Consider the following 144,179-nt stretch of genomic DNA (forward strand, 5'->3'; position numbering starts at 1 on the left):
GAATGTATATTTTTCATGTTTTCCACGATCGGGTGTCATGCCCCGCATATATTTCAATAGACAATTTATATTGGTTTTGGAAAATAAGATATGTATTCATGTATTTTTCAATGCATTCAGCGAGTTTTTGTACGTAATTTTGAGAAATAATGATTACGGTAGACAGTCATGCATGAAACTCTTCCGTGTTATTCTCTATAATTAAGATATAGCTACATTTTCTTAGGGGGTGCGTTTTACCCCATCTACCCCTACACCCCGATTCTGTATTTCGTTCGAGTTTTCCATACAAAGGCATCACTCGATCGATTTACAGAATGCAAATTTTTACATTCGTTCGATAAAATCCGATTCGATCGAAATACAGAATTCCTATTAAAAAATTGTTCGGACTTTGAATCGGTTTTTCTTCAATAGCTGTTTTCCATAGATGTCGGATAGTTTTTCAGTCTTCAAAGGTTTTCTACCTCGATAATTTTATACGAAAATTGAACATGTGCTAATTTTTAGAGTCTATAGGGTGATCTCCAGACTTTTTTTTGTTGTAAAAAGTCAGCTTTCCCACACTAAATCCCATACAAACTTTAAACCACGGGCTCGAAAATATGGTTTTACCGATCGAGCTAAAATTTTGCATAGTTTCTAGGGGATCCAAAACGACTACGAAAAGTTTGGGGGAGTGAGAAAATAAACCTTTGCATTTTTTCCCATACAACCTGATGCCCACCCTAATAGCAGAATGAAACAATCCGGATCTAATATTTTCTGATGGAGAGCGATTGTACCAAATGTTAGGAATTTCTTAGAGTATATCGTTTTTATTGAATTGATGCAATATTATAGTAACGAAACAATTGGCACAATCAGAATCAATGATTTTTGTTCAACAATTTTCAATTATTGTAACAATAAATCTAAATTTCCAGAATGATTTAAGCACATTTTTTTCTAAAAAGACTACGAGAAAATTTGATGTGCAATGATATCAACGGTTTGTGAAAAAAACAATATCTATATAGTATCCGGGTATTTACATTTCAATTTTGTTTTCAAATTTTAAACAGTTTCACTCACATTGAAAAGTTGACAAACTTCAACATGCTAACAGTCATCTGACAAACTGTAAACATTGTAGCGCTTGCAGTTTTTTTTTCGGAATCGCTTACAGCATAGATAGCACACCGATTGACGTTCCATCCGGCATTCATTTGGGCGCAGGTGGGTGGGGTCTTCTATAGTAGTAGCGGGTGGGGATACAGTAATTTCCCAGCAAATACTGTGCGCATATCACTTTGTCTGCTCGCCAAACAGTACCGCTCAGTCAAAAGTCATTTCGCTGTGAAGAAACACCCATCGGAGTTGAACTTTCGGGTAGAAGCCTAACGAATATAGTTACTATAAAATCGTTGTTTCTGAGCGATTGCTGTTTATTTCTCGGTGACGGCTCAAGTCTGTCGTGCGATCTTCCGTTTTGAGGTGCATCATATCCGCGAGTTTAAAATTCGCATTTTTTTCTGCGGAACCCACCGCGACAGCGCTTTTATGTTGCGATCTTTCGGTTTCGCGTTCGTCGCTTGTGAGTCGGGGTGAGAAAATCGCTTCTACTTCAACTGATTGCTGCATACAATTGGCTGCCGGTAGTGCCAAGATCGACAAACGAGCGCCAGACGAGCGACGGTCAGCCAAGTGGAAACTAGTAACTAGTCGTGTCAGTGCTGTTTTTTTTGTTTTACGAACGACGAGCTTGCCTTTGTTCGAACACTTTTTTCACAATTCCAAGATTAAGTTACTGTACGTCGAAGAATACTTTCCCAAAAGAGAAAAGACATTTCCAATCAAATTGTTTCCTTGCAGCTCACATCTGCAGTGAAGTGAATTGTCAATAAAAAATTGAAACTGCAACAGTTCTACGTCCGCCATTTTACGGAATCAGCAGAAAACGGACGAACCGGAGCCGGTTGTTCTGGTTTGTGTAACATCAGAAACGAATTCACAGCTCGGCAAATCTTTGTTGGCATAATCAACTACCGCATCGAAGTGCTTCCGGCAAGCGTAGAAATGAAGACGATGGAACGATCTTGGAATGTAAGTATGAAGAGAGTTGTTCGTTGGGTGGCATTTCTGTCACGTGACGTAATATTAGAAGGGGATTGGTTGTAATTTGGAAGCAGGTCCAGTGACAGTAGCTGGTATTGGATTGAACTTTTACCAACGAGCAGTGAGCTGGGCCTAATTGTGTTCTGTACATGAACAAAACAAAAAGATAGGGGAAGTTGGGGGTAATCCCTGAAGAAACTTTTCCAAATCAATTAACAAACTAGATTAATCCTGTATTTCGGACTTACAACACTTTGAAAAACACTGGACTCACTGTAAGTTTTCAAATCTGAATAAAAAATAAAAAAAAAAAATAAATCGAGCATCGCCACGGAAAAACGGATGTTATTTTTTCTGAACAAAAGTTTAAACGTATAGCACTAAAGTTAGAGTAGTCTTACAAGCCAGTTGTCGTATGTTCGAGCCTCGACCTGTAAGGATACTTAGTGTCAGTAGGATTCATGGTACTAACTAGCCATGCAATAATTCTGTACGCTAAGAATCGTCTGCAAAGTCTGTTGAAACAGAAAGGCCAAATTCCACAAAACGAATGTAATGTCAAGACAAAACTGAAGTCATAATTGATTTCCATTTCAAACTATCTGGAAAATTTGCCCAGTCTATTTTGCTAAACATTACAATATTAGTGAGTTAGGACAATAACATTATAATAAGTATAGTAAGTGCATTGCTGGAATAAGATCGCTATGGGGCTTGATTCATTTGTTGGGCCTGAGCTTACCCCCACAATATGCCGTAACAAGAACAACAGTGCATACCTCTCAATGTAGAATAAATTTTCGCAGCTAGACTGTATGCGACTTCTTATACTTTTTTCAACAAGATGAGACTACATGCCACACAGCGAGTGAAACATTATAATATTTGTGCTGGGAGCAGTTTTGGGAAAATCATGATCAGAAAAAGTTCATTTCTTTTTTTTTTATTTAATAATATAGGTTTAAAGGCACACTGCTTTAGCTGTAAGATGGTGAGGGCAAAAAAGTTCATTTCATTATCTTCGAAAGAGACTAAGTGATTGAAAAAATCACATCCGAGATTTTCATTTATCAAACAAGCATCCTCAAAACTCTGAACCTCGAAGTTTACCCACAAATATACCGCTAAAGAGCTAAACGAAAGGGAGAAGAGTCTCCGATGATATTTCGAAGCTGAATTTCCACTACACCAATTCGACACCGAAGTGATTCGTAAGCAAAGCAAAGTCTTGGCATTACATTCCTTTTATGGAATTTGCATGGCTAGTACTATAGATCCTACTGGCGCTAAGAATCCTTCCAGGTCGGGGCTCCAACATACGACAACTGGCTTGTAAGACCAGTGTCCTATACATTGAACCACCAACCCGGGACATTCGTGCATGATTGATTTATTATACTTTAATCAACAAGAAAATCTCATCTGAATAAATTCGCAACTGAATCGCGGTTGAGAAATAATGACTGCAATATTTTTGATGCGTGAAGGATGGTCAATATGAACAACAATATTTTTTCCACATTCCAAGTAGTGATTATAGCGTTGTAAAGCTGTTTCAATTACAGCTGGTTGATTACACGGCACTGTTCAGATTAAACCCAAGAAAACACTATTCAGCGTGAATTTGATTTATAGAAGTAACAGGAGCGCAGCATTTTGCATTTGTCAAACACACAGCAAGCGCAACGTTTGAACGACGCGTTTGAATTAGAGTTGCGATAACCTAAGCTCCTATAATTATTGATTATATTACTCCACCAGCAAGATATTGTTGAATAAATTTCTGACACATCACCGCTATTGATGAACTTCTCAGCAGAGCATCAAATTTCAAGAACTCGCAGAACTTCCCCTCGCACACCGATCATTTTGAGAAAGTTTCAGCTTTTGTTAGACGTTCGACGAATTTATTCATCATGTATTCTGCAAAGAGTTGAGATATAACGGCTATGAAAATTAATTTCCCAAAAATCTTCTGTTCGAGAATCATATCAGATATGTTCGATGTGCGAACTTTTCTCTTAATTATCATCGTGGATTGACGAGATTTTCGAAATTTCGATTTTTTCCCAACACTGGTTGAAATTCCACAAAAGTTTTATCGTTTATACCAGTGATTCCTAACCTTTTCATATCGCGGACCTCTTTGGAACCATAAATCAAGACTCTCATGTTTCAAACTGATTTTGTTCCCTGGAAATAGATTTACACTCTATTCCGAAAATGACATAATATCAAAGGAATATTCCTCTTTCCTTGTAAACAAACAAATCCTCTTTCCTTGTAAACAAACGTAGACTTTCATGAACCCCCAATGGTTTGAATTTTTAAGAGTGCCAGATCTATTTTTTCATATATCTACACTACTTTTGCACAATTTACAGTTTCCGAGGTACAACGTTTAGAAGAAAAATGGCGCAGATAAACAGGAATCTAAATGATTTTTCAATTTCATGTCTAAATATTTCGAGAACGACTACTTCTAAGAGAAAGGCCACTCTGAGTCAAGTTCTTACTTTTGACCTACAAAATCATTACATTTTTTATTATTTTTAAGTTTAGAACTTTAATCCTTGAAAATAGCTAATAAATGATTCACCTGCAACGACTTTTTTTTAAATAACTATTTATTGGAATATGAGTTAAAATTAAATTATTAAGATTTAAATTGGGTGTTCAGCCACAAGTGGTGACTTTTTAGCCCTATTATGTACATGATTTGGTTATTACCATGAGGACATCATTTGCTTCCGCAATTCTGAGATTTTTGTGTAGGGAAAATTCTAAACCTACTTGTATTGTGTAATGGGGAAAACGAACTTATATACTAACTTACTAACTAATACAGAGATCGAATCGATTCAATTGAAGATTGCATCGATTTTTGTCGAAATTTGCTTATAATATTATGTGACATTACATCTAATGGTTCTATATTTGTGAGTCTGTGTAACTCATCGGGGTAGATTTTTAATAAGAATATTAAAAATTCCATCATTACCAGGAGCCTTCATGTTTTTAAGTTTCGTAATAATTGAATTAATTTCATCAAAATTCGTCTCAATAATGTCATCTTGTAATAACACTTGACTTGAAATATGATTATATTTCAGTGAGACTTCATTTTCAATAGGACTCACAACGTTCAAATTAAAATTGTGGACACTCTCGAACTGCTGAGCAAGTTTTTGAGTTTTTTCGCCATTTGTAAGAAGTATTTGGTTTCCTTCCTTGAGAGCAGGAATTGGTTTCTGAGGTTTCTTAAGAACCTTAAAAAGTTTCCAGAAAGGTTTAGAATATGGTTTAATTTGTTCAACTTCTTTAGCGAAATTTGCATTTCACAAACGAGTAAATCTATGTTTAATTTCTTTTTATAAATCCTTAACTATGTTTTTCATAGCAGGATCACGAGAACGTTTATATTGTCGTCGACGAACATTCTTCAACCGAATGAACAGTTGAAGATTGTCATCTCTATGATAGTTGAATATAGAACTAATTGGATTAATTATAGCTTCGTTGGAAAATCTGAATGTTACTGATTCAAAGTCAGCATGTGTAATCGGTGCACTACAAATGTGACTTTGGTCTGTTAGAACCAGATCAATTATAGAGGGGTTTTTCACGAAAGAGAATCAAGTCGGATTACTGGGATGAAGAACTGTGAAGTAACCAGCTGAGAGTTGATTATGAAGTATTTTACCATTACTGTTATTTTGCCTACAATTCCACTGGACATACTTAGCATTTAAGTTCCCTATTATGAAAAATTTGGCAAATATGCTCCTGCGATGAAATAAATTCCATGAATGGTTTCAACTTCGATTCTCAAGCTTTCAATAACTTTAGTATTGAAAGAAGGCAAAATTCGATGTTTAATTTGCCGTTGGACAAAAATGGCAACTCCACCACCCATTCCAGTAAACCTGTCAAATCGATGAACCACATAATGTGGATTACTTTTCAATTTGACATTTGGTTTTAATTTTGTGAACTTTAAGAAAATTATAAAAATCATCTTCACTCGATCTTAAAGATCGAAAGCAAAGCAAAGTCTTGGTATTACATTCCTTTTGTGGAATTTTGCCTTTCTGTTTCAACAGACTTCGCAGCCGATTCTTAGTGTACAGAATCATTGCATGGCTGATACTATGGATCCTACTGATACTAAGAATCCTACTGACACTAAGAATTTAAAGATCGAGCATTCCAATTTAAAATATTCAAACAATTATTTAACATCACTGTAAAATTTTAAATCCATTATAATATCATTTGCAAATTGCCATCCGATTTGAAATGCTTCAAAAAGTGATGAAGTCGAATTCATTCGGATGATCATTTGAAAAAGTTGATCTTGTAGGTAGATCATTTTATTTTCAGTTATATCGCCTAAATCAACTTCATTCAAAGAAACGAATGGCATTGAAGGAATATTGGTAGGTAGACTGCCATTAGAAGAAGATGATTTGGCCGATCTACCTATTAATAAATTGTTTTCGGTTTTTGCAATGACTGAACGGAAACATATATTGGAGAAGCCAAGTGAAAGAAAAACTAACAGAAAAGATGAATTTTTGGAAAAAGATGCGCTCAGAGACAGGACTCGAACCTGCGTTCTTATGCATTCCGTGCAAACGCGCTACCATTTCGCCACTCTGATCTTGTTTTAGTCACTCTAAAACGCGAAACAGACATAGTAGCAACGTACATCGAACATGGTCTACATCCTGGCCGTGTCCATCAAACACTAGTCCTCTCGCTTTATACCTATTTCTCCGATCAAGCATTGAGTAGGAGAGTGTATTTATAATCGCTTGTCACCTTCTTTAATGGTGCCAGTCGCTGGCTGGACATAGTCCTCTCGCTTTATACCTATTTGTTTTCGTTAGAAGATGAACTGCAAGGCGTTCCTGTGTTTTGATTATTTACATTAGAAGAATTATGTGGTAGATTTCTACCTGTTACACTAGCGTAACTGACATTAGAAGAAGATGATGACGAGGTCGATCTACCTGTCAATCAATTGTTTTCGTTAGAAGACAAATTGGAAGGCGCACCTGTTTTTTGTTTTAAATTCGAAGAAATAAGTGCCTTAGAAGAATTAGGCGTGGCATTTGTAATGGTTTTTTGATTTTCAGGTATGTTCTGTAAATTTGACTTGTTTTCTAAGCGAACGAGCGTTTAAAATATTTTCCCTGACAGGACATTTCAAATAATTGGGTTTATGATTTCCATACATAAATTGAACATGAAAATTTATCAGTGGTTTCATTCATTGGACAAACGTCTTTCGAATGCGATTTACCACAATTCAAACACCGTATATCCATATGACAATTTTTGGTTCCATGGCCGAAGCCTTGGCAACGACGACATTGCGTTAAGTTTGCAATACGATTATGCAGTTTATAATGTTCCTAATGAATTTTAATGTGGGAAATGAAACGTACTTTTTCTAAAGTTTTCAAATTGTTTACGTCACTTCGATTGAAGTGTATTAGGTAAAGTTCATGGGAAATTCCAGAGCGTGGTTTAGAAGTACCATTCGCTCTTTTATTTTTCATAAGTATTACTTGGGAAGGGGCAAAACTTCTTTTAGTTCATTTTTAATTTCATCAGCACTTTGATCTTTTGATAAGCCTTTCAAGACAGTCTTGAAGGGTCTGTCTGATTTTATATCATATGAATAAAATTTATGAAGTTTCTCGGACAAATATCGGATAAGACGTTCGCAGTCTTCCAATCCATCAACCAAGACTCGACATTCTCCTCATCGTCCGATTTGAAATGAGACTTTTACTTCCGGGAGAAACGTAGAAAGCTCAGTACGGAATGCTTTGAAGTCGGAAATCATCACCGTCACTAGTGGCATAGATTGTTGTTTCTTCCCAGAACGGCAAGCGTCCATTTTGGGAATTTTTGAAGAATTTTCTTCTATGTCGCTACAATCGGATTCAGGAAGAATCTCGTATATATTGTTAGACGGTATAGAATCAACGGAAGGGAAGTCGGTTTTTACAGTGATTGCATAGCCTTTCTTTATGAGAAAGGCAAAATCTTTAGAAAAAAATTGTTAACAGATTTTTGGACAAACTACCTGGTTCTTGAAAAAGCATTAACTATTATTTCAATATACACATTTAGAGTGCTTATTCGGTTTCGAAAATTTTGTTTGGTCGACTTAAATCAAAAAATTCATGTCTGAATATCTCAAGAATTGCATAGAAGCGATTATGAACAAATTCAGGCGCGTACTCAGAAAAAAATTTTGACGAAGAAGGAATTGCGAAATATTTTTATTTAAAGTATTGGCCCTCGCTTTCAACACATTTTGTTCATCGTTTGGGCAAATGATAGATACGGCCACATGGATATGGAAAGCATTCACCAACTTTTTGGTTTTTTTCCCGTACATTGGACGTTAAATTGTTTTTTCTGACGATTAGCATCTGAATGAGCCTCAGCTTAAGGAAATATGTGTAGCCATCTCCGAGAAAATTGAGCGCAGAAAAACAACTTCGTTCAGTCGGTTTATATTTTCGAAATAGGAAGTTGCAGCCAATTGATCTTCGGACTTGATTCACATCCTAAGAGTAGCTATTAAACGAGGCAAAGTCTTTTGAGAAGGTTCAGTCATCTCCGAGAAAATTTGACGAAAAAAAAAACGTTTGTCGGTTATGTCACTTTTACCATTATGTATCCGGAACCGGAAGTGACAGCTAAACTTGATTCACACCCTACGAGTAGCTTTTAAACGAGCCTAGGTTTGTTGAAATCGGTTCAGCCATTTTCGAATAAATTGAGCGGAGAGAAACATCTTTGAAAGGTGCACACACATACGCAGACATTTTCCGATCTCGTCAAAACTTCGATCAAAAGTCGCAGAATTTCTACTACCTTTCCATGAAGAAAAGCAAACGCATGAAAATACACAATACAAGTAGGTTTATAATTTTCCCTACACAAAAATCACAGAATTGCGGAAGCAAATGATGTCTTCATGGTAATAACCAAATCATGTATATAATAGGGCTGAAAAGTAACCACTTGTGGCTGAACACCCAATTTAAATTTTAATAATTAAATTTTAACTCATATTCCTATAATTGTTTATTAAAAAAACGCATGAAAATAATTACTTTTTATGAAATGTAATGTAATTTCTTGAATTTTTGAAATTGTGTCAAATTCCTCGAGGTACTAAACAACATAAACAGAAATACGATCTGGTTTTACTTTTCGGAACCTTACCCACAAGTTTGGTATTCCGTTTGAAAGAAGTCACTTTCAATACCCTTAAGGTTTTTGATCAATTATTTCTAGAAACTAGACAAATTAGACAGAATTTCGAAAAACAAAAAACCTTGCTATAATGAGCTTCCAATTCATTCTCAGGGGTGCATTTCATCATATCTGTCTTCAGATCGAAAAAAGAATGCTAACTTGATAATAAACACTTCTTGTTTTTCTTTCCATAGGCACTGCTGGTGATTTGTATAGCATTGTTAAACGTCATTCACTGTCAGCAGATAATTCCTCCAGGGGTGACAGACAACCAGGGCGGTCAACGTTTGTTTCAACCGGCTCAGGAAGGTGCAAATTCAGAAGCAACAGGCCCCGTCAAGAACATAGGAGCTCGAATCGATGGATCCAGGTCTTTGAGAAGCAGTTATTACTCGACGGGAGCCCCGAGCGAAAGAAGTATACCATTTGTGTTTGATGCGGAATTGGTTTTAAAGTTTATTGATTGATTTGTGCTATTTTCAGTTTTCGACCTTGGCTTATTTGGAAGACCGTACTACGGTAATCGGGGATACTATCCCGGCGCTGGAGGATACTACCCTCAGGGAGGCTATTATCCACAAACAGGGGGCTATTATCCAGTGAGTAGAATTTTTCGAATCTCCATCTCTCCATCCCATAAGCTAATGTGAAATTGTAAACTTTCATACCAATTGAGTGCAAACGCATTCGTTGAATACAAACCAAATTGTCATCTCGATAACTAAATTAGCAAACATCGATATTAAAATTTTTGGATTTGAAATTGATTTCGATTCAAACGAAATATTGTATCGAGAAGAGATTTAATTAAGTTTCCCTTCTTGCAGGGTGGTGCCTATCCCGGATCGTCCGGTTACTATCCTGGTTTCAATAATATTGGCGGTAATTCGTACGGCGGTTATGGTGGCTATGGAGGCGCCGGAGGCTACAATGGATATGGTGGCTACGGCGGCTTCGGAGGTAATGGCGGTTTGCAATCCTATTTGGGCTACACCGGTGGTAATTATTTCGGCAGTCGAAATCTAGGCTACGGGTACTACTCCGGAACGAATCCGGTCGGAGTATCGAGCTCAAGTTTGGTTAGCGGTTATCGGGGTTATAATTGATAATTAAACCGCTTTTTGTCGGGCGTTTATTGAATGCTGTGAGCTATTGTGCGGAGGTTTTGTGGTTTGTGACAAAATTGGTATGCTTGTTTGTCTGTGTGTTTTGCCAAATGTGCATGATCGTTCGTTACCAAAATAGGTGCTAAATGTGATACGTACTTATCTGTTCACTAATATAAATAATTCATTTGAGACCAATAATTTATTACAGTTCGTAGGATTGAATAAAATCTAATTTCCAATACCAAAATCTCATCGCTTTGTTTGTTTTTGTAAATCCTTGATGAATGTTCTGAATTTGCTTATAATCCTAGTTCAATGACATAAACTAATAAGTAAACATAACTGATTTTAAATAATTTTCATATTTACTTTTTCTGCTTGGCTTTTGAGCTGTTACTGTAGGTAAAAAATTCAATACGTGCTTAAATCATTTTTCATTTTAGTATAATTAATGTTGCTGAATGTAAACATTAGTCAGGATACAAGTGCGGGAGACTGATAGCCATGTATTATATAATCTTACGACTGACAAAGCAGAAGCCGTGCAGTTCTGGTACTGTTTTTTTATACGAAACTATTCATATTACTGCTAGAAATGCCAACAGGTTCTACACTTTATCGTACAAGGCGATCAAATAGTTGCTACGAAGACAAGATCTAGCTTCTTGCTGAGGACTGAACGGATGAAGGAACTTATTTTTGTAATAATGAAAATAAGTATGCGCATCCTGGTGATTGTTCTCATCCTGGCTAGCGAAAATTCATCACGACTGCATAGCGCCTTTTTTTCGAAGGGGACTACGAATGATTTTTGTTTGTTTCGATTATAGAGGTTTTAACCTTGAGGTCATTCACCTCTTCAGGCAAGCAAAACCTTCTAACCCTATGTGCGGGGCTGGAAATCGAACTCAGGTGGGCTGCGTGAAAGGCATCGACTTACCCATCACGCTATACCCGTCCCCCTAATTCAAACGATTGTTATGACCCAAAACAGCATCACATGGTTCATTAAAGAAGCAAAGTAACGCGATGTTGAGTTTGGCTTTTTGTTTCGAATACTTCGCACCTGACTTTTAGAGTATATGAGCGGAAGTGAGAGGATTCGAATGATGATAGCTGGCTTGTTTCTGATCTCACTTCCCGAGGTTGAAATATGATTCAAGACGTTTAATTATTATTCTAATTTCTTGTTTTATTTCAAGTCATAACTGATACACAACAACAACAGGTTTTAGCAAACAATGAAAATCATTTCCCGCTCATTTATATTCCATGGAAATTACTTCAATATGGATATTTTATGAACAGATTTGATGAGTAGATATCGGAAAACAATATTTGAGGTGGTTCTGAATTCCAAGATGGCGACTTCCGGTTTATTGACATTCCTTGAAAACCCTTACAATATGGGTATTTTATGACCGGGTTTGATGAGTACACAGTTCGAAAAAATCTTGTAATTTTGCATCTTATAAGATGCACATAAATGGAGCGTCGTATTTCACACAAATTTTTATTCAAGAACATGTACAATTGTTTGAATTGAAAATTACATGGCTTGATTTCGAACGAAATAAAAAAACAAAAGATCGTAAGCAGCACCGCGACTTGAACCGAGAAATATCAGATCACAAGCACATCGGTTACTCGACTGAACCACAGAGTTCATATCTGTTCATTGAATAATTAATACATATAAAGTCATAAAGCGGGGCTTGGTAGCCGAGTGCAAATTATATTCGAAGCGTGTAAAATTCTGTACGAGTGGAATATTCCGCTATTTGAAAAATTAAGTTGTTGTGAATTGTGTCGTTTGTAGAATTCTGTCACCTGTAAAATTTATAATTTTGTCGTGAATACGACTTACTTTACTATGGGGCGCCTTTTCAAAATTTACTCTCTGAGAGAGTGATAAGTTTTTGATCGTGAATATCTCTTGTTGTATGTAACGAAACAACATAATTTTTGCTACATGCCATCGGAAATATCATCACAATTTTATGATAAAATTTTCAGTTATGTAATCTCAAACAATTCAAAATGTGACTTTTCTGAAATGTTTGGTATAAACGAATATCAAAGAGGATAATTCATAAGGCGCATTTGCCCTTCTCGTATTTTAAAAGCTCATAGTTCAGTGATCTGTGAAAGGATTTATATAATGTAACTACCAATAGAATCGAAATTTTTTCAACTTAAACGTGTATAGCAACATCATTGAAGTATTTCAATAGTACACTATTGACACCTTTTTCATTTGACCCATGGCAACACCAGCCAATCAGAAAGCGTTCCGAGGAAGAGAACAAAATATCTGCTGCTGTACAACAAACCGCTCGAGAAAAATGTTCCGAACAGTGCTTAATATCGTAGTGAGTTCAACAATTTGGTCCTTCTGAAGGGCAGTAATGAATCCCGTACAGCATCCTGATAGTTTCTTTCAATGAAATGCAAATTCAAAATTACATAATCGATATTAAAAGTCTATATGCTGCTATTTTTATTGCCGTTAGGACCGCCCATTAGTGAAAAAGCTACAAACGAAATCACGTAAAAAAAACCTCCTAACAAAAATTGGATCAGTTTATATTCTATCGCCACTGCGAGTAGAAGTATTATGTGCCGTTTGCAAAGCTAGTTTCGCTTCCGACAAGAGTGATTACGTCACAGCTGCCAGTTGTTTGCAAACAACGAAAAGAGGACAACGGTGGGGAGCATCACACAAAATCAGCCGTTCTAATGGCTCTAGAAGTTTTCTAAAGAACTATTAAGATTTCTTGCTCGCAAATCGAAGGTAAATATCCTCAGTTTAGTGCAAATCTAGAACAGGTTGATTAGATTTGTGCACTTTTCACTGTGTGAAATTCACAGTATTCGAGATCAAGTGAAGCCTTCCTTGTTTTTTGCGAGAATTATTCCATAGTTTAATGTCGTAGAGAATTACACAATTTGTCCCTTCTGAATGCTAGAAACGAATCCCTACAGCATTTTGATAATTTCTTTCAAAAAATTATGCAAATCCAAAATGAAATAATCGATATTAGAATTCTATATGCTGCTATTTTTATAGCCGTTAGGACCGCCCATTAGTGAAAAATCTACAAACGAAATCACGTAAAAAAACCTTTGAACGAAAATTGGATTAGTTTGGATTCTATCGCCACTGCGAGCAGATGTATTGTGTGTCGTTTGGAAAGCTAGTTTCGCTTCCGAATAGAGTGATTTCATTACAGCTCCTAGTCGTGTGCATTGGTGAAAAAACAACGAAAAGAGGACAACGGTGGGGAGCATCACACAAAATCAATTGTTCTAATGGCTCTAAAAGTTTCCTAAAGAATTATTAGGATTTCTTCTTCGCAAATCGAAGGTAAAAAACCTCAGTAAGTACAAATCTAGAACAGTTTGGTTAGATTTGTGCACTTTTCGCTGTGTGAAATTCGCAGTAATCGAGATGAAGTGAAGCCTTCTTTGTTTTTGCGGAAAATGCATAAAAAGGGAATGCTTGCATAATTCATACAATTGATCAACTAATTGATAGTCGGAGTTTTAAGGAACATGTCAGTTGTTTCCGATTCACGACATCCAGTTATGTCTCTGATATTACCCACCCGCCTTTTTTTTCTGTGTAGGAGTAGATGGGGTAAAACAGATCCCTTTATGGGGGACGGGTATAGAGTGATGGGTGAGTCAATGCCTTTCACGCAGCCCGCCTGGGTTCGATTCCCAACCCCGCACATAGGGTCAGAAAATTTTTCTGGCCCGAAGAGGTGAATGACATTAATGTTAAAGCCTCTATAATTGAAACGAAAAGATCCCTTTATGAATGTTGCTGAATCTTAACTAAAGAAAATAAAACTTAAAAGTTTCATGTTTAGCTACCTTCCGTCATCAATAGTTCACATAATTACGAATAAATACTCACTGTATGTATTGAAAAAGACATGAAAGAAACCCTTCAAAAATTTCGTCTGAAAAATATGCGGGGCATGACTCCCGTTCGTAGAAAACATGAAAAAATATACATTTTAAATTACGCGGAGTTACAGGTATCTGAACATTTAGGCAGCATAATCTTAAACAACGGGTGAACATCCATCAAAACACATGACAAGAGAGTTTTAGCATTTCTGTGGATGAAATATTTGCCAGATGGAAGGTTGCTCACTATTATCCTTTAAATTTATAATTAATATATAACTTTTGTAAGCGAATTCATAAGTATTTTGGCTCACAAAGCTCAGGTCATTTTGGGGAGTCCCAAAAGCATATTTTGACGATTTTTCCATAAAATTGCGAATACATCGTCTGTATTAAACAAGTTCGTTGGTTACGTAATCAAAATCATCTTCCTCACTCCAGATTACTATGGAACGAAGACCAAAACTTACATATAACAAAAACATTATTGATTTTTGGTTATTTTTCCAGACATGGTTGAACTAATGCTACCAAAATTTTATAGTAATTTACTGTCTTTCAGTTTCATGAAAATTTCTGTGAAAAAATCGGTAACTGCTGAGAAAAGCAGAAGGTGCATTTTGACTCGGGACATTTTACCCCATCTTCCCCTATTTATAACATTAAGTTACAATATGGACAAAATCGCGGAATTTTGTTGCGGACTGTTTCACATGTTTTCTTTCTGTTTTTTCTCTAAATCGTTTTATTTGTCTAGAGGCTGTTCGTTTCAAATTGATCTTTCTAGTAACTTTGACATCATCATCATTTATTTCCAGTTACAGAATATATTTCAAAAAATTTACAATAGAAAAATATGTGGGAAGGTTTAAACAAATACTATCATGAAAGAATTCATTTGTCAATTTCATCATTCGCAAACAATCTAAGCGCTTAAAGTAGATTTAGTTGATTACTTGAATAATGTTTCAGTTTAGTGCATATACCATCATATTTATTTTTTTATTTATTAGGGAAAGCTGTGAATTGTTCCATATCTAATGTAATTGTGCTCGGTCGTGTCTGGCATACAACCCCGTTATTTTATTGATGGTCTTCTACGTTCTTCATTTCTCGCATAAAAACCAGAATTTCTTTTTGGTACCGAATTCGACATTTTTAACACGATAAAAAAAATGATGTTGTAAGTTCAATGACCTGATGAATATTAAATATGTTTGGCAGATGTCATACCGCCCAAACAAATGAAAATTAAGGCTCGTTTACACCAAGGAATTATTACACCACTAAGCGAAATAAAACTGGGCTGACATTATGCATCTCGAAACGAGTTACTCGAAACGATTACTTTTGAAGTCGATTCGACTGAACTGTGGCATTACGTATCACTTTCGACCACATTGTCGAGATCCTAACAATGTGGTACTAGATTTCGACTGACGCTGCTCGAATTGTCATAACAAACATAGGTAAACAAACCCATATCCATTGCAATCATGAAAAAGAATGAAACTGTGAATTATTGTTTAGTTTTTTTTATTACATTTATTCGCTTCAAGTACTGAAAAGAAGAAAAATGTTTGTAATACTGCGGTTGTAAGTTGCCACGAAATTAATATGAACACATTTCTGATATTTAAATCAAGAAGCAGATTCGTTTCCACTCCATTTGAAAAAGTAAATTTCAGAATTTTTTCAAGCGTGTTCTTGTACACAATTTATAGATGAACTTTTGAAATTATAATACAAAAAATTCTGTATTTTTCATGTATTGTTGCAAGTTTAATGTTTAAATTTACGTCATCCATATGTGTAGTTTTAATCAAAGACTTTTAGGTTCTGCAGCTTTCAATGTAGTATTTTCTCATATTTATTAGAAGATATTGCTTTAGCTTTAAGATACCAGGAGCAACCCCTTCTTTGTAGTATTCATAATCTATTTAGGTATTATTGAAGAGTTAAATACACGCTAATAGCACGAGATTGTGATGCTTTTGTCATATTCCATATACTTTGAAGGCGTTTGGACAAATTTTTCAATTTACTTGAGTTAGATATATGGGTAAAAACATTATTCGCTCATTGTTATCAAGCGAATAAGCTTTTTCCCACAATCCGTTTGAGCGACGTTTTCTGTACAAAAGGGTTAGAAAAGTTAATTACAAACTACAGTTACTTTGCATAGGTTAGTTTCGACTTACGTTTGTTATTTTAAATAAATACCACGCAGCTTTCAATTAATATGCTTTTTAAACAGTTGGACTTCTACATAATATGCCAAACACACAAAATATATAATGATATACAAAACAATGCATTAGAATAAAAATTATCAATACTAATATGTTTATGAAAATCTATGATGTTATCGATAACTACCTTTAAATAAAAAAAAACGTATTCGAAAACTTATAGTCGATAGTAATAAGGCTTTCGACCATTTCTTATCGAGTTCAGTCGTTTACGAGCTCGATTGTTTTGGTTCCATAATGCCAAAACTTCTCGATAATCTAATACTTCTTCGAGTGAAGTCGATCGAAGCTCGATGATCGTCTTCGAATCGAGAACCATAATACGAAACGTGGTCGAATCGATAAAATTTTAGTCGAATCGAGATACATAATGCCACCCCAGGTTTTCATTAATCGATTCGATGTACGCAAATGGAGGATGGGGCCTACAAGCTTATGGGAGTGTCGGTCAATTCCAAATAATTTTGGCGACTGGAAATAAAGATTACTGACATAATTCGTAGCAAACCACCTATACTATGCTGTAAGGAAAAAACAAATAAGTAATAATTGTATGTATATGCATATATTTTCAGGCTATAACTACTAATTTGATGTACATGCAGGGAAGCATCGCCAGTGTCGTGTTCGTCTTTTGATAAATAAATAATGATATCGAACTGTTGGTACTTTTATGAGAACTATCACATGCCGTCCGGTATCCTGTGTATGGTAGTATGGTTGGTTATACTAATTGAATGGTCGATGTTACGCTGATTGTAGCCGCAGTTGTACTGTTCTCATTGCTTGGTTCATTTATTTAAAATCGATAGCTTTGATGTGGCATAGATGTTCCACTGAATAGTAAAGGTAATTTTATTATGTATGTTCCACCCGAGGTGTACCTAAGATGGATCGTTTTGAGTGCTTCTCAATCATTTTTCGAAGCGATCGATTCAAGTGTGCTAGTATTTCTAGTGATACAATTAAGAACAGTAGCGTTATGAAGGCTGACTTAAAATAAACTGGTACTCACAAAAAAACTGTCGTTCGCCATACAATAAGTTTAAAAAATCCATGATTGTTTGCTTTACAGTACTTTTATTCAAACTTCAAAGTTACAGTATCACTATATTGTTACATTTCTCCAGTACGAACGAAACTTTTTCTTGATTGAGCCCATTAGTATCCGCACAGTGGACACACGGACACGGAATTTTGCCGGAATTTGTTAGATATTCTTGACCGCCCCGTCGTTTCGTCGAAGAGGCTGCTGTGAAACTGCCCACTAATTTTCGATTGGTTTTATTTCCGGGTAGAGCTGATATTTGTCACTATCTAGCAACATTGTACGATAAATATTGGATAGCTTATGACATTGGGTAGCTGACAAACAGGCTATGCAAATCACCATGTATTGAGTGTCTGAGGGCCGGTATACCGAACCTAAAATTTTCTCGATATTTTACTCGTAAGGAAACTCACTGATTGCCGATGCATTTAATATTACCCTAATTTCACCTATCACTGTTTGTTTATATAATGTGACAAATAATATAGCATATATTGAAATATATTCATTAACTCCAATAAACTTAAAGTCCGATGACTTTTTGCAAAGAGTAATGAACTGTATCGATTTATGGTTATGTTCTCTTTGTTTGTTTACCTTAATGGGGGATAAGAGATTGAGAGAGAAAACAAAAAGAGTTGCCCGTCTTTGACTGAGTATACTTCTACTTGGTCATAGAACTATCGAGAATCTCATTTGACAGTCACCTTAACAGTACAAATTACAGTTGACGATGATTTCAGTCAATTCGATGTGACTGACAAATTGCAACTCTGATTCCGGGCAACTCGGGCGCTACTGTCGTTTTCGCTTGATGTCAAACCTAACCCAGTTTCCACTCTAACTGCTGTCAAACCGTTTGTTTGAAGTCAGTTTCGAACATAGTTTCAACGTTGTTGAACTGAAAATCGAGTCAGTTTCGAACCTGGTTTTTCAATCAATTTTACTCAAACCACCGTTGCTAAGTGCGATATCAACACAGTTTCGTAAAAAGTGTTTGTTTGATGAAACTACCCTGGGTCAGTGTCAGTTTTCTCAAGCGAAAACGACATACGTTTGCTTGGAGACAAAATCGATCTTGTTGGTTTCATACCACTCCAGAACCATCACGGAGTAATGCCAGTTGGCAAAATCATACCAAAGGATGGCTTTGTTTCTATGCTTGTGGATAAACGGTAATACAAGCATTTTCAGGCATTCTTAGATGTAAACTTGAGATGTCGTTGTCAAGAACGTTACAATTTTCTATATAGAACCACCCTACGCTCGCTAAAAATGTTCGAAATTGTTCAATGCTTATTGTTATTAAGTTTATAATCAATAGATCATCGAATTTTCAATAGTCAACAATTTTACAATTGTCTATATAGTCGCTGAAAACGTCAAAAATTATTGAATTTTAATTGATATTGATTCACATAAAATACAATATGGAATCAGTTGAAGTCAATTTATTGACGAATTTTCATATTGCGCCCCCCCTACGCTTGCTAAAAATGTCCAAAATGATCAAATTGAAACTACTATTGCACCAATCAACACAGATTGGTATTAGTCTAAAATTTGATAATTTTCCATATAGAGCCACCCTACGGTCGTAGCAAATGTCCAAAATTATTATATTATAACCTCTTTTGATTTAATATTTTATAAAACATTCAGTTAGCAAAAGTCAAAATATTTTAAAATTTTTATATTGCGTCACCCTACGTTTCCTGAAAATGCCCAAAATAAAATTTTCATTTCATATTTATCACCCTACGTAGAAATAAGTCGGTGAAAAAGTATTTTCGAGGACGCGTTTTCGAAATCATGATTTGCGGTGTCCGCTGTATCTCAGCGCAGAATTATCAGAAGTCAACAAATCAAAGCAACGTAATTATAGTAGATATTTTCTAGACTCCTAGGTTTTTATTTGATATTTTAATGTGGAACACATTTTTGTTTTCTATATAGGGGTGCAGGGTTAATAGCTAACCGTGTCCTATTTCGTCTGCAAAAAATCTCCGGCATACCGGATTTCCCTGCCATAGTCGACGGTTTTGAAGGAGTAAGCGATATATCAAAGGGAAAGCATCGCTCTGATTGGTCAATCGATGCTAAAGCGAAGCTGTTGGAAGCACGCGAATCTATAAATATAAGCGATATTATAGCTAACGTTTCAGTCCTAGGAGTAGCATGCTAGAGGTAAGTTTTTGCTAGACAGCAAGACAAAAATTGCCATAAAACGATTTGAAGCTTTAATTGGTATGCTCTGATCTTGTGTCATGCAAATTCGGATGAAATTCCATATTATGTCGTTTCGCCTGAGTAATTGACAACTACCCTAGAGTAAATTTGGAGTGCATAAGATTAATTTCCAATTTATATAAGAAGAACTCGATTCGTAATGAGAAAAAGTTATCGCTTCAACCGAAATCGCAGAATGGTAGTTATGATAGAGAAACGCTATGAAATAACTGCTTGCATACATAACTTGAACAGAAGTGTTGGATTTTTTAAATGGAAAGGCTGTTCCGTGATTTTAACGGTTTATTTAGGGTCGTTATAAATCTCCTGAAAGGACAAATTTTTACTATCGGCTATTTAGAAGTGACTTAAGGTTACGTTTAGTATCTCCTTCCAGCGAGGCTCTCGTTAACCAGACTGATCCTAACCTGCTTGTTGAAGCCTGAGGTATAATTAAGAAAATATACATACATATTTCAGGTAACATATTCAAACTCCTACCGTAATACACCTTTTAAATATATCAGCGATATATACTAAATTCAATATGAAGTATTCTAATTCAACTGTATAATAAAGAACAAATCAATAAGAAAGGTATCGTGTAATACTTTATCACCCGTATTATCTTCTTCCTTTCACCGTTTCATCTGGCTAGTTGGCAACTTGTGTATTTCCGTCGCTGATTGTATGACAAACGCTGTGAATTGACGAGGGGCTTTGCGAAGAATCGCAACACTCCCCCCTAGTAAGACGATCTTCGATTAACGGATTACAGTCTTTGGTACCGATGTCAAGAACTGCTAGTTTAACTGCCGGGCGCTCATATATGCCGTGAACTGTTTGTACGGTTGCGGATCGCACCTGACCATCATCCGCAATCTTCGCATCGATTATTCTTCCCTTTGGCCAACAGTTGCGGGGTAAGTTGGGGTCAACCACTATTACCACGTCTCCTACCGCTATGGGTTTGGTTTTAGTAAACCATTTTGCTCGTCGTGTGATTTCTGGTAGATAAGCTTTGATCCAGTGCTTCCAAAATTCATTAGCACAAACTTGAGAAATTTTCCATCCATGAATTACTCCTTTAGCGCTATCGTCAAACTCAACTAAGGGTTTACATCCACTTGACGAACCAAGGAGGAGGTGATTGGGCGTCAAGGTAACCCCATCGTCCAGCATAGGAACATGTGTAAGCGGGCGACTGTTTATGATGTTTTCTATTTCGACCAAGGCATTATGTAGGACTTCGTCAGTCAATCTTTTGTTTTCCATCACATGCGATAAGTTTCTTTTCACCGATTGGACAAGGCGCTCCCAACAGCCACCCATGTGAGGGGAAACAGGAGGTATGAACACCCAGCGGGTTCTGGGACTAATGAATTCTCGCATGACTTGATCGTGATCAATATTCCTATACGCAATTTGTAACTCCTTACTCGCTCCCTTGAAATTTGTTCCTTGGTCACTATAGATTTCAATTGGCACACCTCGTCTAGCCATGAAATTGCGTAACGCTATGATACATGAACTCGTTGTCAGTGAATGGGCGACTTCCAAATGCACGGCTCTCACAGTCAAACACGTTACCAAAACTCCCCAACGTTTCTCCGACCTGCGACCGATGGACACTGTGAACGGACCGAAATAATCTATGCCCACGAAGGAAAAAGGTCGTGTAAAGGCTGCCAACCTTGCCGGTGGAAGATCTGCCATCGCAGGAGGCCTTGGTTTCACGTTAAGAATTTTGCAAAAATTACATTCCCGCCTGACCTTTCCAAAGACGACTCGTAATTTCGGTACATAGAAATACTGTTGAATTTCGTTGATGACGGTTTCGTGATTCTGGTGATGGAAACGTTCGTGAAGATCTCGCAAAATCAAGGTGGTTAAGTGATGTTTTTTTGGTAACAAAATCGGATTCTTTGCCTGCGCAGTAGCAAATTTGCATTTGGAAATCCTTCCGTGAATTCGCATTACGTGGTGCTGATCTAAAACGGGCGAAAGTTTATATATTGAGCTACTTTTTGGCAAGTCAATCTGGTGGAACGGCTCTACTGTCAAAAGTAGTGATATTTCTTTCGGAAATGCCTCCCTTTGAGCTACACGGATAAGATAGTTTTGAGCTTGTGACAACAACTCTTGCGTCAGCGGTCCCGCTAACATCGGCAAATGCTTTGTTTTCAAGCGAACGTTAGCGATGAACCGAAAAACCCAACCGACGACGTTTAATAATCGCCTCCAGACCGAAAATCTGTTTATATCTATGGTGAGATCTGTAGCTGCTTCGTGAATCAACAGGTATGGTCGAATTTCCTCATTCGTGATGAGTTTAGGATTATTTTGTGAAGGCCAACTATTTTCTTTTTTCCAGATGAAGTCTGAACCGCGAAACCAGCGGCTTGCGGCTGTTAAATCAGGCTCTCGTTGCCACTTTGTTCCGTCGTCAGCAACATTGTCTTTCGAAGGTGTCCATTTCCAATCATCAGTGTTGGTCAGTTCCAAAATCTCGCCTACGAGATGAGCCACATATTGCGAATACCGCCGGTGGTCGGACCAGAGCCATGCCAGTACGTTTTTTGAATCCGTCCAATACACCCTCCGGGAAATATTGAGTGAAAGGGAATTTTCTATCGTTCTAGATAGCCGTGCACCAATGAGAGCGGCTTGCAGCTCAAGACGGGGAATGGAAACAAACCTTAGTGGAGCAACTCTAGTTTTCGATCCTACGAGCGAGCATTCGATATTATCGCCATCCTCGAATCTTAGATAGACTGCGGCTGCATAGCCTAACTCGCTCGCGTCCACGAACGTATGAAGATGGATAGACGTTGTTTGTGATAGTGTAATGTTTATGCGATAACAACGTGGAATTCGAATGTTTACTAACTTTGGTAATACATTTAACCAACGATACCATTTGTTTTGTTGAGCCTCCAATATTTGCTCGTCCCATCCAATATTTGCTCTCCAAACTTCCTGGAGGAGAAGTTTCAAATACATTAAGAAATGCCCGATGATTCCTAACGGGTCAAAAATTGACATTAAGACTTTCAGCATTTCGCGTTTCGTTGGTGGGCGTACGCCTGTTAGTAGCTCTTGATTGCAATTAGTCGAAATCTTGTAAGTGATAGTATCTGACGACGTGTCCCACCACATTCCAAGAACCTTTGCAGTTCCACTCGCCCCCATATTTAGATCCTTACTCGTACAGTTAGTTTCTTGTAACTCGGACAGGACTTTTGACGAGTTGGATATCCAGTGATGCATTTCGAATCCTGCTTGTTTATGTATAAGCTGTATTTGCTGCGCTATACGTATGGCTTCCTCAGGGGTTTCGACGCTTATTAATAGATCATCCACGTAATGACCCTTAATTATAGCAGATGCAGCTTCGGGATATCGATCAGAGAATTCAAGAGCGTTTTGATTCTTAACAAACTGGGCGCAGCTGGGGGAACAGCTGGCACCGAAAGTCATTACATTCATTACAAAGACGTTGGGGGTTTCACCTTCTTTGTCCCGCCACAGGAATCGTTGGCTGTTACGATCTTCTTCTCTCACCAAAACTTGGTGGAACATTTCGCGCACATCGCCTCCCACGGCTACTCGGCGCTCGCGAAACTGAAACAAAACTGAAACGAGCGATGTTATCTGATCAGGGCCGGTTAGGAGCATTGAGTTTAATGAAATTCCTTGAACTGTGGCGGCAGCGTCCCACACTACGCGCAACTTCCCAGGTTTGTTTGGGTTAAACACTGGGAATATCGGCAGGTACCATATGCGCGGATTAACACAGTTTATTTCCTCTGGGTCGAGCTTACGAATATAACCTTTCTGTAGATACTCTTGAATTTTTTTATGCATCATTTCGGCAAGAAAGGCGTTTTTTCGCATTCTCTTTTCTAGACAATTCAATCGTTGCATGGCAGCATTCTTACTATCCGGGAGGCGAACATCATCATATCGCCAAAGAAGTGCGGTTTCGTATCGGTTACCTACGCGGCGAGTATGTTCTCGTAGCAACGAGAGAGAGCGTTGATCAGAAGACGATAGAAGTGGGTTTTTGGATTTAGTTATTCCAATCCCTTCAAGCGAGAAGTAATCTTTCATTAGGCGATGAAGATCAGTTTCATCGGGTTGTCCACAGAGTGATACGTGCAAGCTATGATAGCCCTGCTGGGTCTGATCTATAGAGACATCCTCGTCGCAGTTACCGAATACTACCCAGCCGAGACGTGTTTTCGAGGCGACTGGACCCTGCCTACCTTCCTTACTATTTAATGCATTTCCTAAGCGACAATTGTTCATACCAATCAGAAGGCGTGGGCGAGCGTTTTTAAATGATTCAATAGGTAGCCCACGCAGGTGTGTGTGTTTGTGGGCGAGCTTGTCGAAGTCTAGCGTTTGACTCGGGAGTTTCAGACCTTTTACTGTGTGTACGTTATGCATGCGATAGCGTTTTGACGAAGCTCCAACTCCTGATACTTCAAACTCAACTATGTAAGACGTTTCTTCATATCGGCATGTATCACCTGTCCATTTCAGCCACAGTGGGTGAAGTTCTCCGTGCAACTGAAGATTCTTTGCTAATTCTTCGTCCATTAGTGTGAGGGATGACCCGTCGTCGAATAGAGCGAATGTTTTGATGTTCGATGTTGGACTATATAGTGTCACTGGTAGAATTCGGAACATGACATTATCAACCTTTCCGCGATGGCTGTTGCATTGTTCCATATGATTATTTCCAGTGTTGGAATTTTCAACCTGTTGGTTCACAACATCCTTTTTCTTGTCACTGTGTAACAGGGTATGATGCTTATATGCACAATTGTTTATACCACATTCCTTTCTTAAATGACATAATCCTATATGGTTACGTAAACAGCGACGACACAATCCGCCTTCTCGCACTGCTGCCCATCGAGAGTCTACGGTAAAACCGTTGAATTTCGCACACTGTTCCAAAGACGGACAAGTACCCTTGCAAATAAAACATAACCGGTCAGAGTGTGAGAATTCACCTTCGCGATCGTGATTTGGATGTACATTTTTTAAATTTGTATAGACAAATCCATCGTTTCTTTTATTTCTGTGTTGGGATGGTAAATCGTTCGCTCCTACGGGAACAAGTGACACTGAACTGGCGGCTTCAACCAAGGTATATAACCAAGCACTGAACGCACTCAGGTTAACGTTACTGAGACACCTCCGATGTGTGGCCCAGTTCAATTTGACCATTGACGGAAGCTTGTCAACCAGTTCATTGAGTAGACTTACATTGTGTAGATACTCATTTAATTGACACGCTTCGATGGTGGCGGTTAAGTTGGATACTGCGATTCCATAATCAACCAGGGTGCTCAGCTTGTCTGCCCTTGGTGCTGGCATAGCTTGAACCTTGGCGATTAGTGTTTGGATTATTACTTCCGGTCTGCCGAAAAGCATTTTTAACGTATCTATCACACCGTTCACATTTCTTGGGTGCAACAATCGGCTCCTGACAGCTTCCAAGGCCTTTCCTCGAAGACATCTTTGCAACCTAACCATATTTTCTGAAGCGGAGTATCCGCACATTTCGGTTGTACTAATAAATGTAGCGTAAAACATGGGCCACTCTTCCGGAGACCCGCTAAAGGGTGGAAGCTCCTTGGAAACTGCCTGTCGTGCTGCGATTTGACATTTTGTTAGACCGTCTTCTGTATTTTCTCCCGAAGGAGAAATTTGCTCGTCGCCTAGCAGTGACGCTGCTGGATTTTTAGGATCTCCGTTTTGGATCGTTTTATTTAACCAATCCGTCACGGAGGAGCTATGTTTGCCAGTGAAACTTACTTCGCTTTCGCCGGATTCTGATTTTACGATGTTTTCCAGGAGTTGTTTTTTCTTCGCTAGGAATTCACGTCGTTTGGCTCGAGCAGCTGCAGCTGCCTGCTCTTCTTCTTGCCTCAGCTTTTCTTCCTCTTCCAATTGTTGTAACATGTGTTTCATTTTAAACACATTTGAGCGTCGAGACGATGTGGTTTTACTGTTTTCCGGGCTGTGTGTGTCTTGTTTTTCAGGGTGTTTCAATTTCTCCAGCATCGATTTTGTACATTTCCTGCAACACCAGTCTAAGTTTTCGATTTCTTGGGTGACAGCGGCACATGTGAAATGGGACCATCTTTGACAATTATCGCATTGAACCATTTCTTGGTTGTCTTCTGCATCGCACTCTTGGCAGCTTGATTCATCAGCTCCAAGCATGTTTGAGGTACTTTTCTCCGGGCCGGGCTCTTGTACCTCCGGTGACGTCGTATTGTCAGTACCGGTGTATTTTTCAATTGGTGATTTTTTTGGCATTCCGCAGTCGAGTCTCGGTAAACGAGATTTATAATTTGTTGGATTTTTTAAATGGAAAGGCTGTTCCGTGATTTTAACGGTTTATTTAGGGTCGTTATAAATCTCCTGAAAGGACAAATTTTTACTATCGGCTATTTAGGAGTGACTTAAGGTTACGTTTAGTATCTCCTTCCAGCGAGGCTCTCGTTAACCAGACTGATCCTAACCTGCTTGTTGAAGCCTGAGGTATAATTAAGAAAATATACATACATATTTCAGGTAACATATTCAAACTCCTACCGTAATACACCTTTTAAATATATCAGCGATATATACTAAATTCAATATAAAGTATTCTAATTCAACTGTATAATAAAGAACAAATCAATAAGAAAGGTATCGTGTAATACTTTATCACCCGTATTATCTTCTTCCTTTCACCGTTTCATCTGGCTAGTTGGCAACTTGTGTATTTCCGTCGCTGATTGTATGACAAACGCTGTGAATTGACGAGGGGCTTTGCGAAGAATCGCAACAAGAAGTTTGGCGAAGAGATGCTTAAATATCGATATCCGTATCGCAAGCGTGTACAAACATATAATTGCATACATTTGGGCTATTGATGTAATTTCGTCGGCTACAAAACAAATACAAATCACGACAAATAGAGTCTATATTCTGGGTTCGCGTGTTCGGTTTTGATTCCTAATAAAGATCAATGCAAGCAGACTCTCGTGCATTTGGGAATTCAAAAGTGTGACGATTGATTGAAGTATTTGATTGTAGATCATTAGAAATTTTGGTTGCCTTGTTCCACATCAATGGTTCGAACAACCCTATGGGGCCGATCATTGTAGTTTTTTGAAGTTTTTTAGAAATTGACAATTATCGCATTGAACCATTTCTTGGTTGTCTTCTGCATCGCACTCTTGGCAGCTTGATTCATCAGCTCCAAGCATGTTTGAGGTACTTTTCTCCGGGCCGGGCTCTTGTACCTCCGGTGACGTCGTATTGTCAGTACCGGTGTATTTTTCAATTGGTGATTTTTTTGGCATTCCGCAGTCGAGTCTCGGTAAACGAGATTTATAATTTGTTGGATTTTTTAAATGGAAAGGCTGTTCCGTGATTTTAACGGTTTATTTAGGGTCGTTATAAATCTCCTGAAAGGACAAATTTTTACTATCGGCTATTTAGGAGTGACTTAAGGTTACGTTTAGTATCTCCTTCCAGCGAGGCTCTCGTTAACCAGACTGATCCTAACCTGCTTGTTGAAGCCTGAGGTATAATTAAGAAAATATACATACATATTTCAGGTAACATATTCAAACTCCTACCGTAATACACCTTTTAAATATATCAGCGATATATACTAAATTCAATATAAAGTATTCTAATTCAACTGTATAATAAAGAACAAATCAATAAGAAAGGTATCGTGTAATACTTTATCACCCGTATTATCTTCTTCCTTTCACCGTTTCATCTGGCTAGTTGGCAACTTGTGTATTTCCGTCGCTGATTGTATGACAAACGCTGTGAATTGACGAGGGGCTTTGCGAAGAATCGCAACAAGAAGTTTGGCGAAGAGATGCTTAAATATCGATATCCGTATCGCAAGCGTGTACAAACATATAATTGCATACATTTGGGCTATTGATGTAATTTCGTCGGCTACAAAACAAATACAAATCACGACAAATAGAGTCTATATTCTGGGTTCGCGTGTTCGGTTTTGATTCCTAATAAAGATCAATGCAAGCAGACTCTCGTGCATTTGGGAATTCAAAAGTGTGACGATTGATTGAAGTATTTGATTGTAGATCATTAGAAATTTTGGTTGCCTTGTTCCACATCAATGGTTCGAACAACCCTATGGGGCCGATCATTGTAGTTTTTTGAAGTTTTTTAGAAATTTTGGTGGCTGTAAAAAACGAAAAGGTGAACGTAGGGATTGGGTATTTTATTTGTAGAAAGTGTGTGCAAAAATCGAAAAAAATTGGTGAAGTAGTTTTTAAATGACGGTTGGCACGAATTTTTAAAACGTGCTTTCGATGAAAAGCCGAGTGGGTAAAGTCGGAGACATAACTGGATGACGTGAATACGAATAAAACTGACACGTTTGAGGTATCTCCAGAGGCGTGCCGAGAAAATTTAGCGCCCGGGGCAAAATAAAAGATTTGCCGCCTCCATCGTTGGTTTAGTGAGCCAAACAAAAACAAAGCTGAACTCCATTTCCGAAAACATGGTATGCGCGAGCAAAAAAAACGCTCCCCCTCTTTAGATACGCCACTGGGTATCTTAATGTTCAGTCGTTTATAATAACCACACTGCTGAAATAACGTGAGCGTCTTGTGAAATAACCATATTGCTGAAAGCATAATCATAAATTGTTGTTCATATTTCTGATGGCATATAGAAAAAATTATGTCGGAACGTTAGATAAAACAAGAGATATTCACTGATCTCTCTTCCAGAGGGTAAATTTTCAAAAAGCGTACCATGTAAAAAATCCTGTAAATTTATGTCTTCTGAGACCAACTTATATGAGCGTCAAAGACTACTCGATTTTACAGCAAATCTAATTTATATTTTATGCATTCCAACATATTTTTATGTGCTAAAACGTGTAAATTTACACGCTTTCTTGAAAAGCGAGGTATGTTTGACGTATGTTTATATCATTCATGTAAAATTCAGTAGTTTCACGTATTACGTTCTTATGAATTGTGTCATATGTACACACTTAAAAAATGTTATATCTTTATAGATGCACATAAAAGGAGCGTCGTAATGCACTTACATTCACACTACAAAACATTCAAAGATAAGTCATATCATTAACTTCACAATTGTTTTTGCTGAAACTTACATCGCTACAGACGCAAAATTTATGTTTACATGTTAGTAAATGTAATATTGTGTCATCACCGAAGAAATTACGACATACTTGAATTTACGTCAAGCTTAAATTTCATTTTTTCTAAGAGTGTAGATTTTTGTCACCTGTAAATTTCAATTTTTTTTGCTGTGTAATAAAGTAAGACGTATTCACGTCAAAACGCTTTTATAGTTTATTGTCTACAAAATCCAAGAAAATTTATTTATTTTCTAGGGGACGGGCATTTTCGAAAAATTGTATTTTTTCTTTGTATTTATTTATAATAAAACATTTCAAGAATGTTATGTCAAATTTTCATGTCATTCGAAACAGAACTCTTGACCTGTGCATCGACCTCTTGCCTCTCCGCAGTATGAGATATGAAAAGATAAGACCCATAACTTCCACAGTATTGTTCTAATGGGCTTGAGAATTTGATAAAACATTGTTGAATGTTGTGGAAATACGAAAAAAAAAATTTTTCGAAAGTGTTAGACCCTACCTTGTCATTCTAATGTCACGAAACAAAACTGAGTGGAAACAAACTTATTGCAACACTTGCAAAAGAGAGTAGTTTTTATACCACTTTTAAGAAATTAAATAAATTGTACCTAGTTTTTAATTGTAGTGTATTATTTACATCAAGTCAATTGAGCAATGGTGTGGTTTGCTGGGGTCTAGATAGTAAAAAGTCAAGTGGAGACTCACGTGTTAAAACCGAATAGCATTCCAAAGCGTTAGTCGTCCTCTTATTATGAATTGAACACGGTATAAAGTTAGTGTTTCAATTTAAGCATAAAAATTGTGCAATTTAGACTGATAAATTCGGTTACGTAAGGGCGAGTGTTCGGTTACCGGCACCCTTTTATTTTAAGCTTATAACTTCTGACAAAAAAATATGAATAAAGACTACAGTTATTCAAAGAAAAAACGGAATTTATTCTTTTCGGAGGCGTTTTGGACAAAAGTCTTCATTGCCATATGGTGACTTCACCTTGGCTCTCTTGGCCGATGATTTGGAGGTGGCGCCTTTGGTGTTGGGTAACGGAACACCATGGATTTCAGCTCATAAATATTCAATCCGCTCACCTTTTCGAAAAAAAAATCAGAATAAACTTTTGAGTTCATTCGTAACCGAATGTTCGAAGTGAGCACACGCGTTTTTTTAACAATCGACATCGGTAAGACGAAGGTGCCTATCACAGCAGAGGCTGTAGTATAGGCATTAAATAAAAGTGATAAAAAGTAGCATCCCCGCAAGTGAGTTCTGTCTGTGCACCGGTTTTGTATCGGTATCGACAGTAGACGCTATTGTGCTATCCTCGGGCAGCAGTTATTGCTATTGTTTGCTACCCGCATCGCAGCAGCTAAATCCTGAGTCAAGGTCACGCTGAAGCACAACGAAGGAGTGAAGGAGCAACTCACCTAACAGCTTACCGTGACATACTGTTAAGTATTTTCTCAAACTTTTTCTTTCAACTTTTACTATCCATATATTTTCTTTTCATTTTATTTCTTTCTTTCTCATTTCAAGTGCGGGAGACTTCTTTACTCCCGCACTTTAAATATGAATATTGATGACAGTGGGGGTGTCTCGGAGGAGGGCGAAGCTGAACGAATGAACGAAGAACATTTAGAGGCTGAGTTTGCTTCCGAGATGCCATCTACCCCTCCGATACCATCTCCCCCTCCGATACCATCTCCCCCTCCGATACCATCTCCCTCTCCGATGCCATCTCCCTCTCCGATGCCTCCATTTCCCTCTAAGATATTGCCTGCTCGCCAAAAAGTTTACCAAGACGATGGCTCGGGGGGTCCGTGGGTGGTATACTTCCGGCCCAAATTAAAGTCTCTCAGAGTTTTAAATATTGCTCGGGACCTGGAAAAACATTACTCGGCAATAAAAACAATAGATAAGGTTTCGCCAAACAAGTTACGCGTTGTTGTGTCCGACCTGAAGCAAGCAAACGAGATTGCTACCAGCGAGTTGTTCACGAAGGAGTACCGCGTGTACGTCCCGTCTCATGTGGTGGAGATCGACGGTGTGGTCCGTGACGAAAGTCTGACAATCGAAGATCTGATGAAGGACGGGGTAGGCCGTTTCAAAAACCCCGACCTTCAACCAGTGAAAATTTTGGAGTGCAAGCAATTGCACTCCAAATCGATAGATGGTAAATTTTACCAATCGGACTCATTTCGCGTGACTTTTGCCGGATCTGCACTTCCAAATTATTTGGTAGTGAGTGGAGTTCGTCTACCTGTTCGGCTGTATGTACCGCGGGTAATGCATTGTACAAGCTGCAAACAGCTAGGTCATACGGCAACCTATTGTTGCAACAAACTGCGATGCGGCAAATGCGGAGAGGCCCATGAGGACGATCTCTGCAGAAGAGCAGTGAAAAAGTGTTGCTACTGCGGGGAGAATCCTCATGATCTTTCGGTGTGCCCTACGTACATACAGCGTGCGGAGAAATTGAAGCGATCCGTGAAAGAACGTTCCAAACGTTCTTATGCGGAAATCTTAAAAAGAACCACTCCATCGACCCCTGAGAACCCGTTTGCAATCTTGCCAGTTGAAGAGGATAACTCTGACGACCCAGGCGAAGGACCTTCCTACACACAGGTTGAAGGAAGCAGGAAAAGACAAAATCTGGCTTCTCCCAAGCTTCCTCGTAAAGGCCTCAGACTGTCCTCTTCGTCACAAAAGAACCAAACGGAAACAAAAAGTGCTGACTCAAAACCGAAGCAAACACCTCCTGGGTTCAAAAACTTAGGGATGATAAGGAGTACCCAGCACTTCCTGGGGCATCAAAAAACCCGAATGAAAAATCCAATCCAGAAAATCCAACTAACGCTGGATTATTGAAATTTTCTGATATCGTGGACTGGATATTAACAGCCTTCAATATTACTGATCCTCTGAAAAGCTTCCTAACTGCTCTACTGCCAACAGTAAGGACATTTTTAAAACAGTTGACTGAACAATGGCCCCTCCTTGCAGCGATCGTATCTTTTGATGGATAATTTACCACTGAGAATCGAAGATATGATCATCGTGCTTCAGTGGAATTGCAGAAGTATCATCCCAAAACTTGATTCTTTCAAACACTTAATACATACTCATAATTGCGATGTATTCTCCTTGAGTGAAACTTGGCTTACTTCTAACATCAACCTCGACTTCCATAATTTTAACATAATCCGCCTGGACCGAGAAGACTCTTATGGAGGGGTACTTTTAGGGATTAAAAAGTGCTATTCATTTTATCGTATTAACCTCCCCTCGACACCGGGAATTGAAGTTGTTGCTTGCCAAATTAATATTAAAGGCAAAGATCTATGTATAGCTTCTATCTACATTCCTCCCAGAGTCTCGATAGGGCATCGTCGGCTTGCAGACATCATAGAACTTCTTCCTTCACCGCGGCTGGTTTTAGGGGACTTTAACTCGCATGGTACAGGATGGGGCTGCTTATATGATGATAATCGTTCTTCGTTAATCCAAGATCTGTGTGACAACTTCAATTTGACAATTCTAAACACGGGAGAAATGACACGGAACCCTAGACCGCCAGCACAACCAAGTGCGCTGGATTTATCCCTTTGCTCGACTTCGCTACAGTTAGATTGCAAGTGGAAGGTAATCTGTGATCCTCACGGTAGCGATCACTTGCCGATCATAGTTTCTATCACCAACCGTGGAAGACCATCGGAAACAATCAATGTTTCGTACGATTTCACACGAAACATTGATTGGAAACGTTACGCGAGCTCGATATCTGAGAAACTAGAAACATCACAGGAGCTTCCTCCGGAGGAAGAGTATACATTTTTGGCTGGCTTGATTCTTGACACCGCAATTCAAGCTCAGACGAAACGACTACCTAGCGCGCAAACTAGTATACGTTCTCCCAACCCATGGTGGGACAAAGAGTGCTCAGAGCTGAAAACGAAAAAAGCTTCAGCCTTCATCTCGTTTAGAAGGAACGGAACTCCAGATAATTATCGGAAATACGCGGCGTTAGAATTTCAAATGAAAAGTCTGATTAAAGCTAAGAAAAGCGGGTACTGGCGAAGGTTTGTTGACGGATTAACGAGAGAAACAGCAATGAGCACTCTTTGGAATACGGCCCGTCGCATGCGCAATCGAAATCACGCGAACGAAAGCGAGGAATATTCTAACCGCTGGATATTTGATTTCGCTAAGAAAGTATGTCCTGATTCTGTTCCGGAACAGAAGATATCCCGCGTCGCGACATTGAATACAAACGAAACACCGTTTTCGATGGTAGAGTTCTCACTTGCGCTCTTGTCGTGTAACAATAGAGCCCCGGGGTTAGACAGAATTAAATTCAACTTGTTGAAAAATCTGCCCGACTCTGCCAAAAGGCGCTTGTTGAATTTATTCAACAAGTTCCTCGAGGGTAATATTGTCCCACACGAATGGAGAGAAGTGAGAGTTATTACTATTCAAAAACCTGGAAAACCAGCCTCCGATCACAATTCGTATCGGCCGATTGCTATGCTTTCCTGTATTCGGAAATTGTTGGAGAAAATGATTCTCTTCCGTCTAGACAATTGGGTCGAAACAAATGGATTGCTTTCAGGTACACAATTTGGGTTCCGCAGGGGCAAAGGAACGAACGATTGTCTAGCGTTGCTCTCAACAGAAATTCAAATGGCATTTGCTCGTAAAGAACAAATGGCATCAGTTTTCCTCGACATCAAGGGGGCATTCGATTCAGTTTCCATTAACGTTCTATCTGAGAAGTTGCATCAGCATGGTCTTTCACCAGTTTTGAACAACTTTTTATATAATCTATTGTCCGAGAAACACATGCATTTTGAGCATGGTGATTTGACGACAAAGCGATTCAGTTACATGGGTCTTCCTCAGGGCTCATGCTTAAGCCCCCTTTTATACCACTTTTACGTAAATAACATTGATGAATGTATCAACACATCTTGCACGCTAAGACAACTTGCCGACGACAGCGTTGTGTCTATTATAGGACCCAAAGCTGCCGATCTCCAAGGACCATTGCAAGATACCCTCGATAACTTGTCGACATGGGCTTTTCAAATGGGTATCGAGTTCTCTACGGAGAAAACTGAGCTGGTTGTATTTTCAAGGAAGCGAGAACCTGCGCAATTACAGCTTCAACTAGGGGGTGAAACCATAGCTCAGGTTTTCACATTTAAATATCTCGGGGTCTGGTTCGATTCCAAAGGTACCTGGGGATGTCACATTAGGTATTTGAAACGAAAATGCCTACAGAGAATCAATTTCCTTCGTACAATAACCGGAACTTGGTGGGGCTCTCACCCAGGAGACCTGATCAGGTTGTACAAAACGACGATATTGTCAGTAATGGAATATGGATGTTTTTGTTTCCGCTCCGCTACGAATATTCATTTCATTAAACTGGAAAGAATTCAGTATCGTTGTTTACGTATTGCCTTGGGTTGCATGCAATCAACCCATACGATGAGTCTTGAAGTGCTGGCGGGCGTCTTACCGTTGAAAAACAGGTTCTGGGATCTCTCATATCGACTGCTAATCCGATGCGACATTTTGAATCCGATGGTGATAGAAAACTTTGAAAAGCTCGTCGAGCTTAATTCACAAACCCGTTTTATGTCCTTGTATTTTGACTACATGGCTCAGAATATAAAACCTTCTTCGTTTGTTCCCAGTCGTGTTCATTTTGTGGATACTTCTAATTCTACTGTGTTTTTCGACACATCCATGAAAGAAGAAATTCGTGGAATCCCGGATCCTGTACGCCCTCAAGAGATCCCAAAAATTTTTAATAATAAATTTAAAGAAGTCGACTGTAATAAAATGTTTTACACTGACGGATCATATCTAGACGGGTCCACTGGCTTCGGTATATTCAATGTAAATTTCACCGCTTCCTATAAACTCAGTGATCCAGCTTCAGTTTACGTCGCAGAACTAGCTGCAATTCAGTATACCCTTGAGATCATTGACACTCTGCCCACAGATCACTACTTCATTGTATCGGACAGTCTCAGTTCCATTGAGGCTCTCCGTTCAGTGAAGCCTGGAAAGCACTCACCGTATTTCCTGGGGAAAGTACGGGAACAATTGAGTGCTTTATCTGCAAAATCATACCAGATTACCTTGGTTTGGGTCCCCTCACATTGTTCCATACGGGGCAATGAGAGGGCGGACTCGTTAGCCAAGGTGGGCGCACTAGAAGGTGATATCTATGAAAGACCAATCTGCTTCAATGAATTTTTCAGTTGCTGTCGTCAGAAAACTCTAGCTAGCTGGCAGAATACATGGAATAGTGGAACTCTGGGACGATGGTTACACTCAATAATCCCACAGGTATCGACGAAAGCTTGGTTCCGGGGGTTAGACGTGAGCCGAGACTTTATTCGTGTAATGTCAAGGCTCATGTCTAATCATTATATGTTCAGCGCGCATCTCCGTCGTGTGGGGCTCGCCGAGAGTGGTGTCTGCGTTTGCGGTGAGGGTTATCATGACATCGAACATGTTGTTTGGACATGTGTCGAGTATTGTGATGCCAGGTCCCAACTCATAGGTTCCCTTCGGGCCCGAGGTATACCACCCTTCGTACCAGTCCGCGACGTCTTGGCAACTCGAAATCTTCCTTATATGACTCTCATCTATAACTTCTTGAAAACTATCAATGCTCAAATATAGTGCTCTCCCTATCTCTTTCTCGTCTACAGCTCTACCGCACTCTTCTTTACGTTGCTGGAAGTATGGCCTGTGTAAACGATGTTTCGGAGCATGCACCTGCCTTGAACTGACTGAGTTGCTGGAAGCTACCCAAAAACGTCACATCAACGTCAGAACACACCAACGAAGCATCCCAATCCAGAATAATCTCTTCATTGCTACAAGCTGAAAAACATGAAGATTCATCGAACGCAAAATGTGTCTAAAAGATGTATGCCACAAACCAATGATGTATTCAAATTTCAATTCAATACTGTGTAGGTCCCACCCTCCCTATGTCCCCTTACTAACTGGGGAGTATGCCGCCCCGTAATACGGCATCCCTTTCTCTCTCCCTAACAACAAGACAATCGGCCACGTTAAGCTAAAGCAAATGAGCCTAATAAAAATTTTATTTGAAAAAAAAAAAAAAAAACTTTTGAGTTGATTTTCGCACAATGAAAATTTGTTGTGAGCTCAGAAAAATAGAACAAGCGTCTGTTTGCTTTGGTATTCGGTACAAAAAGAACGTGTTGCTATTACACACACACATGACATTTGTCGGAATGACGCTATCTGCTCTCAGTCAAAAGTTACGGTGGGTGCCGGCAACCGAGCACCTTACCCTACTCCAGAACACTATTCAATTTAATTCAGTGGTTCATTTCCAATGTTAGCTCTAATAGGGAAACGGAGGTACTATGGCCCGGCGCTTATATCATTGCACAGTGGTCCGGATCCACAATTTAGGGGGACGAAAACATTTGTGGCTTCGCGTTATACTTTAGAGCTGTATGGATGGTATGCTCTGTCGCCAACCGTGCATAAACTTCTTCTGCATGGGACTGCAATTATAAAATATGCTTTGCTTCCTATTGGTATGTACAGTAAGGAAGCGCAAGAGAGTCGAAATAAATCAATTCGCAAGTATAGGCAGTTCCATCCGCAGAAATTCAATCGTTTAGTGAATCTAGAGCATGTATCTAAACGATTTCTTTTAACGTCTGATCCTGTAATAGCATTATCGAATAGAGTAACAACCAAAGTGAGTGCATCTTCCCGATTATGCAGCTGAATTAGTTTTAACACGCTAGAAGACAGTAATACCTTATTTTAATATATATATATATATATATATATATATATATATATATATATATATATATATATATATATATATATATATATATATATATATATATAAATATAAATATAAATATATATATATATATATATATATATATATATATATATATATATATATATATATATATATATATATATATATATATATATATATATATATATATATATATATATATATATATATATATATATATAAGTTAACAGTCAGCGTTTCCCAAGAACGTCACCAATAGCAGACGATCGAGATTCCCACAGAATGAAGACCGCAGCATCAACAACAATCGTCGCCCCAGCATCAGTCACGTACACGGTAAACAAATCTTGTATCGCGTTACCGGCGCTAGGGAATAGCAAATCGACAGGGTTCTCACGATCGGCAGCTAGCTAGGTTAGGCTTAGAGTAAAGTTAGAACAAAAATAAAGTTTAGTTTCAGTTGACCTTAGAAGTGAAAAGTGTTCTCTCTTTTTAAAAACCCCTTTGCGAGGGTAGATACTTTAAATGGCGCAGTCGTTCGGATTGTAGTGCGGTTTTTTTTAAGTGATTTCTTTCGGCATGAAGAGCCATCCCCGAATGTACATCGGTGATTAGTGAAGAGATCCAGAAGAAGCTGCACCGGACCCACCTAGTTAACAGCGAGAGAATATCGCAACCTAACCGTAAGTAATTTTAATCTTTTAATTAACTATTATCACATAAGTTTAACGCATCTAACATTTCTTAGCTATTGCCTAAATTGTAGTGAAGTGAAATTAATTTTAGTTAAACAAATCAGCGAAAATGGAACAGCACATCGCTGCTCTCAATCAACAGATCGCCTCACAGGAGGACGAAATTCAACAATTAAGAATGGAGCTTCTAGGTGCATCAGAAGCTGCCCAAGCGGCTCAAGTAGCAGCTGCCGATGCTAGAACAAATATGCTACCTCGAGCTGCAGGGGATCCCGAGAATATTTTAAAATCTCTCCAGACTCCCCAGATCATTCGAGACCTTCCCAGTTTCGATGGAAACCCAATAAAATTACATTCTTTTATTAGAGCCATTGATAGTTTAATGCCAACTATCAATAGAGCTGTTGGAACAGATTGCCACCAAGTTTGGATTCAAGCAATTCGAACCAAAATAGTGGGAGAAGCAGACAATATTCTCGAATTGTACGGTACAAATTTGAATTGGACCGACATAAAGCAAAATTTAATTACACATTATAGCGACCGACGGGATGAGGTGTCTTTGACACGCGACCTCTTCGCTATTCACCAAGTGAGCACTGTAGAATAATTCTACAGCAAAATCTCGCATGTGGTGTCTCTGTTAGTGAATTTGCTAAACATCAGTGAAGAGCACACAGCTGTGAAAGCAGCGAAGAACAATTTTTATCAGCAGCTAGGACTAAAAGTATTTTTGGGAGGATTAAAGGATCCGTTAGGACCAATAATCCGGGCTCAGGCCCCAACAAATTTAAAGGATGCTCTGCGATTATGCATCGAAGAAAGCAATTACTCTCACACGCGAAATAAACCATTTGGCACACCTCCACCAATTCCACAAAAGCCAAATTCATCTTCACAATGGCCCATTAAACCGTTTCACAATAGATCACAATTTCCACCATTTTCACAAAAACCCATTCAATTTCCACCACAACGACCAATTCAATTCACACAACAAAGACCTTTTCCCTTCCAACAACCACGATTCCAATTCCCGCAACAACGACCATTTCCCTTCTCACCGCAAGGACAATTTCAAAATCCCCAACAACGACCATTTCCGTTTCCTCAAAGAGTGACTCAAAACCCACAACCAAAGCCAACTCCAATGGAAGTGGATAGCTCCATTAGAAGTAGGCAGATAAATTATATGAACCGTCCACATTTTCAAATAGAGGAATTTCCAACAAATTGTGATGATTCCTATTTCTATGATCCCAATGAATATTATTATTACGATAATTATAACCAACAATATCAAACTGCGTATGAAAACACTAACGAACCTCCACCAGTCGAAACAAACCCCCAACATTTAGAATCCAATCAAGAAACCGATAGCAAGGAAGCCGAAATTGATGATCTAAATTTTCATCAAGTGGCGGCAGACTTTTATCCGACGTAAATAATTTCATCCCTTACATCGAAATAAACACTTCCAAAGGCTTACTAAAATTTCTCATAGACACAGGTGCAAACAAGAATTACATTAGTACCAAGCATGTAAAGCTTCAAAAATGCAGATTTACCGAACCAACCTCTGTTCAAAATATCAATGGTTGTCATAAAATAAATCAATTTGTTGAATTTAACCCCTTTATTCAGATTCCTGGCACACAAAAATTGAAATGTTATATCTTTGATTTTCATCCTTATTTCGATGGATTAATTGGATACGAGGCGTTACAATTGCTGAAAGCCAATATTCTTACTGCTAGTAACGAACTTCAATTTGCTTCTGGAAAAATTCAAATGCAACGATAATATCCTCATTCTCAAAGAGTACAATTAAACTCTAACGAAACGAAATTCGTAAGCTTTCCTGTTAATATCAATAACGGCGATTTCCTAGTATCAGAAGATACTTTTATTTGCAACAATATACTCCTGCACTCAGGCTTGTATAGCGCAGTGAATAGTCGAGCTTGTTTAGCCATAACTAATAGTTCGAACGAGTTATCGCGAATCGATATTAGTCAACCCATGGAATTTGAATTAAATAATTTTGAAACCCAACCTTCACCAAAATTTGCCAAGCCGATAAACCAGCGTTTATTCGATCAATTGCGATTGGATCACCTTAACTCAGACGAAAAATCGAAATTGTTGAACGTCATCAGTAGAAATCAGGGTGTATTTTTGTTAGAAGAGGAACACCTTACCTTTACTAACGCAATAAAACATAGCATCAAAACAAAAGATGATTTGCCTATTTACTCCAAATCGTATCGGTACCCCTTTTGTCATAAGGAGGAAGTACAAAAACAAATTCTCAAAATGCTTGAACAGGGTATTATAAGACACTCTGTCAGTCCTTGGACTTCTCCGGTTTGGATCGTCCCGAAAAAGATGGACGCTTCCGGCCAAAAGAAATGGCGATTGGTAATCGACTATCGGAAGTTAAATGAAAAGACTATCGATGATCGATACCCTATCCCGAACATAACCGACATCCTCGATAAACTCAAGAAAATGCAATTATTTTTCTACGCTAGACTTAGCATCCGGTTTCCACCAGATCGAAGTTGAAGCATCAGACATTCCCAAAACGGCTTTTAATGTCGCGAATGGACACTATGAGTTTTTGAGAATGCCCTTTGGACTAAAGAACGCCCCCTCTACGTTTCAGAGAGTAATGGACAACGTTCTAAGAGAACACATTGGCCTAAGATGTTTCATCTATATGGATGATATCATCGTTTTTTCAAGTAGTCTTCAAGAACATCTGGATAATTTGGGAAAAATTTTCGATACACTATCTAGATGCAATATGAAAGTACAATTAGATAAGTGCGAGTTTCTATGTAAAGAAGTTGCGAAAAAGAACTTAGAAGCTTTCTCGGAATTTTGGGTTACTATCGGAAATTTATAAAAGATTTTGCGAAAATAGCGAAACCTTTAACAAATTCACTTAGGAAAGGCGAAACCATCATTCATTCTGAAGAGTTCATTAAATCATTTCAAAAATGTAAAGCAATCCTCACTAGTAATGACATACTCCAATACCCAGATTTTGATAAACCCTTCATTTTAACTACAGACGCCTCTAATCATGCAATTGGCGCTGTTCTTTCACAAGGACCTTTGGGTAAAGACAAACCCATTGCGTTTGCTTCACGCACATTGAATAAATCTGAAGAGAATTATTCAACAATCGAAAAAGAACTCTTGGCGATCGTTTGGAGTTGTAAACATTTTCGACCGTTTCTCTATGGAAGAAAATTTACGCTCTACACCGATCATAAGCCGTTAACTTACAGTTTGAATTTAAAAGAACCGAATCAAAGATTGATCCACTGGCGTTTAAGCAGAATTCGATTACGATGTTCAATACAAACCTGGAAAACAAAACGTCGTAGCAGACGGATTGTCTAGAGTTGTTCAAGAAATAAACGTTAACGAAAATGAACTATCATCAGATAACGCAACAGTACATTCCGCAGACACGGATGATTCCGAATACATTCCGTGTACTGAAAAACCTTTAAATTATTTCAGTAATCAAATAATCCTTCAAGTTGGCCCCGAAGAAGATAATATTCACGAAGAGGTTTTTCCGAGAGTTCATAGAAGAACCATTACAAAATTAATATTTGGTATCCCTCAATTGATAACAATATTTAAAGATTTTATGGACTTGAAACGCAATAATTGCATATTGTGTCCCGAAAGTTTGATAAATACGATTCAAATAGTATACAAAAATTACTTTAGTCGATGTAAGACTTTCAAAATTTTCATCACGCAGAAACTTTTGGTTGACTTAAAAACCCTCGAGGAACAAAGTGCCACCATTGAACAAACTCATGAATCAGCCCACCGAGGAGTTTGGGAAAACGAAAAACAAATATCCAATCGGTTCTACTTTCCAAAAATGAAGCATAAAATTCAACAGTTCATCAAAATTTGCGAAGTATGTAATCGAAACAAATATGACCGACACCCATACAAAATTAAACTTGGCTCAACACCGAACACGAAAAAACCATTAGAAATAATTCATATTGACATATTTTTAACTCAACCGTACATCTTTTTATCTGCAGTAGATAAGTTCTCTAGATTCGGAGTATTGATCCCAATAAAATTCAGGAATATAGTCGATGTTAGAAGAGGCCTGCTGAAACTTTTCTCAACCTATGGTACACCGGAGCTTATCGTAAGTGATAACGAACCTGCATTTCGATCAGCCGACATAAGAGGTATGGTTAATAATTTGAATGTACAGATGCATTTCGTGCCTGCTAATCACAGTGAAAGCAATGGTTTGGTCGAAAGATTTCATTCAACAGTTGCAGAAATCTTTCGATGTATAAAGCCCCAGTACAATGACCTTACGCACAAAGAAATTTTCTTAATTGCTTGTACTTTGTACAACAACACCATTCATTCAGCAACCGGCTTTAAACCGAGAGAGATTTTCTTTAGGCTAAAGGACGAACACGAACGGCCTCTTGACATTCAGAAAATGATAGAAGATAGAGACAACTTCTATGATGAGGTAATTTTGGCAAATGATAAGACACGATCAAAAAATTTATCCTTCCACAATAAAGGAAGAGAAGAAGCACCTCACATAGCAGACGAAGAAATAGTTTTCAAAAGGATTCAAGGAATCAAAAAGAAAACTAAAGAAAAATTTTCACCGACTGAAGCTATGGAGGACAAACAAAGAACGATCCTCGATAGGTCCGGCCGGGAAATTCACAAAGAAAACATAAAAAGACTTTGAAATTAATATTTGTCTTTCTTTCAGGATGGACTTTCGGATCATCGCACTCATTTCTCTCATTCCCTTTTCCTATCCTCAATTCATTCAAATACATGACATTTCGAATAATCCGGGTGCGTTAATAATGAAAGTTGGAGAAGGAAGAATTAGTTTAGGCTATGATAAGGTTTTGCACATTATAGAATTAAACCAGTTCCAGAATTCAATTACTACAATTAAAAATGTGTTGAATCGAATCGACAATAAAACAGGAGATTTTTCAAATTTAATCGAATTAAAGCTTTCAATGATAAATGATACATTCATGAGCCTTCTCCCAAGAAACAGAAAGGTAAAAAGATCAATAGAAGTGTTAGGAAGCACTATCAAACTAATCACCGGAAATTTAGACGCCCAGGATTTGAGAAATATTAATGCAGATCTATATGCACTGAAAAACAATGAAAATAGCTTATTGAATGAAAATAACAAACAAATATCTATCAATGCAAATTTTCAAGAACGAATTAATATTGTAAACAATCAGATCAAGGATCATGAGAACAGTTTAGCTAAAATTTTACTTAAAGAAGATTATATCATAACTGAATCCACTAAAATTTCAATCTTATTTCAATTAGATATGCTCTTAAACTCATTACATTCTATAGAAAATAGCTTATCACTCGTCAAGGTCAACATAATAAACAAACAAATTTTATCAAATAGCGAACTAGAGGTCATAGCAGCAAAGCTTACCAAGCAAGGATTCAAGATTGATAGTTTAGACGAAGTTTGCGTGTACCTGACAACTACAGCGTTTTATCAAGGAGATAACATCATCATCAGCATCAATATCCCTAATGTACAGCCTATTGTGTTTGACAAAATGCTTTTATTACCGCTACCTGTGAACAACAAAACAGTGAACATTGACCACAAAGTAATCTTCAAACATGAAAACGAGACGTTAGCCGTTTCTACAGGATGCCAAGAAACGCCCAAAATTACTATCTGTAAACGAGAACTATTGACAAACATCAGTGCAGATGATTGCATCGCACCATTGATTAGAGGTTTGAACGGAAAATGTCCCTTCTCAGAATTGCCACAAACCATCGAATATGAATTACCCGCACCTGGTACCATAATAGTCAAAGCGCTCACCAACAAAATTACACTGAGCAGCACATGTGGAATTAATCAAAAAGAGTTGAAAGGCATTTTTCTCGTCTCATTCCACAATTGTACCATCATTATTGGAAACAATTTTTTCGAAAACTATGAAATTCAATTCCGTCACCCTTTTATCGCACCACTAAGGTCAAACCAAATCGCAGAAACACATTTGGAAAAATACGTCAACATAACCCAGTTACATGACCTACATATCGAAAACAGGAAGAACCTTCAATCTTTGGAATTGAAACAACATTTATCAATTGGTTCCTTCATATGCGCAGTTATCTTGATTACAACAATTCTAGGCATCGTTTATCATAAAACCAAAATATTTTCAACAGCATTAGTCGAACGCACGGGTCGTGCTTCTTTAAGGGATGGAGGAGTTAACAGTCAGCGTTTCCCAAGAACGTCACCAATAGCAGACGATCGAGATTCCCACAGAATGAAGACCGCAGCATCAACAACAATCGTCGCCCCAGCATCAGTCACGTACACGGTAAACAAATCTTGTATCGCGTTACCGGCGCTAGGGAATAGCAAATCGACAGGGTTCTCACGATCGGCAGCTAGCTAGGTTAGGCTTAGAGTAAAGTTAGAACAAAAATAAAGTTTAGTTTCAGTTTAGCATTAGAAGTGAAAAGTGTTCTCTCTTTTTAAAAACCCCTTTGCGAGGGTAGATATTTTAAATTATATATATATATATATATATATATATATATATATATATATATATATATATATATATATATATATATATATATATATATATATAGATATATATATATATATATATATATATATATATATATATATATATATATATATATATATATATATATATATATATATATATATAAATATCTTACATGAAAGAGCAATTTTCAATGAAAAATTTAAAAAAAATATCTCCTCCGCCATTTTTTTATAAACATGCTCGAAATTATTTTCTGTTAAATGAAAGAAACAGTTTTTTTTCATTTGCTCCAGTGTTAGATATAGCAGTTTAAAAATGATCTGTTTTTGAACTTGTTTTGCTCATAACTTCGGTTCAGAAAACGCTACCTGAATGCGCTAGTCATCAAAAAATTGGTTTCAACAAACTCTAAAAGATATTCAAAGACACCAAAAACGAGAAGTGAAAAATAAGATAGCTAGAGCAAAAAATCTGATTTTTTAGGAACATCCTAAGTTGCTCTATTCAAATAGCTGTAACACTAAAACCGTTAGAGATACTACAATAGTGTTTTCGGCAAAGTTGCTTGATATAAGTTTTCCTACAATTTTGCCGAAGGGTGCAGTCCTCTATCTCAACACATACGAAAAATAGTTTTTGCATCACCCTAATAATAAGAACCACTCTAATACCATATGCTGCAAAATGTGGCTTATCTTTTACTGATCAATTGTTCTGAAGACATCATAGCTCTAAAGTATAAGGCTAAGCCACAAATGATTTTGTCCCCCTAAATTGTGGATCCGTACCACTGTGCATTGTATTATAAAAATGAAGTGCACATTCACACCTAATATGTTAAAGTATGGAATAATCTTTAATATTCTGAGACACGATGTACTTCATTTTGATTACACCCAGAAATGTGTACACCGGACCAAAATATATCAGATTGGCCAGAATACCTCAGTTACACTATCTGTTGAAAACAACTGCAAAAAGTGATGTCATCAGATTATATTCGGTCGCATGGCGTTTGCTCTGTTGACAATCGTTTGAGTATGCATGAATCCATATATTCGAGAAAAGACAGACAAACTAATAATTCATTCAGTTTTTTATAACTTTCTCCAGTAGCTCCAGCTACCACACTGTTGAAAGCATCTAGTGGGAAACTTGACTCTTTTCCTTTGAGGCAAATACTCCAGAATATATGCAATCCTTCACGAGGGTATTCTGCTAACAAAGAACACCCATTAAATAATTATCATTTATTGATAGAAAGGAAACCACGTAGGAACATACGTGGTGGTGGACTCATATGATCGATACACGCGTTGGTTCATCAAATAGCTAGTGTCAGTGTCCTTTCATACTTCTAATCGAGTTGTCGTGGTTGACGCGCAGTCCCGTTGCTATTACAATGAAGAATTATTCCGTGAAAAGTTCGGTTGACATCGGTATCACATTGAACAAACCGGATAGTGTAAAACAAAATTACCAGCCGGAGGTTAACCATATCCTTGACATGTACAAAGGTGCCACAATTCTGATTACTGGTGGCACCGGATTTCTCGGAAAGGTCCTGTTGGAAAAAGCTATCCGGTGTTTGAATGTAAGGAAAATATTCGTTCTCATCCGTCAGAAGGAGGGACTGAGCGCAGAGGAACGGCTTTTCAAACTGATGCAGGATGCGGTGGGTGTACCTTATGATTGGAGTAACAACAAACGATACGATTGTGATTGCAGTGAACTGTAGAAACTATACTCTGCGGAACGATGAGTTTAAGCTTTGATGTAGGGACGTGTGTTTTGCTTTCATGTCATAGACGACATTTCGAAAGTGGATTAGTTATTGTGATTTTAGTGACGTTACTTTTGGAGACTTCAAACAATGTAGAATAAAAAGCATGAAACTCTGTTTGAATGAAAAACAAAATACTGTTTAATCTAAGAAATGGGTTTATAAGTATTATACGGGCTCTACTCCAAGCAAATCAATCATTAATGACTGGTATGCTGAATTAAAACGTAATCGTGCAAATACAGATGATGTCCCACGCGCTGGTCGTCCAGATGAGGATGTTGTTCCGGAAATCATCTCAAAACTTTAATTCATCATTATGGAAAATCGAAAAGAAGAGTTTTCACAATTTAGCATTAGCACTTGAATATGAAAAAAAAAAATCGTTGGCATCCCACTGGGATAATGTTAAGGGTCGATCATATTAAGGGTCGATCATGGCTAAATTTCATGAATTCTCTTCTTAGCTGAAAAAAGCAGCTTGCTGGAGAGACTTACATTAAATGATGACGTCATCGCAAAAACTGATGCATTTTGTGAGGCAAAGGAGAAATCGTAGTAAAAAAGTGATGTTGATTTGTTGGAATGCCTATGGAACAGTTGCATAGCTCTTCAAGAAGAGTACATCGATGATTAAATTAAATTGAATCGAAATTTGCAAAATAATATTTTCAAAAATTACTTTTTTGGACGGAAAAAAAGCCAAAAAAATTCCATTTGATTTCGGTACCATGACTAAGAAATCATGAAAATCATGAAACATTACTTCTCATGAGAGCATGCCTATTACTTGCGAGCAAACCCCAAACAACTTTTTTATGATTTAAATAATTTTGCTCATAATATCACTAATAAAAGGTTTGATCTCATGAGAAGACATGTTTCCTGATTTTCATAATTTCTCAATTATGGTATTGGCGATGGATTTTTATCCGTTTAGTGGCGAAATACTAAAGATTGTTTAATATAGTGGAATTAAACGGGATTTATTTTCTTTAAAAACGAAGAAGTGTTGTTTTCTTTGTCAAGAAAAGGACTGTTCATCTGACGTATCATCTGTCCATGAGTAAAGAATGACTAAAAGTGAATTGCTGCGTAGAAAAAGACCTTCGCAATTCAATAAGTTTAAGCCTTTGATGGGAACAGTGCATTCCTTCCATTTTGTTCCCATTTGTTAGATGTCGTTTACTGGCCAGTATTTTTCGATTGGTCGAAATTCCGGATAATTCGAAGGATTCATTGCTTGGGAATCGATTCGATTTTGTTTATTAGCACGGCCGAAAATTGTCGCGTATTATCCCTAAAAGAATGCAATGGCGAGACTGATTCTTACTAACTTAGTTTCAAATGTTAGGGCTTAGAATTCCGTAGAATTTTTTTGAATTTTATCTACATCCAACCTCCGGTTCCGAAGTTACAGGGTGATAAGTACAGAAAGTTTAATTTTAAGAATGTTTTCTTCTACAAGAGACCACGCAAAAAGAAACGATTCTTCGAAACCGGTTTGCAACATCTTCCAGGTTGCAGATTTTGTTGGTTGATTGCCGAAAAAATTCATTTAGGAAAAAGCAGCTGCCGGTTTCCAGTTGCCTAACGAATCGATTTCTGGTCCCCGGAGTACCGGAAATAGTGGTCAAAACTCCAAAAAACGGTACTCACTTCGTTCACTCAAAGATGGCTGAAACAATGATTTCAACAAAACTAGATTCAAACTAGAGGTTGCAAAAAATCTAATTTTCGTCAGGATCCGAGTTCTAGTCTATGTGTTTATGAGTGTGTGTATGTGACTAAAATATGCAATTACTTTTTTCCGAGAAGGCTGAACTGATTTTCACAAACTGAAATGGATCCGAATTCCGATTCTGGCATTGTAGTTTGATGAACACAAAAAACTGCCAACGGAATAGTTTGGTGAGTTCTCCAAAATTGTAAACAAATTCGTCTAATTCACGGCTCTTGTAAGTTGATGACCACCCAAACGCCCATCGGATATCCCGTTTCCAGGAATTCGATCTGGAAATAGTCATCAAAAATTCCAAAATGGAACTAACTCACTTTGCTCCGCGATGATTCAAACGATTTTCTCAAACTTAGATTCAAAAGAAATGTCTTACGGTCTTATACGGAATTCTGATTCAACTTACGGTTCTAGAATATCAGAAAAAAAGATTTATTCAATTGTTTTTATGCGAAAAATAAGAGTTTTTTTAATTCGTTTTTTTTTAATTCGTTTTTTTTTAATTGGCGAAACTTAGTGAACGCATACTAAGTGTCATATGATTCAGTGTATCAGGTGCATAACTTTGCTTCCGCCGGAAGTGGTTTCAACGTTTTAAAAATGGTGATTTCGAAGTCGAAGACAAACATGGTGGTGGAAGAGAAAAAAACCTTCTAAAATGAACAACTAGAAGCATTGCTGATGAAGATTCGTACCAAACCCAAGAAGAAATTGCCGCATCGTTGGGAGTGAGTAAGTAAGCCATTTCAAAACGTCTCAAGGCCCTAAGCATGATCCAGGAAGAAGGAAACTGGGTGCCGTACGAGTTGGAACCGAGGGACATCGAGTGCCATCTATTTGTATGTGAGCAACTGCTTCAAAGACAAAATCGAAAGGGCTTTTTACATCGAATCGTAACCGGTGATAACAAGTGGGTGCGATACGATAATCCTAAACGCAGAAAATCATGAGGAAAGCCCGGGCATGCTACTACAGACATTTGCTCAGTACGTCGAGCTGAGTCGAAGGCCTCGGTTAAAAAGTCGATTTTCACAGTGATTGCATAGCCTTTCTATATGAGAAAGGCAAAAATAATAATAATTTTTATTTTACAATTCTTAGAATCGGCTTGTGAATATTTTTCCTAATTTCTATACAATTTGTATTTTCGAGACGGGTTTGACAAATAAGTTGTTGAAATTAGTGTGATACTTGTTTCTCAAAAATGGATTAACCAATTTTCGCAAGCTTAGATTTTAATGAAAGATCTTATAGCCTCACATTATGTTCCTGAATTCCATTTGGATTCGACTTCCGGTTCCGAAATTACAAGGAAATATGTTCAAATTTATGGTAAAATACACACGCAATTTTCTTTGAAAATTCTTAGCCGATTTACACAAACTAAGATGCAAATGAAAGGTCTTGAAATTCTTTGAAAACTCCTTGAAAAGTTGATGGAGATCCGACTTTCGGTTTTGGTATTACAGTGCGATTAGTGAAAATTTTCTATTTCAGGAGTATTTTTTCACAAGCGATGGCAGGTTGCAAATTTCGGAAGTATCGCTACACAGAAAGAAATAATGAAATTTACACGACATGTAAATCAATAGTAACATGGAATAGACATGGGTTGAATCGAAATTTTGATTGAAAACTGGCATCGATGCAAAACTTAATCGGATTGCATTTAGTTTTCAATGAACATAACCGTATCTTTCAATTAACGCTTAGTTTGCGATTAAATTATATTGAAACCTACAGAATTGTAAAGTAACTTTTTTTTTAATTACCTGCTCCAAATATGTGCATGAAAATAGATGTAAATTCACAAAATATTTTTATCTGTGTAATAGTGCAAAAAAGCTCCGAAAACGGAACTCATTTCGATTTCTCAGCAACGCTTTAGCCGATTTTCACAAATCATGATACAAATTAAAGCTATTATTGTCTTTAATGACACGTTACAATTTCATCCCGATCCGACTACTGGTTCCGAAAGTATAGGCCGATTATTGTCAAAACATTCAAATCGTCATTTAAAATGACGATGCAAAACTGGTACGCGTCGGTACGAGCGATACGGAAGAAGAATACACCACCGGCTATGATCTATATTTTTCAGACAAAAAATATGTAAATCTGTAAATCTTTTATTCAATTTGTAGCTACTTGTTAATATTATCACAAGACCATGATAACGACGCTTTTCTATAAAAGTACACTTATTGCATTTCTCATAGAAAAAGTTTATGCAATCACTTGAAAAATTGATTAGTGAAAATTGGCCCGGAAGGTTACCAGTCGACACAGTTCATTAAGCTAATGTCTGTATGTGTAGGTATGTGTGTGAATATGTGTCAAATAAAAAATATCCAATTCCCATAGGTTGCTATTTCATCATACTTTCATAAGGTAAAAGAAGGTTTCAAAATGCAGACCATCATTTAGAGCGACGATACGAAGAAGAGTAGGGGAAAGTATTATAAAGCAACCCTGCTGGCCAAAACGTTCCTCTTCCTTTTTTAAGTATTCAAGACTTTTCTAAACAAAAGTTTTACCACTAACACTATCTTTTCGTGAGATCTTTCTGAATTGCAAGTTTGGCAGTTCTCGTTTGCTGCAAAATATGAAAAACCTGAAAATATCATTAGGCAGCTTTTAGATGTAAGGTTATGCTTCGACTAAACAAGTATTTTAACCGTGTAAAACGTCTAATGGTCGGTTGCTACTTAGTAATTAACTTTTCCAATCCAGAGAAACAAAGCCATTTCTATGATGTACGAATTCTCTCATAACAGTCACTCTACGGACTTTATACCCCACCTTCGATTCAACAGTATGCTACGAGCCAAAATATTGTTTTAAAAATTTATAACGGTTATTTGAACAAATTGTAGCGTTGGGAGGATAAAAAATGTTGGTTTCCAGTTAAAATTAATTGATGGTGTAGATAATATCTTCTTTATGTGTTTTTCTTCTTTATCGAAATTTCAAAGAGCATATTGCATCATTGTTTTGAGGCGTAATGTCGTAATTGTTGTGGGGCAAACCTCTGATTTGTTGTGAGGTGTACTACACGGTTGCTGGGGCATTATGCCTACGGCAAGCGAAAAATTCTGAGAATTTGTTCGTTTTGGAAAATGTGTTTTTATCAATCCATTCTCATTACTTCTACCGAAATTATTGAAAATTATGTTCCTCAGGCGTATTGCAAAGAAACTTACTATTTTAGTTACTTACTAGACGAATCGACTTCGACTATACTGGTTCCAGAGATGGCATTTCACTAGAGTGATACACCAGGGCGTAGGTTTCAATTATACACTGCGGATACATTTCCACACGAAGACGAAAGCGCACTTCTTCTCAGTGTCCAGACAGACAGACTTTGAGTGCGTGCTTGTGTTGAAAGAAGCTGGTGCGAGAGTTTAACATTCTCTTCGCACGAATCGTGCTCTCGCTTAAATACACCCAAGTGATCACTGGCGCGTGATGGTGAGCGAACACTTCTGTGAACTTCAATTAATAGAGATTTGCAATGAAAAGCGAGAATTTAACGATAAATTGTTTTATTTTGCTGGTTTTGCGTGTCCCGCGCTTCTACGCACACCATACACCAGAGTGCTCACCGACGTGCACACCTCTGTGAAAGTATCTGCATCCACCTCAGAGAATTTATTAGCTCTACTCTAGCACTTTGGTGTGATTCAGTGGAGGAGGTAAAAGGAAATAAACAAACGCACTCATGATGCGTGCACACTTTATACAACAGTGGTGTATATATGTGAAAGAGAAGAGCTCTCGTTGAAGTTGTCAGTGCGAGGGGAGAAATTTTACTTTCTCTTCGTCACACAGAGGAGATGGACATCTCTGACTGGTTCCAAGTTCTCGGTTCTAGAAGTACCGGAAATAGTGGTCTAAAACTCTAAAACGAGAGTCACTCAATTTTTCAGAGATGATTTGATCGATTTACAAAAACTTATATTCAAATAAAAGTTCCTATAGTCTCATAGCTTGCTGTTTAATATCATCCGGGTCCGACGTTTGGTTCTAGATCTATAGGGTAAAGTGTGTTTAATCATTTAGTGCGACGATGCAAAATAAAGAAAAATTCGCATTAACTTGACATAACTGTTTACAAATTCAAAACGTTATGTTAGTTCATACCCAAAAAAAGTTTCATATTTTATTCAAGATTGAAAAATATTCCTTGACGGAATCTTCTAGTTATATTTTTTCAAACATAAGTAATATGGAAAAAGGCATCATTACATGGCGGTGGAATAAAAAAGGTTTTTTTATATGTTATATATATATATATATATATATATATATATATATATATATATATATATATATATATATATATATATATATATATATATATATATATATATATATATATATATATATATATATATATATATATTTGAGATATTGGGCAACTTTCAGTATATTTTACTTGGGATTCAGTATAACCGAAAAATGGTTCACGATATACTGGAAAAAATTTTAAACGAAAAGAATAAAACAAAAACAGTCCCCATTTCCTTGTAGCCAAAACCCCTTGATGACTGCTAGCTAAAAATAACCAGAAGGTCGTAAACTTATTTACGTTCGGGACTGTGGTATCCTGGGTTATGTGATAGTCATTATGAGGTCAAGTATGATTAGGATAACGTGTTAGCAGTGTGGGAGAGTACTGGATGACGGAGGAAAGTAATGACAATTGTTATCTACGGAATGGAGAATTTCACAGGGACTGCATCACTAAAGACACTGTGTCTCGGTACAACTTAAGTTCCTCAAGTAGGGATAACTTTACGTTTACTCAGCACTGATAGCTTGAAGACGATTATTCAATGTAGTTCTTGAACTAGTTCAGTTTACTCTGTGTGATTCCAATGTGTTAGCACTGCATCTAATCAACTGCATTGTCAATCTCACACAGATCTTTGGAAAAGTCCGCCAAAACTATCGGAATCAAGACGACCTAATGGCTAAATTAGAAGCTGTACAAATTGATCTAGAAAGTGACCGGCTATGCCAGTGTAGTGAGGACTGCGAGCGTCGGTTGCTGCAACAGACGGAAATTGTTTTCAATGTTTTGGCTTCGGTAAAGTTTAACGAAACGATTCGAAATGCTCTTCAGACCAATGTGGCTGGCACCAGGAAAGTGCTGCAATTGGCACAGCGTATGAAAAAGCTGCGGTCCTTGGTGCACATTTCCACACTTTACTCCAACTGTCAACGAAAGGTCATCGAAGAGAAAGTCTATCAGGACATTCCGATGGATCATGCTACGATATTGCAGGTATGTGTGTGTGTGAGTGAGCATTTGAATAGTTTTATAGCTCGATTCAATGATCTGTCGTTATTATTTTAATGATTCGGGTTTCTGCTGGTGAATTTTGGTTATAGCTCACGTCTACTCTGTCCGAGCAACAGATGGACAACTTTCAGCACTGTTTTCTCGGGCCGATGCCAAACACGTACACTTTCAGTAAAAAATGTGCCGAAGCGATGATTCAGAATGAATTTTCGCATCTACCGATAGGCATTTTCCGGCCACCGATAGGTAGGTAAAATATGTCTCCTTTATTGCAACTCACTTTAATGTACAACAATTTGAGTGATAACCAACTAAAATTCCAGTACTTTCTACCTACCGAGAACCGGTACCTGGCTGGACGGATAATCTGAATGGACCTTCCGGTGTGTGCATGTGGGCAGTCAAAGGGCTAATTCACGTCATCTGGGGCGATGCATCAAAGAAGGCGAACCTCGTGCCAGTAGATTATTGCGTTAACGCCATTATCGTGGCCGCCTACGACATCCGGGAAAAGCATCGTCGGAACGAATCCTCATTGGATGGCTCCGAGAATGAAATGCAATCAACACAACATCACAACGATGATAATGTTTCCTCTGTTGTGTGTGAATGGCAGGATAAATTGACTTCCGTCTCCCATCGGAAGCGAGAAATGCCAACGTATAATTTTATGTATTCGGAGCACAGTCTGTCTTGGGGAAAATATATGCAGATGGTATCCTTGGGTTTCGATAACCGGTTGCATCAATTGGTGTGGTATGTGCAAGATAATAATGCAAGACTGCCATTAATTCATTTTTGATATGAACAACATGATTTAAATGTATGAAATGATGTGATGTTGGTAGTTTGTCAACAATTTCTGATAAATTGTGTTGTTTTGTTTTTGTAGGAACTACTCGTATGTGATAACGTCATATCGGCCTCTGTTTCATCTATTGTCCTTCTGCTTTCATACGGTTCCTGCCATTCTTCTGGATACTGTCAGAAGGTTTCGTCGTAAGAAGCCTGTGTAAGTAGCTATGTGTTCGAAGTGTGCTTTAACTTTTTGAGAAAAAATTTAATCTTGAGATTTTTTTTGCGTGACATCGCGTTTGTTGCTTCAATTTTGCTTCGTCCAGAGCAGAGCTGCAAATTGTCAGTGATGTCAAATGACCTTGACAGACTGACTAAAATGATCGTCAACTGTAAACAGTACAGTCAAAGTGTCTGTCAAATGAGATACTCGATAGTTCTATGACCAAGTAACCAAGTAGAAATATACTCAGTTAAAGACAGACGACTTTTTTGTTTTCTCTCTCATTCTCCTATTTCCTGTTGAAGTAAAAAAAATCCATGAGAGTACAAAATTGATAAAGTTCATAGTTTTTTGCAAAAAGTCCAACGTTTTTCCAATTTTTCAATACCATGTTTATAAAAAAATTTATCTTTCGCTTCAAAATAAGCTTCAGTTTCAGCGATGACCTCCTCATTTGAGCCAAATCTTTTTTCCTGGAGCATTTTTTTAAGACCAGCAAAGAGCCAGTAGTCACTGGGGGCTAAATCTGGCGAGTATGGGGTGTGGGGAAGCAGATCAAAGCCCAATTCGTTCAATTTCGCCATTGTTTTCATCGACTTGTGGCAGGGTGCATTGTCTTGATGAAAAAGGATTTTTTTCTCTGCATATGCGGTCGTTTTTTTGCGATTTCCTCCTTCAAACGCACCAGTAAGTCAATATAATAATCACTGTTGATCGATTTACCTTTTTCGAGGTAGTGAATGAAAATCACGCCATGCGTATCCCAAAAAACTAACGTCATGACTTTGCCAGCTGACTGCTGCCTTTTCGGATGACTTTCGCCAGCTGTGCGCCACTCAGATGACTGCCGCTTCGACTCTGGAGTGTAGTGATGTATCCATGTTTCGTCCATGGTCACGTAACGACACAAGAAATCTTTTTTGTTGCGAGTAAATAGCGATAAACTGCTTTCTGAATCATCGACTCGTTGCTGTTTTTGTTCCATCGAAAGCAATCGCGGCACCCACTTGGAAAAAACCTTTTTCATGCTCAATTTTTCATGAAGGATAGTAAATACACTTCCATATGATATCTGTGTCATCTCAGCAATCTCACGGAGCTTCACTTTACGTGTCTCTCTGCTTTAGTCTCGGGACTTATTGATCCATGTGTTATGATGATTGGTAGAGCCTGGTTGGCAGCAATCCAGTGACATAAGCTTTCCAATCTTCGTCGTGCAAAGTGGCTAGTTGATAGTGACATTTAGCAGCTCTGGTCCAAAGTAGTGTTCATTATCGGGTGAATCGAATTGTTTTTTTTCCGTCGAGTAGTCAATGCAATTGTTTTTTGTCGCTGTATTATATTTTGTTTCTATAACCGGGACTGTAGCTTCGAACAAAGCACGTGAAAGATCTGCTAAGTACTAGTTTTATAAACAAGAAATAAATAAAATGTTTACAAATTCACCAAACTTTGGTAATTTTTTGAATTTTTTTCAATCCTTTTTTGTTTCTTCGGTGGTGATGACGGAAGCTACCAGAAGGCAATGAAGAAGACTCGTCACATACTGGAGATGATGTCATACTTTGGACTACGTCAATGGACCGTTCGTAATGCAAACGTACGTCATATGCGTACGTTGCTATCCCGGGAAGAGACACAGCTGCTAGAATTTGACATGGCTGCCATCGACTGGAACGAATATTTTCGGACCTACATTCCCGGTATTCGGTGCTATTGGTTCGGGGAATGCACTATTCGGCCTGGTTGTTGGAATCCAACCGCGCAACGAAGGTTGGTATAATGAATGTTGAACGAGTCCATTACGCGAATGAATCTTTCTAGAGTTAACTGAGGAATATTACTGTCTTAGGCAATGCGTTGGCATTATCTTCGTAAACATAGTAGAATACCATTTCGTTCATTAGCATATTGTCGAAGAAAGGAAATTTTTTTTTCTTGTTTCTCCCATTTCAGATTTCATTATGTGCAGCGACTGTTTCACCGCCTCGTTTATATCTGGATTTGTGTGCGGCTCACCCGGTTGACATCGAAATTTGTGCTGAAGAATTTATTTGCAATGCTAATTGCGTAATACTTTTCAACTCGTGCGTACGAAATTTCAGTGTAATATTCCGTCTATCGTGTAGAGAAGCGTTATGGTTAGGAATTAGACCCGTGCCATTTCTTGCTACAATCGGTATTTAATTTACAGCTGTACACTGTTCTGTAAAACAGTACATCTCATTAACTATGCTGATAATTTCCATTAGTGGTGTGAATCGAGCTCAAAATTAATCACGAATAATATAGTCCGTGTGATTGTTAAAAATGATGGAATGTGTCTACTTTTAGTGCTATTAAAAGAGTCGCCATGCCACGTTGTCTGAGTTTAAAGCATCAGTCCACCTCACTTCTTTTAGTATATTTCCTCTCTTAAATATGATTTAAATAGAAGTTAACACTAATCATACCAACACTAAATATATACCTATTTGTACCATGCCCGGTCAGATGACCGGACTTTGTGTTCCCTTATTAAATATAAGGAAAATGTATGTTAGAAGTGAAATAATAATACAAATTTTTGTTATTACTGAAATAAAGCATATCGACTATTTCATGTTTGAATCCACCTAGTAGTGTGATAATACCTTTGTCATGTCATTCAAATAATCTCATATTACCATAGGGGAAGATGGGGCATTTGCTTTGCTTAAAAGTTACCAATTTTTTTCACTGAAATTTTAATGAAACTGAAAGTCCGCCATAACAACAGATTACTATGAAATTTTGGCAGCGATGGTTCAGTCATAATCATAGCCCATCCTAAAGTGCCATATTTGTCATAGTATTACGCAACATGTGGTTCTGTTGTTTGTTGCATTATTTGATATATATTGAATTGAATTATATTACATTGAACTATGTATTATTATTATTATTATTGTTGTTGTTGTTGTTGTTGTTGTTGTTGTTGTTGTTGTTGTTGTTGTTGTTGTTACTTATTATTACTTTCAAAAAAGAAATATATTTCCTGCAGTACTGTGACGAAAGAAGAGCAAAACTTACACTGCGACATCTACTGTTATATATTGTATCATAGAATATTGTTTCTTATATTAACGTCGTATATTATATTTTGTTATGTTATATCATGCTGTATGGTATTATACTGAATTGCTATATATCCTATAATATTGTATTATATTATAATATATTGTTAGAATATATTGTATTATATTACATTATGTTATATTATACTACATAATATTATTTTATTTCATTTATATCACAGAGAACAGATATCCAACAGACATTCATGCGTGCAAAGTCATGTGCAACGGTGATTTTAACGGATTTTCACTTGTATGCTTTACACAGCTTTTTGAAAAAGTTTGTACTAGTTTGGATGTCTGTTCTCTGTAGTTATATTATATTATATCATGTTACATTGAATTATACTATATTATATTGTAGTATACTGTATTGCATTATATTAGACCCTGTCAGCTTGGAGCGAAATCAATCTTCAGTTCAGCAACGCCATCGCACGGCATCACATTCAACTTATCATGTGAAATGTATGGGTGCGCAGTGCTACTATTTTGGTGCGTACGAATTTGACATTTATCTCCCCTTCTTCTATGTACGAGATTCGATGCGGACTCGCCTGAGAGCGCCATGGTCGCAAAAATGGATGTTGCCAATGATTTGTTCGAGAAATGTGAGAGCTGGATATCTTGCTAATATGATGTCTTTGATTATATTATGTTACATTGTATTGTATGATATTATATTATAATCTATTATATTGTATTTTATTGTATTATATTTTTTATAACAATTTATATTATATTATATTATATTATATTATATTATATTATATTATATTATATTATATTATATTGTATTATGCTCAATTACATCGACAATATCGACAACGGGGAGGGGCAGGTAGTGCATCAGGGTATCCTACAAGTGAATGACTGGATGATGGAGTGGATTGCTAACCTGAGTCACGTGGGCGAAGCTTTGTGTTTCTCCCTGAGGGTCTGAAATGAGTAAGACGCACCCTTCTAACAAAAAATAAACATCAGGCAGGTTTAAGCTGATATAGCGAAATTTATAACCTGCGTTATATGATAGTTATCTGATAATCAAATTCGGATCTACTGTAAGTCTACCCGCATACACTGGTAATGCCTCGAACTGATGGTGGCTTCTTACATACATACATAAAAACATAGATACAAAAAACAATCATAACTTATTACTGGTAGCTCATATGAAAGAGCTTGGCTTAGCAAAATTGTTCGCAAAAATTAGTTCAACAACTCTTTACTGTACAATGAAATCGTTTTTGAGTTCAATTAAGAAAGTTAGATTTCACACGGAGAATCCGCAGATCACAAAATTACAATATTGCAATTGTTGTTTCACGCCCTGGTTGTTTCAACTAAAATGTTGTTGATTTAACTAACATATCTGTTGATTTTGACATAACCATTCAGGTAACCGAAATTGTTGTATTCAAATGCTGTCACTTGGCGGAGAACGAAGACAGCAAAACGCAGAACAAAAAACCTCTTCCTTTCACCAGAAGCGAATCCTATAAAACCTCTTACTTTTTAGTCAGATCCGACTTCTGGTTTAGAAAATACAGGGTGATTAGTATAAAAATGTCCATTTCACATAAATTTATCAGGTTTATCGGGTTTGCAGATTTGGATAGTCGATTACCAAATAAATTTATTTCAGTTTGAGCGGTATTCGTTTTTGGATTCGGAATGTATCCCCAAATTTTAATTCGCACTACAATTTCTCAAAGATGTCTACACACTCCTCAGGTGAATTTAACTGATTTCGGCTACACCGATTTTAGAATTCCGGTTCCAGTATCGAATCGATTCTCAAAGCTCAATCATTTTCTCAAAAAAGACCAAATCGAACTTCAAAAACAAATATTACAGGACTTAAAGTCCCATACAAAATTGGTGAATTTTATCCGATTCTGGAATTACAGATGATGAGTTTATAAATTTCATGTAAATTGTTTGGCGTAATAATTTATGGCCATTCGAATCATTTTGGGCTATGCTAATTCCTGAATACCGGCTCTGGAAGTACCATAAATAATGACGAAAAACTCTAAAGTGGAACTTACTTCGACATCTCATGAAATGTTCAATCGATTGTCACACGCTAAGATTGAAATTCGATATGTTTTGCAGTTTCGGCATTACAGGTTAATGAGTATATATATTACTATATATATTACTAAAAAAATTGAACGTTAATTTAATGATACTGTTTGATTCATTGAAAAATCAATGTATTCCCATTTAGTTTTACATTAATCATGCATACCAAAAAATGAATTTTACAGGTGACTTAATCCCCCATACGATGTATTTCATAGAGATTTAATTTGTCAAGTGAAGGAAAACCTCAATGACTTAATCTTAGATTAGCATGAATTTTACTGGTTTCACCTGTAACTTGCACTCTGCTAGAAGGTTCGACTGCATGAATTCAAATGCATCTTTTACCAGCCAAGCAAATGTGTGCTTCTGTGGCTCAGTCGACACAGACATACTTTGTAATACAATGATTCTCAGTTCAAGTCGCGGCGGTCGCTATCAGTATTCATTTTTTTTTATTTCAATGAATTTCATGTCATGGAATTTTAGACACAGTATTGAACAACAGCATGTAAATTTACGTGAACTGCGACGATCCATTTATGTGCATCTAATAAGATGTAAAATCACAGAGTTTTTCCGAAGTGTGCGATATTATGAAAAATAAATGTTTTCATAATTTTGGAGCACGATGTTAAAGTGCAATGAAGCTAATGCGAATATTCGCTTCTTTAGTTACTCAAAAATTAGCTCATGTCAATAGCTCATGTCATTGATAATAACCGGCGTCGCCATATTTTCATTCTATCAAAACAAAATCGAGGTATCCCGCAGTACCGTACATTCCAGTACAACGCTTGTTGAGTAATATGTGCTAATCTATTTACGATACAAGACATTTTAATGAGTATTGACTTCTTTACTCTGCTCAAAAATTCATTTTGAAATTACGATTGTTTAAAATACGTTCCATCATCACGAATATTTTGATTTTTTTAAATATCGACATACCGAAACATCAAACATCACTCTCCGACATCAACTGAAACAGCCCGTTTGGAAAATACCCATATTGTAGGCAAACTACAATAACATTGTTGGACCTGAAGTCGCGTTCTAGACCTTTTGCAATGACTTCAAACAATTTTTTTCCTGGGTCTATTGGTCACATCCCTTCCGAAATACATTGCCCATTATGTTATGTTATATCTCTTTATTTAGTCCTTACTTTAACGCCCAAGAGTCGTTCGCCAGGGCTTCAACAATATTCATTACACAAAACTTTTTTAATGAAGCAACTTCAGGCTAACACAAGCTTCTTTTACGAACTGTTTCGATTGACGAGCCCCCGTCTCAGCTTGTGAATGGAGGTTTGGGTGTAATTTGAGATTGTTTTATTGAATCATTTCCATACCTTCCGAAGGTTGGTAATGCAAGTTTTCTTTGGCTAAGGTAAATAATAAATTTATTGTAATTTTGAATCAATTATAATCCCAAACGATGACTTTATTTTCTATGACTATTCTTCACCTTCATTCTTCACCTAGAGTCAAAAGCATACATGAGACTTTTCAAAGTAGTTGTTTTACCTCGAAAAGTAATTTTTCAAGTTATCGATCTTATGAAAGCTTTATTCGATTTTTTTAAATGCGGTTGTTTAAAAAATCAGCTGTAAATATTATTTATCTTCAAAGATTTTGACTGCCTCAATATTCCTAGTTTAAATTTTATACTATGGTTGAATGTTCACTTGGATAGATATGCCCAAATATTTATTTACGTTACCTCCTTTTACGTAACTCTGTTTACGAACTAAATTTCAAATAACGTAAACTTTTTTCACAGAGTAAGGCGTCAAATATAAAATCAATCCGGTAATTCGTGAAGGAAAAAAAGTCATTTGCAGTAAGCCCCTTTTGTCGTGGGATTGTCGCATTGTGAAAAAAACAATATCTTCTTTGTCATATGATTCTATTCGCATTATGAGTTTCTTTTCAATGTATACTTTGAAAGCACAATTTTTACACGCACGGAAAAAGTAATCACTTGTTCTGGTAGTTTTATCACGACCCGTACCCGACAGAAAATAAAAAATCTTTTAACCGTACTCGACCCGAACCCGAGATTAATTTTTCTTCCAGAACCGAACCCGACCCGCAACCGATAAAAAAATAGTAATCTCAATTCGTACCCAACCCGAACTCGAAAAAAGTCCCGAAACCCGAAAAAAAACGTACCCGATGAAAACTAAAAAAATTCGGTACCCGTATCCGATACGAACCCGACAAACAATTTTTTTCTGTACCCGAGCCCAACCAATTCCCGTCGGGTACGGGTTCGGTTCGTGTTTCGGGTATTTGTTTCATCTCTAATACACACATGTGTCCACAAGTAACGACCACACGCTCACTTGAAAGTTTAAATTAAAGTTCGTTTTGAATATATAAGTGATATGCAAATAGCCAATACTTTACGAATACTTTGCGGATTATGTTGATCCGTGAGGTGACAGTAGCAGTTCAATATAATCTGGTAATGCAATGATGAGCTGACGAGATCGGAAAATGTCTCTCTCTCTCTCTCTCTCTCTCTCTCTCTCTCTCTCTCTCTCTCTCTCTCTCTCTCTCTCTCTCTCTCTCTCTCTCTCTCTCTCTCTCTCTCTCTCTCTCTCTCTCTCTCTCTCTCTCTCTCTCTCTCTCTCTCTCTCTCTCTCTCTCTCTCTCTCTCTCTCTCTCTCTCTCTCTCTCTCTCTCTCTCTCTCTCTCTCTCTCTCTCTCTCTCTCTCTCTCTCTCTCTCTCTCTCTCTCTCTCTCTCTCTCTCTCTCTGTGTGTGTGTGTGTGTGTGTGTGTGTGTGTGTGTGTGTGTGTGTGTGTGTGTGTGTGTGTGTGTGTGTGTGTGTGTGTGTGTGTGTGTGAGTGTGTGTGTATGTGTGTGTGTGTGCACTTTTCGAAGATATTTGAACGCGCTCAATTTTCTCAGAGATAGCTGAACCGATTTTAACGAACTTTTTCTCGTTTGAAAACTACTGTCGGGCCATTGATCAAGTTCAAAGATCAAATGACTGTGACTTTTGGTTCCGGAGATATGATTGTATAAGTGACGTAACCGACAAAAAGCGTTGTATTTTTACGCGCGAAATTTTCTCAGAGATGGCTGAACTTATTTTAACAATCTTTCGCTCGTTTGAAAGCTACCATCAGGCCATTGGTTAAGTTCAAACATCAATTGGATGTGATTTTTGGTTCTGGAGATATAATTGTATAAGTGACGTAACCGACAAAAAGCGTTGTATTGTTACGCGTTCAATTTTCTCAGAGATGGCTAAACCGATTTTAACAAACTTATGCTCGTTTGAAAATTACTGTTGGGCCATTGATTAAGTTCAAAGATCAAATGGTTGTGATTTTTGGTTCCGGAGATATGATTGTATAAGTGACGTAACCGACAAAAAGCGTTGTAATTTTACGCGCTCAATTTTCTCAGAGATGGCTGAACCGATTTAACAAACTTATGCTCGTTTGAAAATTACTGTTGGGCCATTGATTAAGTTCAAAGATCAAATAGCTGTGACTTTTGGCTCCGGGGATATGATTGTATAAGTGACGTAACCGACAAAACTCGTTGATTTTTACCGCTCTTATATATAAGGCTGCCAATATTTAAAGATCACCTCTAATTTCGTAAAGCGCTAGTGCTCAAAAGTTTAAGCACTTGTCCTCATGCAAAATTTGAGCTAAATCGGACATGCGTAAGGGGTGCTACCCGGCAGGTTGAAAATTTTCGATCTTGAAAAATCACCATAGGGGGGAGTATTTTTTTTTATTCCGAAACTTTTAAAACTGCATGAAACGTGGAGATTTAGTGTCATCTCAAAAAATCTTTCTTGAAAACAAGCGCTTGTTATTTGTGTTGCCTATTTGTATGAGAAAAGTGATTCATAAATCTTGAATATCTTCATATATCCGAAATCGAAAAAAAAATTTGGTGCCAATAGTCTTAGAATTGTATGAAACGTCAAGATTTAGTGTCATCTCGAACAAATTTTGTTGAAGAAATCGACTTTCTAGTACTTAGAACAAATCTCCAAGTTCCAGAAAGTTGATTTTCTTCAAAAATTTTTTTTTGTGATGCGACTAAATCTTGACGTTTCAGGCTATTCTAAGACCATTGGCATCATAAATTTTTTTTCGATTTCTGAAATCTCATGTACTCCCCTCCCGGTTATCGGTTACGTTACTTATACCATCATATCTCTAGAACCAGAATTCTCAGCCATTTGATCTTTGGACTTGATCAATAGACTAATAATAGCTTTCAAACGAGCCTCGGCTTGTTAAAATCGGCTCAGCCATCTTTCAGAAACTTGGGCAGTGAAAAAACAACGTGTTTTGTCGGTTACGTCACTTATACCATTATATCTTCGAGGCCAGAAGTCACAGCCATTTGATCTTTGAACTTGATCAATGGCAAGACAGTATCTTTTAAACGAGCCTAAGTTTTTTGAAATCGGTTCAGTAATCTATGAGAAACTGAGCGATAAAGTATCTTCGAAAAGTGCACATATACACACACAGACATTATCCGATCTCGTCGAACTGAGACGAATGGTATATAGTTATGGACTAAATTCATGCAAACTAAGCATCTCACGCACTTGCCAACAGACGACGTGGCGTGAGACAGGAAACAACGTAAGCACTATCCCGGTTAGCAACGAAACCAGAGACCCGGCATATTAACTGCATCATCAGCACCCTTGGTCCCAACAGGTTAGGTTAGCGGCAGGTAGCTTAGGCAGTTTTCAATTAGTCTTTTATCAGAAGTGTACAAAGAAGGTTCTTTTGTTAATAATAATAATAAAAAAAGTTTTTTAAAACTCGCTCCCGCGAACCAAGAACGTAATTGGCGCAGCCGTCCGGGAATCGGCTAAGTGGATTTACATGCGATAACAGTGGACTTGTGTATAAAGTGAACTCTTATGCCTTAAGTGATTCCGCGAAAGCATCAACGTCTCGAAAGTGTGTACGTCGAGTTGAGGATCCCCCCGTGTGTAACCATCTGGACAACCAGCAACGTCAGCCGAACAGGACACGACAGCACCGTGAGTAACTATACGTTAATCATTTAAGTAGTTATTTGCGAAGAAGATTCTTCGAGGCTCCGTTCGATAGTTGGTTTTTCCAACAATTCTGATACCTTTCTATAGAAAAAGGCAAAACAGCAATAAACTTGTAGCCTGTAGTATACAATTTAGTACAGATACAAAGCTGGAAGCAAAGTAGTAATAGGTGGAACATTCTCACAAACTATCAACTAATACGAACGTTTGTCGACATTTAGAAATGTGGAAGAAGCATACCAGTTATTCGCATTTACGTCGTCCAGTTCTGTCTGTGACATTACCCAACCGCCTTTTATATGCGAATTTTCGAAGTTGTGCGGTTTTTATGAGAACTTTTAAAGTTGTGTGGTTTTCTATGCGATTATGCGAAGTTATGTGGTTTTTTATGAGAGTTTGCGTGGTTATGCGATTTCATGATGCGGTATTTATTTTAGCATATTCCATGTAAACTATTTAATTTCCAATTAACAGTTCGGCTGAAAAGTTCGTATCGTTTAATAGAAACACACATTTTTTTGCCAAAAATCGTTTTTATTATTCAACATAATTGCATCAGAGGCAATGCCGCGATTATAGCGATCTTCCAACTTTTCGATACCATTCTTGTAGTACGATTTGTCCTTTGCCTCAAAATAGGCCTCAGTTTCAGCGAATACCTCTTCATTGCTTCTAAATTTTTTACCAGCGAGCATTCTCTTGAGGTCTGAGAACAGGAAAAAGTCAATGGGGGCCAAATCTGGAGAATACGGTGGATGAGGGAGCAATTCGAAACCCAATTCGTTCAATTTCAGCATGGTTTTTCGTTGTTGTTTTTGATCGATTGTGAGCTCACGCGGCACCCATTTTGCACAAAGCTTTCTCATATCCAAATATTCGTGAATAATATGTCCAACACGTTCTTTTGATATCTTCAGGGTGTCAGCTAACTCGATCAACTTCACTTTACGGTCATTGAAAATCATTAAATAGCATATTACTTTATGGTTTCACGTTTTCATCGGTAACAGCCTCTTTTGGACGTCCACTGCGTTCATCGTCTTCGGTGCTCATATGACCAGTACGAAATTTTGCAAACCACTTACGAATTGTTGCTTCGCCCGGTGCAGAGTCTGGATAACACTCATCAAGCCATTTTTTGGTATCGGCGGCACTTTTTTTCATCAAAAAGTAGTGTTTCATCAACTCTCGAAATTCCTTTTTTCCATTTTTTCACAATAACAAAAGTAGCTTCACTCAAAATGCAATATCTCACAAACTAATAATCAGACAGCTGTCAAATTTATACAAGTATCTTTTGAAGGTTGGTACTAACTGAAAATGGTATGGATTTAATTCTAGTGGCGCCCTCTCATAGAAACGATACGAGCTTTTCAGCCGATCTGTTAATTGTGAGAAAGAAATCTTTTTTCGACCGATTTCGGATACAGATAAATAGCGGATGTCATTATTGCCAAAGAAATATAAAACATTAACGTTTAGTCTGATTTCCATCAGAACATTTATATGTATTCGATATGCAATCTTCGGTATTCATAGAGATGACAATTGAATAAAACTTCAACGATAGATTCATCTTTTCCCAAACATTCAAACACGAAATGACATGTATTTTAAACATTAATAGTACGGTAAATTGTGTTAGTACGAAGTTGACCGATCACATTAAATACATGATTCTGGATCCTGAAACACAGGCAGGAGTTTTCTTTCCACATCCAGGTTTTCGTCTGACTTGTTCGGATGGAGATAATTCTTTTCTGGTATTATTTGTTCACCACAGTTATCAATGGAACTAAACTCTCGCGAACATTCTTCGGCGAGCAGTTCGGAATACGATGACTCGTTGATAACCGGTTGACGTGGACAAATCTTCGATTCCCGCTGAGACCTGTTCGAGTTCTGATATTCACTACAATTGCTGTTTCGAGTACCACATACACTACCGAGTTTGGCTATTTTGAGCTGTTGCACTGACTGGGTTTGCTGCTGGAACGGATCCTGACAATGTGTCTGCTGAATAGCACTACTTCCACCACTGAAACCACTAGCCATTATCGTGAACGGTCTCGTGTTGGTTTTATTGCAGATTGACGACGTAGCGTAACTGGATCTCACCGAACTGACACGCGTAAACAACGATAGAGTCTTATCTATCGACTGTTCCTGGTGTGAAGTTTGGCCGCATCCCTTGAATAGGTATCGCTTTCGGAACTCGCGTTTGAACTTTTCCTGGCGGTGAGGCAAATGAAAAAGCAAAAGGGAAAAATCAATTAATTGTGGACAACGATATCGTAGTTGCAATGGGATATAGATTTAATAACAAAGTTTTCATGGTATTAGAAAGCTTTTTCGGTTAACCTCTCCATGATTATAGTATAGTTCAAATGAATAAAGTTTTGCATTGCGTTGCAGACATGTTTCTGGTAACGATAAATAGGGTAGAGTTCATCTGGAGAGAATATTTGTTATGTTTGGTTGATGCTTCTTTTGCATGTTAGTCATTTAAAATGTCAGAAATGTCCGAAGAACGAAATTAACTGACAGTTTTCTGGTATTTCCTAATCTTAATTAACGACTAACTTAAGACTAGAATAGTATCATTAGATTATGTCGTCTCGGATTTTCGAAGATGCAGCTTTCAGCTGGCGATTGGCAGTGGTCGGAGATTTGAATATTGCATGAGTCTTCCAGATGACGTTGTTAAAGTCTATGGCCGCTTCCTTCGGTTCGTGTGGGTCCGCGGGAAATTACCCCAGGCTACGAAGGCCCGGCGGGTGGTTCGCATGCTGGTCATCGACTGGAGCGGTCTTCCATGGGCGTTGATGGTGATGTTACAGAAGAGAAAGAAAAAAGAAAGTAAATATTGTGGAAAGCGGGGTAAAACGGGGTAATCATATTCTGATTGTTAAATGATAATTTTGCATCACAAATTAAAAGTTAGGCAAATACCTTTAAATTGTATAAGCGTATTCGTTTTCAAAAAAGGGTGATCAAAATAACCTTAAATGTTGGGTTTTGCAATGACTGAGTGAAAATATATATTGGAGAAGCCAAATGAAATGGCGGCTTTATGTCAAACCAACTAAATAATAAATCCATAAATATTGGTTTTTACAACTGGTTTGCGAAGGAAAGTTGAAGACCCGTTAATTGTTATTTGATCTTTTCGAAAATTTTTCAGGATCTGAAAAAATATTCAATTTTTCTGTTCAGTTTATATAGTTTCTGAGTGTCCATTCAATGTTCTACAACTTCTTAAATATCGTTTTTGTGCAGTTGATTGTCTGTCGAGTTAAGCCGTTTTTAAGAAAAACGGCACAAGTCAACAAAATCTACGAATTTTCTGAAATTTATGCCAGATAGTTATAGTGTCATTTCCGTAGTAGATTGACATTTTCGCTGGAAATTCTAGTGGTGACAAGCACGAAACGTACAAAAGAAGACCTTTTTTATCATCATGCAAAATAGTTTCTGCAGAAAAATTCCAATGTCCGTAGATTTTGTCTACGGATCCGTAGAAATTTTTCGTAGATTTGACATCGCTGCCACAAAACAAGTAGTTGACTATTCGAGAATCAGACCAAATTATCTCAGGTGGTATAGCATAGTGAAGAGCAAGGCATTTTTAATACCAAAAATACTTATAGAACTAACGTCAAATGTTGGAATTAATATCAATCAATATTAATATCAAATAATATTAATAAAAAATAGTAATATTGCAATAAGTTTTGAGTTTTTCTTTCAATTTGTTTGTTTTTGTTAGATATCTTATTCAGGAGATAATGTTTTGCCATTAAATTACAAATTATAAAAATTTTACTATTCTGAGACCAGTCGATTTAAAGCTACTTCGAGACAAAACCTTGGCACCCCTATATCTGGAATACTTCATCTACGCGTGCAATATTTTGCATAATGAATATAAATAAAAACAATTTTTCAGTAATACTAGAGTGCCTATAACCAGAGTGACGACAGCTGTTCGTTTGGAATGACAGCTTTGTTCCAAACGAGCAAACGACCTGTCAAATACAAGGGAAATCTATCGAAACTGCCAACATTTCAGATAAAATGTTTTGATTTGTTGCCAACATTACGGATGAGACGTCGTCACTCTGGTTATAGGCACTTTAAGTAATACTACAAGCTTTCAGATCGAAGATGGCGCTGGACGAAGAGCAAGTGTGAAAAGCAATTGTGTGCGATCGCAATAGAAATCGGGACCCGACAGTAAGTTTTCGTGCAACGTTTGAACACAGCCAGGAAGGCTGGGAGCGAAAACAGGAACGGATCTCAGGAACCACTAAAAGGGCGAAAAGGTGAAGGAAATATTGCAGTAGAGACCAGATCTTTCGGTACGTACTGTGGCTAGAAAAATAAGAATGTCTTCAACTTTCGTGCACACTTCCAAGCACCGACAAGGTAGGTGAAAACTGTACCGAACCGTAATGTGACGGCTAAAACCCGGGCCCGCATGTTGTATTGCAAACATTTGACGAAGTTTTCCTGCGTGATAATAGACAATGAAATTTATGTGCTGGATGACTTTAAGCAGTTTCCCGGAATGTCTTTTCATACTGCCACACAGGCGCGTACACAAGTGAATTTTGGTGAGAAAATAAGCTTATGTTCACTCAGCGAGCCAAAATGACAACACAATAATTGGAAAATGATTTGAGTCGTTAGAAAAATCAAGAGATAGCCCAATTCCTTTCTGATTCGGAAACAGCTAATTTTTTGAAAAGGGCTTCTTGTTCATAATAGCAATTTTTGTTTAGCCTTTTTCTATAGAAAAGTATTAGAATTGCTGGAAAAACTGACTTTCGAACGTAGCCTCGGAGACCCATAGTGTTATATACCACTCGACTCAGTTCGACGAGATAGGAAAATGTCTGTGTGTGTATGTGTGAGCACTTTTCGAAGATATTTTTACCGCTCAATTTTCTCAGAGATGGCTAAACTGATTTTAAGCAACTAAGGCTCGTTTGAAAGCTACTATTAGGCCATTGATTGAGTTCAAAGAACAAATGATTGCGACTTCTGGTTCTAGAGAGATGATGGTATAAGTAACGTAACCGACGAAACTCGTTGTTTTTTCACCGCCCAAATTTCTCGGAGATATCTAAACCGATTTCAACAAGCTTAGGCGCGTTTAAAAACTACTATTGAGCCATTGATCAAGTTTGAATATCAATTGTCTGCGACTTCTGGTTTCGGATATATGATAGTATCATTGGCGTAACTGACAAAACAATTTGTTTTTTAACACTCTAATATATACACGGGTGCCCATATTTTGCGATCACCTCTAATTTAATTAAGCGCTACTGTTCAAAAGTTTAAGCACCTCGAAAAAAGTCCCCATGCAAAATTTGAGCTAAATCGGACATATGTAAGGGGTGCTACCCGGCGGTTAAGGTTTGAAAATTTTCGAACTTGAAAAATCACCATAGGGGGGAGGTACATAAAATTTCCGGAATCGAAAAAATTGTTTTGATGCCAAAATCTTAGAATTGCATGAAACGTCGAGATTTAGTGTCATTTCAAAAAAAATTCTGGGACTGACTGATAAATACGTTTATTTCATAGGCAATATACATAAGTTTTTCTTTACCGTGGCATCCACAATATATAGTACTTTAAACCTAATACATTTCGAATATCATTACTATGTTGGTATTCATTAGTTAATCTAAACACTCTTTTTATCAAGCGAGTTGCTATTATAAATTACATAAATTAAAAAAAAATATTTATTTTGTACATGATCTTATAACTATTTCAGGTTTGTTTGCATCAGTTCATCACTTTTATTCAATATCATATAGTTGGCTATTGGTTGAACTCAGGGAAGAGAAAACAGTCTAACATAAAATAAAATTTAAATTTGAACTCCAATGGATTCAATGAAATGATAAAGAAGTTTCATGTATGTAAGGTCACGACAAGCAAGAATGTCGCGAACTGGGACAACTTTCTGGGATTTTTTCGAATTTTTTTTTTCAAGATGACACTAAATCTCGACGTTTCATGCAGTTCTAAGATTTTGGCATCAACAATTTTTTTTCGATTTCGGAAATTTCATGTACCTCCCCCCTATGGTGATTTTTCAAGATCAATGGAAATTCCACTAAGTGGACTAAGAAAGGTTTTTTACCTTTATATATATATATATATATATATATATATATATATATATATATATATATATATATATATATATATATATATATATATATATATATATATATATATATATATATATATATATATATATATATATATATATATATATATAAAATAGGTATAGAATTCGCTCAAACTTTCGAAAAATTTTCCGAAGGGCCGAATGACATATACCAATCGATTCAGCTCGACGAACTGAGCAAATGTCTGTGTGTGTGTGTGTATGTGTGTGTGTCTGTATGTGTGTTGTCAACTAAGAGGTCGAGATCTCAGAGATGGCTGGACCGATTTTGATCAAACTAGGCACAAATGAAAGGTCTTCCCGTCACCCAAAACGCTATTGAATGGTTTTGAGATCGGATGTTTACTTTTTGAGTTATACGAAGTTTTATGCCAAAATTTTTAGTTTTTTGACAGTATCTGTCACAATTGACCTTAAAACAGAATGTGTTTTCAGACTTAGATTCTGCACGGCAATACCTATCCAACAAGCCATAGATTGTTAAAATCCGTCCATTTTTAACGGAGACGACTTTTCCCCCTATTCCAGCAGTAGGAGTTTTGAGCGCTGTATGACAAAGAAATGCTTGGGAGCAACGGAAAACACGTTTTTTTTATACTGTTACATACAATTGTTTCTAAGTACCAAAAAGACTGTGTACAGCATCTTTTTTCATGGAATTTAGCCTCGGACTGATTTTAGCACGGTTCGTTTTTGGCAACATAATCGTTCTAATATGACATATATAAACCAGATGATGGCATTTTTTTTTTCAATTATATTGTTTTAAACTACTTACAGCAATAAATGCTGGAAGAACATAACACCCATATACCATTCGAATCAGTTCGTCGAGATCAGCAAATGCGTGTGTGACAAATAATTTCACTCAATTTTTTTCGGAGACGACTCAACTGTTTTCTACAAACTCGGATTCATACGAAAAGTCGTATGCTCCCAAACAAAGTTCCTGAATTATGTTTGGTTCCGACCTCTGGTTCCGGAACTACAGGATGATATGTGAAACGAAATTAAAATTGTGTAACTTATTCTTCTCGTAGATGGCTGAACCGATCTAAGATTCAAATGAAATTTAAGAATCATCTGAAATTCAAATGAAAAGTTTCAAGATTCTATAAATATCTTGCTCTTCAGTCAGATCCAACTTCCGGTTTCGGGGATACATGGTGATCAATATAAAAATGTCCATTTCATATACATTAATGAGGTTTATCGGGTTAGCAGATTTGGATAGTCGATAAAAAAAATTAATTTTTTTCAGTTTTAGTGGTATTCAGTTGTCGATTCAGAATGCACCTAAAAATTCAATTCGTGCTATGATTTCTCAAAGATGTCTTCACTGATTTTCAAATGTTTTGAAACAAATGTAAAGTGTACAGCTACTCAGGTGAATTTATCTGACTTCGGCCATACCGATTTTAGAATACCGGTTCCAGAATAAAATCGTTTCTCAAAGCTCAATCGTTTTCTCAAAAAAAACCCAATCAAATTTCAGTAACAAAAATTCAAATTAAAATAAACTTATATACAAAAATTAATTAATTTTATCCAATTGTGACTTCCGGTTCTCGAATTACATGATGATGAATTTTTAAAATTCAAACCGATATAGAAGATGACACTCCCGAAAAGCTTCAAAGTTGGACTCAAAACTGTTGTAATTTATTCGTCATATGGCCATACGAATCGGTTTGGGTTATGCTGGTTCCTGAATACCGGCTCTGGAAGTACCTTAAATTACCGTAAACTCTAAAGTGGAACTTACATATCATGGCATGTTTAATCGATTATCACACTTCTAGATTCAAATTCGATCCGATTTGCAGTTTCGACATTACAGAGTAATGAGTGATTAAAATCTCAAATTGTCGCTTAAAACTACGGTCATTAAAATAATGTCATGAAAACACCGAAGAATATTCATGCAAAAAACACATGCGGATTGATAAAAAAAGGTATCATCTCACTGCTAGGTGGATTAAACACGTTTTTTAGATTAGCATCACTCTTCTCAACGTCAAAAATCAAAATAAAAAATGAGTCCAAATTAGTGTTAGAAATTATTTTATAAAAAGATTAAAAAATCATGAAACTACTTTGAATAAAGAGAAAGGCATCATCACACCACTAATAGGTGGATTGAGAAGGTTTTTTCGTGGTGGTTTTAAATAATGGTTTTAAATTTCGAACACTTATCATCATTTAATTCCACAACCATCTGAGGGATCATAGGACCTCTTATTCAAGTCTAATTTTACAAAAATCGGTTTCGGACTGCCGGACCATTTTATCGGTTCTTTCACTTATCGTAGTCGGATGAAATTTGAAAGAGACCTTTATGAACTATAAGTCCTTGAAATTGAAGTTAAGTTTGTAAATGTTTGTATAGCCATTTATTTGAAATCGGAATAAGTTACTTTCCAATGTTTTGTCTTTCTCTATTGAAAGGTATAAGAATTGTTGGAAAAATCAACTTTCGAACGGAGCCTCTGAGACCCATAGTGTTATATACCATTCGACACAGCTATACGAGATCGGAAAATGTATGTATGTGTGTGCACTTTTCGAAGATATTTTACCGCTCAATTTTCTCAGAGATGACTCAACTGATTTTAACAAGTTTAGGTCCGTTGGAAAGATACTGTTGGGCTATTGATCAAGTTCGAAGATCAAATGGCTGTGACTTCCGGTTCCGGGGATATGATGGTATAAGTGACGTACAGTGATGGCATTTCACTAGAGTAATACACCAGTGCGTAAGTTTCGTTCCTATACTGCGGATCCATTCGGTGGGCTGCACACAACAATAAAAGCGCACTCCTTCTCAGTGTCCATTAGACAAACTTTGAGTGTGTGCTTGTGGTGAAAGAAGCTGGTGCGAGAGAACCACATTCTCTTCGCATGAATCGCTCTCACGTGCTCTCGCCTAAATACACCCAAGTGATTACTGGCACGTGATGGTGAGAGACACTTCCGTGAACTTGCAAGGAAAAACAAAAATTTAATGATAAATTGTTTTGTTTTGCTAATTTCGTATGCCCCACGCTTCTTCTACGCAAACCATACATCAGAGTGCTCACCGGCGTGTGGTGTCTCTGTGAAAATATCTGCGTCCACCTCAGTGAAATTAAGAGCTCTGATCTTGCACTTTGGTGCGATTCAGTGCTAGAGGTAAAAGAACAATAAACACGCGCATTCATGACACGTGCATACTCTATACAACAGTGATGCATATATGTAAAAACGAAAAGCTCTCGTTGAAGTTGTCAGTGTGAGGGGAGAAATTTCGCTTGCTCTTCGTCACACAGAGGAGAAGAAATCAAGAACGCTCGATTTGTACTTTGATAGCTTGGCGCATATATAATGTCACCACATGAGGTTCTTAGGTTGTGGACTTGTTGATATCGAATACTTTGAACATAGGACTAGAGTGTGCAACTTCAGGGATAATTAAAATTTTTGTATCACTTCGAAGTAGTTCCTAAGACACGATAGTACATATAAGAAATGAAGGTCGTTAACCAATGGATTGCTGGAATGGAGAAAATTATTGAAATTAATTCACCCAGTTTGTGATTGAATCTGAAACGATGTCTTTCCAACGCAATGCCTACCGGCGCGGAAAATTATAACTCATTGATTCGATCGATCGTTCCGAAGCACAAAATGGAAGAGGAAAAGCTTATAGAATCATTGTTTTCTAGCACTTACGTTATAGATCCCATAGATGAACGGATTGTAGCAGCTGTTGCTCATCGCCAGCCAGTCACACATGAACCAAATTATATTGATATACCTGTATCTGTGGAAAGAATGATTTGAGATGTTTGCATAATTGGGCAATCAGCTGCAAAAGCACAACTGTTAGAAAATAATAATCGTTTGGAAGGGAAAATTTTACTTCTGGGAATTGTTTTTGTTTCGACTGTAAATTTGCTTTGTTATTTTACAGACGCTGTTCCGGCAATTTACAATTGAATTATTTGCGCCAGTCGGTTACAGTTCTCATCACATTCAATGGAAAACATTCGTAGAATTGACGAAACAGATTTTAATTCTGAAGAGATATTTTCGATTTTGCTTTTCACCCGCACAATTCTAATTTTCTAATTTCGTAAGATTTGTTTTTATAAAATGTGTAGTCACGGGTGAAATAATGAATAAACTTTTACTGGATTATTCTATTACAACTTACTTATTCACGTCGGGCCACGTGACGTGCAGGATGTTATACAATTGTAGCGGAAACCAGCAAATGCCAAAGAGTGCAACGACGATAATCAACATTTTGATGACCTATTTGACGAAACGGTACGCTCATAAGTACATGAACGGATTATAAACGATGTGACAAAAATAAAAATGCACCTTCTTCTTATTTTTCAACAAGGTCACATCCCGTGAATCTTGTGCATTACCGGGAGTTTTCGAGCCCCACAACCGGAGGGCCATCTGGATGTAGACGAAACTAATGACGAATAGCGGAACAAAATATTGCACCAGGGTAAGAATGTAGCGATAAAGGAGTGTTTCGGATTCTTCAAAGTTTACCACCTGGCAGAACGGTTTGGTCATGTTGACGTAGGTATCATTGGAGTCACCTGTGTGTGTGCGGTTTGATTAGAGTCAAAAGATGATTTGATCTGAGTTAAAATATCGAACGTACCTAAGGTGAGCAGTGATACCGGAATAACTCGCAGGGCAAACAGTGTCGGTGCGGATAGCGCGAATGACAGTATCCAGATGGTGAAGACTATAAACTTGGAAGTGTTTTTCGATGTACGAGCTCTGAAATCACATGGAAATCATTTAAAATCATTTTGTAGAACATTTCTATTGGCAGTACCTTAAGGGATTGATTATGGCTCGGTGCCGATCAACGGCGATTGCGGTCAGCGTGAACACGGATACATTTACACTGAGCAATTGTACGAATGGACAGAAAGGGCACATGAAGTCCGGTAGGTTCCACCGTTGCAAAAGTGCCGCCTGGAATTGAAAAGGAATGGCAAACATTCCGATGGTGACGTCAGCTAGAGCCAGATTAGCTATGAACATGTTTGTAGTAGTTTGCATCTGTTTCGTTGTAATCACGATCCATATTACTAGCGAGTTGCCTATCACAGCTAAAATACTGATGGTTCCGTAGAACAGGGATAGTAGGATAATTAAACACACGGGAACGTCGTACAGATCGTCTGGGGTGGCGAGAGAAATGTGGAGTTAGCTAACAATTATGAACTGTGCCGTTATTGTTACCAACCTTGCTCCAGGACGAACTGTACATCGCTAGTGTTTAGGGTATTGTTGTTTGCATAATGAATAGTGGTTCCATCCGAAACTCGCATACTGAAACGAAATAGACAGATATATTTCCTAAGGATTTTATTAGGTGCTCTGTAGATTTGAGCATGGTCGAAATTTTAGTATGGAACACGAGCCTACCTAAGTGGAAAACTTAGGAAAACGGCAAATGTATTTTTTTGTTTCAATTATAGAGGTTTTAACACCTTAAGATCATCCGCCTCTTCGGACCAGAAATTTTTTCTGACCCTTCGCTGTCGTTGAAAGGAAATTCTAAAGAGAAATATCAGTGTATATAAAACATTTTTCGAAACAGATATTTTGGTTTGGTTTGGATATTTTCATCAAACATTAGCGGAGTCAACTGCTTTTTGTATTTCAACAATGGCTGTTTTCCTGAGATTGTAAATACTTTCAGTTAGCAAATCAAAATTGCATATTTATTCAGGAGCTCGAATCACTAATTACCCACCTGAATATTCGAACGAATAACAATAGTAATATTGTTATTATTTATAAGATCAAGAATATTTTTATTCTAACTAGGTATAAAAAAATTAAAATAAAATTATCGATTGCTTGTACTCAAGGTAGAGCAAGGATGTGAAGATATACAACAGAAAGGTTAGACGTGACAAGAGTTATTCGAGCTACCAAAATCTCTCTAGCAACCTTCAACCAGAGGAGTCTAGCTTAAGGATCAAGAGTAAACCAAGTTAACTTGTGTTGGTAATTTGTGTATTACGTACATTTTATTTGGTATGTGGATAAAAGTGGATTCGCACGATTGAGTTTCAAACAATCTTTTTTAACAATAATTAATTCTCAAATGAATGTTAAGCCTGACATCTTGGATGAAATATAACTTTTGATCATTTTTTCACCATCGTTCAACGGAAAATTGTTTACATTTTATGAATGTAGATTTTAATTCCCTAATAAAAAAGTTAGGAGCACTGCTTCAATGCATTCGTATTAGATTGCGCTACACAAAACAAACAAAATTAAATATTTTCTGTTACAAAAGCAGTTTGCCGGAAAAATAAATAGTTTTACGACAACATTCCATATCCATTGCCTTTCGCGTGTTAAATAAAAGGTTTCTTTTTTGCGGGTTCACTTATAGAAGGTACGTAAATCTTTATATTGCAATAATTTCTGCAAGAGAAAAACCATATAGGAATGTGTTTGTTGCTAATCAGATGTGTCAGTGAAAGTAAGCTGGAACTGAAATAAGTTTTCTCGAGCAGTTTTAAGGAGAACGGAAGAGTTTTAGACTAAGATTTTTACTTTTCTTGAAATGCCATTTCAAGCAGTATGAACCGATTGGTTTATTTTTCAACTATATGGAAGATTTATTGAGTAAAATCAGGAAAAGAAGCGCCGGAATTCGTTTTCACGGACACATTGTTGGCATTACTCATACGCTTGCAAAGAATCTTGCTCCTTAAGAATCACATCAAAGCAAATCACTCGAGTCTCGGGCATGCCGGAAAGTAGTTACCAGAAGTTGTTACTTTCTGCTTGCGGCAGCTTTCTCATACACAATGAGTTCTTCACAATCTATAATAGAAAAAAAATACTGTCTAATCTCATGAACTTTGATTGTGCGTTCATCTAACATGATGTTCAAAACTTGCTGTATTTTCTCCGGAAGAATGCTTCATTTGGCCACGTTTAAAATCAGAATACCACAAATCTTTGTTTTTAACGGATCCGGGTAACATTTATTAAACATTGCGCGGGTTTCTCCTTTAAAAAAGCAATGTTTTATCAACACACGGAGTTCGTAATCTCCATTTTTGTTTCCAAAAATGAATAAGTAACGTCAATTATATGTCGGTAGGTTTAGTGTTTGTCGTGCGATTGACGAGAAAGTTTACGTTTGTTATATGGAGGTTGGTACTTTCGAAAAATGAAGTTAGTTTGACATTACAAACGTCATCTCTGGGTCAGTCTCGGGACTTTTTGAACAATGTGTTATGGACATCAGCGGTTGGACTGTTTGTGGATTAGTTTGGAGTGCCGTTTAATTCTCGCGAGACACATTTTGATCGAAAATCAGGCTGTTTCTTCATATTCCAGAAAATGCAGGATGAGTTCAACACCTTTCATCATCAAGCCCAACAAACCAAACCAAAACCAAATAACCAAAAAGTCTCATATTTTTAAAAATTCGCAGACACAAATAAGTTTATACGAAATAGAAAAGACTGCTGCCTTAGTATTCAAAACAAATATTGGCAATGATTTTGAAACTAGCTGGGTAGTCCTACGTCAGCAGCTCTAACAACCCCACATTAGTTTTATGTCGTATTTAGCCCATAAATACGCAATTTTGTTTCGAAACAAAATTCCGAAAACGCTTCAAACTTCAAATTTACGTATTTTATGTAAAGTTATATCGAAACAAAACATTAGAAAAAACGACCTTACACTTTTAAGGGATAAATATCATTTAAAAATTCAATAGTGCGTCGTTCCCCCGGTACGAAAAATTACCCACCTGGACATAACATGTTTCACCGGACCGGTTTGTGTGTTTCCTTCTTCTGCATCACCTTTTTAGATGACGGTTTGCAATTTTCAACACACTTCACCCTGTCCCTCCGGAACCGGAAATTGGGTGGAAATAATATTCAATTGCATTCTATGGAAAAGTATGGCATTTCATATGAATCTATGTTTATGAAAATCGATTAAGCCATCGCTGAGAAAGTCGAGTGCATATTTTTGTCACATTCACAAAGACATTTTACGATCTCGACGAACTGATTCGAATCCCTGAGAGAATTGAGTGCATATTATTTTAATTTAAAGGTCACCTAAAATAAGTGTGATCCAGACAATACTTAATACCGCCATTTGAATTTAAGTTACCTGCAGAGCACACAGTGCCTGCATAACCTGCAATACAGTAAAAGAAATTTTCTAAAACTTCGATTTAAATAGGGCATACAGTAGCGCCTCAAACTGCAATTCTAAAGATTGTCCCAGAAAGTATGCATGCTCTTTGATTTCGCTGTAAATAATTCACAAGTGTTGGATATTCAAATTTTATTCGATATACTGATAATAGTAGACTACAACAACAGAATATTATTCTCAACATATGCTGCTTAGCCATTGTAGACTAGCTGGCGCACTTTCTTGCGAACGTTCCTCATTAAATTCCGTAAATACTTCTTGGCGACAAGTTTTGACACTTTTTTCCAATCCTTTTCGAACTGTTGAATGATTTCGGCTGCCGAGACATGTTTCCTAAGATGTGCCTTCGTTAATGCCCAAAATTCCTAAATTGGTCGAAGTTGTGGGCAATTTGATGGATTCATGTCTTTTGGGACGAAAGTGACATTTTTGGTAGTATATTATTCTACCGTTGATTTCGAGTAGTGGCAAGAAGCAAGATCTGGCCAGAAGACAACAGGATCCTTGTGGCTTCGAATTATGGATAGAAGTAGTTTTTTTGTAATTATTCCTTGATGTATATTTCGCAGTGGTGATGAAGGGTTTCGAAATCTTACCGCAGCTACAAATTGCTTGCCAAACCATAGCTCTCTTACCAAATTTTTCGACTTCAATCGATGTCTCGGACTAGTTTTACACTTGCCCTTCTCGCACCGTATAATATTGTGGTCCCGGCAAGGATTTGTAATCGAGTTTCACGTAGGTTTCGTCGTCTATGATTATGCCGTTCAAATTTCCAGCAAGAATCGTATTGTACAGCTTTCGAATCCTCGGTTTGATCGATGCTTCTTGTTTCGGACTACGTTTTGGTTGTTTCTGCTTCTTATAGGTTCGAAGATTCAAACGTTCTTTAGCACGCAGAACATTTGACTTCGATGTGCCCTCTTTTTTGGCCACATCTCGAACGCCTTCAGTATACGTTTATCCAACTGAGAGTTGGCAGGACCTTTTTTCGACCCGTTTTCGGATTATCCTCAAAGGTGTTATCCTCACCGAACTTCGTGATTGCATTTCGCACGGCTTTTTCACTTACTCCTTCCATTTTTGCTATCTTTCTCAGTGACAGTCCGCGTTCTGTGCACCATTTGTACACAATTTTTCGACGTTGTTCTGCTGAAAGTCCACGCAATTCGAAACAAACTAATGAAAACGAATAAACAACTGCACAAGTGGTTAGAGAAGAGTGTAAACAACAGAACGCAGCTATAAAAATTGACATATTCCGAACCATTGCGAAATGGCAGCGGTTTTTGGTTGCGTCCATACTTTCTGGGACAGTCTTTAATCTTATCATTATTATTATTTTTTTTATTCAATAATAATATATTTAAAGGCACACTGCTAAAGCTCTAAGATGCCAAAGGTATTTTCTAATCTTGATTAACGACTAACTTGAAACAAGGGTATTATCATTAGGGTAGTGACGTATTCCGGTCGCAATGGTCGATTCTGGCAGATTCAGCCTGCAGCTGGCGATCGGCAATGGCCGGATATCATTATTTGAGTTCTGTATTTGAAATTACGAGCTTAAAAGTGCGGTGTGTGTATAAACACAAATAAACTTTCATCGAAATACTATAAATCATGCAAATCTCCGGAAAATGCCTTCAGTCATCTGGAAGGGATATCTGTTATCTTAATATTGATAGTTATTATATCACCGGCGTCAAACGTTTGCGTTAAGAGTGAGTAAAGCCTAGCGTACAAAAAAAGATTTATATATGCCCCTATGATAGTAAATATTAACGCAATTCGCAAACTTGATTTTACAACGTTTGCCTTCGGATCCAATGTCAGTTTATGCTATCCAAATCCAAGCGTACACAAACAGTTAATGTTCGATCGCCAGTCCGTCAGTTTTCGGTTAATAGTGATAACCCCCCCAGCGGTGAGCAAATTGTATATTCAATGATTTTGTTCAAGGAGATCGTTGATGTGTTAATATCGATTACATTGAATCTACATTGAATCAAAAATTATTTTGCTCTGTTTTAGTGTATGCTGAAACAAACAATCAAATTATCAGGAGCTAAAGAATTCATTTTGGCCTACAGTAAGTTTGATTTTCAATTGATGAACGGATTTTGTAATTGGCCTGCAAGCAGAAAAAAATGAACAAATAACCATATTCGACTTTCACATAACGATTTTTTTTATTAAAATAGTGACAAAAGAAAATCTTTTATTTTTGTTTCTATTATAGACGCTTTAACATTAATGTCATTCACCTCTTCGGCCCAGAAAAACTTTCTGACCCTATGTGCGGGGTTGGGAATCGAACCCAGGCGGGCTGCGTGAAAGGCATCGACTTACCCATCACGCTATACCCGTCCCCAAAGAAAATCTGGTTTGACATAACAAATATGGCTTGAAATTTCAAAACATGATAATCAAATTTTCTCAGTGGATTAGTTTATTTTAATCAAAACTTTTCAAGGTAATTTTTAAACAACGTTTATTTCGATTTATATTGTTTTTCAACATCACAAAAAACCAAGCATTTGATTGATACTGCCAATTTGCAAGCAGGCCCGTACCCAGGATTTCATTTCGGGAGGGCCCAAAGATTAGAAAATAATGTTACTGAAGATTGCTTATGTGCCTAATTCTCGGTGTGCCTTTTACGGCTGTTTTTAACATACATTTTAAACTTTTCCACTGGAACTGATATTGTATTACGTTTCATTACGTTTACTGTCTTGTTATTTCTGTAACACATGCCTGAGACATTCTAAATAATTACATGTTTTTGATTTCGGGAGGGGCCAGGGCCACTCCCCCCCCCCTCTGAGTACGTGACTGTTTGCAAGATATGTAGCCCTTCTGTCGCGAGGCAATCGAATTATTCACATTCCACAATCAAGCACTGGTGTTTTAATCAGTATCCAATGATTGGGTACTTCAGCAGTCCGGTCAAGATCTCTGCATTATTTTTTTTTTGTAAAGAAAATCTGTTATTGCGATTTTCAACAATATTATTAATTAACAATACGTATGAATGGTTTGCACCCCACTAGAAAATGGAAGTAGCACATAAAATTGTACTTATAAAACGCGCAAAAGCTTTATTAGCGGAAAAAAATGCTCTGGTTTATAGGAAATCAAACTAATATGGTTCGTTCAAACAGTAAACTTTGTTGTACCATTATACAAATAAGGTCATAGATAAGTTTAATCAAATTTTTTCTTGATATAAAGATATAGCAGGATTGAATTAACAATATCCTCAACTTTGGTTGAAATGTAATGAATAGTTAGTTAATGTCAACAATAAACAATTATTTTCATTCGAGCAAAATTTTGATTAAAATCAAACAGAGATTAGAGAAGTTCCATCATCTTTTTACGAATTTGATCAGATAACACTATCATATAGTTGAAAATGAAACAAATCAGTCGTTCCTGCTTAGAATGGCAATTCAAAAAAAGTAAAAACTTTGAACGAAACCTTTTCCATTTTGCTGAACACTGGCAGTGAAAAATAATTTGGTTTCAGTTTTCTTGCACTACCACACACTTCATCAGTAACTAACACAATTTTGTAAGGGTTTTCTCTCGCAGATTTTGTTTCAAAATAATAATTATATTACTTCTTATATTCCTTATATTAAAATTTCAGTGAAATCGAAACCTTTGCTCGAAGAAAATAAAGGCAATAAATACGGCATACTGTTGAAAAACTCTTGGTTCTTTCCAGGCGCGTACACAGGGGGGGGTTTTAGGGGTTCAAACCCCCCCGAAACAAAAAATTATAACCCATGGGAAACATTGTGATATAAATTGTACATGTGTTGATTTATCACCATGTTCTGAACCCCCCCCCCCCACCGAAAATTTTCTCTGGCTACGCGCCTGGTTCTTTCGGAAAACTGCTTTTTCACAAAACATGTCCATTTTTGTTTGTTTTGTATAGCGCTATCCAATACAAATGCGCTGCAGCAGTGTAGCTTAACTTTCTAATATGTAACAACAAAGCAAAAACTAAGAATGTATGCACTTTCCCATCAAACATCGACGAAATATTGATTTTGTTTGAGCGTATATTATTGAAAAAATAGAATGTTTAAAATTGAATTGTGAACACAAATTCCTTTGAAAATTCTATTTCTTGCTTTGTTAATATTGATGTAAAATACTTAACAATTTCTGTGGAACTTTTTTAGCGTAAATATTTCAAATAAAAACTTATATCAAACAATAGGGGGTCAATTTCTAGACCTCGTCGACCCCTGTAATCAGTTTTCGTTTACGTCTACCCCTGCAAAAAGGATATCGACCACCAGGGGTCTATATCGACCACTTTGTGAACCCCTGCTCTAATGCAAAAAAGTATCACATCACCAAAGTTATCAGCTGGTAGCTGCACCTTTTTTGTCAAATTATTCTAAAAGCTTTTCTTCAGGTGTAAGATCATACATCAGGCGCGTACCCAGAAATTTTTTTTGGGGGTGTTTAAAAACATGTTGATCAATACGAATAGAAATATGTATAAGATCATATGAAAAATTTTGGGGTAAAAAGTCGTTTGTTGAATATTAATCATTTTATAATTGACTTAAATATTTAAAGAGAAAAGTATTCATAATATAATAATTTTTTGAGTTTCGGAGGGGGTTTCAACCCCTAAAACACCCTTCTGTATACGCGCCTGTCATATATAAACTCGTTTATATATAAATTTAGCGATAAAAAAACTGACTGCATTTGTGATGGAGTAAAATGAGTAGTGTGGAACGAGAATGATTTTTAATGGTATTTCGTATATAATTTGTTCAAAGCAGGGGCCTATAATCAACATGTATGAAGGTGCTATTTAATATTATTGGCCCAAAATGAACATTAACACTCCTAATACCAAGCCTGAAAAAAGTTGGAACGGTAACTTTGGGCTATTATAGCTCAGTTATTACTTGACCAATTTCGATAAATTTTACACCCTCGAATTTTGTGAAGTTTGTAGATTATTTTAAGTATATCATTATTGACGATCGTTTAGGAAAAACTAATGAAAATTTGATTTCCCCGTTCCAAGTTTTTTTTCAAGCTCAAAATATGCCCTATCTGCATTCATGCGGCACCTGCATCGCGAATCGGATATTGAGAAATTCAACTTTACCGAGTCATAACTTTGTTGTTAGTCAACCGATTTTCGAAATATGTTCACCATTGAAAAGGTACTACTTCCAGAAATAAAATCCACTGAAAAACCCGAAAAATAGGGTTGTCTACCCAAAGTTATAATGAAAACTGTAGACATATGACCTCGGAAAAGGAGAGACTTTTCACAATGATCGTAAATATCTCGAAATTCAAAGCCAGCTACAATTTTTGTAGTGATACCAGCTACAATTTTTGTCCAACTACCATTCCGGCACTATCAAAAGAAAACTTTAAAAAATCGATAAATTTATAAATATATATTTAAAAGTTTTGTTTTGATTTTGACAAAATTTTCCCAATAATAGAAATTCTCTGTATTTGTACCAAAACTCTTGAGATTTTTTGAACGGATATATAATTTTGTTCATCAATACATTGTTTCTGGTAATCATTCCAAAATTTTGGAGCTGAAAAATGTACATGTCATCGCTTTAATTTTTGAATTATATACAAACATGTGAAAAAAAATGAAAAAATCATATATATTTAAAAATTCATCGATTTTTTAAAGTTTTCTTTTGATAGTGCCGGAATGGTAGTTGGACAAAAATTGTAGCTGATAACACTAGCAATCGAATGATGTGTAAAAATATACAGGTCATCGCTTTGAATTTTGAGATATTTACGATCTTTGTAAAAAGTCTCAGCTTTTCTGAGGTCATCTTTCTATAGTTTTCATTATAATTGATTTTCATTGATTGATTTTCATTGATATCCATACTACCCACCCATTGTAAGGGTAATAAATTGTATCATCTTCATTTTTGTGGTGTGGGGTGTAGATCTATGATAGACGTATCAAATATGAAGTACGTAAAACACAAATTTCTAACACCAGGAAACTTGGTTTACACTTGAACGTTAAACAAGTTTCATTTCGTTGTGTGTGGAAAAGATACAACCTTCGGTGGTAGTTTTAGTTTTGGGTCGCGAAGTATTTCACTTAGAAAATGTGTACGATTCAGCGGATATCTGGAATGAAACCAAATGTCTTGAGCAGCATCAGCATTTACCGTATATTGAATCGCCCTGTTTTGTTTAACATTCAGGATGTCTCAAACCATCATTCAATCAATCTGTGACTCTTCCAAGCTGATAGAGTAGAAGCGTTTTCGTATCGATGGTTTCTAATTATATCGACTCCCAATCAGCATTACAGACTTAACTGGTCATTATTCCACTCGACAAACGGCATACCAAGCTGATGCAATCCGAGCACATTATCTTACATCGGGAAGTAATTGACCGTGACCAATCATAGAATTGAACAGATACTCCTTCCGGGCCAGATGGTGAAAATCCTCGGATAGTAATTCCAGAAGCAAGTGGTTCAACTGACTATAGAATTAAGTGGTAAAATCAAATACGATCGAATAAAAAGGGGTCGCTTCTAAGGCTAGTAACATTCTTTTGTAGTTTAACGAAAGATTTTGTTTTTTGTCATTGGCTGATTTTAAACCATTTTACTATATATTTTTCGAAGACTAATTTATTTTATACATCTTAAACTTTTGTTAAAAGCGATTGCAATTCATCACCAAGTAATATTTCAGATACAGCTATCTGTTTTTCTCAGTTCATGTATTCAAATTTTCATGAAAATTATTCTGCTATTTACTCACTCTAACCTAGTTGTCGTATTTTCGAGCCCGACTTGAAAGGATTCATAGTAGTAGGATCGTAGTACTAGCCAAGGTTCTGTACGCTATGAGTCGGATGCGAGGTCTGTAGAAAAAGAACGTCAAATTCTTCAAAAGGAATGTAATGCCAAGACATTGCTTTTCGATCATGGAGAACTGGCTGAACGAGTTCAGCACCTTCCATAAGTGATTTTGAAACTAGTTAGTAGTTTTATGTCGTATTCGACCTTTAAGATGAAATGTAGCGGAATGCGCGAATCGCGTTTTTGATCAATTATTCAAAAACTAGACTGATTTTCGAAAAACCAAAAACACTTAAGTTTTCGAAATCAAATTTATCACAACTAAGTATTCTTAGTATTTTGAAATTTTGCTTTGCGAGCCGTAATTGGTTTTTGAAATGTATAAACGGTAACTGTCCCGTTCCACGAGGATGGTTTTAGAACTAAAAAATAGTGTTTGTAGCAGAATTTTACAAAGAATCTAAAAATGCAAATCAAAATTATAAAATTTTAGCCAAAGCAACCGAAATTTGGAAAAAGTTTACAAAAACTTTTCCGCATTTTTTTATTGCTTGCGCGCTGCTGTTTCGTATTGAGATGATATGAAAAATGCACGGTGGACTCGGTGGCATTATATCGTGAGCAAATATTTCAAATCAAATAATTTATGCGAATTTTTTTATGAATTTATGCAGCATTGGGTTCTCTGTTTAAATGAAAACGAGTTGAATACAATAAAATGGGTATTGTAAGAAGTCGTCTATTTTCTAAGCAACTGTCATTTATAATGCTAAAAATGTCCAACTCTGTTGAGCTCAATGCACTGATGTTGTTGAAGCAATAATGCTTGGCTGTATAATATTATATAATAGGTATTATTCCAGATTGTAGCAACCAAAACTAAAACTTCAGTCTTGACAGGCTACTGAATGAAATGAATACTAGCCAACTATTATCGTTCATGTTGAATATTTGAAAATATAACTTTTCTATAACCTGTAATACAAACAATGTTGCCTGGTGAACTACTGGCAAAGATATAAAAAATACTCGAATGTTCTCTTGTCTTCAATCGTTCTTTTGAAGAAGAATTCATGCTACTAAACTCAGGCATATACATGGTGAGCAAGTTAGTCAATACATAAACATATAACCTCGTGATAGTCATTCATAATTACTCGTGATTCATAGCTCTAGTGTAAGAGTAATCACTAACAAAAAACGATTGAATTAGCATACATTCAAAGTGTGAAGGTTTCAAAAATCCATTACGTCCAGTCTTACTTACAAGCCAACATAACGAGAGGTAAGCCCACTGCGCTCAATCACTGAAAAAAGTTCTGGTTTCTATGTGTCGGTTTTTCTTGTTATGCTTCGTGCGACGGTTCGTTCAACTGAAGCGGATAAAATTTTGCGCGCATTCAATGACGCTTTATTTCACCTTAAATGCGCAATTTTGTTTCAATACCGAAAATGTTTAGGGTTTCGAATTCACGCGTCTCATGCAAAGTTATACCGAAACAAAATTTTATTAAAAAATCGACATTTCTCGACATTTCTTTTTTAAGGGATAAGTATCATTTCTACTTATACATTAATCCTTCGAAATGGTGGGTGATTCCCCCCGTACAAAAAATTACCCACCTGGGCTTAACATGTTTCACCTGCCCTGAAACGGAAAATTAACGAGTCAAAAATATTTTGTTGAAACTACTTTATTTTTTTGTAATTGTTGTTTTTCACAAAAGTTAATTGTTATCAAATGGCGCTACTTTTGATGTGAAAAATCATTAAGGTGGTCCATGTTTGGTTTGAAATCTGAAATCTAACATTTTTAATTGAATTTAAGAAGGATTGTACTACACAGCAAAGTTGCAAGAAAAGTTCTTTCAAGCAACTTAGCTGAAAAGTCCACTTTCTTAGACCTTTATTTGAGCGAGTTAAATAAATTTTTTGAAGTAAAATTCAAGTGGCTCTCAAAATATCACTGTTTGGTTCTAAAATTACTGAGAGCAGTTGATTATTATTCACTATTGTTCACCATTTTAATCTTTTTGGTAATGAATTAATTTCAATGGTTCGGTTGTAAATGTTTTGTGTATCATTTTGAAAATGCTGTATAAAATACTTATACTGCTCATTTAAAACCCTCATTATGCTGTTAAGTGTTATGTTGATACGTTATGGCATTGAGGAGTAATTTGTTCTAATTCTTCAATACTAATTTAAATAAGTTATACATATGGAACTCTCTCCGATTTCTAGTTCATTTTAACTTTCTCAATTTATGATCTTTCATAAAACTTATAAGATTTAGTTTTATCCTTCCAGATCGGGGCTCGAACATGTGAAAACTGGCTTTGAAGACCAACGCTCTATGCATTGAACCGTCAACCCGGGTGGAGACAGCTCATCTATTTAATTGATATTAATATTGTCACAGAGGAGTGCTTTTCAGACATTCCGGAAAACTATTTTTCGGAAGGGATCCAAAAATTGAAAAACCGCAAAAAAGCATTAGAAATTACACTATTTTTTTCATTCTCAATGAGGTTACTTCTCAGCACACCTAGTAGGACAAATCCTTGTAGAATTTTCTCAAACATGATTAGTAAAAATATATTTACGGAACTACTGTGTAGACAACTTTAATCAAGATTGGAAATAGTATAAAAACAATTTTAATCACTGAGAAATTTATTTCCGAACATTTCCACACAATCGATCAAAACCCTCAATATTAATACCGAGCAAAGATATAAAGCAGTTGAAAGATAGAAACTTTCTAACACATGGATCAATAAGTCCCGAGACTAACAATGGAAGCAACATTTTTTTTGCAAATTTTTTTTTTATTCATCAACATAATCACCTTTTGGTTCCAACGTTTTTCCAATTTTTCAATACCATGTTTATAAAAAAATTTATCTTTCGCTTCAAAATAAGCTTCAGTTTCAGCGATGACCTCCTCATTTGAGCCAAATCTTTTTCCCTGGAGCATTTTTTTAAGATCAGCAAAGAGCCAGTAGTCACTGAGGGCTAAATCTGGCGAGTATAGGGGGTGGGGAAGCAGATCAAAGCCCAATTCGTTCAATTTCGCCATTGTTTTCATCGACTTGTGGCAGGGTGCATTGTCTTGATGAAAAGGGATTTTTTTCCCTACATGTGCGGTCGTTTTTTTGCGATTTCCTCCTTCAAACGCACCAGTAAGTCAATATAATAATCACTGTTGATCGATTTACCTTTTTCGAGGTAGTCAATGAAAATCACGCCATGCGTATCCCAAAAAACTGACGCCATGACTTTGCCAGCTGACTGCTGCGTTTTCGGACGCTTCGGACGGCTTTCGCCAGTTGTGCGCCACTCAGACGACGCTTCGACTCTGGAGTGTAGTGATGTATCCATGTTTCGTCCATGGTCACGTAACAACGCAAGAAATTTTTTTTGTTGCGAGTAAATACCGATAAACTGCTTTCAGAATCATCGACTCGTTGCTGTTTTTGTTCCATCGAAAGCAATCGCGGCACCCACTTGGAAAAAACCTTTTTTATGCTAAATTTTTCATGAAGGATAGTAAATACACTTCCATATGATATCTGTGTCATCACAGCAATCTCACGGAGCTTCACTTTTCGATCTTTCATTATAATTTTTGTCACTTCACTCACATTTTCCGGTGTAACGGCTTCCACAGGTCTACCCGAGCGTTCCGCGTCATTTGTGTCGATACGACCACGTTTAAACTCGGCGAACCACCGACAAATCGTTGCTTTTGATGGACAAGAGTCCGGATAACATTTTTCAATCGCTTGCACGGTGTTTTTACCCATTAAAAAACAATGTTCTATCAAAACACGAAACTTGTTTTTTTTCCATTTTTTAAACAAACTACAAAACGACTTTACTCCAACCTCGACAACTCAGCTGTTTCTGGTCGGATCGACTTAACATTTTGACCCGTTTCAAGCAAAGGTTAGTACTCAGAGAGACGTGGTTACTGGTTTACTACGAGCGCCATCTCTGATTTAGTCTCGGGACTTATTGATCCATGCACTGAAATAAAAATTCACGTTCGATTCACTTGAAAAATCACGTAGAATGGTTTCAAATGTCAAATTGAATATTTTACGTGACGAAAATGAATGTTATACGAACATCCCCTAAAATGAATAGAGTCATCACATAAAGTTTACGTGAATTGACCAAACGTCAAACAATCTACGTGAATTTTCAGTGTAAAAAACTCGATTTTGAAAATGGCGAGCAGTGGCCCTCGAAGTGTAAGTAGTGTAAATATTTGTGAGAAAAGTTATTTAATTACAATTTTTTTACTCCATCGACCGGACTATTCTAGTATGAAAGTTTCCATATGTTCGACTGGACCGAGTGCCTGCGTGAGTCCGGAAGTTTACCCGTTTCTGCCGAATGCTTAAAACAGACCGTCGGTATGAAGCTAGAGACACTGGAACCATGTAATGCGACTTCAACCTGCATCGGTAGTGTTGTGGGAGTTCTTGGATCTCGACTTCGGCTTCGGTTAGATGGCAGTGACAACGATTTCTGGAGGCTTGTCGATTTGAGATACCACGACGTTATTAGTTGCTTTTTAAGCCATTGGAATTATATGACAATTTTCTGAAATAAATGTTTTATATTTCATGGCATTTTGCATTTTATAGATTTATATCAAAATCTGAAATCTCCCTTTCGACTTTATCCAATATATAAAATAGTAATTTTCTGGTATCTAAATTTGATATGAACTGATAGATAAATGCAATATGAACAGTACATTACATTTTACCCATGAAACACGTAACTTTTACTGGATTATGCATTAAACAGCTTTTAAATGCCAGTCCATTAAAACCTACGTGAAAAGTAGGGTGGAAAATATTCACATAACATTTCACGTAACTATAATATGATTATTATTTTGAGTGTGTGTTATTGAATTAAGACGTTTGGTGATGACACCCAATTCATCGGGTTCTAATAATTTCTATCGCCTGATTTGCAGATAGAATTTGAATAGTTATAAATGTGTGGATGTGGCTGTTTATAAAGAGAAAATAGAAGAAATGTTTACCTTTGCAATGCGGGAAAATTAACTATTTAACCATCGTGCAATATGATAAACCATTCCAGTTGTAGTGATCTGTCGAAACGATAGATCTTTTTCCTGTTGAAAATGAAAAAATGCAGGTGCCGCTTATTCATGCGAGAAACCGCTACCCGAAGCACTAGTTTGAGTCTTGTCTGACCACAATTTGCACGCGACTACTTCAAAGCATTTTCACGAATGATTTATGAGCTTCTACTCGCAAGAATCACATCGTAACGAACTTTGATTGTGTATGTTATTCAAGTGTTATGCTCGAATTTATCGTGCATATGGCATCCGAAAATTACTCTATAGCACACACTGAATGGTAGACAGTACAAATTCGTGGTCATATTGCTGTGCTGTTCTGTTATTTCATTCGTTTATAATAGCAGAACTCCTGACTTTTTTTATACAAATAGTGAGTTAAACAGATCATGGAAATCATAGTTAATCACCCGATTTAGGTAATCATGCCTTTCTCAGGTACGTATTAAATTGATGTTAATTTGATTTGCAAGATTTTTTACGCGATTTTCGATTTAATTTACGTGATAATCCCGTAAAATATGTTTCGCGTAATGAAGGAAAATTTTAATTTATACATATTCTAAAATGGAGTTTTGTGAAATATTTGTACATTCAGTTTCAAAGATTTTTTTATGATTCTGAGCGCCCAAGAAAAAGCAAATCAGTATCTAAAAGCATGACTGGTGACATTTGCTTGAATCTTGAGAGCGGTAAATACTTGTGGTTGTATTATATACAGAAAAATGACATGCTGTAATGGTATCTATAAAAGTTCTTGCTCTACCAGAAGCTCATTACTGGGACAATTCACTAAGAATGCAATATCGATCAGATGACCGCCCCCATTAGGCAAACATAATGTGGCCCTTTTTCGGTTAGCTACGGGTTCGAGTCGAGTTCGATAGCTTTTCGTTACATAATAGTATTTGTATTTTTCCCATTTGTTTTCCTCGTTTGGTCAAAATTGAAAAATCAATGATTGTCATAAAAAATTTTTAGCATAAAAAATATATCGTTTTAGGGAGAGATGACACTTTACAGGGTGAGATGTTGTCATTTATTTCGAAGTGGGTAAGGCACGCTGGAAGCACTCGTTCTTGATTAAAGAAAGATACAGGTGTGAATGCATTTTGGTTATCTGTTAACTATTTTCACCGAATGTAGAATCGAAAATTGCGAAGTAAAAATGAAAGTGTCTACTCTCCATCTTTAACACATTTCATGGCTGCTTCTAAATTTTCGAGTGACCGTAGATTTCGCATTACACTAGCCTTCCTTTTATATAGGGTAGACATTCTGCATACTGTAAATAAGATACAAAACATTTTTCGATAATTTTTTCAGTTTTAGACGCATTGTACATCACGTGTTTCTTATTGAAAAGGCGGCATAGTATTTTTTGTGCGGCATCTCTACTGATTGGTAGGTATGAACGTCACACAAAAAACACTGCCTGTGATTAAAAAAATATCTTCGATAACGTTATATCTGTCTTGAAGATAGGTTATGCCATTAAAACTGAATGTTTCGATCACTGAAACGGAACTAACAATATTCTATCGGTAATAAATATTTAAAGATAAAATGAACAACTGAAAGCAAAAATCGGATAAGTGTAAATTAGTTTGGAAAACTTGTTTAAGTTTTTTTTAATGCAAAAACCGGATAAAAACATTGAGAGCAACAACCGTACTCGGATTTGGCAATGCAAGAATCGTTTCAAAACATCTTTTTTGCAAGAACCGGAAAAAAAATCTTTGAATTCTTTAACCGGCCAAAAATTCAGCCGGTGTTTCCAACACAATTTTTTCATTCGATTTTTGAATTCCAAATTTTCACCAAAGTTTTACCGCGGTGGATGAGGTTTTTTTTTACGGGCAACCTGATCTATGTTGCGTTCCCACAGCGGAAATGAGTCGGTAAAAACTGGATGTGAACATTTGTTTTGGAAGAACTGGCAGAAGAAAAGTTCTCAATATTCTATTCGCGATGTTGTTGTCATAGAAAAGTAGAAAGTAGCTACAAAGTTTTCGAATTGATCTACGAAATTCGACGGTGTAAAATCCGTTGAAATTCGTTGAGAAACAGCTGTGCTATGACAGCTCGAAGTTACCGTTACAACTCTTTTTAGATTTGGTACTTGGAGTGTTAAAATCGACAGAATTGACATTGTGGAATTTCTGGCATCACTGATTTAGTCTTTCAAGAGAAGCGCCAGAGTCGTGCATGTTTTAATAAAATTTAAGTTCAGATAAACCTCGGAATTGTAAGTATTTCAACATAGTTGATGATTGTTTCAAATGAATAAAATTATTTTCCAATTTGATTGTTTTGCCTTTTCTTGTTAATAAGTAATTAAAACAAATTTTGTATACTTTTTGCATTCTGTAGAGTCAGACAGATCAGACTTTCAGTATTGAGTATCTTTGTTCATATGAATTTTAACTAACCTGAATAATTGATTGATTCGTTTTCATTTAATTGTAGTGAAAAGCAATAGCAAAACAATGTATGCTTTTGAAAGATTAAACGCGCAACCAATAACATCGCTTGGGATAGAAATTGTTCCGTTTGATCCGAAGATGTCTTTCATCATTTCGCATTAAAAGTTGATGGATGATGAAAAACCTGTTTTAATCCACCTAGTGGTTTAATGATGGCTTTCTGATGTTATTCATTATCTCTTATATATTACAATTAGTTTCATCAAAACATTTCAATTTAAAAAAAATACTACTACGTTTATGTACTACATTTGAATTTTGGTTGGTTAAAATCGATACAATCTCAAATTAGAAAATGAAGTGATCTACATTTTTATAATTTTGACCACTATTTCCGATATTGCTCGCATCGGAAACTGGATATCGGAATAGTGAAATTCGGGTCATTCAAACATCACTTAATATGAACTACAAATTGAAACAGTTTAAAGCCCAACTTTTTTACGATTTTCTATGACGGTTTGAAATTTTGAAAACCTATTACCTTAAGTTAAGTTCATCTTCGCCGTGAATATGATTCTATTACTTACGAGACGGGCGAACAACGTTGAACTATTCACTGCACGAAAGAGAGAAAAGTGAAAATGAATAAGCAATAATCGTAGAGAACCCGAATATACTAATACATTCTTCGCTGCTGGTATACATCGTGCATGTTCGTTTTATACATTCGTTTTTAATTCGTTCAGTTACTTTACTCTTCGAATTGGTTCGAATAGTGTCACTGCGATGATCGTTGGTTTCCATTCTTCGCGAAGCATTCTTCATCTAATAAATTCATCATATCTCGTGAGGTAGCAGCAATGGGAGCGTGCTGGGATATGGTTCATCACATACACATAAGACTATGGTAATAATGGATTAATAATGGATTTGGATATTTTTTATGCCTATCAGTCCTTTTGTTTCAATCAGTGTTGGTGATTGCCGAAAATTTGACAGAAGCTGCTATATTGCTATCTATATTGTATATAGCATTTTCAATCCGGTAGAAGATGCTACAAGAACTCGAGTCTCTCAATGCATGAACCGCGAGAGAATTTTTCTACATTCCTTCGCTCCACTTAATACTCTGAACATTTCACGGCCCTTAAAAAAAATTACAGTCTGATAATGATCGTTGCTGTGTGGAATTTCCCAAGAGAGAATCGCAAGTTGACAATTATCGCAGAAAATCGAATCGATGATTCAACTTTATGATTCTCATACTAGGTTGCAATATTTCAAAACCCTTGAGTGGAGCATTCACAGACATTTTCATAGACACAACTTATACAAAGATTATATGCACACAGTTAGAATAAGCGGCAATAGTAAAATGATTCTATCAACTGCCTGTATAGAATCGGATCGCGAAACGAGAATAAGCGACCGTTTGTTGCTTCAGAGAGGATCCCCACAGCAGCGTGCTAACCTTTGATTCTCAGAAACGTCATCGAGAGAAATCCGCTCTCGCACTGATGTCTATTCTATGTTAAATGAGCCATGCCGGGTTTTTGTTTGTGCGATGATATCCGTCTCTGTTGGCACTGATGGCACTGATGGCACTGATTCAATCGTGTGAAGAGTTTCTGGTGAGCGTTCTTTGATACGATAAAAGCCATCCTTGGTTTCAATTTGATTCTATGAAAATTTGATTGTCAAAATCGAATGAAATGAATGACATTATTTTCATTAACTCTTATCACCCTGAAATACCGGAACCAGAAATCGGATCCGGACGAAATTTAAAAACCATGTATGGCAATGCATGTTAGATTAACATATATTGAAATTTGATTTTTTTATTTTGAATGAAAGCTGAAATATATTTGATTCAAATGCTTGTTACAGTACATTAAATGTATACAAAATAAAAACTATGCTCTAATATTTTTTTTTTCGAATGCATATACCAAGTAATACAATATATTGGAATTGAATATTTTGACTCTTGAATTCAACTAAATCCAATATACTGAATCTCAGCTTTAAATTCATGCATGATGCATAAAATTTTCCGTCCAAATGCCAGAGAGTATTGACTCTAAAATATTTCCTTTTAATCAAACATTGCTATTAGTTGATTTTGAGATATTTAGCATTACTTTTGCTAAGATTTAATTTTGCATGTACCGGTCAGTTTGCTACTTCATTCAAACGGATAAACGAACGTGTTCAAGGAAGTAATAACTAAGTAAGTAAAACGTAATGGTTTTCAAAAACAAAATTTATTTGAACACTTATTATGGTTACCACATCAAAATTCTCGAGATAGGTAAAATTATTTTAGATAGCAATGAGCAGTTAATGTTGATTTGATTTTGTATTGAGTCTCGTGAGTACCATGATTATTTGCAGTCATTCGCACTAGCAAAAGAAGAATTTTAGTTAAAATTGACAATCTAGATATTTATCCGATTATTTTCTGCTAAAAACGGGTGAAAAATTATTTTTAAGAAACTGTTATTTTATTGAAATAACAAATATAAATTAATATCAAAATGTTTTATTATTTATATCAATTACTTATTCTTTAAAACAACGATGATTATTGTATTCAGTATAATCAGTCAAAAATTCGTTTTTAAAATAATAATTAATTCCAAGTGAAATGAAATTAGATCCAAATTGAAATGAAATATATTTGAATTCGAAGCACAATACATTTGAATTTATTTTTCATGTTATTTATTTCTGTGCATGTAGGAACAAAAATATTTACTTTGAAGTAAATATCAAATGTATTTGAATCAAAGGGAAATCAAAATAGTCGCTGATTTAAAATAAAATATTCTGATTTAAAATAACATATGCACACACATACACACAGCCATTGGTTCAGTTCGTCGAGATGAATCGAATTGTTTATGACATGGCCTCGGTTGAAAAGTAGGTTTTCACAGTGACTGCATAGCCTTTCTATAAGAGAAAGGTAAAAAGTAGTGATCCGGTTCAACCTACTCTGCCACGTGCTTTATCTTTTCTTCTGGAGGGTAATTTTTCCTGTAGTCTAGTATGGCTAGCTGATATTTTTAGTAGGGTGTATTCGATAGCTTATTACGCTCATGCTTCTGTAAAGCGAAACCGACTCTCGTCGGGGATGCGTTTGACATTGATGGTATTTGTGAAATTGAATTTTATTCGGGATAGGATATGGGCAAAGCAGTTCGATAATAAGATTAATGTAATATCAACATTGTGGTGTATAAATAACCCTCGAGACTCGAGTGATGAATTTATGATTTCGTTGGAATTCAGAACATAGCTTTCAATGTCTCATGCACGATGGATAGAGATTGTTCATTCCAACTTTTCTCATTGTGTTATTGCTTTAAACGATGAAAGGCACAGTGAGGTGAAAGGCATAGCTTCACATTTCGTCCGAACAGGTATTCTACGTATTCAAGATTCTTCGAATTGCGACCGGATAGAACTCATTGCTTGGTTTTCGAACAGCCGTACTTTGTACATTTGATGGAACACAGTTGAAGTCACATTGCAGCAGCAAAACAATAGCGCAAATGCTTTGCGATTTTCCAGTGATGTTTCTGATGTATTCAGTAGTGACCAGTAGATTCCAACCATTGCATAGTAGGAGCTTCATTTTCCTAGCTAACCATTAGAGTCGCGCGGATAAATGTTCCCAAATTGTATCGCTGCTTGCTTATTTAGGTTTCTATACCCGGTAAAAAATAAACGGTGGCCCTTGTGAAAAATGGGTGGCCAATACGTTTCCTGATGAAAATAAAACAATATGTAAAAGCGATTCACACGTACCATCAGGAGACTATCACCTGCATCGAACGATTACGGAACAACAACATTAATTGTAAGCAATTCACATGAAAGGACACTACGTCAAGTTCAAGGAACATTTTAACGTCGCGTACGTGAGCAATATACGACTAAAAAAATTAATAAATTAATTTTGACGTCGACCGAGGTTGATTGATCGTCTGAATCGTGTTTAATGCATGCGTTTCCTGATGAAAACAAACCAATCTGTGGTGTGCATTTGTGGTTGTAAGTGAGTTGTCAGAAAGTCTAATAGTAGAGGGGATTTTAGAATTTCAGCTGCTTCGTCTGCAGTTGTCGCTTCATTGGTAAAACAATTTTACAGGTAACGCTTTTCAAAAAATAATTATAATAATTAAATAAAAAAGCTTTGTTCCACAGATTTATTACTTCAATGATTGAAGTTAATGCCATCATCGGTGTTATTATTCTGAGAGGTGGCTATATTATTCAGGAGAAACCAATCTGCGTTAAATCTATACTCTATTTGTCGTTGAACCAGCATCAGAATGGATTCTTTGTGTAGTATGAGAACCTTCTGCTACTTGAATAATGTGTAGGGTTTATTCGTAACATTTGCACTTAACCTTCGACCTAATTCACAATGAGAACATTACTGTGACGGTCATGTTTTTAATTAAAGGGTATTATATCGTCCTGTAGAATTTTATCATTCTGTTTTGACAGGTTTAATATCCGTTTTGAAGAAGCACTTTCGGCGATAGGGCTATCGTTCAATTGAAGGCAGGTTGTTAGGAGAAATTGCTGAAACCTAGAAACATCATTCATCCACTCTTTTTATACGGTTCAGGATTGACAGGTGCCACGTAAATACTTTTTTTACTTTTCTTTTTGTAGAGGAAATGACGAAGCAAAGGAACATTTAATAGAATTTTAAAACAGATCACACAGCATTTGGAACTGGAATTCGGAGATACAGTTTGTCTTCAGTAGTCGACATTTGAGCAAAATGAAAATTATTGTTCGCCTGATCGAATGTATTTGGTATTCCAGCATTGTAAGGCATAAACTTCTCAATTAGTAAACTGTGTTGCGATGAAAAATATACGACAATGTGACCCAAACACAACATTATAATAATTAAAGAAATTATCCTATTCTGAAGTACTTATAAGAAAAGTCTTCGGTATCTTAGAGCAGAGGCAGTGTATATTATTAAAAATATTGTTAAATTAAAAACATAGTAAACTCAAAGATAAACTCAAGATTACGAAGTACCATACAAATCAATCAAAATTTCTTGTTCAGTAATCGTGAACCGTAAAACTCCGTAATCGTATACTTGTATTAGCTCCTTGTTATGAATTGTGGATAAACAAGCAAAATACTATGGTTGCACAACAATACCGAAAAAATAAACATGTTTACAAGTTTTGTGCAAAGTAATTTTCGATCCGATTGCTTCTAATGTGAATTGAGACGTCTCCACCGGGTGCGGCACACACAGACTCACTTTTGACATGTAGCTCTTTCCATCGCATTACCTGCACTACTCATCATTGTTATGCCAACGGTAAAATAAACACAAGTGAATTTGAAAATTTTATCCCTTCTTGCTATTAAGTTTGCAATGGATGAAGTAAATTTTGTCAAAAAAATAATCGGAACACCTTACCTTACCGCTTAAGTGATTGATTGATTATATCGTTCAGGCTGCCCGTATACCACATTTTTGATTTCATTACAGGGCTTTTAAAATTGGGGCACAGAGTGGCACGCTTAAATTCACAGTATATCACGCGTATATTTTAGAGGCACAACATAGGTTGTGTTAAGCGACTGTCCCCTTGGACGTCTCACACTAATTGAATATTAGGTTAGTTAAAGTTATTTTGTTTCATTTCAAAGATATTTTTTGCCTTTCTCATATAGAAAGGTTGTGCAATCACTTGAAAGCTTGACTAGTGTCGACTCAGTTCATCAAGCTGAGCAATGTCTCTGTGTGTATGTGTCAAATAATCTCAGTAGGTTTTCTCGGAGATGGCTGAACCGATTTTGACAAACTAGAATAAGAACTTGTAAAATGTGTTAAATATTGTACACCATCCCGGAAATCGGCGAAACAAAAACCTTAAAAAATATTCTAAACTGGACTGAAAACGATAGCCGTTTTCAGTAAGCATCTAAACAAACCGATTTCGGCTATCTTGGTTCCCGGGTTTCGATTAACGACAGGAACAATCCCTTGATTTCTTTCAAGAATCAAAGAGAAACATCGTGAATAGAATACCACAATGTTATATATGATGTTCGCAAAACTGACATGTAATCAGCTGATCCTCATAGGTAATAAGCGTTTTACAAGGATGTCTCCCGGCTCGACCACACCCGATGAAACTGCCTTATGTAGTCACCTACGTACCACTCGCACGCCAGTCCGAATATTGGGGGAAAATTTCTTCCATATTTCCCATTCGATGGAAAGAACTTCACCGTACTGCGACATATTTTCCCGAACAAACTGATCGCTGGTCTGCGGGGAGAGATCATGTACGCGTACTTCTATGGCATTGTTTATGTACACAGGGATTTTATATATAACATTGTCGTGATCAACACTGTGCACAACGTTGTTAATCGAAGCGAATGAAATTGCGTCTCTTTCACGTTTAAACATAATGTACATAGAGTTAGACGCCTTGTGTAATTGAATCTAACTTATATCATTAACGTCTAGATGCATTCGTTCCTTAAGTAAAACTTCAATTTCATTTACTGCTGGTCTACCTTAGCAGCGTTTGAAATCAATGCAAAATTGAATTTGATCTTGTAGGCCTAGTTTCAGGCCTTTGTAAATTGCATTTGCCTATATCGTATGCGTCCCGGGTTGGCGGTTCAATGCATAGGACGCTGGTCTTACAAGCCAGTTGTCCTATGTTCGAGCCCCGACCTGGAAGGGTTCTTAGTGTCAGTAGGATCCATAGTACTAGCCATGCAATGATTCTGTAAACTAAGAATCGGCTGCGAAGTCTGTTGAAACGGAAAGGCCAAATTCCACAAAAGGAATGTAATGCCAAGACTTTTCTTGACTTTGCTATATCGTATACTCCATTATTCACTACACTGTATTGCCTTTGTTTCTGTAGTGCCGACCAGTGCGGTAAAACTTCATTTTCAATCGAATAATATAAGATGAAAATGAAATTTATGGCCGCTGACCGTGAGTACATCCCTACTAATTCATTTGACTTTTGCTGCCATTTTCAAGTGAAGCTCCCGGAATTCATCGTCAGTTGAATAATCGTACCTAGTCATTTGAAGTTTTGCTTGCTCAGTTTTGAGTGCCAAGTGGTGTAGCTCCTTCATTGCCTTCGCTCTTGGTAGTAAGCAAGTTCGAACGAATAGAATTATAAATGAAGTAAAGTATCAAAAATGAAAACTGAAGGAGGAAACAATTAATTTATGTGTATTCTGTGATTGATATTTCAGCTATCTGGTTCTTTCATCTATTATCTTGAACCAATTCGAATGTTTACATGAACCTCATTTGAAGGCCACTCTTACACTATTGAAAGAGATATTTTGTTACTTCAAGAGATCAACTGATGGTGGTTAAACTGTATTTTCGACTGTGTCGGATGGGATGCGAACACGAATTGAATTTTCCATTGATTTGTAAACTGATGGACATAAGTATTCGTCATTCGTATGTAATTTTGTTGTTCCTCTATATAATGCGTTATTTTATCAATAAAATATAATAGTCAAAGAAAACAACTATATGTTTTGCACACTACCCATTATTAAATAATCATAAAATAAACCGAAAAAGACTTTGTTAAATAAGCATTAACCGAAACTTCATATTAAACCGAACAAAAGTATTCAACACTTAGGAAATATTCTTAGACCTGGTAAATTATTCAAACAAATAATAATTGGTGTTTAATTACCCTTGTGCAATTACCGCTTTTAAGCGATTTGCATTGAGTGAAACAATTTCTTACATACCGAGGACTCAGATAATTTGCCATTCCTAATTCCGAATAATTTTCCTAAGCTGCTTTTGTGAAGTAACGTGATGCTCACGAACACGCCGATCATGCACATTCCTCAGATGTTCGATTGGATTCATGTCTGGTGATTGAGGGGTTGATTTAGGTTGATGAGGAGTATTGTATAGAAGCCAAAGACGTACAACTTCTGCGGTGTGTTTAGGGTCATTGTCCTGTTGGAAATAGACATCGCTCCCTGTACCCAACTTTTTTGCATTACTCTGCATATTTTGCTTCAAAATGTTCAAATATTGTTCCTTCTTCATGATCCCATCGATAAACACCAATTCTCCAACACAGCTCCGAGGAAGCCAAACGACATCCGAATTTCGACTGATAATTCAATCTTCGAAGACTGTGCGCAGAAGATCGATCGTAGCGTTGGCTGTGTGGCACGGAGCGCCGTCCTGTTGGAACCAAATGGTATCCAAGTCTTCCTCTTCAAGTAACGGGAAGAACCAATTGCTAATCATGGCGCGGTAGCGCTCGCCATTGACCGTGGCGGTGGCTCCTGTCTCATTTTCGAAGAAAAATGGTTCAATGATGCCGCCAGACTAAAATCTGCACCAAATCGTCACTCTCTGAGGATGCATCGGCTTCTCCATGATAACGTGCGGGTTTTCCGTCCCCCAAATGCGACAATTTTGCTTATTAGCATACCAGCCGAGATGAAAATGTGCCTCATCCGAGAAGATAATTTTTTTCGCACACATTCCGGAACATTACCATGATTTTCAAAGTAAAACTGCACTATTTTCATGCGTTCCTCAAGCGTATACACAATCATTTTCGTTCAGCGGAAGAATAAAACTAAGTTTCTGTCAAATCAGAAGTGACATTAAAGTTACCAACGTACAGTGGTTCAAAAGCGCAATTTCACGCTCTTAATTGATAACTCATAGGATCGTGGTTTTTGAGGTACAGTATCTTCAGCAAAGTTGCTCAGAATGATAGACGCTAGGGATGGTACTCGGAAGGTCAAGTATCGATACCTACACGGAACGACCGAAATCAGCATTTTCGCGAAAAATTTAGTTGATTTGCTGATTTTAGTTAGTTATTTTTTGAGACAACTAAAAAAATCTTACTTTAGCTAATTTAGATTTTTTATTCTCATTCCCTTAATAATAATAAAATATTTGTTGAAATGACTATTTTTTTTAGTTGAATTCACAAATTAAACGTACTGTCATTTCTTAGCTAAGGCACATTTCATTTCCATTCAACTAATTTTTTAGTTGAATTAAAGAAATAAAATGTTGTTTTCAACCAATATGAATGGTTGAATTGGCTTCTGCAATCTGCAGCTATGTGGCGCCCTGTCACTGAAGCGGTAACACCGTAATTACTACTAGCCACTAGATGGCACAGTACTGCCGAAAAAATTTCTGACGCGGTTGTCTTTTCTATATTGGCAGGTATAAATACGATGTTGTATTGGAGAAAAAGACATAAACGAAACATAAACATCTTTTTGAATTTTTTTCTTCTAAATCACTGTTTTCTTCATTTTCACTGAAAACTTTGAGCACTCGGAAAACAAAAACCGAATACAAGTAGTACACCGGAAGGCGTAGCCCGGAATGAGAAGATACAAAAAAACATCATTTGACGTGTACAATTAGAGTGCAACATTCGAAACTCACTTCACTGTTTCGCGTAAAAACATTATTACCCACAATCGCTTCAACTGCGCACAAATTCTGAACAAATACACTTTCCACTAACAGTTTACGTCATTTTTACATATCGGTTTAGAAATTTATATAGGGATATATCGTAACACATGCGAAAAACATCTAAACAATTTGCGAGCAGTTTCAACAAGACTGTCCCTTTTAGCTTTTGAATGGATTGTTTTGCTTTGACACTGCTGTCCTTCAGTAATGACGGTGATAGATAAATAGAATCAAAGTTTCTGATTTTAATAACGAAATTAGTTGTCAATGAGAATTTCGTGTTGGATTGAAATATTACTGGTTTGTGTCCAGAATATTCGCCAACTAAACACATTCTCTAAAAATAAGAGTTTTTTTCAGCACAGTAAATTCTAAATTTTAACTAATTTTATAGTTATTTTGGAAATTTTGTTGTTAAAATCAACTAATTCAAAAACAGTAATACGAATTAGGCGCAGAGCTAATTTCGGGCGTTCCGTGTAGGGTATCGGGATACCAAAATTTTGGGTATCGATACAAAGTATCAAAAGGCAATAAAGTATCGATACCTGTAAGTATCAATTGATACTTAAGCAGCAATCATTTCGAAATAAAATAAAATTGTTGACTGTGGCATTATTTAATGATGTACAGAAAGGTTTTTCCACTAGTATACGCATATTTCTTCCACTTCACCTTTCGTGACTTTTGGTCCACTCCACAGAATTTGCGCAAGCCACTGTTGGAGTGTTGGAGCCATCATGATTTCACATTTCACTTATTTTCTCAAAAATTTTCATGTCATAACCCTTATGTCATTACACGGATACTACAATAAAATCCAATTCCTATTGAACATTTAGGAGTTTTGTTGGTTTGTGTAAAAAGCACATATTTTGTTTCTATTTCTTCGGCTCATCAGTGCTAAGCTTGCGGTTTAAATTGAATTACTAGGCGCAAGATGACAGTTCAATTTGAACTGCTTTAAGCACTGATGAGCCGAAGGCAAAACGCAAAGAAATAGAAACAATTGCTATTGCTATTACGAAGGAACCAGGGAATGACGGAACGGAAGCGCCAGGCTCGCGCATGTATTGGTATGACGTGGACTAGCCGTTGTTGAAATTCGTACTCGACAATCTCGCGTCGTCCAAAAGGCGCACTGAAAGGGAGAGCAATGTGTATGAAAAATTTAAATGATTGAATCCTCTGATAGTATGGCCTTTATGTGCGTATTTTGTTGATGGTTTTCGCTCATATCACTCTCCTTCAGTGCACTTGGGTTACGAAGCGAGATTGTCGAGAACGAATTTAAACGACGGTTAGTCTACGTCATACCAATCTATGCACGAGCCTGGCGCTTCGTCGAACCCCTAGAAAAAAATGTTCCTTTGGGGACGGGTATAGCGGGATGGGTTAATCGATGTCTTTCATGCAGCTCATCTGGGTTTGATTCCTAGCCCCGCACATAGCCTTAGAAAGTTTTTCTGGTCCGAAGAGGCAAATGACCTTAAGGTTGAAGCCTCTATAATTGAAACAAAAAAAATCCGTTGTAATGGGAATTGACTTTAATCTGTTCCGATACTATAAGTATCGAGACCAAAAGTATCGATACTAACGGTATCGCTCTGATGCGATATCGATACCAAAAATACCCGATTCTTGAAAGAAAGTATCGATACCTCAAAGTATCGACTCGGTATCGGACATCCCTAATAGACGCCATCTTTTGACAAATTTTATTTATGTGATTAATCCCCCTAAAAGTGAGATTTTAGCTCAGGGCCAACATAGGGGCTAAGTTACTTCGACAAAGTTGTGCAGCAAGTTATTTCAAACAAGTTTGCTGAAGGTACTATTCCCGTAACTTGAGTGTAATTCAAAATATAATGTATTTTCTGAAAAGGGTGTCCAAAAACCAGTTTTTGTAAGAAAACATATATATTTTCAATTTATATGAGTTTTTCATGTTATACAAAGTTTTTCATCTTTAAAAACTACACAACTTTCTCGAACATACTATGCTGCTATCATTTCAGTTTAATGAAATAGAGCAATTTTTCATGTTTTTTTAAATAAAATTTCAACTTGTTTATTATCCAAAGGCGCAGGAAGGTGCAGATGAGACTACTTACATATTAAAGTACTTCAAAAGAGCTTTCATACCGTGGTTGAATTACTCGTCTGCGATCGTCTGCAGGCGAAATATGTTCTTTTCAAATATACTTGCCCTTGACATTTTCAATGATAAGGTTCATTGTATTTCAGGTCAGATTTCAGTATATATTCATTACTATGGTACTTGCCACAAAATATTATTTTTTTGTGCACATTAAAGTCTATAAATTGATTAGTTTAGTAACTGTTTTGTCACGACTTTCAAAAAAGTCATCATCAAATCGAATTAAGTTATGTCATCTTCTGGTAGAGAAAAGTATGATCAAAACTTATTTTTCAGTTATTTGTATTTATTTTATGATAGCTGGCAATGTTCTTAACCAGCTAAAAGACTCGACAGATTCTTCTTGGACTGTTTTGGCCATTCACGAATATTTGTAACCAAAGGATCCATTGAAACTAATTACCAATTCATGGGATCTCGATTCGTAAGTGATCTGGATTGCTCGCGTGTATAATACTCCCGACATCTGTATAAAAGAAACGTATGTATCGATCTCCACTTTAATTGATGAATATAAGATATTTATCCACAGTTTATGGCTTCTTATCTCACTTTTTAAAAAACGTCGGACAGTTACTTTAAAAAAACCGCCTGTAATTATTACTAAACTTTTCTATTTGTGAACTTCGATGTCCATAAAAACCTTTTATTGTAAGAGTTTCCATGGTAACGAATATATACTGAAATCTGATCTGAAATACAATGAACCTTATCATTGAAAATGTCAAGGACAAGGATATTTGAAAAGAACATATCTAGCCTGCAGACGATCGCAGACGAGTAATTCAACCACAGTGTGAAAGCTCTTTTGAAGTACTTTAATATGTAAGTAGTCTCATCTGCACCTTCCTGCGCCTTTGGATAATAAACAAGTTGAAATTTTATTTAAAAAAACATGAAAAATTGCTCTATTTCATTAAACTGAAATGATAGCAGCATAGTATGTTCGAGAAAGTTGTGTAGTTTTTAAAGATGAAAAACTTTGTATAACACGAAAAACTCATATAAATTGAAAATATATATGTTTTCTTACAAAAACTGGTTTTTGGACACCCTTTTCAGAAAATACATTATATCTTGAATTACACTCAACGTACGGGAATAGTACCTTCAATAAAGTTGTTTGAAATAACTTTTTGCACAACTTTGTCGAAGTAACTTAGCCCCTATGTTGGCCCTGAGCTAAAATAAAATGTTTATCTCACTTTTAGGGGGATTAATCACATAAATGAAATTTGCCGAAAGATGGCGTCTATCATTCTGAGCAACTTTGCTGAAGATACTGTACCTCAAAAACCACGTTCCTATGAGTTATCAATTAAGAGCGTGAAATTGTGCTTTTGAACCACTGTGCAATGTCGAAATAACCGCTAGTTAAAAAAAAGTTAGATGGCGGACCCTGTACTCTGAACCTTTGTTTAACCTGAACAAGTTCATAATAATCGTCCTCGTTTCCACAAATATGTATATGAAAAATGTCATTTGCAGTGTTACCAGATCTTTCGACCAAAAAATAACAATCATCTAATTTTTGGAACGAATACTTGTATGTATGTATTTTATCCAGTAACAATAAACAATGTCTATTTATTAAAATATGCAAAACAGGTGAAGCAGTATTTGAAGAACCTGTTACACATGAATTTTTATGTCTGTAAGAAACATAATTTAAGCGAAGTGATTAAAAAACCTATAGCGTGCAAATGACGAATACTTATTTCTATCAGTGTATGGTACTTCGTAATCTTGAATTTATCTTTGTTTCCATCTTGAGTTCCGAATATGCTTTGGCGCGAAATTTCTTCTTACGAAAACTAAATAAAAATTCACTCCTACTGAGCAGAGAATCGCCACATAAATACAATCATGAGGACTGTTTTTTAAATATTTATTGGAATACTAACTGACCCTTCGAACTCCGTCTCTCCCAAAAATTATTTGTTCGAATTTACGTTTTCGGACAGCAGAATTGTCAACGACTAAGTAATTAACGTATATCTCCATTATTTTTCTGATTACTTACCCTACAATCAACGGAATTTGACACACATTCGCTTTAGCTCAAAAAAGAAATATCACCAGAAATTTATGTGAAAATGTGAAACACTTCTGTTAAGAAAAAATTGAGCAAATGCATAAATTGTCATCCCTTCCTTTGAGTCAATAAAAAATCTTTCTTTAATGGCTTCGACATAGTGGACATAAGTTGCCACGCTTTCTCTTCCAGATGTGATTCTTGCTTTCGGTAATGGATAAAAAAGGTCACTAACCAGAATTGTGTATTGATAAATTTAACACATACATACAAAGCATACAAACCATTCTGAACAGTCCGTTTTTAGGAATTACTCATATTTGAATGTTCACCCGATGCAACACAATAAACTTTGAAGCAGTTCCTTGTACAGTTTTTAAGCAGCGAGAAAGTTTTCTTGTTCTGTATATTCAAGTTTCCAAAAAGTGCCACGCGTACTTTACGGCTCTAATAAAGTGGATATTGTTCAGGTACCAGGCATAAATAAATCCATTATGATAATCATATTGAACATTTCATGGCCACTTATTATGTGCGCTAAATCATTAGAAAACAAGGAAAATATATTAGAGGGGACGGGTATAGCGTGATGGGTAAGACCTTTCACGCAGCCCGCCTGGGTTCGATTCCAAACCCCGCACATAGGGTCAGAAAGTTTTTCTGGTCCGAAGAGGCGAATGACCTTAAGGTTAAAACCTCTGTAATCGAAACAAATATATATATATATATATATATATATATATATATATATATATATATATATATATATATATATATATATATATATATATAAATTAGTTTGACATTAGCGCTTCTACAAAACAATCTTCATTGACTCAATCAAATTTTTTCTGATTTGTTAAACTCGCTGGGATGGCAAATATGCTCCAGCGATGAAATAAATTACATGAATGGTTTCAACTTCGATTCCCAAGCATTCAATCTTGAGTTTATCTTTGGTAAACTCTTTTTGTAAATGAGGATAAACCGTTTCATTTACATATGACGTTTTCACGGTGTCGTTCTTGGGTTTATGTTTGGGTTATTAAATGTTACCTTAAAGTGAAGATATGCCGAAACCACAATATATAAATGTGAATGTATTGGTTTTTCCATACAGTAGTGATAATTTAGCGATTCACCTACCAATATCTTATCTTATATTAATTATATTATTCATGTCGTGTTGGATTATGAATATAAGCGTAGGATTCTGTTCAACAATATACACCAAATATTTTAAAATGTCCAACAACGTATTCTTAATAGAAGGTATGGGGCTTGCCACAGAGATAAACAGTTGCGGAATTTCTCAACTTTCAAACAAATGCGTACTAACAAATTCCACTACATGGTCTGTGGTCTGGTCTGGGGTTTTTGAAAGGTTCAGTAGTTTTTGAATGACGATGGACACGGACTTTCAAAACCTGCTTTCTAGAAAAACGCGTTTGAAGTTTTTTGTCTATAGAATCAATGGAAACAATTTATTACTCAAGGGAGCCCGTAGGGTCAAACATTTTCAAAAAACATGTTTTTCTTTTATAACTTGAATAATGAAACATTTCAAGAATGTTTTGTCAAGTTTTTAAGTCGATCGAAACAGAAATTTTGGTCCTGTGTGCCGAGCTCTTACTTCTACGCAGTATAGGATAAGCAAAGATAAAGGCCCATAACTTGCTGAGTTTTGTTCCGATAGGCTTGAAAACTTCACAGAATATTCATGAAATGATTTACTATGAGAAAATACAAAGAAAATAATAAATGACCCTACCCGTCTCTTAAGTTAATGCTAATTGCTTAGCGGGTTATGTGGAATCGTTAGGTGGAGCAAAGTGGAAAGTTTTGTATGATTGAAGTGATCAGTAGAGTAGATGGCATCCTAATTTTCGTTATCCAACCTGTGTTTCTGTTTTGTTTATTATCATCCTAAAGTGGTATATCAACATTGTAAATAGATTCGGAAAGCTGTCGTTAATAGATTTAATTTCCTATTGATTACTCTATACAGTTTCACGTTGGTTAGGAAACCGTTCAAAAAGTCTCATTACCATGCAGTACAGTAATCATCTGATAAATACCATCTTTTGATTCATAAAAGTTTGCAACCCTTCGAAATGTTCATCGATAATTGACAGTATTTGAAAATCACAATTATTTCTCAACTATTTGATTTTGAGAAAATCAACAGAAATGTTAGTGGAATCAATGACTTTTCAGTTGAAACAATCGAGACAGGAAGCAACAATTGCAGTGTTGCTATTTTATGATTGATGAGCTTTCCGTGTGACCAGATATCTTGAACAAAGTAACAACGACATTCTCGCTTTGTTTGACTATCGCAAAGTCATTGTAAACTTTCAAAGGATTTTTCTGAGTAGCCTTCTATGCAAATATTTAAAGGACAATCCGTAAAGTGGCCGTGTAAATAACCGCAGAGAAAGTAAATAAAGACAATTTTCTACGGTTTTCTACTTTCTCCAGCAAGAGGATGCGAGAAATGATATTGAATGATACAAAGATGTCAGTTGTGTATTTGTCTATAACTTTTTGTATCTGATCAAGAGACCACTAAGAAGTAAAAAGCATGAAACGATCGAATTTATGAAGTTTGATTGATCTTTTGAAATTGTGATGGATTTTCAATTATTTTGGCTATGCTCACTGAAATAGTTGAATAAGAAATAACCATTGTTGCAATTAAGCATTGTCTCTCAACTCGGTGATAAATGAGACAACCATCTGTTTGCAGCAATTGGGTAAACAATTCATAAGCTTTTCCCTGTTGTGCATCGTGACTTATATAGATATTTTCAAGCACCATACTATCTCTATCCCCTAGTCCCCAAACCGGAAGTTGGATCTGAAAAAAATGAATGAATGTGTTTCCAGGCTGTTTCAAGAGCTTTAAAATAGATTTTTACTGGTTACTGATTTCTCGTCCACTTAACAATCCATTCAAGCTATTTCATTTGGTTTGATTTGATCAACGCAGTAATTTTCTTCGCGGTGTATCGGGGTGGCCCGGATTGGAGGCTCAATGCATAGGGCACTGGCTTTAGAAAACTGGCTTTATAAGCTAGTTGTCGTATGCTCTAACCTTGATCAGAAAGGATTGTAAGTGTCAGTAGTATCGCTGCACTTATCAGCAAGTGAATGTAATACATCACTTAATAAGTCTTGTGTGACTGACACACAGATGGCGCTATAATTGTCAAATCCATATAACGGTTAGGAAGAATCAATTTTCAAAAGACTCCACGGAAAAGAACCATTTGTTATTGGTTTGACAAATTAAAACGTGATCGTACAGACACCAGACAGATGATGGTGAACGTTCTGGTCGTCCAATTGAGATGGTAGCTTCAGAAAACATCAGAAAAGTCCACAAATTCGTTATATCCAATCGTTAATAGAAATTGCATGTAATAGCTAAGGCCGTAACGATATAAGAAGGCAGTGTGTTTACAATTATGCATGAACATTTGACCATGAGTAACCTCTTCTCAAAGTGGGTGCCGCCCGCATTTACTCACAGTTGTTGATGCGTCAATATGTGGTAATGGATGAAACATGGATCCATCACTCCGGAATCAAAACAATCATCATATGAGTGGGCTGCAGTCGGTGAACCACGTCCGAAGCGTCTAAAGACACAACAGCCAGCTGAGAAGGTTATGGATTCAGTATTTTGGGATGTTCATGGTACAATCTTCATCAACTATCTTGACAAAGGGTATCTTTAGACCATAATATGACCAACTCTTTGCTCCATTGTCTCGTGAATGTTTCGATTTATGTGTGTTTCACTTAGTACTTCAAACTCTTGAGTGCCGTTCTTCCCCGAATAGTTTAAACTTACTTTCGTCCATCAGTAAAATTCGGATCCATCTGAGACGCCAGTAAAAATGTTGTACTAAGGTGTAAAATAAGTGATTTGAAAATATCAATCACTTTTCGTCTGCTGAGCGGTTTATGTTGAATTACGAAGTAGCATTAGCAACTAGTGCTAATTTTTCGTACCTATAGAAGTTTTCAGGTTTGATTCCCAAATGTCACTTTTATTATTTAAAACCTGTTTCAACTCACCTAGTGGTGTAATAATGCCTTTCTTATATCACCCATAACATTTTAAATATTACTGTGGAATTCGTGAAAACGACTGTTCATTGAATAGAAATAAGAAAGTTTGTTCGGACTCAATCTAACAAAACCTACAAATCCAGTTTACCCTGTAGTTCCAGAACCGGAAGTAGTATTCACAATAAATTTAGGAATTTCCTTATGAAATTGTAAGACTTTTCCTTTGAACCTATAAGTTTATGAAAATCGATTTGGCCATCTTGAAGAAAAGTGAGTAAGATCCATTGCACAATTTTTGATCACTATTTCCAATACTTCCGAAACCGGATTCAGATGATCGGAAAAGTCGAATTTCTTTTATTCTTTCGGTCGCATTCCTCATAAAAAAGGCTAAAATTTTTATCAACCGCAGCAACGTCTTTTACCAATATCACACACAAGTAGCAGACATCCGTCAACGTTTCGTTTTCTTTATAGCGTATACGAAATAGAACAAAGCACGAATCGTTTGTGTTGTGTTTTCTTCTTTCACGTTGCACGTATCGGTGTTGTGCATATTGTCAATTTATGTGAGTTCTATTTTTGGAATTTTTCTTCCCTACTTTCAGTGCTTCAGGAACAGGAGAAGGGATCAGTAGTGCCGAATTTAGTTTGTATGCCCAAGTTCTGAAAACTAGATGAAAATTTTATGGGATTTGTATCTGTTTGTGACCATCGTTCTTGGGAAAAAAATTATGAAATTGGTAATTTTACACTTTTCACGCTTTAGTTTCGAATTCGGAAGTTTTTTGGAAACTAACCTTTCATTTGAATCTTAGTTTATGAAAATCGGTGCACATTTTTTATCTAATTTCAATTGGGTGCACAATTTTTATCTAATTTCACATATTACGCTGTAACTCTGGTACCGAAAGTCGGATCCAAATTCAATAGTAGGCTATGAGACCATGAGACTTTTCATTTGAATCGATGTTTGTGAAAATCAGTTCAACCATCTCTGAAAAATGTGAGTGCATATTTTTTTCCATTTTTATGGTCCATATCATCCTGCATCTACGAAACCGGATTGGGATGAAATTCAATAGCAGACTATGAGACACACACAGACATTTGCTAAATTCGTCGAGCTGAGTCGAATGGTATTAGACGTTCGGTTAAAAGTTGGCTTTCATAGTGATTGCATAGCCTTATTTTCAAGTCAAATGATGCCTTGGTCAGAAAATCGCTCGAATGAATTCAAAAATAAAATGACAAAATCTGATGACTGATGAAGGATACCTACAATGAACATGATTTGGAATCATGAAAGAGCGCATTCGATAAAAATGGCTTATCGAAAACAACTTTTTGTATTGTTTACATCTATCAAGATTGTTTTTTATTCATACTGTACTTAGATCCAGTCATAAAGTAGTCGCTGAATTAACTGTCAGGACCGTTTTGTCCCAGTTACTCATCTTTTTCTTACATTACTTGGAAGACTGAATGTAATACTCTAGATGAATTGAAAAAAATGGTATTTCTGACCTGTGAATAACTCCAAAGAACGGATTGTTGTTAATCAGAATGACTACCAATATTCTTAGCCTGTTTTACACTATATCATATTTTTCAAAAAGTTTTTGGAAAATAAATGTTGTGCTTATGAGGCCTATTGTAGATAGCCTAAACGATTCTATAATTCGTATGAAACCCCACAAGCACAAATTAGATTACAGATAGTTACAACAATCGCATGAATGACGTTATACTGTTTTATCCCAAATTTCCTGAAGCTTAGTTTCAGCTGAACTTTCATCTACAACAATTCCGAAGCAATTCAAATACAACCCACCAAAATGTATGAATATTACTCGAAAAACTTCAAATGCCTGAACTAAGGACGACCTCATTGAACCATTCATCCCGTTTTACCCTAATTCTTTGCATAATCTGTTTTTCAATTGATCTTTCTTCCGCATTACTGATTTTGGTGGACCAACATCGATTTTTTAACGCATAAAACCTTAAAAAGTAGATAACAAAAAAATTTAAAATCCCACACTAATCATTGTCATTCGTTTTTTGTCATTCACAATGAAACACAAAGAATCATCTTTGGTTGGCCTGATTCCGAATTCTGCCACTACGCTCGAAACGTGTTGAAGTGGTACCGAGTCCACGGAATCGATTATGTGCCGATAGATATGAATCCACTAAACTTTCCGGAACTTCGCCCGATTGAAAAGTATTGGCAATTATAAAGACGCAGCCTTTCCAATGTCCCAGTTCGAGACATTCTTGCTTGTCGTGACCTTTCTTACATGAAACTTCTTTATCATTTCATAAAGAAAATTGAAGTTTCAATTTAATAATTGACCCTTTTGAAGGTTAGTTCTGACTCCTACTGCGTCCATTAGTTCATCTAATAGCAAAATTTTAATAAAAATGATGTGCTGATACAAACAAACTCAAAATAGGTTACGAAATCAACAACAAATGTATAAAAATTTAAGCTTATCTCATAATTTATAGTAGTAAATCGCTTGGTTCAAATAATGTTCTTAAGTAGATTTAATAATAAATAACGAAATAGCTAATATGATATTTAAAAAATAAGAGGAATATGTTTTATTAAACTCAAATCGCTGTTACTATATTAGTATTATATTAGGTTAAGAATTCTATGTAAAAGTGATGCTACGGCGAAGAAAAACTTATGTAAATTGCCTTAAGAAATAAACGTATTTATGAAAAAAAAAAGACGCAGCCTTGAAAACATCTCAAAACTATTAAAACAGAGTTGAAGAGCACACTGTGGAAATCGGGTTTACGAAATTTGATGGGTGGACAGAAGAAAAAGGAGCGAGCTTTGGAATGGGAGATGAAATTAAATGAAACAAATTATGTAAATCATATTTAGTTAGTAATTACTAACTCTCAGATCATCGAATTTCAATCAAATATATCCTCACTTGTAGGAATTTCCGACCGATTTTGGCATCAAATTAACGTCTATAAATAATTGTATAGTTACTTGTTTGGCGTTTGAAAAAAGCCTTTTTTATGCGTGCTGCATGAAAAAATCCCATGAAAAACGCATATAAAACCGTATAAAACTTCGAAAGTTTGCATAAAACCACATAACTTCGTTTTGTAAAAAATGAGACTTGAGTGTAATTTATGGCGCCCTTAATCATGTCACATTTTATTTTAGCACATGTTCCCGTATCGGATTTAAGTACAAATCATGATGTAAGTTTTCATACCAAATCATCTTTGTTTTCGTTTAAGAATTCTTTTCGATTTCACGTGAAATTAACTAGTTCTAACAATATTAGATCCGTAGTCGTTAGAAATCATTGTGAATTGGGAACAAGGTAATTGATAATCAGATTTGGAACAAAATTCGCTACTATAACTTGTGTGACAGCATAGATCAAACATCTAAATTTCTCTGATAATGTGCAAAACGCGGAAGTGAAAACAAATTGAAAAAGTTTCAATTCAATTTCGTGTATGTATTTAAGCTTATTATTTGCACTGATGTAACTTTCTCCAGATTTTTTTGGTTGAACGTATAAATAATCGACGATTCAATTTGCATTTCTCATTGATAAATCACAATTTGTCTAATTTGCATTTTACTCATTCTGTTCCTCACCATGAACAGCATTACCTTTCATTCGAGTGTATCCTTTTGCGTAATTTTATTGTAGGCCTCAGTCTCCGTTGGGTAAATTTGGTCACTGGAACCAGTTTCCACACATTTTCTCCCCTTGATGATTCAAACACATACACGTTACAATCAACAACATGCTCATTTGCATTTAGAAAATCGGAAGACCACCAACTAATTCCAAATGCATCAAATCCTAATCAAACACCTTTAAAGGGGGCGGCTTTCCATTCACGCTCAAATGACTCACTACATCCTTTTTCGTATCATTGAGTGATAATTATTGAACTTAATCACACACATATACAGAAAATTCAATTGAGCTATGATAACACGAGCACCGTTCAGATTGATTCCATCACAACATGTTTACGATAATCTAAATCCTTTCGGACTTTTTTCTGTTGTATAATTTGAGATTTAAACCACGATGTTAACCGTAAGCAGTGAAATTTGGATCTCTATTAAAACTATCGTTAGCACCCGAGGATTGCGACTGGTTCGATTGCCGGTCAGATTCGAACTGATCATTGCCGTGCTCTGGTTCTGTTATAAATGAATTCATATTTCTTTGCTTCGCTGTACCACGCACCGTGACTCGCATGTTGGACGGTTTGAAATTCTCGCTCTCATATTGCGGAGAAAAAGTCAGTCTCAACTGTAGAAGTGGAAAATTGCACATAGAAGGATTGGAAGGAGCAAGAGATTATGAAAATGATGCTCCACGTGTTACTTTCCAAGCCGTTATGTATCGGATAAACTCGGTTTGTTTACATACAAAATCGGTGGAAAAATGAGCATTTGGGGAATCTGATGTCAATGATGGTTGTTTCGAACATTTTTAGCTTTTCCAAAATGTACTGATTAGACATGGGAATTAGAAGCGGTTGCAGATATTGTTTGTATCAATATGAACGAATAATTTAGCGGATTGGTTAATTAGAAGTTACAAACAAGCATAAAAAATTGATTGACTAAATTGCAAAAATCGTTTAACTGCAACTTAGTTTGGGAACCCAATTTAAATAATTGTGCTGGATAACTCTGATTCGCTTTTCGGACATCGTGGCGAGCAGCCACTTTCTCAAACAACATTGGTAACATCAGATAATCAGTAATTGGATTCAGAATTTAGTTTCAGGATTTAGTTCCAAAATACAGACTCAGAATTGAATTCCTAAATTCTGTTTCAAAATTCATTGAATTCAAAGCTGGCTAAACTCGGAACTTGGGTTCTGCAACTGAATTCAGTTCCTCAATTTAGGTTCGGAATTCAAGCTCAGAATTTAGTTTTAAATTCGGAACCGGATTTTGAAAATGAGCTGAGTTCCATAATTATTGAGCTGAAGTAGATCACCCGTAGTTGTACTTCGTGATTGACCGAATGAGTGGAAATGTACAATAAACCAAGAAAATGAAGCTTGGGAGAAGCAAATCATTTTCACTGTACATACCCACTCACTCCTAACTTGTCATTAAGTGCTCAATAACGACGTCGGCTACGACCAAAGGCTACTACTACTGAGGAAAAGAAAGGAATCTTAGTCCGATACTCGTTGTTTCTAGAGACCGCGGGTACCATTATATCTCTACGAGCATCACGGGATAGGAGCTGTGTTAGTAGGGAAGGAAAGAGATCCGGATATGTTTTGGTCAATAATATGATCTAAACAAAAGCTGATTTTCGAAACTGAAGAGAAATATAATAAGGCTTTATAAGTAAGAAAAGTATAAAATATTTCTAAGGAACGATCTCACCAGTATCCTTTTTTTCCTATTCACATTGTTGTTGCCAACGCGGGATGAAACACGACTACTGGAAAAATAAAATAAATTAAACACTCGCGAATGGGTTTGCTGCAGACCAATTCAAGATTTACAGCTTGAAAAACACGATTGACTTGTAGATTTTCACATATTCCATATAAATCTGATAACATCGACACTGATATGCAGATGGCGTTTCGATCAGTTAATATCGTTGAATTTTGGGGCGGTAAATTCTTAGTTTCTGCCGCTTGAGCATTTTTAGTTTTGCGAATCAACATTATTCAATAAATAGCACTCTCACTACTAAACACACACTTGACACACCTGCACTATCACTCAAATAACTGTTTCGACCAAAATTTCAACTATACATATAAAAACAACACTTTGGAATTAGATTTTTTTGAGAGCAGCACTTAGACACTGCATCGTGCATCGTGCATCGTGCATCCCAGTGATGCGAACTTTCTCTCTAAATTTATTTCACCTCGGTTGTAACCATTAAAGGTCAAACCGACGACACGACCTGCCATCTATCGAAACTGTATCGCAAATTTAACTACCCCTCAGTAACTGGTAATGTCAAAATGAAATCTCTTGAAAAACTATTGAAACTGGCAGCACAGGTTGATAAATTATTGATTTTGAATAACAATTACCAAACCTTGGTTACTGCATATTGAAGACTTGAAGAATGTAAACAAAATAAACTACCTCGAGTGGAAGATCTCATTTAGCGGCAAATTACAAGTTCTGCAGCATCACCACGCGTAAGAGCAGTGGTTCGATTAGTTCAGCTGGGGCTCGAACTTACGAAAATTTTTTTGTAGGACCGATGTCGTATGTGCCAAAAAATCATTTGTATTTGATAATTTTTTTTGCGTTGTCGGTATCACATAGCGTTTCAATATCCGTCGATGTTTGTTAAATAATTTAACATAATCAGACTTCAGATCAGATCTATGACGGCTGTCTGCTATGTAAATGAGTTTTAAGATAGTAAACTGGAAAAGTCATTGAAACGTTAGTGCGAATCCTTTTATCAATCTGATCATCAAAATGTAGTATCGAATAATGAATGATAAAGCTGAGTCGATCCGATATATCAGCAATATTGTACGAGATGCAAGTAAATCGTTTGCAAAAAATCAAAGATACTTAAATATTTGAGGTTTATTTCTAATCGATTCCAGAATCTCACTTCATATGCAGGTACGAATAGACTTATAAACATAATTCAAATTTGTTCTTTTATAATTTTTTCGTCAAATTTATGTATATTCATTACTTCCGATTTTATTCCAAATCGTCCAACCCTAATTGCTAATCAACGTACATGTAAAACATTACGCCGTCATATTTTGGACATTCGAGGAACTCCTTTACTTCGCAAAACGAGTGTAAAATTTAATGAACCTGAGACACTTGAAAAGCACGGGAATTAAGTTTTTGATCAGAGTTATGACCTGTAAAAATGAATTTCCTTAAAATAATTTGATACTCATCATGAATGAGTTTCATGACTACGATACAGATTGAGTTCCTGGATAGCCCTTGAAGATGATATAGCATGACGCCTGTCTATCGCAGCACTACATCTAATGTCAGATTTGCATATTGTGCACCCAGCTCCGCTTGGCGCAAATACAAAAGGAACGTTGTAGCATTAACTTACAAATTTCTAATTCTTTCTGATACATGATCAACTATTGAACCTGGCTCTGGTGCAAGATAATTGTGTAATTCGGGATAAATAAAAATGTTCAGTTAGCCAAATTTTATTCTTCGTAGTTAGCGTATTGTGAAAGCGTCTAACTTCGTCGTATTGATAATATCATTTTTCAGGTGTACCAGTTCCAGGCCTTGCGCTGCCTCGATCTTGATTTCTCCAGAATTATTTAGAGTTTTTAATTTTGGCACTGATGGCAAAACATTTCAATTGAACTGTTTCAAAACTTTTTCAAGTGGTTTGTTTATTTACTATGAGGTTCCTTGGTTACTAGTTCATAGCAACTTAAGCAGTGTTGCTCAAGAACATTATTTTCATCACCATCAAGGGTCGCTATATTTTTGGTAACTGGCGGTAAATCGCTCACGAACACTTTTATTCTGATTTTCCTTCGAAGTGCCTGGTCGTGTCATCGGTCAAACCGCACATGGCGGACGCCGTTCTCGCCGATCTATTTTTCGCTCTTCGGTTATGACTGAGCTGCCGGCGTGCGCATGTATAGGCGGGTGGGTAATGTCAGCAACATAACTGGATCATGTGAATACGAATAGAATGGGTGGTTCAGTTTCTTTGGTGTTAAAGAATCTGAATTCTGGACCTGGAATTGTGGAACCTAATTTTAGAGCCGAATGCTAGAACTGAATTTGGGATCTTCATTTTCGACTTGGCTGCTAGATTCTGGAACTGAATTCGAAACCTGAGCCCGGGAACTGCTTTCTGAAGTTGAATTTTAGAACTGAAATTTGGATTATTGAACTGATTACTGAACCTGTGTTGTGGAACTGAATTTGAGATCAGGATTCTGGCTCGACACCAAAATTCTGAAACGCTGGGCCTGGCCTTCTACAGCTGAATTTTATGTACAGAATTCCGGTTCAGGATTCAGTTGTCAAATTTGGATCCACAATTCAGCTCCGAAATTCATTTCTAGAATCCAGTTCTGGAATTTTGCTAAAAAATTTAGCTCTTGAATTCAGTTTTGCTCATAGAATTGTAGAACTGAATTTTTGTCTTGCATTCTAGAATACATTTTTGAGCTGAATTTGTACAATACAATTGAATTATGGATCTGATTCAAGATCCTGGATTTCGGTGTGAAGTTCCAGAACATCAGCAATTCTGATGCTGAATTCTTAATTCCGAACAAAAATTCTGAAACTGAATCCTGGTCTGAACCTCAACTTCAGTTCCAAAATTCAGTTCCAAAATTCAGATCCATGCCCAGAATTGATTTCTGAAATTTAGTCCAGGTCTAAAGTTGAGATCTTGATCGCAGTTCTAAATTTCGGATTTAAAATCTAGACTCAAGTTCTAAAATTCGGTTTTAGTTCTGGTAATCTGGAACTCTATTCTTGCCTTGGTTTCTGGACGAAGAACTGAAATTTAAATCTATCTTCTGGAAAAGAAATAGAAAATCTGGTCTTGGAACCTGGATTCTGCTCTGAAAAAGTTAACTACGCAGCTTAACTTGTCTAGCTTTTTCACCTATCAAACATTCTAGAAAATATTAATTTCGAGTTATTTGTGGTTATCGCATACTGCTGAAAATTCTATCACAAAGTGCTGATCATATCTGCGATGACGTGGAGATGAAATGGTGTCGAAACTTTAAATAAAACAAGAGATATTCACGATCAAAAACTTATCACTCACCCATATCATAAGTTTTGAAAAGGCGCCCCATAGTAAAGTTGATGCCGGAGCGCTCGGATCTGTCGGATCTGCCGAATGCGGAGTGTCCTTAAGTCTTTCACCGAGGGCGGTAAAAGAAAATTAAAGTTTACAAAACGAAACATCCCCCATAAAAGCAATACAAATAAAGTATGGATACTAAAGTGGGATAAAATTTTGATTTCAGCTCTACCAAACTTGATGTATTCCTTTAAGGTCCCACAAAATTTTGGCTCGATCGGTGAAACTATATTTTCGCGCCCGGAGTTCCATACAAGATTTAGTGTGGGGAAAGGGTGTGACCTCTTACAAATATATCGGCGGGAGATCAACCAATAAACTCTAAACATCAGTGCATGTATTGTTTTCGTAGGAAAATTGACGAGGAAGAAAACCCACGAAGATCGCAAATCAATCCGACATTTGTCGAAAAAGTTGTGAATTTCTTTAAATGTGCTATAACGATTTATCTGAATTATTTGATGTCTTTACGATAGTTAAAGTTATGAGACTATTTTCAAAGTCTAGCACAATGTCGTCATTTACAGTACAAACTTTTCGTTCCATCCAGCTTGCGAGATGCGTAGGGGAAAGTATATCATAAGGCAGCTTTTCGATGTAAGGTTATGTTTCGACTAAACAAGCATTTCAACCGTGTAAAACGTCTAATGGTCGGTTGCTACTTAGTAATTAACTTTTAGCAGTGCTAATGTCTCCATTTACAGTATAAAAATCCAGAGAAACAAAGCCATTTCTTTGATATACGAATTTTCTCATAACAGTCACTCTACGGACATTATATCCAACCTTCGATTCAACAGTATGCTTCGAGTTAAAATATTGTTTTAAAGATTTGTAACGGTTATTTAAACAAAATGTAGCGTTGGAAGGATAAAATATGTTGGTTTCGAATTAAAATTAATTGATTATGTAATTGATTTCTGATGGAAATAATATCTTTATATGTTTTTCTTCTATATCGACATTTCAAAGGGCATATTGCATCATTGTTGTGGGGCGTAATGTCTCTTGTTGTGAGGCATACATCTGATTTGTTGTGAGGCGTATTATACGGTTGCTGAGGCATTATGCCTACGGCAAGCGAAAATACTGAGAATATGGTCGTTTTGGAAAATGTGTTTGTAGGGTGAAGTGTTATAATATGCCCCCTTAAGAAAACATAGAGATATTTTTAAATGTACTGATATATTTTCTTCGAGAATGTGGATGTTTCATTGCAGTACGCTTGAGGAACATAGTTGTCAATGATTTCGGTAGAATAGATGAGAATTGATTGATACAAACACTTTTTACAAAACAAAATCGGTTTTCTCCAGCGATTGGTACAACTATCCTTGTTCCGTTAACCGCCACTTGATGATGATGATCTGCTGTAACAGGAAACCGTTCACTATGAAGGCATCCTTTTCCTCGATGTCATTGGATACTTTCATAGCGGTGAGTTCTAATTTCAATCACTATAAATTGCAAACCAAATGAGTGCGTTCCGGTTTTGTTTCAGATATTACGAGCCATTTACAGCTACTTCATGATCCTGAAACAAGTCGTCGACTAATTAGCTTCGAAGTTTACCTCAAAAACCGCCGGCAAACACCTCGACCAGAACTTTAGGAACAGGATTAGTTTATAATTAAACAATAGCACCTATTTTTTGCACAAAGCTTCATCTGGCAAAATAGGCAATTGTAACCTGGCTACAAGCGAACGCAAGACGACATCTCAACTCCGTTGTAAAATAATGGCAACAAATGAAGTCAAGTTGGGCTTCACCGGTGGACGAAAGCCGTTCATTATTTATTATTTGGGAATGATGAAAAGGACCACTACCACTCTGTTAGTAGCACTCTCCGTTTGTTAGTTCATAGTTTGCATTCTCAGTTTTTTTGCTTACCGTAGGCATAATACCTCAGCAACCATATAATATGCCTCACAAAAAATCAATGGTATGCCCCACAACAATGATGCAATATGCCTCTTGAAATGTCGATATAGAAGAAAAGCAGAAAAAAAAGATATTCTTTGCATCAGAAATCAATTAAATAATCAATTAATTAGAATTGGAAACCATCATTTTAGATCGTTATAAATTTCTAAAACAATATTTTAACTCGAAGCATACTGTTGAATCGAAGGTGGGGTATAATGTCTGTAGAGTGACTGTTATGAGAAAATTCGTATATCAAAGAAATGGCTTTATTTCTCTGGATTTTATACTGTGAATGGAGACATTAGCACTGCTAAAGGTTAATTACTAAGTAGCAATCGACCATTAGACGTTTTAAACGGTTAAAATGCTTATTTAGTCGAAGCAAAACCTTACACACACTCTTAGAAAAAATGAAATTTACGCTTGACGTAAATTCAAGTATGCCGTAATTTCTTCGGTGATGACACAATATTACATCTACTAACATGTAAACATATATTTTGCGTCTGTGTCGATGTGAGTTTCAGCTAAAACAACTGTGAAGTTAATGATATGACTTATTTTTAAATGCTTTGTATTGTGAATGTAAGTAAATCGCGACGCTCCTTTTATGTGCATCTATAAAGATGTAACATTTTTTAAGTGTGCAGTGCGGTAAAATTTCATTTTCAATCGAATAATATAAGATGAAAATGAAATTTATGATCGCTGACCGCCAGCGTATCCCTACTAATTCATTTGACTTTTGCTGCCATTTTCAAGTGAAGCTCCCAGAATTCATCGTCAGTTGAATAGTCCTACCTAGTCATTTGAAGTTTTGCTTGCTCAGTTTCAAGTGTCAATTAGTATAGCTGCTCCAGTGTCTTCGCAGATTCGAACGAATAGAATTATAAATGGAGTAAAGTATTAAAAATGAAAACTGAAGGAGGAAACAATTAATTTATGTGTATTCTGTGATTGACATTTCAGCTATCTGATTAGTCTTTCATCTTTTATCTTGAACCAATTCGAATGTTTACATGAACCTCATTTGAAGGCCGCTCTCACACTATTGAAAGAGATATTTTGTTACTTCAAGAGATCAACTGACGGTGGTTAAACTGAGCCTCGATTGAAGAGAAACGAGTGATGAACTGAATGCTGCCCGTTCGAGCCGTCAGCAAACATTGTGTGTGTGTCAGAGAGTGAAGTTTACTGCAGTGGAGAGATCGTCAAACTGTTCCAAATTCAGTTTCAATTGAATTGAATGAAGTTTTACTGCACTGACCTGACATCGAAAAGCTGCCTAATGATATTTTCAGTTTTTCATATTTTCCTTCAAACGGCAACTGCCAAACTTGAATAGCAGAAAGATCTTACGAAAGATAGTGTTAGTGATAAAACTTATGTTTAAAAAAGTCTTGAAAACTTAAAAAAGGAAGAGAGGTGCTATGGCCACCAGGGGCGCTTTAAAATACTTTCCCCTATCAATCAATTCTCAACACTTCTACCGAAAACATTGAAATGCCGTATGGCGCGTTATCAAACGGTATAAGGAAACATTGACGACGATTCGGAAGCCTCAAGCTAATCGTCGGAGTGGAACTGTCGGCCGGAAACTGCGTGGTAAGATTTTGAAGATGAATAAGAGGAATCCTAATCTGTCGGACCGTGATTTGGCCAGAAAATTCGGTGCTGCCCATAGTACCGTGAGGAGAACTCGATTCCGGGAAGGAATTAAGTCGTATCGAGCATGCAAACAGCCAAATCGGATCATAGTGTGGTCAAAATTCGTGCTCGGAAACTATATGACCAGGTGCTGACCAAGTTCAACAAGTGTCTTCTGATGGACGATGAAACCTATGTCAAGGCTGACTTCGGGCAAATCCCCGGTCAAAAACTTTACTTGGCAACGGCTCGGGGGGATGTTCCAGCCAAATTTAAATTTGTTTTTACCGACAAATTTACATGAAAATTTAAGAGTTGGTAGGGCATTTGCAGCTGTGGCAAAAAAACGAAAGTTTTCGTTACAAATAATACAATGACATCGGAACTATGCCAAAAAGAGTGTCTCGAAAAACGGATTTTGCCGTTCATTCGATCCCACGACCATCCCGTAATGTTTCGGTCAGATTTTGCAAGCTGTCGTTACAGCAAAGTAAGCAAAGTCGTTCAAGAATGGTATGCAGAGAAAGGGGTTAAGTTTGTTCCGAAAAACCTTAACCCACCCAACTGCCCCCAGTTCCGCCCTATTGAAAAATACTGGGCAATCATGAAGAGGAGACTCAAGGCAAAGGGAAAGGTTGTCAAACACATCAATCAGATGACGACCTGGTGGAATAAGATAGCTAAAACGATAGATGAAGAAGGTGTCCGCCGCCTAATGAGCCGTGTTACAGGAAAAATTCGAGAATTCCTTCGAAACCGTGACGAATAATTTTATCCGTATTTTATCTTAAAAGTATTAAGAAAGCGCTACATTTGTATAAAAAACGATCTTGAATTCAATAATCAATAACTGAAATACAGGCAATTGTCTTTGTTCCAATTCTATCTGAAGCAAGCTTTATGTAACAAACAGGTTAAACAAAATAAAGTGTAGTAGATTTTTCAGCTCCAAAATGGTTTCGAACGCTTGGTTGATCAGTTCAATATAGACATCCTGACAAACAAGCAATCAGTTTTGACGGGACATTTCAATGTCAATACAAATCGTCTAAAATACGAAAAGTTCTGTCGCTTGCCGTCTGCGAAACGTCAGACTATTGTTTCCACCTGGATTCAGTCATGCGAAGACAACTGCTTCTTCCATCAAAAATTTTCCCATCGATCACGTAGCTACCGAAAGAATGTACATACATAAATCAGTGAAGTGAGAATCTCTTCCAGAGAGAAAAATTTCACCACCTAAAGTAAACAGTTGCTACCGGTTCGATCACCGGACCACCTCGTCCGACTGGGAACGACTACACGATGACGACAGTCCCACCGGAACTGTCTGTAAATTCTATCGTCGTCTGTGCGCCCTCCAAGCCAGCAGCAGTTCGGGAGCAATGTTTCAGCTGTTATTTTCAGCTAATGGATTCAGCTTTGAACGCATTGAAGCATCTTGCGTCTCCATCAGACAGTGAGCATCTAAATCAGCGGCAATTCGCAGTCAAACGAGTCCTGGTCTGGTCTGAATGGTCGATGGAGAAGGTCGAGTTCTAGTTTTCACCAGATGCCAGATTCACGTCGCGAGCGGAATTTGTATAATGAATTGACAGACGGTAAAGGCGAATGTTGTAGGTGATGATTGGTAAACACATCGAATGTTTAGAATGGTGCGTTGCGGTTTTCAGCAGATGATGATGATGATGATGATGATGATGACGATGATAAGTTCGATAGCTAAGGTGAGTAGCCGAATCGGATGAACTCAATCAACGCCCCATTACGGTTTTCAATAAGTGCTTGTCGATGGTTTTGATCTATACCTGTGCAACAAGTCAACTAGATGAAACTGGTTGCCGACTGCATTGTTGTCATCGAAATAATAACGATGGGAAGTTATCAAAATGATTCGATGGTTTCATTATAATATCTTGAGGAGGCCCCAACGTTCATAACCCGTCGGTAGGCTATAAAGTGATGCAAAGTAATGATTTACACACTCCGTATAAACAGTGGCGCTGGCCATCTGCCTTTTCGGGTAGTGAAGTCGCACATTGAAATGCTCGTTATACAATTTATGAACGAATTTATTGCTTCATTTACGAGCGAGTGAATCAACTTACTTTGGACGAAAATCATTGTTACATCCGGTAATCCATCAAAACAGTTGCACGTATGTTCTGACAAGACACCGCAAAACGAGACTGTATTAATAGGGTAGAAGATCTTTTTATGGAATCGGCTTTGATCATTTTTCGATTGATCGTTACTTTGATTTATATCTTAGTCAGGTTTAAATTAGCTAAACATTTGCTGATGGTTAATAAGTACAAGATAATTTGTGTTTGGTTAATCTACAATCGTAGGGAAACAGCCATTTGTTGCAAAACGCAATAGCAGTTTTTTCGCGAAGATTTATCCAACGGTAACGGAGATAACTGTTTATGAGTTTCTCATTTTTTTTGTTTTCCTAAGAATGTGAGTAGAATCTTAACACTGGACGACAAGAAACGGCAGGAAGTTGGTAGTTTATTTTCATTCATTTCTTGTTTTGTATAAGGCGAATGAGTAGCACGGTAGCCAAAAAGATAAAATAGAGATCTGACAGCAAGGCAGAACATAAACAACGAACGAACAGCTGAAGATTGTTATCAATTCTGAGTTCATGCATTTTACCTACATGAACATAAACTGATTTAACACTGTTATCGCTATGAGTTATCTCAATGTATTCAAACTTTTGTTGAGCACTCAAAAATTATGCAACCTCTGAATAGACTACTAGTTTTTGTTCATTGGTAAGAAGTTATTGAACCAGCGTTCTTAAAATAGCATATTTGAATTTTAGATTTGTCGACTAATAATTTCAAAGTACTCTGATGGACATAAGTATTCGTCATTTGCACGCCATCGGCTTCTCAATCACTTTACTAACATTAAGTCCGATATCAATTGAGAAACTCAAGCGTAGCAGGATTCGAAAACTGCTTCATCTGATTTACAGATTGTTATTTCAGAGCATTCGCTAATTTTTCCACTCGTTTATACCAAACATTTCAGAAAAGTTTAATTTTGAACTATTTGAGAAGATGTCACAGAACTGAAAATTTTATTATAAAATTGTGATCATATTTCCGATGGCGTGTAGCAAGAATTATGTTGATTCATTAGATATAACATGAGATATTCACGATCAAAAACTTATCACTCTCTCAGAGGGTAAATTTTGAAAAGGCGCCCCATAGTAAAGTAAGTCGTATTCACGACAAAAAGCAAATATTCGGGTTCCCGGCGGATGAAGAAGATCCAGAATTACTCAAAACGAAAGCAGCAGAGTTGGTTGAAGTGATTACTAAAATGATAGAGCAGTTTGCTAAGCCTGATTGCACTAGGAATGAAAAAGTGCGTTTGTTGTCAGTCTTGCCAAACTTGTGGTCAAAGGAGCCAAGAAACAAACGGGACGCAGCAGAAACGATAGAAAACGAGGTGCTTCAATATTCCAACAGCGATGAAGTCAGCAGAGTAATGCCGGGATCAAGAGATTGCGTCACAGTCAAAATGAATGGTAAGTGTGAACGCAAACAAAAACGATTGCTTTATTTATCGTTGAAAGAAATTTATTTGAATTATAAGGAGGAATTACCAGATCGAAATATTGGATTTAGTACATTAGCAGCATTAAGACCAAAACACTGCAAGTTGCTTGGAAGTTCTGGTTCAAATAACATATGTGTTTGCACAATCCATGAGAATGTTTCATTAATGATCCATGCTGTTGAAAAATATTTCAAGTATGATGATAAGAATTATTATTTGAAAAGGCTATTATGTGACTCATCAAAAAGATCCTGCTACGTCCGTGAATGCAAAAGTTGTCCAGCGACACAAGATCTGGAGAGAAGCGTTTTAGACTATTTCGAGGAACGTGATTTGACTGAGATAAGATTTGAACAATGGGTTTCTACTGACAGATGTGATCTAGAAAAATTTGTCAAACCAGTAGAAGAATTTGCAGCATAGTTTTGAGAAAAATTAGAAAAACTTGTGACTCATGATTTTATTAAAAATCAGCAATCTGATTTTCTTAAAAAGGCAAAATCTAATTTAAAGACAGGAGAAATTGTAATTATTTGTGATTTTATCAGAAAATTTTTCATTTGTGCGTCAGGATGCTGTTCAAAGCCCCTGTTGGAGCCAATGAATCAGAAGAGCTTAAACATTTAAGTTTCATTGTGTTTTCAGAAGTGCTTAAACACGATACCATCGCGGTTCAAGTGTTTATTTCACACTTAATGTCATTTTTGAAATATAATGTAATATAATATAATATATTATATTATATTACATTATATTGTATTATGCTCAATTATACCGACAACGGGGTGAGGCAGGGAGTGCATCAGGGTATCCTCCAAGTGCATGACTGGATGGTGGAGTGGATTGCCAACCTGAGTCACGCGGGGGAAGCTTTGTGTTTCTCCCTGAAGGTCTGAAATGAGTAAGACGCACCCTTCTAACAACCAAACCATCAGGCGGGTTTAAGCTGGTACAGCGAAATTCTTAATTATATGGCCAGATGTTCTTGCTGGAAGGCGCCGGGTCCTTAAAACCCATTTTGGCCTTCTTAACAGCAGTTATATTAAAGCTGTCTGATAATTAAATTCGGATCTACTGTAAGTGTACCCGCATACACTGGTAATGCCTTGAACTGATGGTGGCTTCACACATACATACTCATACATACATATGAGAAAGGCATCATTACACCACTAGGTAGTTTTTTACTGTCTATATTTTTTTCAGATGCTCCAACAGTTATTCAAAATATTGCCGAAGACATCAATTCAATTGATTTCGTCCATCCGTTTCTGATCTGTGTTCTAATAAAAAATTTCTGAGAACTTAGGGCATGTTTAGGTGTGTTCTAGTTCTAGATGCATAATTTATATCAGTTTTAAAATTTAAATCTAGAAATTGTAACAAAACAAACTGGCAGCCCCAGCAGCGTTTCATCTGTGTTTCAAATATAAAAAAAATAGAACGGCGTCGTATTCCAGTTTTAAATTTGACAGTAGAACTGTTCGAATAAATAAAACTAAAACGGCTAGCTGGGGATACGTTTGTTTCAGTTTCAGTTATATTATAGACCACCCATATGAATCTTGCAGCTGCTGAATTTGCTCTTAGGACATATTCAGGAGTGTTCTAGTTCTAGATGCATAATTTATGTCAGTTTTAAAATTTAAATCTAGAAATTATAACAAAATAAACTGACAGCCCCAACAGCGTTTTATCTGTGTTTCAAATATAGAAAAAATAGAACGGCAATGTATACCAGTTTTAAATTTGATAGTAGAACTGATCGAATAAATAAAACTAAAACGGATTGCTGGGGATACGTTCATTTCAGTTTCATTTACATTATAGACCACCCATATGAATCTTGCAGCTGCTGAATTTGCTCTTACAGAGCCGAAATGACAAATTGATAGTAATAATACTTTTTCCAAAAGTGAACCCTTCTAAAAAATATAAGCTGTATCAGAAAATCCAAGAAATAAGTTTGAAAATAAAAATTATCATTTCTGAAGGAACCGCTCATTAAGGTAAATGTTATAATCTACATTAAAAATCAAAACCTTTGATTTTCTAGGTGACTTGGGAATGGACCTTTGTGTTATCCTATCACTAATCAGCAAGACTTTCGTTCTTTAAAGTCCCGACAAAACGTCTAGTCCAACTCGAATCAACTCAGTCCATTCGTCATCGATCATCAATTTTATTTCTTGATTTCGCAATTGAACGCATCTGCTAAGTTGAACTTCTAGCATCTACAGTTGAATGTCATTGCAATTATTACTTGACATCGTTGCACTGGCAGGACAGTAGAAATGATCGCATGGCAAAGAACTTGAGAAGCGGCTGTCTCCATCGGTTACTTCCACCATCCGTTGTCGTACGGCAGGTCATCATCCGGAGCACTGCACCGCAGGAGTAAACAATAAAGACAAATATCGGATCGGCAGGCGTTGGTTTTCCTTGGTGTGTGGCTGTGGATATTGCCACAACAAGTGCAGAAGCATTTTGCCATGTGTTTGCACCACAAAATGGAACCATAGCCGGACTAACAAAACAGAGCTAAGCGGAACCGATTGACCTTCGCCGGCCGTCCCAAGCAAAGGGACATACCATAATCGTAACTGAATTGAATTACGGATTTATCTTCGTGAAAGAGTAGGTTGAAATAGGGTAGATAATCAGTACAGAATATTGTTTTAACCCAGTGAAGTGCCGGGATGTGAATATGAGTGTCAAATACCATTTGACTCAGTTCGTCGAGCTGAGTAATGTCTGCGAAATATCCTTATGGTATCTGAAGACCCCTCAGTTAAATTTTGAAAAGTAAAGTAGAAAATACCGTCAATGCAGACTTCAAACGAAACCTTCGGTATAATTAATTTTAAATAAATAAACAAGGTTTCAATCAGCTCGTCCTAGTGCATTAGATTTATTTCTTTGCTAGCCATCAATTCAACTAGATTGCACCTGGAAAACATTTCCTTATTGACACGGTAGCTATCATTTACCAAATATCGTCTCAATTAGCAGTAGTTCAGTTAATATTCCATATTATTTGACAAATCAATGCAAGAACTTCTCATTTTGGAAGCTTCCTCGTTTGTTCGATTCTGGAGGTCGAAGAACAAGTCCAAACCAAACGATTTCTTGGTTCGGCGACTAACAGAAGACCTCCAAACACTCGGTGGGACAAAGAGTGCTCAGATCCTAAACACGCGAAACAAAAGGCTTGAAAGACGTTTTTAAAACGGGGAGGAGGAACTCCTCAGAATTTTGAAATAATCTTGGTTTTAGAAACCATGTACAATAGCATACCTACTTCGGGCCAAGCAATATAACTATCGGAGACATATTGTTGAAAGTTTGCCAAGAGGAACCTCAATGAGCGCTCTTTGGAACACGGCCAAACGAATGAGGAATCGTAATGTGCGAAATGAGAACGAAAAATTCTGTTCCTAAGCAAAGCATTCTTCGGGAATCTACTCCAAGTAGTGATTCCATTGATTTTCAATGACGGCATATTCGATTGCGCTCATGTTTTGTAACAACAACGCTCCTGGGTTGAAAGTTATCGTCATTCAAAAGCCGGGCAAACCAGCTCCCAATCACAACTCATATAGACCCGTTGCAATGTTGTCCTGCATCAGAAAATTGTTCGAAAAAATTATACTTCGACGTCTCGACACTAGGGTCGAGACGAACGGCTTGTTGTCAGATACTCTTTTTGGATTCCGAACAAATAAAGAGGCGAATGATTGCCTTGAATTGCTTTCATTTGACATAAAAATTGCCTTCGCTCAAAAACAACAAATGGCATCTGTATTTTTAGACATTAAAGAAGCATTTGATTTCTACACGGAACGACCGAAATCAGCATTTTCGCGAAAAATTTAGTTGATTTGCTGATTTTAGTTAGTTATTTTTTGAGACAACCAAAAAATTCTTACTTTTGCTAATTTAGATTTTTTATTCTCATTCCCTTAATAATAATAATAAAATATTTGTTGAAATGACTATTTTTTTTAGTTGAATTCACAAATTAAACGTGCTGTCATTTCTTAGCTAAGGCACATTTCATTTCCATTCAACTAATTTTTTAGTTGAATCAAAGAAATAAAATGTTGTTTTCAACCAATATGAATGGTTGAATTGGCTTCTGCAATCTGCAGCTATATGGCGCCCTGTCACCGAAACGGTAACACCATAATGACTACTAGCCACTAGATGGCACACTACTGCCGAAAAAAATTCAGACGCGGTTGTCTTTTCCATATTGGCAGGTATAAATACGATGTTGTATTGGAGAAAAAGACAAACGAAACATAAACATCTTTTTGATTTTTTTTCTTCTAAATCACTGTTTTCTTCATTCTCACTGAAAACTTTGAGCACTCGGAAAACAAAAACCGAATACAAGTAGTACACCGGACGGCGCAGCTCGGAAGGTTTGAAGATACAAAAAAACTTCATCACAATTAGAGTGAAACATTCGAAATTCAATTCACTGTTCCGCGTAAAAACATTATTACGCACAATCGCTTCAAGTGCGCACAAATTCTGAATAAATACGATTTCCACTAACAGTTTACGACATTTTTACATATCGGTTTAGAAATTTAAATAAAGATATATCGAACACATGCGAAAAACATCAAAACAATTTTCAAGCTGTTTCAATAAAACTGTCCTTTTTAGCTTCTTAATGGATTGTTTTGCTTTGACACTTCTCATGAGTTTTTGGCTAATAAACTTGTTAATAATACCCATTTCAGTTTTGTTTTCTTTGTGCTTTCCATCAGTAATGATGGTGATAGATAAATAGAAACAAATTTTCTGATTTTAATAATAAAATTAGTTGTCAATGAGAATTTCGTGTTGGATTGAAATATTGCTGGTTTGTGTCCAGAATATTCACCAACTAAACACATTCTCTAAAAATAAGAGTTTTTTCAGCAAAGTAAATTCTCAATTTTAACTAATTTTATAGTTATTTTGGAAATTTTGTTGTTAAAATCAACTAATTCAAAAACAGTAATACGAATTAGGCGCAGAGCTAATTTCGGTCGTTCCGTGTAGAAGATTTCTGCTTGTTTGAATGACTCTCTGTCACGTCTCACTTTTCCGTTCTATATTTTCACATCTTTGCTCTCCCTTCAGTACTATCATTCTATAATTTTCATTATCTGTTTCTACAAAAAAATGGTCTCTGGTTAGGAGAATATCGCAAAAAGGAAAAAAGAAAAAATTAATATTACAGCTTTTTAAATACCATAAACAACATTACTGAGCAACGTTGAAAATATAAATTGTTGCCTTCAAACATCACAAAAACAGTTCAATATATTATCAACGTAATCCCATAACTCATTTCAAATTTCATACAAAGCATGAATTTTATTTTCAAATATTATACAAAACCTGATGAAATGATGTGTGTAGACAAACGGGGGGAACTAACTAGTAATAAATCGTATACATAAAACAAGGGGTGTACCGATAGTAAATAGTTCGCGCATATAGGTGGAACTGGTGCCCCACGAACATTTATTTTAAGATGAATTTGCTCATAGTGTCATGTTTTAATGAATAAAAAAATCAGTGTCATGTTTGTTAGTCTGTGATGTTGTTTAGCTCTTCGTTTAACTTTCTAGTCAAATCCACAAGCTTTCAATTCGGCTTCTCTGTTCGAATTTATGTCATTCATTTATGTATCTGACATTACCCAATCACTCTTATTTTTTCTTGATTAGGCACACCTAGAAACAAATACTTCTAATGATTTATCGTGTTTTTCTGTTCGGGACTGCGCCGCCCCAGAGATGCCACTTCCATCGTCTCTGTACGGCTATATGGTATTGAACAAGATGCAGCTCTAATTAAAAATGATGTGTACATATAAATTAGCCAATATTTGTCCTGAGCGGGAAGTGGCGGTTAGCGACTGAACTCGAGAGAATAGTAGTCGAAGGAGAGCACAAATTCGAGACGCAATATATAGTGAAGACGTTTCGAAGCGCCGTCTGTTGTGCTGGGGATTAACGAAATTGCTTGCAGTTACTTAAGCGTCCGGTAGTTGGTACAGAGCAAATGCAAACAAAGCGAGTGCAGTACTGAGGAGTAACACTACGTACCCTTGCTTACGTGATTAGAGCTGAAGCTGTGATATTATTAGAGCATGTTTCTTGTTGCTAAACATTTAGTATGCTAATAGAATCTTGTTGAGGCATGCTTCGTTAAATAAATATCGCCAACACGCGCCATGGCTGATAATGAGACAAAATTTCAGAAGCTTGCATCAAATAAGTAGGTAATTATTTAGGAATCTGTTATACTAATGTCTTTGAGTGTTTATTAATTAAATTGAGATTTGCTTTTTAAGAGGAATCATCAAGTTTCAGAAAAACTGCATTCGTCATACCAGGAGTCGAGTTTTAAGTGGGATGATTTCCTACCAAATTCATCACGGAGTCAATAATACTTACACAATATAAATGGTGACTCTGTTCAATCTCACCAGCTGAAGTATACTTCATCATTTTCAACTTGTCAGCAAGACAGACGCCCGAATTTCGTAGCTATTAGTGAACTACGACGCCAGGCGATGAGCAGACGCCATAGCGACACAAAGCAAACAAAACATTCTCTAATTAACGGCTTTATTTTCGGCGATTTCCTCTATTTACCCATCGGAAAGTCGAACGCATTTTCGGCACACCCCGGTTTTGCGTATGTACAGGTTTTGTTTACGTTTCGTTGGGTGGGTGGGTGAGCGTCTAGTGGTTTTCATTTCCTTTCCATTTACGAGATGGTAACCTGCTTTTCAATCTGCGGCCCGTGCGAAAGCAGCATGACGAGCCTCCTGATATGAGTGTAGAACATTGATCTCAACGTGACTTGCTTCAGCTACCTGACGTCGTTACACTCAGCCCAAACCAGTGAGGGTATTCTAAAAAAAAAAAAAATATATATATATATATATATATATATATATATATATATATATATATATATATATATATATATATATATATATATATATATATATATATATATATATATATATATAAATATAAATATATATATACTTCGTTTTCTTTGTTATTCAAAGACTTTCCAATAGAAAAACATATACATTTTTTACGTTCTTAAGCTCACGTGAATTACACCCTGCTTACGGGTATGAATCTACCAAATCAATTTCAACTCTGCTTCGAGGCAATGTTTGTCAGTTGAATTTTGATGCAAGATTAATACAAACATTAACTTTTCCCTGTAGATGAGATGCCGCATCGTCTGGAATAATCACCAATGTTGGCATTCAAAGCGGAAATCTGCTGGATCAGAAAGACATCAGAAACATTTTCTTAGCTGAAGTTTTTATTAAGTGGAAGATACTCCTCTCTCTTTCTCTCAGTTAATTAGTTTATGCTTTGACCAACCCAACATGTGTAGCTTGCTCTTAATTCATAAGGTGAAAATTATCGTTTATATCAGCTTCCTATTGAAACTGCTAAGCCATGCATTCCTAAATTAATTTGCGGTAAATGGAATTAATAGTGATTTGTGGAGCTGAATTGAGTTAGCAATTTGACCTAATAACCAACAACTCGCTGTTAAAAACAAATCATACATTTTGAATCACTACCTTCTGCGGAAAGGAAAGTTATGCTGAAAAGATTCTAATTTTTAAAGTGGTATTAGAACTTAATTGAAGATGGCCGATCCAAGTTAATAAGATTAGTGATCACATCAAAATTGGATTTCCAGTGTCGCAAACGTATTTAGAAATGTTATTTCGAACATTCGGATGCCTACGCCGTGTTTTATTCATCCCGGCACTGTACTGTGGTATCCTGAGTTATGTGTTAGCCACATGGAGTTTGAGGATGACTGTGTTAGCATGTAGGGGTGTGGCCGAGTGATAGATAACAAGAGGAAAGTAGTAAGTTAAGGCCGACAAAGGTATTTGAATGAAATAGGATATCTATGGAAAGTAGAATATCACATGTACTGTTTATTTTTATCCAACAAATAATGCAAATGAAAATGAATATGTTAAGAACATTCAAGAAATATGAGGCATCATGCACATCTTGTGTCACGCAAAATTTCTAGAAATCTTTCCCCCAATGTTTCGATTTTTTACAATTTCGAAATACCTCCCCTGAAGAAATACGTAACAAATTTCTCCTTCTTCTACGACAATTTATGCCTTTCCCTTTAGAAAGGATATACAATTGCCAAAAAAAATTTTTTTTGCGGTGATCCGAAGATCTTTATTGTTATATTACATTCAACTCTGCTCAGATCGGTAAATGTTCCTTCGAAACATTCAGATATCCGATTCTCAGCTTTTAAAAGCTATTGATGGTTCATTGATCAAGATCGAAGAACGAATGGACGTTACGTCCGGTTTCGGAGCTAGAATTGTATAAGCGACGTATTTCTTAATATTCTATAGTTTGAAAATCGAATAGCTGTCATATTCGGCCTCGGAAATATAATTGTCGGACGTAACTGACAAGGGGCTTTTTTCTTTCGCTAAATTTTTTCGTAGATGAATAAACTGATTTTAACAAAATTCTTTTTCAGTTCTTGCACAAGTTATAATTGATTAATTAATCAAGTTCGAAAATCGAAAAAAATTTCGAAAATAATCCTAGATATATAATGGTATGAGAGACGTACCTGACAAAACATTTTGTCGAAGATGACTGTTTCGATTTTAACAAACTTAGGCTCAATTGAACGACTGAATGCAAAAGTCGAATAAGTGCAACTTAGTTTGGAAAACCCGTTTAATTATTTTTGAATGCAAAAATCGGATAAAAACTTTGAGAGCAAAAACCGGACTTGGATTTTGCAATGCAAGAATCGTTTAAAAATATCTTATCTGCAAGAACCGAAAAAAATAACTTTGAATGCGAAAACCGGACACAAACTTTTCAAAGTGTTTACTGACTGTCACTGTGGACGAAGCATGGTTCGCTTGTTTGTTAAGGGCAACTTGAATGTAGCATATCCCATAGCGGCAGTTTGTAAAAACTTTGAATGTCCGGTTTTTGCATTCAAAGTTATTTTGTCCGGTCCTTGCATTGCAAAATCGATGTCCGGTTTTTGCTCTCAATGTTTTTATCCGATTTTTGCATTCAAAAATACTTAAACGGGGTTTCCAAACTATGCCCAAGTAGCACGTTAAGTTGCTGTCCTGTATTTTTCTACTGATTGTGCAATTTATCAAATTAGTTTATATTACTATTCTAGTGACTTGTGTTATATCTTTAAGTTCTTCCGTTGTTACGAACATTTATTCATAATTATTGTGCAACTAATGCAAAAACTCATGCATCGATCCCATTACAAATGCAGCAATTAAATCAGCAAAAAAACAATTGTGAAACTCATGGAAACTACTACGTAATGTAAACAAGAATTAAATTGATGTTTACAAAAACATAGCAAACATAATTTCTAATAGATAAGTTTCACCATTGATTTTCTATTTAACTGTTCGCAACACAAACATGGAACTTTAAAAATATTCTGCACATAAATAAATAATAATACTACATATTGTAGAATTGATCTTTTTTGTGTCAGTAAATAGAAAATCATCAACGAACTGCATTTTTATGGTGTAGCATGTCTTCGTACGCCTGAAATTTTCAAACGCCTTTGAAATGTGCACATCAATTTCTATGAAAATAACAATCTATCTTTTCAATGAATTTGATCGAGAGAGTGTTTAAACTATGTATAAGAAAGTTTCGTACACCTTTTCAGACGATTTTTATCATATCATATTGATGTTTCAATTAATCCTTAATTTTCCTTCAATATTTCCAATATGGCATCGAGGGTAACAGTGTGTTGAAAAGAAATTGGTTCACCCAACGTAATAATTTATTTTACCTAAATAAAAGGAAATATAAACATGAAAATATTGAAAAGAGAAATTTTCGATTTTATTTTTATCAAACTAGTTGACTTAAACAACAATACGGTATAGTCATTCATCTTCGTGAACCCGACATTTGTGATACGCACTGTAGGTATTATTTTGGTAAACCCATGTGCTGTAGTTGCAAGAACAAGTTGCTTAAACGGTAATATACAACTATGAGAGTAACTATGATAAACTTAACTTTTCGTTCAATTTCTTTGAAAAGTGATGTCAGATCTGTTCATTTTTTTCGCGAGATGAAAACCGAATACAAATTATCTGATTGATTTTTGTTTTTATTACGTATGTAATGCTGTATTTTTGAAACTTTTATGATAATATTCTCATGTCGGCAGGTTTTGCGTTCATTTCAAGCAGATCAATCTGGTACAACTTATTTGAAAGTTTCGAATTGTTTTTCTTAAAATGAAGAAAACTGCACACACTGACCTAAGCGCACACCTAGACTATGCGGACTCGACAGCAAAATAGTTTTAAGTGCGAGGTTTTCAATTCGGTTTATCATTTTTGCCTTGCGGAGAGCATAAATTCACTATTTTTTTCTTCACTCGAGATATAGAGCCATTTAGGCATATATTGAGTCTGATACAATTATGACAGCCATTTGGAAAATTTTTGATAAGTTGAACAATTGTTTTAGTTACTTTGTTTTTACATGACGATGTGAAAATTTTTGCAAAGCTTCTAAAACTGCTAGTGCAACGTGGGTAAGTTGGTGATTTGCTGCACAATTGTTTTAGATGTACTTAAAATTGTTCTATAGTTTTTTTTTGGTAATATTTTAATACTTATCAGATTTCGGTAATATTGTGAACCTTATCACAACAGATTGTAATATATTTAAAAATCTTTCTGAACATATTTAACATAAAAAACAATTCTAAAACACTTGTAGAACCTCTTGAAATTTCAATTAGTTACATTTGCTACTTGGGTGTTGCACTTATCCGAGTTTTGCTTTCAGCCGTTCATGTAAAAGCTACTAAGTCTTTTTTATGCGATTTTCTTTATTTCTCATATAGAAAGGCTATGCAATCTCTGGAGCTCCTGCCGTCTCATAGCCTACTGGATTCGACTGCCAGTTCCGGAGTTACGGGATAAAAAGTGCAAAAAAAGACAAAATGAAAAACCCTCCTAGTGGTGTGTGATAGTGCCTTTCTCTTGTCACTTTGTCTGTTTGAGCAGCTGTGTCAGAGGTGCCATATTTAAAAAGATAAGAGAAAAATTTGTTTTATGAAGTTTAAAATATGTACATCTATCTGTAAAAAGAATAAGTTTCAAAATCGGCAAACGAATAGGCCTCTCCCGTTGGACGAATTATTAGACATTCATCGGACCAACAATTCAACGTATTGGACCAACAGAGGACTTCCGTTGGACGTTATTTTTTTAAAGGGCATCTATAGTGATGTTAGTGATTATGTGACACATGTCTAGTCAACGTGTCACTTGCAATTCAACTGATTATGCCTATGAAGCTTGAAACTGCGATAAGGGCTGAAAGCGCCCAATGGGGGAGATTGAAATACAATAAAACGCCTTTGTTTATGCAATGAGAGCAGATCATGCTTATTGCTGTACTGCGATGTTTATCAATTGCAACCGCTATTGAGATTGTGTATTAACGTAAACATAGAATCTAACTATAAAAGCACTCTTCGCCTGTACATATTAGATGATTATTTTATTAGAAAGTATAGTTCCTCTTGACAGAGACCATATCTGTGACATCTAATTCGCTTTGTTAACCTTTTTGCAATTCACATTTGACTTTCATTTATGCTCAGTAAAAAGCGATTGTTTTCCATTGCCACTTAAACGGTTTGATTGCACAAACTTTTTAGAACTTTTTAAAACGACGCATGATTTGACACAAGTTTACGTTCATGTCTAAATATCTCTAGAACGGTTGCTTCTAGGGAAAATGATAAAATTATTTTTTTTTATCTGTAACATTATATTCTCGGGTCTAACTGATTTTTTTTAATCAAACTTTTGAAGTTTTGCAAATGTAGGTAAATCATTTTAGCTATAACTTTGCCATTTTTCAGTTCACGCTAATCAAATTTTCACCAAAATGTTGGCTTCAAATTAAGGTTAAAAAAAATTATTAAAAATATATTGCAGAATTTTTTTTTATATTATCGTTCTTCGTTTGAAGATTTTGAAGAAAGTATATAAATACAACAATACATAAGTCCTCTTTAAAAATCAGTCTTAAGTCGAATTGTTCTCTGCATCCGTGCAAAATAAATGGTTTGCCATTCTAAAAATGTATGATAACTTGCTAATCATTTCTGGAATTGCTCTTATATTTGTTGCTGGCAAAACGAACTTTTTTGCTTTTATTCAAGATTCAATGAAAAGTGTTTTGATGATGAATAATAAGCATTTTTACACCACTAGGATAGAACAGTTTTTTGCCATTCTCATATAGAAAGGCTATGCAATCACTGTGAAAACCTACTTTTGAACCGAGGCCGAGTGTCATATACCATTCGACTCCGTTCGGCGAGTACACAAAATCTATGTGTGAGGGTGTCTGTGTGTGTATGTGTGTATGTAACCAAAATGTGCACTCGATTTTCTCGGAGATGGCTTGACCGTTTTCTCAAAATTAGTTTCAAATGAAAGGCCTTTTGGTCCCATAGGTTGCTATTGAATTTTACCCTGATCTAACTTCCGTTTCGGGAGTAACGGGATAAAATATGCAAAAAATGAATAAAAAATGCACTCGATTTTTTTTAGACCGCGCAACTGATTTTTCTCAGCTTAGATTAAAATCAAAGGCCTTATAGTCCCATAGTCTGCTATTGAATTTCATTTTGATCCTACTTCCGGATCGGGAGTTACGAATGTTCAAAATGAACTAAAGTGCATTTGATTTTCTCAGAAATCGCTCATTCAATTTTCACAAGCTTAGGCTCAAATGAAAGGTCTTATAACCTTATATAACCCAACCGAATTTTATCCGGATGTGACTACCGTTTCATTTTCAGGAGCGTGTTTTTATATGTGACACGTAAAAATCAAACCAAGTACATTAAAATAGTCGTATAATTCTTCAATCAGGAAAGTATGGTTGGACAAAATGTTAAAAATTAAAAAGGTTATGCTGATGTAATACCCAATAAACTTTTTTGTTCTTTTTCAATACTCAAAGAGTTTTTTTTGAAGAATCCCTTAGCAATATTAATGAAAACATGAGTTATAAAAAGAAAGGCATCATAACAACACTAGGTGGATTAAAACAGATTTTGTCATAATTCACATAGGCATAAAGCCGTGTTTTGTAATAATTTTCAAATTTCAATTTAAAAAAAAGTCATATATTCAGCACCTGGAACTGAAGCATTCCTGTACATACTACTTTTTCGTTCATACACGGAACGCCCGAAATTAGCTCTGCGCCTAATTCGTATTACTGTTTTTGAATTAGTTGATTTTAACAACAAAATTTCCAAAATAACTATAAAATTAGTTAAAATTTAGAATTTACTGTGCTGAAAAAAACTCTTATTTTTAGAGAATGTGTTTAGTTGGCGAATATTCTGGACACAAACCAGTAATATTTCAATCCAACACGAAATTCTCATTGACAACTAATTTCGTTATTAAAATCAGAAACTTTGATTCTATTTATCTATCACCGTCATTACTGAAGGACAGCAGTGTCAAAGCAAAACAATCCATTCAAAAGCTAAAAGGGACAGTCTTGTTGAAACTGCTCGCAAATTGTTTAGATGTTTTTCGCATGTGTTACGATATATCCCTATATAAATTTCCAAACCGATATGTAAAAATGACGTAAACTGTTAGTGGAAAGTGTATTTATTCAGAATTTGTGCGCAGTTGAAGCGATTGTGGGTAATAATGTTTTTACGCGAAACAGTGAAGTGAGTTTCGAATGTTGCACTCTAATTGTACACGTCAAATGATGTTTTTTTGTATCTTCTCATTCCGGGCTACGCCTTCCGGTGTACTACTTGTATTCGGTTTTTGTTTTCCGAGTGCTCAAAGTTTTCAGTGAAAATGAAGAAAACAGTGATTTAGAAGAAAAAAATTCAAAAAGATGTTTATGTTTCGTTTATGTCTTTTTCTCCAATACAACATCGTATTTATACCTGCCAATATAGAAAAGACAACCGCGTCAGAAATTTTTTCGGCAGTACTGTGCCATCTAGTGGCTAGTAGTAATTACGGTGTTACCGCTTCAGTGACAGGGCGCCACATAGCTGCAGATTGCAGAAGCCAATTCAACCATTCATATTGGTTGAAAACAACATTTTATTTCTTTAATTCAACTAAAAAATTAGTTGAATGGAAATGAAATGTGCCTTAGCTAAGAAATGACAGTACGTTTAATTTGTGAATTCAACTAAAAAAAATAGTCATTTCAACAAATATTTTATTATTATTAAGGGAATGAGAATAAAAAATCTAAATTAGCTAAAGTAAGATTTTTTTAGTTGTCTCAAAAAATAACTAACTAAAATCAGCAAATCAACTAAATTTTTCGCGAAAATGCTGATTTCGGTCGTTCCGTGTATCATCGTTGACATTTCGTTAGTTATGTTCTATCAAGTTGTTAAATTTTATAACTGAAAACTAGCTGACCCGTCGAACTTCGTCGCACCGAAAATGATTTTTTTTGTATTTATGTTTTCGGACAGCAAGATTGTGAAGCGACATCAACGTTTTTATCCATTAATTTGTTTACTAGTTGGCCAAAAATGAACGGCTTACAACGAATTCAGATAAACGATTTCGTTTCGGCTTGAAAAACAAATATCACCATAATTTAATGTGAAAATGTGCAACTTGTGTTACGCAAAAATGAAGCGAATAAACCAATTATTATCTTATCCTTCAGGTTTCACGTGTAGGCTGAATTGTAGACTGAAGATGCTCAAATTCAATGGCAAATTCTTTAATCGGGATAGAAATAAAAAAAAATCGAGAACGATTGTCCATAAATTGTGGTGATATTACATAATCATGTTTGAAAATTTTTCGTAGCAAGCAAATTTAGATTGATAATATATGGATAAAATGAGAAATTCTGGTACATTGAATAATTAAAATAAACATCATTAAATATAATGTCCATTAACTTGTACATTAACACTGAATTCGTCAAATTACCATACCAACAGCTATCTAAGTCCGTGTATGAATAAATATCTACACTTGAAAAATCACCCAACCCATTTGAACGAATTGAGCTTACAAACAGGTAGAATTTCTCTCTGAGCTTGTTCTGTATCTTCAAGTTGCCAAAAATTCCTTTTCTATTTCAAGCAGCAAGAAAGTGATTATCTTTCAGGTACTGTAGAACTTTTGGTTGCTTGGAGAGACCACCAATCTCACCAATTTGAAAATTCTTCACAAAAATATGAAATTTTTAATATATGTATCGATTCACCATCATCTAATCACGCGAATGACTCTCAGAATTGAAGCTAAATAAACAAATAATAATAATCGACCAATCATTTGTTTTTAACTGTCACTTAATATGTGCACTTAGTTAAATAATAAAAAAATTAATCATATCATCGATTCGTTCAATAGTTTAATTTGTTCAATTCGGGCCCACGTTGACCTATATTATTCTCCAAACTGATTCCATTGCACACAATGCATTTACTGGTAAAGGATAACAGAACTTTTTCTCCTGCCTACAGTATAGCTATAATATAGCGGTATTGCTATAACAGTCATATGCATTCCGCCATTGTCATTTGGCAAGCAATGATTTTGATCGTAGTTCAAAATGACGAATTACATTGATCAAGCATGCATGTGAAATCTCCACACAAAACAGCCTGTTGATCGCCAAAAAGATTTTTTCAATGATCTAGTATTCATTTCTTCGACGGCCAAACGCTTATGCAACTCGTTATGCGCCAAACGCCTATCGATGATCTAGCAAGCATGGGCGACTTTTTCAACGGAAAATTCCCATTTCCATACAAAACAACTTTATGGATTTTTCCCACTTTCCCGGCAAGTTTTCCTAAGTTTTTTGATGTACGAACCTGGTGGGGGTAAAAACTGATCAAACAGAAAAAGAATCATGTAAATCCGTCCATCCGTTCTTACGTGATGCGGTTACAAAGAATGATCTCTGCATTCAAAGACTGTCCCAGAAAGTATGGACGCAACGAAAAACCGCTGCCGTTTCGCAATGGTTCAGAATCTGTCAATTTTTATGGCTGCGTCCTGTTGTTTACACTCTTCTCTAACCACTTGTGCGAATAGACACGTTTTCATTAGTTTGTTTCGAAATGCGTGGACTTTCAGCAAAACAACGTCGACAAATTGTGTACGAATGGTGCACAGAACGCGGACTGTCACTGAGAAAGATAGCAAAAATGGAAGGAGTAAGTGAAAAAGCCGTGCGAAATGTAATCAGGAAGTTCGATGAGGATAACACCTTTGAGAATAAACCAAAACGGGTCGAAAAAAAAGGCCCTGATAACCCTCAGTTGGATAAACGTATACTGAAGGCGTTCGAGCAAAAGAAGGAGGTTTCAGTTTGGGATGTGGCCAAAAAAGTGGGCACTTCAAAGTCAAATGTACTTCGTGCTAAAGAACGTTTGAATCATCGAACCTATAAGAAGCAGAAACAACCAAAACGTAGTCCAGACAAGAAGCATCGATCAGGCCGAAGATTCGAAAGTTGTACAATACGATTCTTGCTGGAAATTTGAACTGCATAATCATGGACGACGAAACCTACGTGAAACTCGATTACAAATCCTTGCCGGGACCACAATATTATACGGTGCGAGAAGGGCAAGTGTTAAACCAGTCCGAGACATCAATTGAAGTCGAAAAACTTGGTAAGAGAGCTATGGTCTGGCAAGCAATTTGTAGCTGCGGTAAGATTTCGAAACCCTTCATCACCACTGCTTCAATGAACAGCGAAATATACATCAAGGAATGTTTACAAAAACGAATTCTACCCATGATTCGAAGCCACAAGAATCCTGTTGTCGTCTGGCCAGATCTTGCTTCTTGCTCGAGATCAACGGTAGAATGGTATACTACCAAAAATGTCAACTTCGACCAATTGAGGAATTTTGGGCATTAACGAAGGCACATCTTAGGAAACATGTCTAGACAGCCGAAACCATTCAATAGTTCGAAAAA

At 36.4% G+C, this 144,179-nt stretch overlaps 5 protein-coding genes and 1 long non-coding RNA gene across 9 annotated transcripts; 3 read left to right on the forward strand and 3 right to left on the reverse strand.

Annotated features, from left to right (window-relative positions):
* The first annotated feature begins 1,320 nt into the window (after positions 1 to 1,320).
* LOC131438126 (keratin, type I cytoskeletal 10-like) lies at positions 1,321 to 17,464 on the forward strand. 3 transcript variants are annotated; one of them, XM_058607945.1, is made up of 5 exons: positions 1,321 to 2,085; positions 9,579 to 9,801; positions 9,868 to 9,983; positions 10,212 to 10,344; positions 17,239 to 17,464. In XM_058607945.1, the coding sequence occupies exons 1-5, from the start codon at positions 2,059 to 2,061 to the stop codon at positions 17,250 to 17,252; spliced, it is 513 nt and encodes a 170-aa protein (XP_058463928.1). In that variant the 5' UTR covers positions 1,321 to 2,058; the 3' UTR covers positions 17,253 to 17,464. The 3 variants fall into 3 exon arrangements, with proteins under 3 accessions (XP_058463928.1, XP_058463927.1, XP_058463926.1); XM_058607944.1 differs by lacking the exon at positions 17,239 to 17,464 and having other exon boundaries at positions 1,322 to 1,791; positions 1,855 to 2,085; positions 10,212 to 10,750; XM_058607943.1 differs by lacking the exon at positions 17,239 to 17,464 and having other exon boundaries at positions 1,322 to 2,085; positions 10,212 to 10,750.
* A 3,133-nt stretch (positions 17,465 to 20,597) lies between these two features.
* On the reverse strand, positions 20,598 to 21,659 carry LOC131433794 (uncharacterized). The gene has a single exon (XM_058600392.1). The coding sequence runs from the start codon at positions 21,657 to 21,659 to the stop codon at positions 20,598 to 20,600; it is 1,062 nt and encodes a 353-aa protein (XP_058456375.1).
* Positions 21,660 to 22,057: 398 nt separating this feature from the next.
* On the forward strand, positions 22,058 to 22,646 carry LOC131434552 (uncharacterized). The gene is made up of 3 exons (XR_009230352.1): positions 22,058 to 22,244; positions 22,318 to 22,513; positions 22,586 to 22,646. It is a non-coding gene; the product is annotated as an uncharacterized LOC131434552 (long non-coding RNA).
* A 200-nt stretch (positions 22,647 to 22,846) lies between these two features.
* On the reverse strand, positions 22,847 to 26,282 carry LOC131433795 (uncharacterized). The gene is made up of 2 exons (XM_058600393.1): positions 22,987 to 26,282; positions 22,847 to 22,922 (listed from the first exon to the last, which is right to left on the reverse strand). Exons 1-2 carry the CDS (start codon positions 26,280 to 26,282, stop codon positions 22,847 to 22,849), a joined length of 3,372 nt encoding a protein of 1,123 aa, XP_058456376.1.
* A 19,421-nt stretch (positions 26,283 to 45,703) lies between these two features.
* On the forward strand, positions 45,704 to 56,691 carry LOC131433796 (fatty acyl-CoA reductase wat-like). The gene is made up of 7 exons (XM_058600394.1): positions 45,704 to 45,976; positions 52,756 to 53,118; positions 53,226 to 53,382; positions 53,460 to 53,892; positions 54,029 to 54,148; positions 55,667 to 55,927; positions 56,111 to 56,691. The coding sequence occupies exons 1-7, from the start codon at positions 45,704 to 45,706 to the stop codon at positions 56,226 to 56,228; spliced, it is 1,725 nt and encodes a 574-aa protein (XP_058456377.1). The 3' UTR covers positions 56,229 to 56,691.
* A 9,183-nt stretch (positions 56,692 to 65,874) lies between these two features.
* LOC131436057 (substance-P receptor-like) lies at positions 65,875 to 115,264 on the reverse strand. Of its 2 annotated transcripts, none has more exons than XM_058604505.1 (8): positions 114,729 to 115,264; positions 75,875 to 75,960; positions 75,458 to 75,809; positions 75,278 to 75,399; positions 74,980 to 75,212; positions 74,807 to 74,907; positions 74,323 to 74,413; positions 65,875 to 66,629 (listed from the first exon to the last, which is right to left on the reverse strand). In XM_058604505.1, the coding sequence occupies exons 2-8, from the start codon at positions 75,957 to 75,959 to the stop codon at positions 66,063 to 66,065; spliced, it is 1,551 nt and encodes a 516-aa protein (XP_058460488.1). In that variant the 5' UTR covers position 75,960; positions 114,729 to 115,264; the 3' UTR covers positions 65,875 to 66,062. The 2 variants fall into 2 exon arrangements, with proteins under 2 accessions (XP_058460488.1, XP_058460489.1); XM_058604506.1 differs by lacking the exon at positions 114,729 to 115,264 and adding an exon at positions 82,165 to 82,169 and having other exon boundaries at positions 75,875 to 75,961.
* Between the last annotated feature and the right edge of the window lie 28,915 nt (positions 115,265 to 144,179).

The sequence above is a fragment of the Malaya genurostris genome, chromosome 3, assembly GCF_030247185.1.
Source record: "Malaya genurostris strain Urasoe2022 chromosome 3, Malgen_1.1, whole genome shotgun sequence".
Taxonomy (NCBI): Eukaryota; Metazoa; Arthropoda; class Insecta; order Diptera; family Culicidae; genus Malaya; species Malaya genurostris.

Excerpts from the sequence above, each read along its gene's own strand:
- LOC131436057 (XM_058604505.1), bottom strand. The coding sequence starts at position 75,959 with ATGCGAGTTTCGGATGGAACCACTATTCATTATGCAAACAACAATACC. Across the intron at positions 74,908-74,979 it reads TGTTGAAAAATAAGAAGAAG|GTCATCAAAATGTTGATTAT; the intron begins GTGCATTTTTAT and ends TTCGTCAAATAG. Across the intron at positions 66,630-74,322 it reads TCATCTATGGGATCTATAAC|GAAAAGTTCAAACGCGAGTT; the intron begins GTAAGTGCTAGA and ends CCTCACCGCCAG.
- LOC131433794 (XM_058600392.1), bottom strand. The coding sequence starts at position 21,659 with ATGGCAGATCTTCCACCGGCAAGGTTGGCAGCCTTTACACGACCTTTT.
- LOC131433795 (XM_058600393.1), bottom strand. The coding sequence starts at position 26,282 with ATGCCAAAAAAATCACCAATTGAAAAATACACCGGTACTGACAATACG. Across the intron at positions 22,923-22,986 it reads GAAATGCTGAAAGTCTTAAT|GAAGTTTGGAGAGCAAATAT; the intron begins GTCAATTTTTGA and ends CTTCTCCTCCAG.
- LOC131433796 (XM_058600394.1), top strand. The coding sequence starts at position 45,704 with ATGAAGAATTATTCCGTGAAAAGTTCGGTTGACATCGGTATCACATTG. Across the intron at positions 45,977-52,755 it reads TCAAACTGATGCAGGATGCG|ATCTTTGGAAAAGTCCGCCA; the intron begins GTGGGTGTACCT and ends AATCTCACACAG. Across the intron at positions 53,119-53,225 it reads ATCATGCTACGATATTGCAG|CTCACGTCTACTCTGTCCGA; the intron begins GTATGTGTGTGT and ends TTTTGGTTATAG.
- LOC131438126 (XM_058607943.1), top strand. The coding sequence starts at position 2,059 with ATGAAGACGATGGAACGATCTTGGAAT. Across the intron at positions 2,086-9,578 it reads CGATGGAACGATCTTGGAAT|GCACTGCTGGTGATTTGTAT; the intron begins GTAAGTATGAAG and ends TTCTTTCCATAG. Across the intron at positions 9,984-10,211 it reads AAACAGGGGGCTATTATCCA|GGTGGTGCCTATCCCGGATC; the intron begins GTGAGTAGAATT and ends CCCTTCTTGCAG.